This window comes from Emydura macquarii, unplaced genomic scaffold, assembly GCF_026122565.2.
Source record: "Emydura macquarii macquarii isolate MOO-44397 ecotype Brisbane River unplaced genomic scaffold, CSIRO-AGI_Emac_v2 contig_1253, whole genome shotgun sequence".
NCBI lineage: Eukaryota > Metazoa > Chordata > Testudines > Chelidae > Emydura > Emydura macquarii.
Window position 1 is genome coordinate 98497775 of NW_027131390.1, and position 144179 is coordinate 98641953.

Here is a 144179-nt window from a genome sequence, read left to right on the forward strand (position 1 = left end):
GAAGTGCTTGTAGGATGCTGTATATATTGATCTCACTTATATCTGTAGCCCATGGTATAAAATTACACTGGGTGCTTCCATTGTAAGCCTCCATAATTGTGTAACTCACCACACAGGAAAGCATTCATTAATGTAAAGTGCTGGTCCTGCCCATGAAAAGACCCATTGAAACCAAATGAGCCATTATGAAACATCAAAGTACAATGATTTTGTTGATTGCCCCCCACCCACCCATGAAGAGGAGAAGGGTGCTGACACTTATTCCATCAGTTTGAACTCTGGGGGAAGGAAATAAAAATCCCTGACCAAAAGAAACTGGATCACTATGCTGCTTGGAATTTCTAGAGGGTAATATTTCTAAACATACGCAAGGGATCCTCAAGCATCTTAACCTGGGTTAGCTGTAAAGGACATAGAGAGCTGCTATTACATTTTGAAACCTAGGACTGTAACTCATTTGTGTGCATATGTTTATCTGCTTTAACCTTGTAAATAACTCTCATTTCTTTTTCTTAGTTAATAAATCTTTAGTTAGTTTATTATAGGACTACAAGCATTGGCTTTGGTGGGAGATCTAAGGTACAAATTGACGTGAGGTAACTGACTGGTCCTTTGGGGCTTGGAGCAATCTGAATATTGTTGTGATTTTTTTTTTTTGGAGTAAGGGACCATCTATCACAAAAGCAAGCTTGACTTGGTGACCGGATAGACTTGAGTACTCAAGGTGGCTATCTGTAACTCCATGGTAAGGCTGTTGTGCTTCAGAAGTTCACACTTGATACTTGAATGGGGAAATCTAAATATACAACACACAACCAGATTGGGGTTTGTTGTCCTGTTTCTTAACAGTCTGCCCTGAGGTTATAGTTAGAACTCATAGTTGTGAGCCACTCTAGACAGCTTGACACCTGGGACTGGACAACAGGGGGTAGATCACTCAAAATTGTCCTGCTGTGTTCATTCCCTCTGAAGCACCTGGCACTAGCCACTGTCAGAGACAGGCCACTGGGCTAAGTGGACATTTGGTCTGGCCCAGAATGGCTGTTCTTGTGTTAAATAGCCCACATTGTGTCTTCCCCAATAACAGGGAGCCTGAGTTTAAAAAGATATCTGGCCACTGCTGCTAGTTCTTCTGACTTTCATGTACTCTGGGGCTTCCCGTGACAGAGATGCCTCAGACTAAACCGGACCTGAGGAAAAACCATATAATGTAAAATCTGAAGCTTCCCAAGAGTAATGGCCTTTTTGGGGAAGTCCTAACACAAAGCAGCAGTGGGACCAAAACAATAAGGACAAGGAAAAGAAAGAAGGAATAAAAACTGGATTTAGATTTGACCAATGTTTGTTAAATCTCAAATGGTTGGTGTGATGAGGTGTCCACCCCACACAAGGCCTGAAGGAGTTAAAGTAGCAGGTGGGCCAATTAACTTCCCAGACTGCACCTGGGGGAGGAGCCAGGGAGCAGGGAATTAATTAGACACAAGGCTCAATTGGACAGGAAGTGGGGGGACCTGACTGAAGCCCAGGAGCTGAGAGCAGAGAGGGATTTTAGGGAAGTGAGTCTTGGGGATATAGAGATAAGTAGCCTTCAGTTATTCAGTGAGAGGCGGGAGAGAGGTTAGTGTGGTGAACCCAGAGAGTATGAGAGCCAGAAAGGTAGGAAAGACTCAGGAGAAAAGCAGTGAGGTATGGGATAGGGCAGACCTTGGCTGTTGATGACAGTGGTCCCTGAGCCAGAACCCAGAGTAGTGGGCAGGCCAGACCAGACAGCAAAGAGTAGACTGCCTGGGACAGTGCACCTTGGAAGACTTGATACCCTGGAAATGGGGGGAACCATAATGACCTGGCTGAAGGGCCAAGTCAAGAACAGGAAGCTGAGCTCCTGAGTGAGAGAGGCTTCAAGGGGAGAGAAAATGGGTGGTGAGACTGCCAGAGGAGGGCGCAGCGCCTGGAAAGAGCTAATCCCCAGGGTGGCCAGAAGGAGGCGTGGTGAGTGGACTTCATGACAGTTGGACTTGTTTCTGAGATGGTTGAAAACTTGTGGAGAGTGGCTCTTATTTTAACCTAAATAACTTGCTCATTTCCTTTATTATAGGCAGGTGCCCAAAACCATGCATGCTATCCATATCTTCCCCAATATATATGGAAAGGCACTTCTCTCACCTGTGATACAATGAAGAATTTTATGTTGGTCTTTTTTTGGATGTAAACACAAACTTAATTTGATGTGCATTATCATCCTTAGATCTCATTATCTCTTAATATTTCTTTGAATTCACATGCTGGCTGTTCTGACTCCAAGGGAAAAATGTCATTTACTGAGTCACCAATACAATTTCCGTCATCAACTTAGATCAGAACTAAATGGGGCATTGTGGGTCATCACAATAAAACCTCTGAAGAGGTTATGTGCAACAGGGCTCGTCCCCTCATCTTGAATTCTGGAAGCAACTCTACCCTACAAAATTAAGTCGACCTAAGTTACGTTGATATACAGCCACCACGGTAATTAAACTGCTTTTGCAGTTTAACTATCAGTGTGGGGCATTGTGGGATAGCGTCTGAATGTCAGCAACAGTCAACGTAAGCAATGCAGTGTCTACACTGACACTGCGTCCACCTAACTATATCAACTTAAGTGCTAGGCCTCTTGTGGAGGTGGAATTATACAGGCTATGGCTACACTGGAGAGCTTGCAGCGGTGTAGCTGCTCTCTGTGTAGCATTACTGTGTAGTTCTCTGTGTAGCTGCTTTAAGCCGATGGGAGAGAACTCTCCCCCATCAGCTTTATTACTCCAGCCCCTGTGAGTGACGGTAGCTACGTCAGTGGGAGAAGCTCTCCTGCTGCCATAGTACTGTCCATACTAGCGCTTAAATTGGCATAAGTGATGTTGCTCAAGGAGGTGGCTAATTATGTCGATTTAAGCTGTAGTGTAGACATAGCCTAAGCCAGTGTAGTGGGCGAGTTACATCGGAGGGAGCTGCATTTTAGTGTAGGCACTTACAGTGTTAGATTGATGTAAGCTGCCTTACGTCAACCTAACTCTATAGTGTAGACCAGGGCTAAGTCCAGCTTCCCTGGGTGGCAAGATAGATTGGTATGCCTGAGGGGACTGTCTGTGACAACATGGAAAGACTTTGATAGTGCTTTAGGACTTCACACTTCTTACTGGGTTGGTGAAATCTAATTATAGAACATACCACCGGTTTGGGGTTTGTGCCCTGCTTTTTGACAGTCTGTCCTGAGGTTGGCAGTTACGGTGGTGAGTCATTCCAGACAGCATGACAGTGACATGGCTACAGCTCAGAATGCTGTGCCTAGCATTGTAAATGTGTATTCTGGCCCCTCATGGGTTTTCACTTTTTGTGATGTGATGTAAACTGTGAGCCAGATCCTCAGCTGGTGTAAATGGACATAACTCTGCTCACTTGATGGAGCTCTGCCAGCTTACACTATTGAGGATTTAGCTCCCAAAACTAAGAGAAGCAGCCTGAGGAGTTCTCAGAGTTCAACGTCGTTCAGCTGCCACAACAGAGGAGAAACAATAAGTGTACCTCAAAGCTTTTGCTGGGGTGGGGAAAAGTACAGAGAGACTTGAGCAAAATTTAACAATTATTAGGTCACTTCTTGCCTGGAGATACTAACCCCCAAATGTCCACAAAAGTACTGAATACAATTCTGTGGCAACTCCTTTTTAGAAGACCACCTGCATTAACGAACTCATTTCTATTAGTGGTTGCTTTAAACAGGTTTCACTATTTGGAAAATAATAGGGTGCTTAGCATTACTGTATGCTACATTTTGATAAGCATGGACCCGTGTCTGTTACAGAATAAAAACAAGGGTTGTTTGTTCAATAGGAGAAGATACTCTTGGCTTTGCTAAGCTTGATGACTTACATAATTCTTTGACTCTCCTATTTAATGATTGACAGGCATGCTTCACAACTTGAAAAGTAATTTTAAGGAGGAGATTCTTCAGTTCTGAAGTGTCTTTATTCAGGAACTGAATCTCAAAATGGGCATAGTATTCCATCCATTCCAATATGTAGCAGAGCCTTATTTTTAATGTTAGAGAAACATTTTGGTGCGCTACAGCTTCATTTTAAAAGTCCAGAGACCTGTGAAGAAAGTGCTGGAGTTAAGAGAGCTGGCAAAAAGGATAACTGCTGGTTTGCAGGTGCTCTGGGAGAAACTATAAACCATGGAGCGATTGTATATGCAATGCCAAAGAGGAGAGGAGATCTTCAACTTTTGTGAATCAACCCAATTTAGACCCATGTAAGCTTGAGAATAAATTATTTTTATGTGTATTTATATAAGCTAAATTAGCTTCTATGCTTGAAAACTTGTACGCTAAGTTTCAATCCAGGGTGAATTTTCATTACATCGTTATACTTCGTTAAACAAAATAACCCCCTAGAGGTTTATATAATGGAAACTCTACTAGACTTGTTAAATGTACTAGTGGGCACCACTGCACCATAAAGCCAAGGGCTTGCTATAGCTTCTTATAAGCAAAATTTAAATTATGTGGAGTAGGGACTGTGTTTCTGTCTTGCACAAGATTGTGCAATGCCTTTCTTCTTTAAAGCCCTTTCAGAATCTCAGAACATGTTAATGAAGCCTCCCAACACTCCTGTGAAATCAAGGTCAGGCACCCGATTTTTTTTCCAGTCGCACCAAGAACATGCCTCACAGAATTTTGGGGGCAGTTGTGCACCTTGAGCACCTCTAATCAGCTGGTTCCATGTGTCTCACACTGGGCATCCAGGCTCCTGGTGAAGCCTGAGTTTTGCATGTGAGAGGACAAGAGAACTAGACTCATTCCAGACCTAGCATGTGTCTCTTTGTCATGACAGCATTTTATCCTGTACTGTAGTCAACAGTCTGCTCTATGGTTATTTAATCTGTGTCAGGATTTAGACAGACCAAGTGGAAACACTGCAGCATAAACTGTATCCCTCAGCCTGCAAACTAGAGACCTACAGTGCTCTGCATCTACCATAAAGAATCCCATTTGTGACTCTTTCACATGAATCCTGACATAACACCCTAACTATGCCCTGGAATTTTTTTCTCCAAAACAAAAATGACATTGTTCCTCATTTATTTTCCCAGCTCCCTTTCAACAGGCAAAAGTCAAGGACAGCTGAGCCTACCTATCAGTATGTATCCAATGGGGAAAAAAAAGTTGAATCCAATGTGCAGTTAAGATGAAATGTGTCCTTTGAGCACAACAAAATGAGTCGGAATGATAAAGAATGTTCCTATTTGCTGTGGGTATGTCTACATGGCAATATAAGCCCATGCTCAGACTCAGGCTTCAGCCCAAATCCCTCTTCCATCCACACACATCTCTCAGATACAGGCTTGGACGTAGGAGCCTGCAGGGCTGGAGGGCTTGAGCCTGAGTCGAGCCAGGACCCAACATTTGAGCCCTATTACTTTGCAATGTAGACCCAGCCTCCACTGACTCTGGTCCTGGGAGTCCACAATCCCATGGGCCAACTTCCTTGGCCCTCTCTGTCCCAAGAATTTCCTGTTGACTCCAGGGAAATGGAAGCAGCCCCCCCTTGGTGTAGTGCAGTGAGTCAGTGTTTAACCTTTCCATTATCTTCTGACATCACAGAGCCTTCTGTGTTTGCAATGGGGGCTGACCTGAAGAAGTCATTTGCAAAGTGTGCTGCTTCATCGTTATGGGAGAACAGCCAGATTTTGGTAAATCTCTGGTGTAGACATGCCCTACATGTTCCTTCATAGCACTTTATGGAGAACATTCTGGAGCAGGGATGGACAAACAATCTTTTCCTAACTTGAACAGTGTAGGTTCAGAAGCTCAGTTCTAAATGTAACTGTTGGAAGTTACTGGTTCCCCTCCCTGCACAAAGAGCAATCAGATACTTTCAATAAGCCTGGCATGCCTTCTAAATGAAGAGTACAGCACAATAAGAAAAAAGCAAAGTAAGATCTCCAGAAGAGATGTGTGTGTGTATCTCCTGAAAGTCTGTACTGAACTCAGCTTGGACAGCAGAATAGCTGCTGAATTCCTAATCCAGAACCATTTAGAACCATTAAGATGTCATCTCCAAAGGGACAGAAGGCTGCAGGGAGACTCAACAGGAATTAAGATCTAGTACGTCAAAGAGAGGGAAACGTAGCGACTTGCAAAATGGCCACTTTAGAGCTGTACTTGCTGATCGCTGCCAATTTAAAGGGCCAGCCTCAGAAAGTAAGACAAAAAATTTCTATCTGAAGTTTCTACCTGTCTTGCATGAGATTTGTGAGGTGTAGGGACCATCTTTACAGGGACATTTAGGTATCTAAAGATGAAGATGGTCACCTAGTTTGGATTCTCAAAATCTCTTAAGTGAATTAGGAGTTTAACTCCCACTGACTTTTAATGGGAGTTAGATGCCTAAGATGCTCAGGCATTTTGTAAATCCCATTACTCACACACTGCAGTTTTAGATACTTTATTGCCTTTGTCAATTTGGCCATAGATAGCCACCAATTAGGTGCTCCTGGGAAAGAGGATGCTTTTTGATTTTTGCATGCCACTGTAATATCTCATTTTCCAAGACCATTTTTAGGTTTTCATTCTGCAGTAAGAACTCTATGAAGGGTCGTGGGGAAACCAATGAAGAAATAAACATGGCTAGTGATTTTGAGTCCTTTCATTTTTGGCTACCCAATTTGAGATCCCTACAAAGGGGCCTGAATTTCAACAAACACTGAGCATTCACCCTTTGAAAATCAGGCTCTTTAATTTGTCTCAAGTTGGGCACCCAAAATCAGTAGCTGTTTGCAGAAAATCTAGACTGTGGTGTGAAAAAACAGCCTCCACATGTGCCAGACTAAAATTCTAAACTTCATCCAAGGAAAAAAGTGTTTTAATTTAGTTTCTGTTTTTTACATAGTCCTTGGAAAGGGAAGAAAAATCATGGGTTCAAATTACAGGAGAAAGTTGACAAACTTAAAACAATAGTTTCCAACACATGTGGGTGACCCTCAAAGTACAAAAGGCTGACTTTTACCTGCTAGAGAGACAGAGAGAGAGAGAGAAAGAGAGAGAGAGAGAAAATAAGGGGAAAGGAGTTTAATGAATGCCCAGGAAGTGCACTTTTAAGTCTCTTTTTGCATGTTTTCTATTATGTAAAAACATATGGAAACAGGACTAAAATTTCTTATGAATCTGGCCCATAAAAATCTAATCCTGGTAATCATTTATCAAGAGACATTTTTTATGGAACAACATTGCGGACCTGGATGAACCATCCTTCCAGTGCCTCCTGCTCTGCTCTTTCATGTTAACAAAGAGAAGGATTATGTTACAAAATAAACAAGTCTCCTAATGAATACTAACTATTCTTGACTGTGCTGATAACAAATAGATCAAGGTTAAAGAGCTAAATAAAGCACATTACCTTTAAACACAGAAATGGCAATTGTGACTTATCATGATCAGTTAAACAAAGCAGCTGGCTAATCTTCAGAGGGTTGGCAGAAGGATCACTTTTGCACTCTAAGAACTGCTCCATTGTTATAGTTACCATTACTCTGTACAAGTCTGATGAATTCTCTTATATAGACAAGAGCTCATTTCTGGCCTTCATTAAATCAGTATTGTAGAGCTGCTACTTTTACCTCTTGTTCTTGACTATACTGTCTGTAACCCGTATGCCGAGGGTAGCCCACTGAAAATGCCAAGGTCAGGGCAGGCCGCAATAGCAGAGCAGATTCTTCCAAACTTGTGGCTAACACTGAAGTTAGAATCCCCAACCAGTCACAAACAGTGCTTCTGTTTCCCCACACTGGTTATCAAGAAGCTACAAGAAATACACTGCCCCTTTTATTGCTGTTCAGTCTCTGGCTCCAGCCACTAGGTCCAGTAAAGTGAGAAGTTATTTAAAAAACTCTATTCATGTTACCAAAATGTTGTTCTAATCCCCAAAGGGTCAGCCACAGTACCAAATCAATATTGGTTTGGATCTTACCCAAAATACCATGCTGCCAGCCAATCCTTTAGCAACTAAAACTAAAGGTTTATTGGGAAAAAAAGAAACAAACAAGATGAGAGATATTAAATGATCAAAGCAATCAGATACACACAGATGACTTCAAAGTCCATATATATATATATATCAGATTCTTAGTAGAATTGTGGAGTTTGCAGATTTGTACAGTTTCTCTGGAGTACAACCAGTACCTGGATGGGTCTCAGTCCTTTGTTTCATAGCTTCAGATGAACAATAGTTGATCCAGAGGTAGGAAGCAGGAACGAAGACAAGATGGTGCAGCTGCATTTTATAGTTTCTGCCATGTGGCTTGTACCTTCTGTGGTTCAAACACAAGCCTATAGCACATGGGCAGGGAATAGCTCTTAGAGTTCCTGTCTACAGGCATGTCCTTACATGTTCTGATAACTCATTGGCATAGCCCCTGGCTTCTCTCCCTGGGCTCATTGTATAGCCAATTGCCCTTGATTGGCCCTCAATCAGGCTGGACAGTGTTGGTGCTAATCTGTTGGGGGTGTCACCCATTAGCACAGCACAAGTTTTAGATACAAATATATCACATATATTCATAGCTTACGATACAAAGATGATAACACACATAAACAATATATCACACTTAGCAAATTATAACCTTTCCAATGGTGCCTGACATGGCATATCTCATACAAATCATTGCAATTTTGCAATATTGATATCAATATTATTATATATAAATAGTCACTCATATCAGACATCCTCACACCATCCATTTATATTAGTTTTTGTTTCTGCCGAAGGAGCTGGAAAACCAATGAGGGTACATCCACACAGCTCTCTGGAGCGAGCCTCCCAGCCTTGGTCAACAGACTTGGATTAGTGGGGCTCGTGTTAGTACTGTAAAAAATATCTCTATAGTCAGTAGTTTGAAGCAGCATCTTGGCTGGATTTCAAGGTCTGATGCCTATCCTCTGCTGAGGCATCAGAGGATGTGCTCTATACAGCTAATTTTACATCACCAGCGCAAGCCCCGTTAGCTTGAGTCAAATGAGACTGGGAAGCTAGTTCTAAAATGCTGTGTAGACCTACCCCAAATGATACATTTATGAAGAGCAATAGAGAATCCACTGCAAAGTAAAAATAAGAGAATGCACCATTGTCTGTATGCATTCATCCAGGTGGTGGTATTTAGTGTATGTTTAGGTTTTTAGTTTATATGCGCTTGGGGCAGGGACCTTCTCGTGTGTCTGTACAGCTCTGTGCACTCTTATGATGGTCTATCTGGTCAATGATGTGCAATAGATATTAAGTTCCAAAGAAAACACCTACAGGCTATTACAATAGTTGTATAGTTCTGCTTGAGCAATGCTATTTGAGAATGCTTCACTGCATATACATGCAAATTAAGGTTCCAGTTCTGCAAGCTATTCAATGGGGCTGGATTCCCATTGACTTCAGACCAGCAAATGTGTTTGCTTATATGCATCTCCGTGAAGGTTTGATACCTAAATCAGTCAGTGGAAGCGTACTTAATTGAAGGGGGAAAGGATATGTTCTCTGCTGGTGATAGTCCTCCTGAGGAAGTTGAGCAGGTGCCTGTCTACGACAAAATGTTTAATGAACACCGATTGTAAAAGAGTCTGAGGGAACTGACGGTCAGATATTTCTCTGCTAGTTTTTGGTGCATAGGACTGAGACTTGGAGATATGGGTTAATTTCTCAGCTCTGACAGAGGCTCAGTGTCATTTGTCTCTCTTCCTCAGATCCCCATCTGAAAATGGAGATGATGATCTTTCCTTTCTCCCAGGCTGTGTCTGTCTTCTCCATTTAGACTGTAAACCCTTTGGGGCAAGAAATGCCTCTGATATGTATGCAGAACCTCTAGCACAATGAGGGCCTGATATCACTGATGCCACCTTAATAAAAATAGGTGACTGTGTAACTTCCTGTGATCCTGCGAGCTACCCATAGGCAGATATCTGACCACCAGTCAGTTCATGGAGGACTTGTAGAGTTAAGGCCTAATACTTGCTGGTCCATTCAGTTGTTGGTCAACTTAGTCTTGTGTACCATATTGTACATACTTCACCACTTCCCCTGACTCTCTTTTTTTGGCTGGTGTGCAGAAAAAGAGTCTTGAACAAGTCAGTCCATTTAACAAGTTGACGTTATATTGCATTTCATAGAATTATAGACTCGTAGGACTGGAAGGGACCTTAAGAGGTCAGGTCATCTAGTCCAGTCCCCTGCACTTATGGCAGGACCAAGCATTATCTAGATCATCTCTGACTAGTATTTGTCTAACCTGCTCTTAAAAATCTCCAATGATGGAGATTCCACAACCTTCATAGGCAGTTTATTCCAGTACTTAACTATCTCGACAGGGAGTTTTTCCTAATGTCCAATCTAAATCGCCTTTCCTGCAATTTAAGTCCATTGCTTCTTGTCCTATCCTCAGAGGTTAACTAGAACAATGTTTCTCCCTTCTCCTTGTAACAACCTTTTATGTACTTGAAAACTGTTATCATGTCCTTCTCAATCTTCTCTTCTCTATACTAAACAGCCCCATTTTTTTTCAGTCTTCCCTTATAGGTCAAATTTTCTAGACCTTTCTTAATTTTTGTTGCTCTTCTCTGGACTTTCTCCAATTTGTCCACATCTTTTCTGAAATGTGGCACCCAGAACTGAACACAATACTCCAGTTAAGGCCTGATCAGCACAGACTTTTTGTTGTCTTGAATTTACAGAACAGTTTATTTGACATAGCTTTCTTGTCTGCAGACTGCTTTAGGAACCACCAGAAAAAAGGTGCCATATAAAATGATATCATAATCCTTATGGTATGACTCTGAGCATTTTGGCTCTGGGAATTGCTATTTGCAAGTTATAGGACAGAAGGGAAATAACTTTGAAATTATAGGAAATCTGAGACAGGAAATTTTAGCTTTGGTAAAAAGCCATAATATCTTATGGTGGATTCCATTTGATGAACTTTGGGTAGTGGGAGGAAAAGACACATTAAGCTATTTCAGATCCTGGATATATTAATCTAAAAAGATATATTACTTTTAACATTTCAAGGTGTCATTCCTGAATAAAATAATCTATAGTATTCATCATTCTTGACTCGTTTTGTTACAAATTAAGAACAGTACTCCAAAAAGATCCCAAATGAAATTCACCATTAGAAATAAAAGGACTAAAGCTGAGTGGTTCTGAGTGATTACATTTTACAACTTTTTTTCCCCTCTCCCAGCTCTGGTACTATTGTTACCTTTTATAAGTGAGAGATGGCACCAAGTGAAAACAGAGTGGATAATTTGCAATGGGGTCCAGTTGCAGTGTTAAATAAAGCAATATAAGCACACCTCTGCATTTTTTCCCATGCCTCCCTTCTGTGAGGAAAGAGCTCCATGGAAAATCTTCATGGCCACCGCACTGTTCCTCAAAATCTTCCTAAAAGCTCTCTTCTGCCAGGATGGCTTCAAAAATCTTCATGTTGGGTAGGCAACTGGTGTGCTGTGATGGCTACTTATCATATTAATCAATGTTGTCCCCTTGTTATCGTGTGCTTTCTCCATCCGTCTGTGGTATTCACTTGTTGTCTCTTGTAAGCTTACTTGGTCAGGGACAGTTTCTGCTACATATTTGTATGAGGGACTGGGTCTTGGAGATGCTATCGATACTGCACAATCCAACAACCCTTTATGTGATTCCACTGACTTCTGTGGGGCTGCCCTAGGGATGAATTTGGCCCACTGCATCTATCCACAGTTCACAATGGGCCTAATTCAGCTGGATTTGCCCAATAATTCCTGCACTGTTCATTAATGTTATGTTTAATTTGCAAATGCAGAAGTCAATACGTACCCGTCTCTGTCCTGCAAACTGTTTGCTCCTTTTATAGGACATCTGATAGTTGCCCTGTGTTATAGAAAACAAATGGAGGTAAACATCCAAGGGCATGCTAAAGCTAAACTTCGAGTTACTGTACACAAAACGAAATATAGAACAACGGGGATTATCAGAAATACTGAGAGTTGCCCGGAGGACGACCATTCCATTTTGTGGCAGCTTTTGAGGTTTTGACAATTGTTCTTGCTTCGCAGTGGAATGCAAACAAAACATTTTGAATGTTTGCCTGAAAATGGAATTGGGTGGGAATGTGTGTTTGTGGATTGAAAGCAGAGCTTTTCTGTTAAGGAAGTTTTTCGGGTCCCATGCTGACTGACTCTACAGCCTGGTGGTGGTTAGAGCACTGCTCGGGGATGTAGGAGACCCAGATTGAAGTCCCTGCTTTACCTGATTCAAAGCCGAGGTTTCCCAGATCACTGCAAATCTGCCAGAGCGTGGACTCGAACGTGGGAGTCACACATCCCTGACGAGCTCTAGAAATGACTTAAGGCCATGCCCTTAATTGCCTATGGAAACTATCTCTATTATCCACATGCTTTCAGTGTCCTATGTGATGTTTGGCTAACTGGGATTGAACTATAAAACTGGAAAGCATTAATGAGAAGAGTAATACAGTGGAGTGCAGTGGCTGAGAAGCAACATGAGACTCCAGTCTTAGCTCTTTCAGTAGAAGAGGTTGCATTTCCATGATTGCCTTCTTCTCTTTACAATGGCTGTCATGAAGCTGGATTACTATTGTGCTGCTTCTGTTCTCATTTGTCACATGAATGAGGTGTCACAATTTCAGTGCCTTGTATATCATGTTCCCCTATACATAAAAATATCTGCATTTTACACACCTCTCACAAAGAATAAAGATACAGGAAAGAATTCAAAGTATCTTATATTCTTCAGGGTTTCTGAAGTCTTTTCATGTTAAATTGCTACCTTCTTCTCTTTACTAACACTCATATAACAAACCCTCCCTGTCCTGAAAATGTAAGTTGATCTGTGAGGAGAGACCTCTCTCTTCTTCTGATGGATTGACAAGTTGAGTAAACAATGTTTGAGTAATTGAAATTATTATTGTTTTATTTGTCCTTTGTTTTTAAATTAGGGTCTAGTATTAGATCTATCATACAATGAAGGCATAAAACTATCTAAGTACATACATGGTCCTCATCATCACCATAGCATGAGAGCTCCTCCAAATAATTTAATAACAGACATTAGAATAGAATGAACAGAAGTTGTGCAAATCATGCTCTTCTCTTAGCTTCTTCTGCAGAAGGGTCAGCAACCTCCATTTCTCTTCTTACTCTTCCCGTCCCCTGCCCTTGGGAGTGGCCATTTCTATTTTGACTTTCATTTCTATGGCCAAGGTAAATAATAAATAATTTAAAAATCTGTTGTGGTACTTAGAATGATGGGATTTGACTCTAAATCAAGGGAAGATTAATTACGTGACACTAGTCAAAATGGACTGATATGACCAACAATCCCAATGAGTCTCAGCTTGCACAATTGCCATTACAAACTCCATGTGCAAGCATTCAAAACCTTCTTCTGTATCCATAAGCAGCTACCAGAATGTCACTTAATCATATCTCCTAGCTAGGCACAATAGAGGGAAGAAGGGGAAAGGATGTACTAATTAACTCCTAAGGAGAAGGGGTGCAAGGTAGATCTCCATATAGAAGGAGTTGGGTCAAGAGTCTCTTTTCTTCTTATTTTCTTTTTCCTCTTTTTTTGGTACTGGGAGAAAAATGTTAAAACATGGCAAGGCCATCCTCCCCTGCCCACAGCTCCCAATCATCAGGGTAGCCACTCCACTTGTGTCATCCCATCGCTTACTGCCCTTGCTTTCTTCCCTTATAGCATCTGCTGCTCCCAAGAGTCGAGTTTTTGTGATTTGCACTGGTTGCCTGTGGGCTTGGGGGTGCTGGTTTTTGACATGTAAAGCTCTAAACAGCCTCCTTGCCTAGCTGGAAGACCTCTTCTCTCCCAGGGCCATACTGCTGCTGTTGAGATTAGGTAGATGCTCGAACTTCCTGAGTATATAAAGGCCTAATCTAAAGCCCGCTGAGGTCAACAAGAGCCTTTCCCTTGCATTCTGTGACCTTTGGATTTGGTCTTAAGTGCAGGAACTGCTATCAGAGTATTCTCTGTGAGGGCCCTCTGCTATGTTGTTCATTTGCATTTCTGCCCACAGGTACAAACTAACCTGAGCCAATGGGATTGATAGAATAAATCAAGCAACAGTTTACCTTTTTTATAAGGATTTAAAAGGCAAGAGCTCAAACTAATCCTCTTCCCCCTTCTACCCACCCTACCTAGCATAATAAGTGCAGCAAGCGTTAACAATTCATTTAAAAATAGGCTGAGAAGCAGCTGCCCCCAGTTCTGTAGACATCTGAGCATGTTGGAAGAGAGGAATCCTTCTCCACAGGTAGAGAAGCACCAAAGTCACTCTACTGCTCCTAATCCAGCCTCTGGTAGCTCCCTGGCATCTGTCCCTATCCATCTACAGGGAGAAATAGTGAGTGGATCCATGATAAGTATACCCATTGGCTCCATCCTTCCCGCCTCTCCAGCCCACTTTACTAGGGCAAGGGAGGATCTTCAGAGCACAACTTCACAGCATGCACAGGGTGTGTGGGCTTCCCGATTATGGTTCTCTGTGCCAGGAAGGGGGGCACCATTCAGTCTTACATGCCCAACTTAATTCCCCGTGTTTCACCAAAGAAAAATAATAAATGAGATGATTTGGAGCAGGATGGGTTTTTGAATCTGGTGCATGTCATTGAACTTTGAGAATAAACCTAGTGGTGAAAGCTGCTGTTTGTGAAAGTGGTCTGGAGAGTGTATAAATCCCATGAGATCAGTGTGTGTCAAGCCAGGTCTCTGAAGTTCCTGAATTTAAGGCATTTTAGTGAATTTTTATTTTAAAAAAACATCTTTGGAGGAAACAAGAGTATTTTTAACAGTAATAATGTCCTCGCACATGTTCTTGCTTTAACAAAAAAGTAGAAGTCCTTAATCAATTCTCATATCTACCTAATTGAAAGGTAGAGAATTAGCATTTGTCTTCTTAAAAGTAAAATTAACATTACCATTCCTCCTGTAAATTATTCCTAGATGCTAAGAGCAGTCAGAGGAAGCGAGCCTGACCTAATAAAAGTATTGAACAAATGTGTTTTCTCTTAGAAAAGAGAATGAGAGATGTATCTCTAGGCAAGGAATTCCACATGGCAGACTTCCAGAGTGACATAACAGGATGTTGGCAGCACAATTAGGTCTGAATCAGATTACCTAAACTGGAGGCCAGGACACTGGGAATAATGACCACTAGGTACAACTGACTGAAATTTGGTTCATGGGGAAATGGGGATAGTTGTCTTGTTTTTCATTAAAATGTCAAAAAAATGAATAGTGTTTTTTCCTTTTGATTTTTTTTCTCATTTGGGGGGTTTTTTGATGAGAATTCTAAATGAAATGTTTATGAAGCAAAGCAAAAAGCTCTTCTGTTGTTCCCCTTTCCCTCTTTACAAGACTTTTCTTTTCTTGTCTCTCTCCCTTTTCCCAGTGGGTTGGAGGGAAAGGAGAAAAAACTAGAAAACTGAAAGAGTGGAGGGAATTTGCCCACTATTTCAAAATGAAAAAACACGATCAAAGATTTTTTTCCTAAAAGAAACCCAATTTCTTGAAACTGCTCCCCCCGTCCCCTCCCCCCAAAAACAAAAAAAACCTCGACTACTAGTCCTATTACTGGTGTTTTAGCCTACTTTACAGCATATCATCAGAGGAACTCTATAGGTGAGTGTCCTGAGCATTCCTTTGTGGCCAGATGTCACAGTATAGGGGTTGGATGAATGGACTATAAGGTGGATAGAGAGCTGGCTAGATCATTGGAGTCAACAGGTACTGATCAATGGCTCGATGTCTAGTTGGTAGCTGGTAACAAGTGGAGTGCCCAAGAGGTCGGTCTGGGTCCAGTTTTGTTCAATAACTTCATTAATGATATGGAGGATGGAGTGGATTGCACCCTCAGAAACTGCAGATGACACTAAGCGGAGGGAGTGGTAGATGGGCTGGAGGATAGGGATAGGATACAGAGTGACCTATACGGGCCAAAAGAAATCTGATGAGGTTCAACAAGGACGAGTGTAGAGTCGTGGACTTAGGCCAGAAGAATCCCATGAATTGCTAGAGACAGGAGACCAACTTGCTAGGCAGCAATTCTGCAGCAAAGGATCTGGGGGTTACAATGGACAAGAAGCTGGATATGAGTGAACTGTGTGCCCTTATTGCCAAGAAGGCTAACGGCATATTGGGCTGCACTGGTAGGAGCATTGTCAGCAAATCGAGGGAAGTGATTATTTCCCTCTATTTGGCATTGGTGAGGCCACATTTCCTGTACTGCGTCCAGTTTTGGGACCCCCACTACTGGAAGGATGTGGACAAATTGGAGAGAGTACAGCAGAGGGCAAGGAAAATGATTAGGGGGCTGGAGCAAATGACTTATGAAGTGAGGCTGAGGGAACTGGGCTTATTTAGTCTGCAGAAAAGAAGAATGAGGGGGGATTTGATAGCGGTCTTCAACTACCTGAAGAGGGGTTCCGGGGAAAATGGAACTAGGTTGTTGTCAGTGGTGGCAAATGACAGAACAAGGAGCAAAGGTCTTAAGTTGCAGTGCGGGAGGTCTAGGTTGGATATTAAGAAAAACTTTTTCATTAGGAGAGTGGTGAAGCTCTGGAATGGGTTACCTAGGGAGGTGATGGAATCTCCATCCTTAGAGATTTTTAAGGCCCAGCTTGCCAAAGCCCTGGCTGGGATGATTTAGTTGGGGTTGGTCTTATTTTGAGCAGGGGGTTGGACTAGATGACCTCCTGAGATCCCTTCCAACCCTAATCTTCTATGATTCTGTCATTCTGCAGATGGCCTGCTTCAGTGTGTCCTTTTGGACTCCTCAGTAACTAAAAATGGCTTTTTTCTGTTAAATAATAACCCTCATTAGGGCTTGGTTTTATTGGCATAAAATCCAAAAGAAGCACAAACAGCCATCTTTGGGCTCAGACCCTCCTCCCTGAGGCACTATCTCAAAGCTCCTCTGGGTGTCTTAGGGTCTTCCCAGCTTCAGCAGGCTACTCCCAGCCCTTCCTAGCTAGAGCAACAACCCTGGCTTTAAGGGTCTTTCCTGCAGGAGTCTTTCTCACTCTCTACCATTCCCCTACAATTTGCTGAGCATCCCCCCTCTCTGCAGCTTCCTTCTGCTCCTTATAGGAGAATCGGTTCCTCCATACCTCAGATAATTAACGTCAGACCTTACCCCAGATGCAGCAGGCAGGACTAATTGGATGGAGCTGGCCAGCTCCTGGCATCCGGCCCATTAAAGAGGCAGGCCACCCTGTCACGGTGAAATAAGCTAGTTTTATTTGAGTCCTGGTACCTCTTGCAAGCGCAGGGTTGTTCATTCTTATGTCCTGGTCAAATTCCAGCTTGCATCATTACCTCAGCTTCCTAAGTTATTCACATTATTCATGGAACCTTTGCTAAACACAAGCGGTCTGGATCTTAATTCTGTGATGCATCCAAACAGATGGAGTGAAACTCAAAGGGTGTATTTATTGCACATTCTTTTTTAAAAGTAACGTTTTTATTTCCTGAAAGCTGCTTATTTTTGCTCCTTCCTCAATGAGGAAGGTACAAGTGTTTTCCTCACTCCCAACAGGTAGTGTAGTGCTGTTGGCTTGTTAGCATGAGTGGACAGGCTGGGTACAAGTGAAATATAACAATATTACCTGGTTATGGTTGCAGTCTTAATAACTTATTCTTGTATCTCTCAAACATACATGACAATTTGGGAGTGTATATGAAGCAAGCCTGCAAAAGGGAGACGACAAGACCATAGGGAAGTGAGGACACCATAGAACTCTGTTCTGGCAGTGGTAAAATAAGGATTTCTTCCTAGGTAAAACAAGGATCTTAAAATGGATTTCAGCAAAACATCCATAATTATTGCTCTACACGTGTGTGTTGTGCTTTGCAAATGTGTGTGCTTAATACACTTGTACTTAGCACACACAATATGTTGGGGAAGAGTCAACAGTGCTTTCATAAAGACAAATCATGCATCACCAATCTATTAGAATTCTTTGTGGGTGTCAACAATATGGACAAGGGCGATCCAGTTGATATAGTGCACTAGGATTTTCAGAAAGCCTCTGACAAGGTTTCTTACCAAAGGCTCATATGCAAAGTAAGGAGTCATGGGAGAAGAGGGAAGGTTCTCTCATTGGTCAGTAACTGGTTAAAAAATTGGAAACAAAGGGCTGGTTCACTCTTACCACGCGATTCGGCAGCAGTTGATGGGAGTTACGCAAACTACTCTGTGTAGTTTGCGTCACTGACGTCAACTGCTCTGCTTCCCTTCTGCGCACTGTTCTCACTGTGCTATGCTACTTGAGGGGGTAGACTTACTCAGTCGACTTCCTGATCGATTGAGCAGGTCTCACTGACTGCTCAATCAATCAAGAAATTTCGATCTGATGGCGGCGATTTTGCCGCCGTCAGTCTGAACATAGCCAAAGAGTAGGAATAAATGGTCAATTTTCATAATGTAGAGCGATAAATAGCAGGGTCCCCCAAGGAGATGTACTGGGACCAGTGCTGTTCAACATATTAATAAATGATCTGCAAAACAGGGTAAACAATGAGGAGGCAAAGTTTGCAGATGACACAAAATTACTCAAGATTGTTAAGTCCAGAGCTGACTGTGAAGAGTTACAAAAGGATCTCACAAAACTGGGTGACGGGGCAACAAAATGACAGATGAAATTCAATGTTGACAAATTCAAAGTAATACACATTGCAAAACATAGTCCCCACTATACACACAAGATGATGGGGTCTAAATTAGCTGTGACCATTCAAGACAGGGATCTTGGAGTCATTGTGGATATTTCTCTGAAAATATCTGTTCAATGTGAAGCAGCAGTCAAAAAAGCTAACAGAATGTTAGGAACCATGGGAAAAGACAGAAACCAGAAACCATGGATAAGAAGACAGAAAATATCATGATGCCACTCTATAAATCCATGGTATGCCCATACCTTGAATACTGTGTGCAGTTCTGGTCATTCAATCTCAAAAAAAGATTTATTGAAAAAAGTACAGAGAAGATCATCAAAAATAATTAGGGTTATTGAATAACTTCCATATGAGGAGAGATTAAAAAGACTGGGAATGTTCATTTTAGAAAAGAGATGACTCAGGGGATATGAGGGAGGTTTATAAAATCACTTTCTCCACACCATTCAGGAATAAGGAAGTATTATTTACCCCTTTACCTAACACAAGAATCAGGGGTTGCGTAATGAAATTAATAGGCAGTAGGCTTAAAACAAACATTAGAAAGTACTTCTTCACACAATACACAATCTTCCTATGGAACGTGTTGTGAGGGCCAAAAGTATAAGTGAGTATAAAAGAGAATTGGAGAATAAATGCATCAATGGCTTTTAGCCAAGATGATCACGAATGCAACACCATGCTCTGAGTGTCCCTAAATCTCTGACTGCTAGAAGCTGGGAATGGACAACAGGAGATGGACCACTTGACAATTGCCCCATTCTGTTCGTTCCCTCTGAGGCATCTGGCTAGATGAAACTGGGCTAGATGGACCATTGGTCTGATCCAGTATGGCCATTCTTATGCTCTTAACAGGACAACTTAACGACCAAAGGTGAAATTTCAGTCAATTGAAGTCAATGAAAGTTTTTGCTATTGGCTACAGAATTTCACCTCAAGTTCCTGTACTGAGTAACTCACTTAAAATTTATAGTCTAAATTAGAAAGTAAGGGAGTGGGAAACCAGCATCAAGCAATAGAAGGGGGATAATAATAATTTTGGTGGTAAGCAGGTTTTTTCCAGGGAAAGTACATTGTATAATTTGTTGTGTGTTTGGATATTTCCAATTTGTTCATGTGGAATCCACATCATTGGAGGTTTTAAGAACGGGTTGGACAGATGCCTGTCTGGGATAATCTATGTTTACTTGTTTATGCCTCAGTGCTAGATCAGATGACTTTATGAGGTCCCTTCAAGCCCTACATTTCTATTTCTGTATGATTCTATGTTTTTCTTTTATAAAACTAAATAACTTCTTTTCTTTTCTTTTCTTTTTGGTGACTTGTCATTGGAAGACTTCAAGGAAGAAATATTTTGTTCATTTGTTGGTTTAAGTAGAGATGGACTCAATAGTATTTCAGTGATGACTGAGGCAGTTTTCAGGATAATGTTTTTAATAATATATAAAGTGAACAAGATACTAACAGGGGCTGTAATCTAGCTCACTGTATTCTCTTCCTTTGTCTCTGCAATTGGTTTCTATCTGAGTGTGGGAAAGGGTTTGAGAGTCAACAGGAAGTGTGAAGCTGCAGGATCTGTAGAAACTTTTAGTTTTCCAGTGAAGGTGATGTTCAAATCCAGATTAGGGTTCAAGGTTAAAATTCAAAGCCAATTTAGGGCTAGTGTTACTGTTATGTACATCTCTGAAAATGGTGAAGAGCTGCCCAAAGGAAGCCATTTGCTCCGTGCAAGAACAAGGCTGATTGGCCATACAAAACCCAGGAAGTATGCTACATATATATAAACTCCATCTACTGGCATTCTGTCTATCCACTAATATTTACATATATGCAAACATAGAGTACTCTTGTACCAAAAGTAGCAATTACCTTTATAGAAAGTGCTCATTTGGTAAATGCAGTGACAGTCTCCATTTCTTTTAGTACTGATGAACAGTAATCAGTTTGTAAGTTCTTTGGGACAGGAACTAATCTCTTTTGTGTGAGGACAGTAACTACTGCTTTGTGGGCATTACTGAAATACAAATAATAAATAATAGTGGGTGTGTGGGTATGTGTGTATATAAAATATGTGATTTCATCTGGGATATTGAAGGATTTTTATAAACCATAATTAAACTTTTGTAGCACTGCTAGAGTGGGACAAAGTGTTCCTAATCCCATGTTAAAGATGAGTGAACTGAAATGCAGAGACATTAGGTGATTTGTCCCAAGTCACCTAGTAAAATCTGACCAGCAATAGAACCAGAGTCCAGACTTCAGTCTCCTGCTCAAATCCATAAACCCAACTCTCTCTTCATGTTTTCAGATATTGCCCCAGGATGCTACTCTTAATGTCTGCTTTGAGGGTAGGAGTGGTTGGAATTTTTTTCCAGCATTTTTTCCAGTTAATTTTAAGTCTCTCAAAAATCTTTATAAAAATTGTACTATTTTTGTGAGTAGATAAGAACTTAAAGGGAGGATCAAAAAGCTTTGGTTTTGTAATAATTTTAGAATAAATTAGGGAAAATGTATATTTCATGCATGAAGCATTTTAAGACTCTCAAGTATGCTTTTTGCAAAGGCTAGCATTCAAAAAGAACCCTGGTTTGCATTCATCACTTACAGCAAAATTGTAGTTTTCTATCCAAACTCCTGCGGAGATTTCTTTTGCTTTGACAGTGTCTGCCAGCTTTCATTTTTCATAGCACTCATATATATCACTATTTAATATAATGTGAAAACTCTGAAGGAACAATCCATAGTTTATAAAATAAACAAACAAAACAACAAAACTAGCCCAGCTTCAGAAAGGATTGTTCTTTGGAAACCCATGCATTTGAATAAACATACTTTTGATTTATCTCTTCCACGTGACTTTAAAAATAATTTCGTGCTTTTGGAAAAAAAATAAATTGAGAGTTGTAAGCAATCCAAGTCTTTCCTTGTGATTAAAAGGCACCAATATCTGGCATAGCTTTGTGTAGTCATTCTCTGCATGGTATGTGGTGGTTTGGCATATCTCAATAAAGTCAATGCATGTAGGACATCTTGGCTGGATAGGAAGCTCTATAGATTTTAAGATGTTCCACACGTTTTCAGCTAATGTTGCTTTCATGATTTGCACATGGGTCTGTTTTAATGTTGAACTCAACAAAGCACTTGTTTTCCCTGAGGAAAGACAGGTTCCACTATTGCCTCAGTAACCAAACATTTTGTAATGTGCATAGATAACTTGCCCGTGGGCACTTAGAGGGTGAAATTCTGGCCCTAATTAAGTCAATGAGGGTTTTTCCATTGACGTCAATGGGGCCAAGTTTTCACCCAGAATCACTACTATATTTACTCATCTATAAGCCGAGGAATGTATGCTGACTTTGTAAGTCATTAGGAGCCTGATCCAAACCCCATTTAAATCCATGGAATAGTACTCGACTTCAATGGGCACCAGTCACAGTCTAATTGGAGGTTAGTTTACATGCAGGTCAGTCTACAGGGTAAAGACCAAGAAATGCTTTAGCTCCCATCTAGTGAGTGAGAGAGGCAGAAGTGAGTGAAGGGAATGTGAGAAAGTCCTGGGAGGCTGAGAAAGAATTAGAAGTGCGTCATAGTGGCGTGAAGCAGCACTGATGGTGAGACAAGCCAAGATGAGCTGAAGTCAGGAAAACCCTTAGGGAAAAAATGCAATGCATGGAGTTTTCAGTAGGTGGGAGAATTGTGGGGTGATTTCTTTTATACATGAGTAACTTCTGTTTCGGTCAACTTTTCTAATTAGTCAGTGATTTTGCAAAAGTGGTAAAGCGTATATAAGGTAATTGTGGTCTATTGAAAACCATACAAATTAGAAGCTATCACTTTAAATTCTCGGGGGAAGGTGGGGTGTTCCTGCTGCTGCTTGCAGGATAGGGGCACTGTAGGGAAATGTATGATCTGGATCTTCAGCAGTCAGTCAGCAAAAGAGCCAGCATAAAGCAAGATGGGGTGAGTGCTGCCTCTTTGCCTTAGGGAGATGCCTGCTATGTGTGTGTCCATATTCGGTTGCTGTGTGTTAGATTTTTGGATTCCTAGGAAAAGAGCAGTGTCATGTTGCAACCTTCCAGGAAGAGTGTTTGTTTTGTTTCTAACTCTGTATGTCATGAACATAACAGTAATAGCATTGGGCTGGAAACAGGACCCCAAATTGGACTGTGCTCTGAACCTCAGAAGAAAGAGAGGTTGAAATATGGACTTGTACTTGAATCTGAATTTTATAGATTAGTCCCTTCTTTGTAATGTACCTCGGCTGCATCAATTAGCAAGAAGTAGACTAATGTTCCTTCACGTTTACATATTATTTGGCCAGTGTTGAACTAATAACGGAAAGCAAAATCCTGTTTGTATGTGGGCTCAGCCAAGAAAGGTCACATTGCCCAGAATGTGTTGTTAATCTAAAGCAGCAGTGTTTGGCAAGTCAAGTCCTTCAGTACTCAAGAGGTGCTTGGAGATGACAATCTAACCAACGTAAAGGTGCTTTTTGTGGGGTTGACCATTGTTTTATTTAAATACTGCGGGGAAATAAGGGTTGTATGTATAGTATAAGCTCTCTGCACACTAATTACAAGTCCAAATTGACCTTTCTATAGCTTTCATTTACTGTTTATCCAGTTTTCTTTATCTTAGGTCTCCTGGGTGCTAGCATTACTGACACCTGCTGGGAAAGATAGGCTGGGAAAAAAAGCACACGTTAACCACTGATTACTGCCTGTCAAGATCTGTTCCAGGTCACCTGCACACATGGGTGACAATAGCACATGAGGACACGTGCCATTTTCCTCTTGCTCAAGGACAACGATTCATCTTCTCTGAGATTATCAACTCCCAAGCCAGTACAATCGATATCAGGAAATTCATTGTAATCTCTCCCTGAATATGAACTCCCTTTGGGATATGAACTGGTCAATGCATTTTGATGTATTCCTGGAAGAGTGAAACGTGACTGCACTAGGCCTCATGACTAGACTACATTGTCTAATCCTTGACTTGTAGTGAATTTCTTCCATTTAAAGCCATTTTATACACACTAATCTGCCAGACTTTGAGGTTTGTGAAAAAATTGAAAGCTAGGCAAGCTTTGAAGAGATTTTTTCTTATTTCCTTTGCTGATCTATATAAAACAACAATTAAAACAAAATAGGGACAACAAGGTATTTTCTAATCTGAGCTCAGTGCCTTGTATTTGTTGAAATGTACATGACTCTTGTTATGAATTTTACTTTAATTTGCAAGATCTGATAATGTGATTCAATAGCTAGTAATGCTGGCCTCTTTATTTGGTACATTTAAACTATTGTTATGGTTATAAAACCAAAACTAGTTTTATAATGTTGTCCTAGGGGCGGCAGCAGAGTACATAAGAATAAAAAATGCTAGCACACAAATGGGTAAAGTTGTGTCTGATTAGTAGTTCATCTATATAAAACCTAACTAAAAGGCTTCATTGAAATGTAATGTCAACTTAAATAGCCAAGAGGGAGTATTGGTGTAGCTTTGAAATGGGTGTTGGGGGGCAACAGTATTAGAGTTATTACATGTTCTGGATTGGGATGAGGTAACCCAATTTAAAAATCTTCACTCGTTGGAGAGCAGTCACTGGAGCTAACTGTGTTGTACATTACAGATTTAGGGTAAACCCAGACAAAAACAGGCAGTTGAATCGGCAGACTTTAAAACAACACTGATGCACTGTGACATATTAATTGAAATGTACTTTCCAATGCAACCACTTAGCAATTTATATAAATATGAAAGCTTTTGGTTTTACTGTCAGTCTTTGTTTCTGAATGAGAAATTTATAAGAAACATATGTTTCTAACTGCCATTGAGAGTGCGTTCAGAAGATGTGGCCACTGAATTAGATCAAGCTTTCCTCAGTGAAATCACTGAATGAACCCGCTAGGAAGGTTTTCTGTTAATAATGTCTCTTTTCAGTAATAACACATCCCACTCGCTGTACACCAGATACTGCTATGAAATTAGCAATGGTAGTTGGAAGAAAGGGTACTGCATCTCTGTGGGAGGAACAAAGGTTAAAAACCTGGCCCCGCTGAAGTCATAGACTTCTCCCAAAATGGCAAATGAAGGGAATGAGGTCTCTCCAAGAACTAGTCTGCAATTAAAAATAAATAAATAAATCATCTTGCATAAACCTGCTGAAATAAATTTAGCTGAAAGCTAATGCTTAGCATTTTGCTGTAAACTTGAGATCTGAATCCAGGATTCCCAACATTTGGGGTTGTTTAGTTCCATGGTTTTGATTTTTGTTCTTTTGGTGCTTAATTGAGGTGTTAAGACTGCAAAATAATCTTGTCACTTACGATGGACAGTATTTCAAGACATTTTGAAGTTACAATGTGAGCCTCATACTACACACCCACTTCCACACACACACATACGAAGATAGACCTTTCCCTAAAGAGTTTACGGCAGGGGTGCTGGAACTAGGAGTGCTGGGGGTATGGCAACACTCTCTGGCTTGAAGTAGTAATAACCAAATACATGATTTCCACTTATTGCATCCCCACTTATAAAAATTGTTCTAGCACCCTGGTTTCAAGTAGAGAAGATAGACAAAGGAAATATCTCCATTTTACAGATGGGGAACTGAGGCACAAGGTGACTGACTGATCTGCCTGTGGCCTGGGTGTTGAACCGACATCACTTTAGTCCCAATACAGTATCTTAATCATCCTTCCTCAGTAATTCCAGATATAGAATTCCAGGGATCTGTGGACCTCACTTATGAAAAATTTGAAATTACTGGATGGTCTCTGGGTATGGAGTTATTTCCCTAAAATGAGAGATGACAATGAAAGCTCATTCTCTAAGGTGAGGATGTCAAAGTATCTTACTGTCACTCTCTGTTGTCCAATAATTGCTGATAATTGTACGCTTGCACAGAAACCTGTGACATTGCTGTGAAGGATGCTGCGTACACTGAAACTGCTATTTCTTAAAGGGACTTGTCTTGTTAAAATGCACCAGGTTCTCAAACATTTAATGAACATCAGATTATATTAGCTCCACCAAAATATAGTATCAAATCCTGTGGGTTTTATTTCCATAGGAGTTTTGCCTTGATAAGAATTTAGGGAGCCGTTCAGTTTAGGGAGCAGTTCACTACTGCTTTCCATGCCACGTAAGAATGGCCTCCATGTAGAATGGCATGAGGAGTGCCTCTGGGCTGAGCGAGGAGAGGAGCATTGTGCAGATACAGTGGCCCTATCACTCTGCACCGTCACAGCTGGTCTAGCAGCTACCACCTCTATATCTATCTACAGCACTTATGTGGTCCACATTACGATAGCATCTGACCACCTCACAACACTGCTGTGGGGTGGGGAAGGGCTATTATCCACATTTTACAGGTGGGGAACTGAAGCACAGAGAGACTAAGTGACTTGCCCAAGGTCACAAATGAAGTTTGTAATGGGGCAGGGACTTGAATCCAGGTTTCCCAAGTCCTAGATTAGTGTCCTAACTACTGGACGATCCTTCTCTCATAGGCTCAAATGACAACCGGGAGGGCAGGTGCACAGCCGCTGAATAATACAGGCTCATATTTTTAACACTATGAAGCAAAAAATGTGTGCACAAATTGTTCCTGCAAACCACACAATATGCATGATCAAGTCCGAGTTCTGCACGTACATATACTTATGCTCAGGTGCAAATATGATTTAAGCCTGTTGGATGGTTTGTACATAATTGAGATGTATTTTTGCAAACAGAGTTCTAAAAATATGAGCTTTTGTTCAAGAAGTTAATTTTTGCCCATAATTATCTGACCCACTGAGAGAGATAGAGCGCTTATGATGGAAAATGGCCAAGAATTTTGAAAGTGACTAGTGATTCTTGGGCGCCACAACTTTGGGAGTTCAGACATTGATTTTCAGAAGTGCTGAACGTCCACCCTTTGAAAATCAAGCTCTTTGAGGGGTCTAACGTTGGGAACTAAAATTGAGGCAACCAAAATCGCTGGTCATCTTTAGAAACTGTGGCCAATCCTTTTTGTAATAATGATAGTCAAATAACTGCAGATGGAAGTTAAACACTCTATACAAACATGGCATATCACTCAGACCCTGACTACCCCCCAATACTCACATACATACGGACTTTCAAATATCAGCATCATTCTGTAGGATAACGGCCATGAACAATTTACAACCACTAGTCTACAACCAATGACTCTACCTTACCCCTTGAAAGCTTCTGGAATATTCTAAAATGTTTATTTAACAATTAATATATACATCTCTGGCTGATTTAGCTGAATGGCCTAAGCACATAGAAAAGTCTGTACAGAAATATTTGCAACCCATCTTCCCAACCCCCTCCCCCCCCCCCCCCAAAAAAAAAAAAAAAAACCCTCAGCTGATCAGCCAAGTTCTCTGCCTTTCATTTTCATGTAGATAATTTTGCTAAATTTTTCCCAAGGCTTTATGGTTTTCAACAATATATCTTTCATCACCATATCACCAAAAAGAAGTGGCTGACCTGCAGTATCCCTTAGGATTTGGACTGGATAGCAAGGATTAGTTTATAACTGGTAACTTATGAGCTGCATAGTGTTGTACAAATGACTTATTTTTCTCAGTTTAATGGTAAAAATTATTAAACATATTACTGAGAACTTATTTCTGAAAGAATATTTGCATGATGCTTTAACAATAGTTTGTACTTTTATACCACAGGAGGGTTGGCTTTTTTTTAAATAAGACATTTTTCCCCATAGAATAAGCTCTGACCACAAATCTGAAGCATGCAAATATGTAAATTTCCACTTTAATCCATATGTACTTGGACTTAAAAGAAAGCAAAACTAAACTAAGAATGTCTGAGTTTAAAATTTGGCTTTTAGGCAGCTGGGATTTGACACTATAGCACAAGCAACCCACTCTATATATATGACAAGATTCACAGCACATATTGGCAGAATATTGGATTGGGAAACTTTTGAGGTATATCCTTTACTTTCACCTGCATCAATGGGAGTTGTATGTGTTAGTAATAAGGACTAAAAAAAAAGTGTTGTTTTTTTTTGAGCACATCTGTTTTATTTCACTTCAGTATGATGGCTGTAGGGGGAAGGGGCTTTCTGCAGAAGACATGCTTTTTAGTTCTAATTTTGTAAACTTAAGTCAAAAGAAGACATTTAAATAAAAAAAGTATCTTCAAACAGAACTATGTCGAGTTTTCTAGCCCTCAGCACAGAGTACAGTGGAGAACACCAAAGTACCAGGTTTTTCCATAATTGCTTCGTGTAGTGTATATTTAGATTAAACATTCCTTTTATTTTTTCTACCATAGCTCCCAGAGGTCCCAGGTCAGATTGGGGAGTCTCACTGTGCCAGTCGCTGTACGACCGATAGAGACAGACAGTCCTTGTCCTCAGACAATTGTAGTCTAAATAGCCAAAGGGTAGAGATGCAGATTCTCTGATGAGTGAAACGATGTACCCAAAATCACACAACAGGTCAGCGGTATCGCTGGAAATAGCTGGCCCACATTGCTTCCACTTAATGTAGTGCTAATGTGCCGTTATGGATGGAGAAATGAGTATGTAAAAATGGTATCTTCTTACTAAGCAGATCTGTGTTTCAAGACATATCCGCTGACTTTAGGAGTAAAATAAGATTATTTTTATAGTATTTTTGCTCCTCATAACATTACAGAGCCACCCTAGCAATGAAAAAGTGAGCTGGATGGTGTTTTGCCATCATCATCAGAATTGTCTGTTTGCTCAGTTTTAATTGCACTGCCTTCATTACAGGTGATGAACCCTCCTCACCCTCTTTCCCCCCAAATAAAGCCAAAAACAGCTCCACCTTGTTGGTTGTTTAAATTATAGTAGGGACTGGGGGCCCCTAACAAGGTCAAAGCTCTGTTAGGTCAGGCACTATACAAACCCTTCGGGTATGTCTACACTGACGGTGGCAAAGTCGCTGCTGTCAGATCGACTTATCTGGATCGATTGAGCGGTCAGTGTAGACCCGCTCAATCGATCAGGAAGCTGACATACTAAAACCACCTCCTCAAGTGGCGCAGTGCAGTGAAGACGGCATGCAGAAGAGAAGCACAGCAGTCGACGGGAGTTATGCAAGCTACTCAGCGTAGCTTGCGTAACTCCCATCGACTGCTGCCGAATTGCCGAGTAAGTGTAGACCAACCTTAGTAAGAAACTGTCTCTGCACTGAAGAGCTTGCAATCTAAATAGACATAACAAACAAAAGATGGGACAAAGGAAATGTTACTATTCCTCTTGATGAAAATCTCTCTCTACCTCAGCACTGGCCTGTCTGTATCCCCATTGATTGAAGTGGGAGCAGAGTTAGGCCAACATTAAGTGCTTTTGAAAGTCACCCCCTAAGTGACTTGCCTAAGGTCAATGCAAAGTGTTTGTGGCAGAGTTAAGAATTGAACCTAGCTCTCCTGAGTCCCCATCCAGTGCCTTGACCATAAAACTGTGTCTTCTCCTTCTCCCAGCTTGTGTGTGGAGGGCAGGAAGTTAGAAAAAACATGTTTATTTTAATCTTAGCACATAAGGTAGGGAAATAATTGAATTGACCTACATGGAATCCCACAACACTATTGATAGTATTAATTGTCAGAGTTGTACCATATTTTCATCAAAATATTGCTTATTGCTCATTGGACTTGTGCTTTCAGCCTCTGTTTTGGAAAGCATCACAGAAAGACTTGATCCAACTCCCAGGGAAGTCAGTGGGGGTATGATAGGGGCCTTAGGAAGGAAAGTGAAGGGAATTTCGTGCAATACAAGTACTGAGCCAGATTTTCAAAAATGAGGCCTATTTATTCGCATTGACTCTCTTTTGCTTGCAGTTGCCATATGAATGTACAAAATGAGTTTCCTGAGTGGAATCTGGGCCAGTCATATTTTAATGTCTAAGAAATTAGCTTGTAATTTTTGGCTATGTGTGTCACGGGGTGAATTGTGCCATTATGAGATGCTTGGGCCTCTAATCTCACCTGTGTCCTCCCAGATCAGGTAACCAGAGTTGACAGCAAGGACTGTTGGTAAAGGGGCCAGCTATCATACAGCCCCTCTAGTTGCTCATTGTGAGGAGAAGAACAGTTACGGTGCCTGGCTCAGATGCAGCTTGCGAAGGGCTCTGTAGATGGTGTAGGAAATGGCCCTAGGGACTAAAACTAAAGCAAGCTGGGTTGGACTCTGGGGCAGAGAGCTGCTTCATACCTTGTGGGTCCAGAGTTGGCATCTCCAGTAGAGGAATGGCATATGTTCCCCTATGATGCCACACACATGTGGTATGGAAACTGTAACCAAAGGGAAGCTGTAGCCCAATGGTAGTAAAAATGTATTTGAATCCCTGACAGACGCTAGCAAGAGAGCTGTGGCCTGAGAAGAGGAAAGGACTTGCTTGGGAAAGCCTCTCTTCAGTCTTTCTTTTATGCAGGAGGGCAAGGACCCCTTGGTTTGGCCAAAGAGCCAGACTGACTGACCAGCATGAAGGAGACTGGTGCAGACCTAAGGCCAAAGACCAGCTTGCGCTAGGAAAATCTAAAGGCCAGGCTGAGCCAAATCCTAACATCTTTACTCAGGTTGTGATTACAGCCTTCATGGGAACACATGCAAGGAGGGATAGTATGGAAACTCCTTGAGGATTCCTTTATGGAATTTGCTCAAAACTCTTCCATCGGGGAGAGACTGATTCTCTGGCCACTGAAGCTCTATCTCTGCTCCTTGATGATCTCTCAGTAGGCCATAAGGTGGTGACTTGCTGCTGGGCTTCCTACCCTTCTGTTTCCAGCCCCTAGCTCCCCTTCTCTCCCCCCCCCCCCCAACATGCACGCACACATGGTTAATGGAGTGGGATGGCTCCCAGCTCACCTGGGTTTTCTGCTGTGTGACCTCCGCTTTAGCATTTTCTGCATAATCGAAAGGGGGAGAGGAAGGGGAGAAACACATTCTGCACTACTCCCTATGGTGTTCAGTGATTACTCAGAACTTAAGGAGCTCACAATAGGTCTGTTTTACTCTGTGTCTAGTTCCAACTGGCTGTGCATAACAACAGCAAGAGCTTCACAGAGCCCCGCCCAGACTCTCTGTCTGGGAAGCTCAGCCGTTAAAGGGACAGTTCCCAGTACCAGCCCTGGTCCCAAGGATGGTTTCTCACAGGGGCACAAATGAGATCCCCTGGAGGGTGCCACTCTTATGTGTTTGTAGGTGATTTAACACCTCCCTGCCCCCGCCAGCCCCTCAATCTGTTTTGGCAAAAATACCTATTGACCACCTGCCTGACTTCTGCATTTGGCTCAGTTTACTTCTATAGTAATTGAAACTCTGTGTCTTCTTCCTTCTGCAGGTATAAGCAAAGTGGGAAAGTCCACAGCAGAATAAAGGTGGCTGTTCTGTTTCCCTCCCTTGTTGGCTTCCTCCAGTTTTGCTCCAAAGTGAAATTCAAAAACCTTATGATCCAGCCCCTCTGAGGAGCAGCTGCACAACAGCCCCCTGGGAAACTTTATATGGTGACAAAAATCGCAACCCCTAGGTCATATGCCAGGGAACTCAGTTTACATCTCATCTATTAAGTGAATATGATGTGAAAATAGTTTCCTGTGTCTTTAGATGTCAGAGCACTGAGTGGATGGCAGGTAATGAAAGAAGATTGTCCACACATTTGTTTTTATGGGTTCATCTTGTCATCTCAGTTTGGAGAATAATTGAAATAAATCCTTTTAAAAATACTGTCATTATGCCAGTGCTGCTGAGTATAAGGACAGCAGTCATTGCTGGTGTGATCACAAGCAGCAGGTTTCTATTATTATTTTATGATTATCTTCTAAAATAAGCTAATCTTCAGATTGGTGAAAGTTTCAGTATAGGGCCATGGGGGAAAAATATCATAAATATTATTGTTGAAAATAGGACTTGGGGCACTTTATGAAAATTTTACCTCAGACCTTTTAAACCCAGACCTATGTGAGTGTTGTTCTCCCCCCTCCTTATCCCCCCTGACATCAATGGGACTGTCTGGCTGAATGAGGAATTCACATGTGAATAAGGATTTTCAGTGGAGCTGGCTGAAAATTCTTCATCAAAGCTTTTTTTGAATGGAAAACTGGGATTTTGACCAATTGAATGCTTTGTAGAAAGTGTCTGCTTTTCTCAAAAACTTTCAACATACTTCTGCCCTCTACCCCCAACACTACTTACTTCACCAAGAATATTTTGGATTTTCAACCAAAAGTAGAAATCTTCCAACCAGCTTTACTTTGCAGATGTGGGACTAAAAATGGGTATGTAGAGGTAGTAGTGAGAGTGCTCCAACTTCATTCTGGGATTGCTGCTGATCATGGTAAAAATAACAAATCTCTGTCATTAATATGTACAGCGGTATGGAACCCAGCATTGCTACATTTCTTATTAGGATATATATACATATATGATGTGTGTATAAAATGAATTGAAACTTGATGCTGTGTGGGTATGTGAGAAGTGAGATCTTTAGGGATGTTGATTTGATGGATTAGGTATTTTGAACAGAAGTTCTATGACTTCTTCTTTAATAATTGGGCCATGACAAATTCTTGGTATTACTTAGTGCTAGATGGAAAATATACTTGTATGAAACATTTCATTTTTCAAAATTGGAAACTCTTCACAATTTTCCCCAAAATTTTCTTGTTTAACTGGAAAAATGAAAATATAATGGATGTTTCATTTCTCATTTTTCCTGCCCTCACTATTTTTTTTAAAAAAAAAATTCAGGAAGGAAATAAGAGTGGGTGAGGGGGAAAAAACTGAAACAATGAAAAATTTTGAAAACACATTTTCACAAAACTGAATACATTGAAACCTGTTCTATTTTGAACTGTGTGGACCAAATATGATTTTGAAATGATTTGAAAAGACATATTTTCCCCAATGTTTTCAACCAGTTCTATAGAGATACCACAAGGTTCCTGCCCACCTCAGAACATGAGTATCTTATGAGGTGATGTCTATGATGATTAATAATTGGCCTGATGGTAATGCTGTGATGCAGGCATGTCTGTTCCTTCCACCAGGAAAATTGGCTCATCTCCGGAATGCCTACTCTAGGTGCAGTCACACCCTGTACTATAGATATATCCCCTTTGAGGGTGTTGCAGGATCTAGTCCCAATGGTAGTAGTGATTTGGTAAGATCATACTGAACTGTAGTGGGAGAAAACCAACATCACGTTGCTATGCTATGGGCATATAAATGTTTATTGGCAAGAATCCAGAATCCTTGATTTATTACTTCTGATAGTTACATCAGCAGTGGTCTATTTTCTTCAGTGTCAGTGCTGGTCACTATATACTTAGATTTCCTTTTTAAATAACTGGCTTACATGGCTACATATCCGAAGTTAAGGATTCTTTTCTATTATTATTTATTATTTTCTCTTATGCTGGTACAAAGCTATATATTTTTCCTCTCTGCAATCCATAACATGGGTGATTTTACCATCCAGGCTAGTACGTACAAGTTGTTATCAAACAAGAATAGCAATAGGAAACCCACCCATCATTCCTACATACATTTTATATAGATAATATTTTACATTTAGACAGGGGTATGTATATTAATAATCAGAAAGGGCCACATATTTGCCTCCATCAGACATCTGTGTGTGTGCGAATATATTTATAAAACATAGTGCTTTTCAGTAACCGGTTACACCTGTGGGACAGAAATCAAGATGACATCTGAGAAAATAATTTTTTGCCTACAGAGCTTGATGTGCCTACAGAGCTTGCTATTTCAGCTGTTCATTAAAGTTATATTGCTTCCTTTATCTCTTGTGCTTGTATTACATGAGCACCTCCATAACGAATTTAAATCACCATAAGCTAAGAATAGAAAACTTGATTTCAGATCTTGGGAGGTTGAGCTAGTGGTGATGTATGGGTAATCAAGCAATATTAGCTGTGTAATGGTGCCAGGACACCCAAGGGCAAGGGTGTTGTAATGCTTTTATGGCAAGAAAACACAGAAAATATCTGCTTCCCTTTTTTTTTTTAATTCTCTTTCTCACACTTGTTTGTACACTTTGAAAAAGATACACACAATTGCCAAATGAGCGTATATTTTCCCTTTGTGGAGCTGTCATTACCATGAAGAGCATTGGTTATTATATTATGGAAGTAGGCAATCAGAAAAGATAGAGAGAGAAAAAGATCCACTGCATCGCCTGATCCAATTACTGCAGGATAGAGCCCTGTGTTCTAATGTGATGTCCTGTTTGGTTTTTAACGGTCTTGCATGTGGAGATAATGTCACATATGGATTCTGTACAGGTAGAAATATACAGAAAGCCAGAAGCACCCTCCTCCTTGCATACCTATGCAAAGGCCAGGCATGAGCATAAGTCATTTCTCTCTCCACAACATGATGCTAGTGCCCTAAGGGTTGCTACCTTCACCCAAGGAGTAGGCCTTAGCTCTTGTCCTGATTTCACCCTGGCCTGGTGCAACCAAAGCACTTGTGCCCTGAAATAGGATGGCACAGGGGTCATGTTTACCTGAGACATGATGCCTTCCCACAAGCCCCTTCACAGGCCTGTGTCCTCCAGCCACAAGATAACCCAAGGAGAAATTACAGTAGTATGTGATTAGAAGGCAGGATATTTTCTGTGGTTCCATCCTGGTGCTTCTGTGGGTTGGGTGCAAAGCCCAGTTCTCACTGCAAAATGTTATGGGAGTAGTTACTTTGCTCTACACTGGGAGAGGAAATCCCGCCTCAGTGAAGACTATGGCAGTACTCTCACGGATGTCAGTGAAACCAGCATTTCAGCCTTTAGCTTCTGCACAAAGTTTTATTTCCAAAGTTCCAAAGGTAAATCTACCTTTATACTTAGCTAACACTTTTGTATATTGCAAAATCAACACAAGTTCAACCTTTAGCACTGAATGGCGAAAAAGAGAGAGTGCAACTAACACAGTCACTAGATAAACACTTCACAGAGCATACAGCTAATCTGCTTCAGTCCACTGGAGGGCTGGTATAAAGTGTGCAGTCTGAGGTGAGAGGTTTGCTTACGAACCGTTCAAGGTCAAGTGGAACACTACATACATACATGCTTCAGCCACTCCAAGTAATCTCTCACATCCAAGCTAGCCTGCAGGCCTCATATATAAACACCAACCATGAAAATGATTCTCTATACTGTATTGTTCAATGAAATCCACATATATTTGTGCCAAGTGACTTCAGATTTTTTTTCCATACTCATGGATAATGTTGGTAGAATTTTGTCTATAATGATTGGACGTTCCAGTTCAATTGTAGGTCATTAGGAGCTATCATTAGTATATGTCTGAAGGGGATAATTGTCACATATCATTGTTAGTAGGGGACCATTAGCAAGTTTAGCAAACATAAGGATGTTAGAGTCACTTCTGCACTAGGGAGAAGATGAGGGCAGAATGGCAGGTTATAATTTATTTAGTAGCTATTTCTGACGAGGTTGGATTTCTGCCCAAGGGTGTCAAAGCTGACCCATGATAGTTCAAGAAGGGGTCCTGGTATTTCTGATAATGGAAAACCTGAGAAAATGAAAGGATGCCTCCTAAATTATGGGAACTGAATTTAGCATTTGATTCAGGTATCTCAAAAATATCTCCACTGGGTTTCTTTTGCTGTTGCCTCAAAGCTGATTACAAGTAACTTTGGTTGGGATTTTCATAGCAATGTGAGGGAGTTAGGTGCCCAGCTCTCGTATTTTTATAGAATGTGGATGCCAACTCACATAAGATCCTTTGAAAATCCCAGTTGTCTTGTTTAACCTTATTTATTCTTTTACACTTTCCTAAGGAAAACAAACAATTTGGTCATGGTTTCAATGGGGGTTACTCAAGACCGGTTGGTTTTCATTCCACTGAAACCATGATACAATTACTTTTAGAGCTGGTTGGAAATTCTCCAGTGGAATATTTTTCCATCAGAAAATACCAATTCATCAAAAGCGTAACATACTGTGAAAATGTGTCTCTTCTGAAAATTCATTTAGAAATGAAAGTTTGAAAGAAAGCTTTTCAATAAGGTCGAAACATTTGATTTCAATATTTTAAGAAATGGAACATTTTGATTTTTCCATTTCAGAATGAACTTGTTTCAATTTTTATTTTACATTATAAAACAAGAGAATCAAAATCAGAACAAAATGTTTCAATGTGTTGAAGCCAAACATTGTATTGTCCCAAAACAAATTTGTTTTTGTTCATGTGGAAATTTAGACACGTTTTTTGTTTTGTTCCTTTCTGGAATGGAAAAAATGTCAAAATCGCAAAACTGCCCCCAGAATGAAACTCCAGTTCCTGCTGCTTTTGCGTAGCAAATTGTAAAAGAGCCAGTATGGTCAGAGAAGTTGTTGTAAGTAGCTTTGAGGCAGCTGGGGCATGCTTACCAGATTTGCTCTCCTTTCAGTATTGCTAAAGGCTGCGTTTGACTTCTTCCTGGAGGGGAAGTTCACTTATGTGCTGTATGGAGAGATCATGCTTTCACTAATATTTTATTAACTTTTTAAACGAAGATTGGCTAGTCGTATATAGTGTAATTCGGTTGTGCAGTGGAGCAGGTGGGAGCATGTAAGGTAAAGTGATTTGTTATCTGGATACGTATTGTTTACTGTATCTTATCCATGTTTGATCTGTTACATTCATTAGCACTATAGGCCCAGTCCTGCAGCACACCAGGACATAGTATTTATTGCTGTGAGTAATGCCATTTATATCAGTGGGAGTGCTCACAGCAGTGCATGCTCTTCTTGGGAGTGTTTTTGGGATTGGGTAATAATTTTGTTGCAAATGAATAGGTGCCTATCTTTATCATAGGATCTCAGACTAAAGGGCCCAGTTTCGCAGAGTAGTCTCACATGGAAGCCCAAATTATCTGCTGGTATAAATGTTCCCTTAGCTTCAGCATGGCTGTACCCGCTTAAGGCAGCAGAGAATGTGGCTCCGAATTCTCATATTGAGGCCCATAGCCATGCATGAAGTCTGCAGTAGAGCAGGGAATTGAAGCTGGGTCTCCGGCTAGCATCCAAACTCCTGGATCATCTTTCCTTGCTGCAAGACTGTGTAAGTGTAGACTTGAGTAGAGGTGCAGCTGGCTTATATCAGCCTGGGGGAAGTTTCACATTCAGCCAACAAAGCCCTAAGACCAAGACTGCAATATGTGAAGGATATTGAAGCACTAGACAATCCTTCCTTGCCAGCATGTGCTCAAATGCTTTCCTGAACAGAGGCCTTAATTTAGAAAAAATTTAATCAAACTATAACAAATAAGCGTTAATTTACACATCCTATATCTGACAGCTCTTTGAAAAGCTTCCATGAAACAGGCTTTAATTGTTTTGGTCTGCCTAATTAAGTAAAGAAAAATTAAAACTAAATAATTCTATAGTGTCTGATCATGCAGTTGACTCAAGAAACCTCCCACCATAGTCAATGGGAGCCTCCCTGAGTAGGGAGTGCAGGATTCGTCCCTAAAAGATAAATGAACAAAGTAGACCTTTTCAAAGTGATTTTTCTAAATGAAATACAGTAAATTCCTCTGTAACGTGATTCATGAGAACAAGAGATCAAAGCATTACAAGAGATTTATCAAAAATAAATCATACTTACATGCGGTATACAGTAACAGCAGATAATGTCATGTTGTTCTAATGATCATATGAAAATGATAAAAGAAGGGTGCTTTTAAAACAATTCTGGATCCTTCAAAAATTTAAGAGGAAAAAATGGCATCAGGAATCAATTTGCTCTTTTCTGGTGTTTGCCTTAACATTTCAAGGCTGTTGCTTTCCTGTTAATTCCACACATATAGTTATACTCTGTATAGACGTGTATATGTAATTCTACTATAAACACCCAAATTCCAAATTGGCTGCCCTATAAATCTGGGAAAACTCAGTGAACTGTGAATCTGATAGCTGTGATTAGTACTGATCAGTTTCAAGCCTGAGTTGTGACTGATTAGTCTGACATGCTCAGTGTTTCGTTATACGTGGCTACAAGATCACATTCGCATGGTGAAGAATTTATGTTCATGTTTGTGACTTGCTCCTTTCACATCTGGTCCACGGTGACCCTCTGAGAATGACATGAGTAAAGAAAAGGAGGGAAATGTGAAATGTTTTCTGTTCAGCAAAAGCCAAGGCGGAACAAAGACAAGATTTTCTACTCCCTGTGCAGCTAACTAGGAGCTAGGTTGTCGTCATAGAGGAAGTAGAAGGTCAGAAATGACAATCTGGCAATCTATTTATTTTGCAAGGGAATGTCATTTTCACTTTCACTTATTTTTCCTGTTTTTCTCCAGGAAGCAATCATTGCAGTAGATAGCTGTTAAAATACTGTGTATCTGGGGTCTTGAATTTATGGAAATATTGTCCCATTGCCTTTTATCTTATCATTGCAAGGACCCTGCTGCTTTTCATCTTTCTAAGCATCCCACTGGGCCTAAAGACACAATATAAGAGAAGAGGAACTGAAAAAATGATGTGCTCACCTTGCTTAGAGAGAGAAGAGACAGGAAGTTGCAAGAGAAAATGATTATTTTGATGCTGAAAGAATTAATGTTGACACTGGTGCAATATCAGACCAGTAGAAAATCCTTTGGTAGCATAGACTGTAACATTTTGAAATCAGTGCCCTTTTAATAATTCAAGAACTACATAACATGATGGGCCAAATTAATTCCTAATATAGAACATTTAAAATCTATGGAGATGCCTCTGGACTGAACTTGACTCCATACATAAATGTTATATGCATCGTCTGATAGGGAGTCACGTCAATGTGTTTACATGTGCTTGAATCCTCTCACATTTTCAGTCCTCAACTTTCAGTTTAACATTTCAATTTGGCCCTGTAGTAAGGAGTGCATGAGGCTTCGGAGGACAGCCAAAGTCAACTCAGGTATTAGTGGAAATAACTTCCTGGAAGAAAACAGAGTTATAGCCATCATTTGGGATGATTTATCTGACACATGGGCATTCAGCGTGAAAGGAACCACAGGTATATTCTTTATGACTAGAATTTTTAAGAACGGGGTGCCTAGATGCTAGATGACTTTTCCTTTTTGCCTTCTCCCTTTGAAAAGTTATACAAAACAAATGAAGATGGTGAGGAATAAAAGTGTCTTTTTGCACCAAGTGGTAACTTCGAAGCTGGTGAAAGTCTTCAGAGCTTGGAGTGGTTTTTACTTCCTTGGAGTATGTTGGCTCTTCATGCTGATTTTTCTTCAGCTTCTTTATCGAATCTTCCATGCTCTGAAGAGCATGCAATTTAATCTGAATCACACTGCAAACAATAGCAGGGGATTCAGGACAAAGGAGCAGGTAATTAGATCATGCAATGATATGAGTTAGTTATGTACACAGCTTGATGGTTCCAGAGTTTATTAATAATAGAATCCCCAAATATTGCACTACATAGTCAACATTAGTTGTCTTTTTTATTTTATATTACCATAGTGTAGTTTTTCATTTTTTTTTCTAGGTTCTGTATTTAATTCAAACAATTTCCACGTTTCTATTCCTTATAATCAGAAAGTCCAGTATGTCAGATTAATTTCAGAACCAAGATTGTCCTGAACTGATAAGTGGTTGCAGAGACAATGATGTTCTTGGTTTGCACCTATGTAGATCAGATACATTTCCCCCACTGGAGAGGAATGTGCAGGTCACGTGGGTTACTTTGTCATATAATACTGGCAACAGAATAGCCTGGGATAGAGAGAAACTCTTCATTTCTGGGAAGATACCCAGTGCACACACAGCCACCTATGCTGGGATCCAGGATTTGGCCATGTGTGAGTGAATGAGTGTGTATGATCAGCAAGGCCGGGGGCCCCAGAAGATGTTAATTTCAAACATACCATGACTACTGAAGCAGATGGAATCAGATCCTGTTGAATCAGCTTGTGGCTATGTTCAGTACTGAGAAAATTCACAGCTATAAACCAGAGTTTATACAATTTCTGACTTTATTGAGGATAGTGGACAAAGATGGGGAAGGCTGACCAGCCAGTGAAGTCACTCCCCAGCTGACCGCAAACATGAGGATTTGTTTTTTATTGGTTATAGGCTTGCTTTTATCATCAATTGCAATTTACTATTTTTCTTTGAAACTTTTTTTAAATGAGGTGGTTTTGTACCAAACCAAATTCAAATTGATTGTCAGTTTCAATCCCTGGTGCAATCTACAAGTAAAAACGGGCAGACCCCAGCTATTACCATTACTCCTTATTAGATTTAGCAGTTCCTGCAATCAGAGGGTGCCCTAGTTGGTGGTGATCTACTGTCAGCATGTTTTTAAGTTTTAGGTTAGTTGGTCTGGGCTCAGTGCAGGAGGAGAACCCATAACAAACTATTCCTGAAATCTTATCCAACAATCCATTTGAGGTCGATAGGATCAGGCCAAGACAGAACTCATAAATACGGTAAATGAGCATGGAAACTGAATTCCTTTCCCACACAAGGAGAGGATCCCTCCAGAAACAGGATTGGGTATTACCTTGTTGTTAGCAGCCCATTCAATAGCTGCTTAATCCAATACGTAAGAAACTGTGTGAGGCAATACCCGCTGTGTTAGTCAGTCAGGGATCTACAAAGAACCACAGGGTCTATCTGTGTCCATGAGCTTCAGTAAAGAATCTTTTTTACAGTCACTATGATCAAGTCTCTCTCCTCAACTGCAAGAGGTACAGCCACTGGAGAAGCCCAAGGGGAGTCACTGAATGGACAGAGAGACTGAATTTCCTCTCTACTGATTACTGGAGATGGCAGTTGGCCAGGTGGGATTTGCGGTTCTCTTGTGGGTTTCTTTCGGTGGGGAGTTGCGCACAGAATTTCACTTAAATTGAGAAAGGGTGGGATGAAAATCTTTGTGGCCACTGCATGTTGCGTCTGTGGTATCCAGCTAGATGTTTACCCCCCCATCCACTTTTATTTTGTGGTTTTTCTCTGTTTTGATCATTTGTTTGCCAATAAAATCTGTTGTTTATTTAAAATAGCCCGAGTTGTCTGGGGAATGTCTCTTGTTAGGAATAATCCCTATTGTGAGGAAATGTCAGGAGGAAAGAAACAGGACTCTTCAATCTGAGGCAATCAAGGAAGGAGTTAAGTAATGGCTTGTGTACTTAGTTGTGGGGGGTGAGAGAGGTGATAATCTCTATTCCCAGTGCTGAAATAGTGCTGGCAGAGGTCAGTCTGGTCCTGGAGAGAACCAAAAACCTGGAAGGGGGATGGCAGCAGTGGTATTGTTACCAGTATCTGTTTGGTTGATGTATGGCCAGCTGAGTGCAAGGCATTCTGCAGACAGTTAAGAAGACACACTTCCTTTCCCAAGACCCCACAATGTAAATGGCTGTCATAAAAAATGCAATAAGGGGGATGGGATGCAACAAAAAGAAGTGATCAAATGGTGAATGTCTGGTTTTGGATGCTTTGTGCTTATGATTTTCAGCCATTGGCACCCCACATTTCTGTGGGCAGAACTAGGGTTCATAAAACTTTTGGAAGAATTTCATTGTTTTTAAGAGGCACTAGAAGGAGAAGTAAGTGGAGCAAGCCATTTGTGATCCTCCTATAACCTTGATTCTCTGTCCACATTGCTACATTCGTACGTCAGGTTAATCGTTGGTAGATGGCACTCAGTTATACTGCCAAATTTGCTTCTGTTTAACTCTTCATGTGTTGTGCCCTTTGGAAGTGCCACTCTTGTTGTGTAACAGATGTGTACCTTCAAGGAGATATTGTTATATTATAAGACTCTCCTTCAGGGCTTAACTCAGATTCAGTACTACAGATACATTGCGCTCTTTGTAAGTTGATTCCTTAACTATCTCTCTCTGCGCTGTGTTTGAACCATTCACAATTTTCATTTGCTTTGCTTCCATGTGTTGATAACTAGGCCTTGTGATTTCCAGCTTCTAGCCCATGTAATAAGTGAAGATACCAGATTACCCAAACCATTAACCAAGGATTTATTACTCATTCCCTGTTCTCCTTTTGTTCTTATTACACATCTTAATTCACATTCACTCAATTCTTCTTGACACAGTTCCATTGTTAGAGAAGTCATCCAAGATATGCTTGTAACTATCCACCTCCAGGCAATAAAGTCAAGATCTTGAAGTATAAATTGGCTGGCATCTAGAATAGCAAGGAAAAAGAACTTGCACATGAACAATACACACCATCTTTGGTGTAATTCCAACACCCAAAACTCTTGGACTGCAATCTTGTCCAATCTCACAAGAGCTTTTCTCTCATCAATATAAAGAGGGAGGCTTTCAAGGAAAACCAGTACATGATTTTTTTTCAGTAGCTGCACTGTACAATCTGAATTTTGCTGCACCAAGGATAGTTACTGTTAGTGGTCCAGGTCATTTGTGTTTTTTAAAAATGAAATCATATTTTGTGCAAAAGTTTGGTGCCCAGCTCAAATTAAAATTCAGTTACATTGCCTTCCTGTGTGATAGAGCTGGTTTAAACGTATGAACTTCAACAATTTTTCATTGACATTTCATATCTTGATGGAAATAAAAATAATGACATTTAATTCTGTTTTTCAACTTTACTATCTGAGGCCCTCATGCTATAAGGGATTCTCCTGCATGGATCATTACACACATGGAGTCCCATCGATTTAATAGGCAGTCCATACAGCCCCATAAGAAGTCTGTGATGACAAAATGGGCAGATGTCTCCACTGCAGAACTGGAATTCAATCTGTTGTGTAGTGTAACAGCATTTATCAGAAGTTGCTAAAGTCCAGCCCAGAGGTGGTTGCAATTCAGTCACAGAGGAAGTGATTTGTGTACATGAATATATAATTGTCAAGGTACCTCTTTGTATCCTTTGACATCCCATACATATAAAGTAGAGCTAGTTGAAAAATGGAATTTCTATCCTCAGGAAATTGTGAGATTTCAAAATTTGATTTCATGCCATATTGAGACAAAAAGTCAAAATCTTGGATCTTTTTGTGAAACAAAATGTTCTGAAAATATTTTGTTTTGATTTTAGCCAAAATGTTTAGTTTTTATATTATACATTACAGTGAAACACCAGTTGAAATGACAAGGTCAAAATTTTGTATTTTGACTTTTTCAAAACTTTTTGTTTTCAATAATTTCCTGTAAATATGGACAAAAAAGGTAATTTTCTACAAAACATTCTGATTTTTGTGGAATCAGCATTTTCTGACAGAAATTGTTCCATTGAAAAATTATCAACTAGCTCTAATTAAAATTAATTTTTAAAATAAAAAGCTCTAGAAAGAATAACTGAAATCATCTGGTTAAGAGAAAACCATTGGGATCTGACTTTACTGAGATATTATTCACAGAGCTCTCTGAAATGTTCATACTGAACTTCCAGCCCCACCATCAGTGTTGATCCTTGGATTCTAGGTCTGATGCATTTATGACTTTCAGTCCATATTTGCAAAAGATAAGTAAACACACTTGATGTTGTTAATAAATCCCCCTTATTTCCACTGTCATTCTGCTGTTCTTCCCAAAACCAGTATATACCTAAAACAAAATATAGCACTAGCAATTACTTAAGGGGTGTAGGTGCTGAGTGGAGAGAAAGTTGTAAGTTGGGAAACTGGTTAGACAGAAGAGAAAACAGTGGGAGGGAGGAGGCATTTCTAAGATTCTTTGTTGGAAGTTTGTGTTCAAGCAAAGATAAACCTCCAAGAAAGACACTGGGGTCTTGTTCAGATCCAGAAATTTCAAATGAAATGAAGCTTGCAAACCAAACTACATTTCACAAACCAAGTGTCGGTGATTTCAACCGATCCTAATTCTACATCCATGTGTATAGCAACTCTTTGGGGCAGGAATCGTAAACTTGTCATGGCTGAGCTTTAACCCTAATAATGTAGGAAACTAAGGTGAGATGAAAAAAAGTTATTTTTTCTACTATTTAAGAAATAGCAATTAAAAATAAAATCATATATCATAGCAATGAGGTGAGAACTACAGCAGATTCAAATATTCATGTATCATTGACTTTGATCTGCCTGAGACAAATCATTAGGAGAAAATACTGTTTGATTTATCATCAAACCCTATGTATAAATAGCTACTTATCAGGTATAGGGTTAAAAGAACACTTCCTTGGATTCTTAGAGAATAGTGCTTCAACAGACTCAAGACTGATGGACCAGCTTCTCCAAACTCTGAAAGGAAACCAATTTGACACAGACAACTATTAAGATTAAAGCTATAATAGTATTAGTAGCAATGGAAAAGAGTAAAACCTGTTGTGTAAGTACAGTTGAGTATAAAATAATTGTGAGCAATATGTATTATGTACCTGTTTCAACTTAAATGTAGCTATTTGTTATGCAGCACACTCAAGATCCACACTTTTTTTGTATAAGCATTCACTAAGTTGTTCTCTGCACTGGTGACTCCTGAAACAGGATGTGGTGTGGCTTGCCAATTGATAACTAGAAGGGTATTGAATAGATAGCATAAAGATACAGCAAAGCCAGAAAAAGGATTCCAACATCTACAAGATAATTTCCCACCCTCCGCTTCCCTATTATGAAGATGATAGAGGAAGCAAATTGGCTGAGGATTTAAAGAAGGACACTGATATTCTAACATACATTTTGTTATTTGGTAAAATATTCTTCTACACATCAGTTGTGCCAGCTACAGATGGGCCTAAATGAAAATTTGAACCTACTCCTTCCTTCCCATGAAATTTGGGATGAAGTCTGGATTAGAGTTTGGATCCCAGTTTAATGGCTTGGGACCATCTCTAATGCTAGCAAACACTTGCAACAGCTGACTCTTCTACTGCTGTCATGATGATTGTTACTGAGGGATGTGGGAAGAAAACAGAGAGGTGGATTTTAAAAGAGCTTGCTTGGACCTGACAAATGAGCCGAGCATATCTTTCTTATAATTTACTCTTCTCTGGCATCAGAGTTGGAAATTTTTCAATCTCTCTGTGAATTCCACATATATTTGGGTTCCTTTATAACGTGCCTGACTTCAGTAGAGTGTAGCTGAAAGACAAAACTCTGTGTCAAGAAAGAAGTGTGCCCAGTACCAATCATTATGGACTAGCACACACATGTAGCAACTTGAGTCCTTTCATGACTGTCTGGACCAAATAGTCTAACAGCTTTTATTCACATATCTTTGCTGCTACTTTTTGAGAGAAGGTGGGGTAGTGCAATGAGGATGAACATTACAAAACATGGATTAACATATCTAACATGATAAGAAGAGGGTTGTGTGGAAACCATCCTTCTAGCATGGTGTATTTTTGTATGTCTGCACAAATTTGCAAAATTGTCCATGGTGAAATCCAACCTGGAACAAATTACAAGGGACCAGAATCTCAACTGGTGTAAATCAGCGTAGCTCTATAGATTGCAATGGAGCTATGGGCCAAATTAGCCTCCTGATTTCTTCGCCACATTTGAAAATTTACCACTTTTCCAGATAAATATCTCCCCGCTGGAAGCCATTTTTAAGGCTACAATCACAGTTTTTGTGGAAAGTAATTAAAAAAAAAAAAACAACCACATAACCAGCTGCGCAAATTGGTTTAAACAGCTCTAATTAAGGATGAGTTGATATCTATTAGGATATGCACAAGGCTTTCTTGGAATGCTGTGGTTTCCACTGAGTAGGACATGTCTGGGTGGCTTTATTATGGCTGCATCACCAAAGTGCTTAAGGGGAAAGAAGTCTGAAAAAACTCTTGCTCTCAGATACTGAGCTTGCCCATTGACTTGCTTTACTATTTTATTGTATTAGTCACTGCTATAAACCAAGCTTTGTCTTTGGTATGATGATGATGGTGTTCTTAAAATGGTAAAGCACCACTTCTGAATATTACCAGTGTTTTACCACATGCTGGGTAATGACCGGAGAGAACTCCATGTTTTTAAAATTAAACTGACTCTTTAGGGAGAACTATTTGCAGAGATGCTGCAACTGCAGCTAGCATTCTAGCCATGTGTAAACAGATTGATTCCCTAGTGCCTGCCTTCTCCAAACTTTCCCCGCTCCCCTGCATGCAATCTGTGCTCTTCAATCCAAGTTCTACGCAGGTTGCTACAACCAATAACAACTCGAAATCAAGTAGGAGAAGTAATCTACCTGAAGGAGACCCACATAAAATAACATGGCTACCGTTACTGAAATAGGATCTCTTTTCTTGGATATTGTAAATGGAAGCATTAAACATTTTAAAGTAGCAGATAAAAAGACTGCAATAGCAGGATAGAGTGCGTGTGTGTGTGAGTGTGCAAGCCATTGGATACAGTTGGAACCATTCATTTGGGAGTCATAGACCCATTATTGCTGAAAGGAGATTCTGATTTAGTTCAAGGAGCAGAGGCCTGTGATTTTGGAACAAGGGGTTCCAAGTTCTAAACTTTCTGCTGCTGTGAAATATAGGGTCAATAGTGAAGGCTTTTAGATGACCACAGATGCATTACAACACAGCAGGGGTGGCCAAACTGTGGTTCATGAGCCGCATGTGGCTCTTTTACAGTTAAAGTGCGGCTCGCAGAGCCCCCTATGCCTGGCTCCCATTCCCAGAGTGGGGTGGGGAGCTCGGAGCTTCTGCCCTGTGGCAGCGTGGTGGGGCTAGAGGATTCTGCCCAGTGGGGAGGGGGAGGTCTATGGGGATCAGTAAGTTTGGCCACCCCTGCAATATAGCAACAGTGCCTTTTTTAGGGTTACTTATATTATGTGTGTGTACATAATGTAGACATTTGAAGTTGAAATTCCTTAATGCAGCAGGAGGCAGAAGGGTCTAGCCCATTGAAACCTCAGAAATATATTTTCAAACCCACTCCTTGTATGACAGAGAGGGGAAATGCATGGGCCCGTATCTCATAGGCAGGCTTCTTCAACTGCTGTTACAGATCTTCTTCCCTTGATCATGGTGTCACAGCTCACAGCTCTGTGGCCCCTCTAAACCTCTCCCTCTAGGCTCCTAGCTTCTCAGCCATCACCTCTCTAGGGCAGAGATCTGCATTTTTCTCCCTCCTGACTGAGATTTTCCAAGGCATATAGTTATTTTTTTGCTTCAGTTTTCACCAAAACGTTTAGTAGCAATTGGACATCCAATTTAATGAATGCCTGTGAAAATAAGGTAGGAACGGAGGCTAAAATAGGGAAAGAACAAGTTAAAAATTACTTAGACAACTTAGATGTCTTCAGTTCACCAGGGCCTGATGAAATGCATCCTAGAATACTCCAGGAGCTGACTGAGGAGATATCTGAGTCATTAGCGATGATCTTTGAAAAGTCATGGAAGACAGGAGACATTCCAGAGACTGGAAAAGGGCAAATATGGTGCCAATCTATAAAAAGGGGAATAAGGACAAGCCCAGGGAATTATAGTCAGTTTAACTTCGGTCCCGGAAAGATAATGGAGCAAATAAGCAATCAGTTTGCAAAAACCTAAAAGATAATAAGATGACAAGTGACAGTCAGCTTTTTTTGACACAGTAACAAGCCTTGTGAATAGGGGTCATGCGGTAAATGTGGTATATCTTGACTTTAGTAAGGCTTTTGATACTGTCTTGCATGACTTTCTCATTAAAAAAAAACTAGGGAAATACAGCCTAGATGGAACTACTATAAAGTGGGTGTATAACTGGTTGGAAAACTGTTCCCAGAGAGTAGTTATCAGTGGTTCACAGTCAAGCAGGAAGGACATATCGCATAGGGTCCCTCAGGGATCAGTCCTGGATCTGGTTCTCTTCAATATCTTCAATATCTTCAACGATTTTGATAATGGCATAGAGAGTACACTTATAAAGTTTATGGATGATACTAAGCTGGGAAGGGTTGCAAGTGCTTTGGAGGATAGGATTAAAATTCAAAATGATCTTGACAAACTGGAGAAATGTTCTGAAGTAAGTAGGATGAAATTCAATAAGGACAAATGCAAAGTACTCCATTTAGGAAGGAACAATCAATTGCACACATACAAAATGGGAAATGATTGCCTAGAAAGAAGTACTGCGGAAAGGGATTGGGGGGATCGTAGTGGATCACAAGCTAAATATGAGTCAACAGTGTAATACTGTTAAAAAAAATTAAACGTTCTGGGATGTATTAGCAGGAGTGTGGTAAGCAAGACACGAGAAGTATTTCTTCTGCTCTATTCTGCACTGATTAGGCCTCAACTGGAATATTTGTGTCCAGTTCTGGGTACCACATTTCAGGAAAGATGTGGACAAATTGGAGAAAGTCCAGAGAAGAGCAACAAAAATTATTAAAGGTCTAGAAAACATGACCTATGAGGGCAGATTGAAAAAACTGGGTTTGTTTAGTCTGAAGAAGAGAAGACTGAGGGTGGACATAACAGTTTTCAAGTACATCAAAGGTTGTTACAAGGAGGAGGGAGAAAATTGTTCTTGTTCTCTGAGGGTAGGACAAGAGGCAATGGGCTTATCTTGCAGCCAGAGCAGTTTAGATTGGACATTAGGAAAAACTTCCTAACTGTCAGGAATAAATTGAGTGGGGAGTTGTGGAATCTCTGTCATTGGAGCTTTTAAGAGCAGGTTGGAGAGACACCTGTGAGAGATGGTCTAGAAACAATGCTTGGTCCTGCTTTGAGTGTAGGGAACTGGACTAGAAGACCTCCTGAGGTCCCTTCCAGTCCTATGATTATATGATTCTATGGCTCTGTGCCTACACTGTGTTATTCTCAGCAAGCCAGACTGCTTGAACTGACCAATGTCTGCCTTTTGCTTTCTCTTCAGGGGCTATAAACAGTGTAATTACCCGACAGCTCTCTCTAATCATTTATCCTTAAGATGAAAGCATTGCAGAAAAAACATTCTAAAAACAATAAAGAACCTGCATGCATGTTAATATGCTCACCAGAGATCATTCCCCTTCCCCAGATCCAGCAGGTCTCTGGTAGGAGTCAGTCCTTCAAGCCCCACCTGTGGTTTTCCTGTGGTTACAAGTTCATAACAGTTTTAGAGAACAAGCACACCCATTGGTTAAGTCTTTGCTTTATTGATCTTCAATTCTGGGAACAGGCAATCAGTAGACAATGGTCCTCTCTTCAGGACATAGCTTCAAAAGGGTGGGTGTCTGCATAATCAGAGGTGGGAAGCTCCTCTAGGGATTCTTCAGGAAAACCACTTAACACAGTTAGTCCAGAAGTCCATTCTAATCTGGCCCATTGTTCAATATGTTCCTTTGAAGTTCTAACACTTCCCAAGGCTCACAGGAACACACGACCTTTTCATTTAATACAATGGGGCTCCAAAATTACTTAATTTCAATAAGGGTTTTCAGGGATATTGCAGGAAATTGCCACATTTGACGTATATATAACTAGGGTACTGCCCTTTATCCTAATTGCCATTTGGTTTTGAAGAAGCAGAAGGGTAAAACTCTTCAGACGGATGAGCCTTCTTCTGCTCCCTGATTGAACTCCAGAAGGAAGCTGCTAAATGGCCTTCAGAATACGTGTCACCTTTTAATAGGCTTCCTTGGCTGATTTAAAAAGTACTCATAAATGCTTATTAAATGGCAGCTGACGCTCCACATTAAGGATGTCAGAACCTGCACATGCAGTGCTTCCTCTGGCATCATTTCCAAGAGCAAAACTGGCAGTCCAAGGGGCAGGACCTGTGAGTCTGTCCTGGGGAAGGAGATAGCATTTGATGTCTGTGGAAGCATCTCAGGGCTAGCACTGAGGTGAAGATAGTTCACTTAAAACAGGGAGCTGTCACAGAAGCGAGTTGGTTCTGAAACCAGTGCACAGATGGTAGCCAGTGAAGTCAATGGTGCTTTATGTATTCACACGAGCTGTGGTGTTTATAAGATCACTGTTTATAAGTAGTGGGACACCTCTTTTTTTCAGCTGTCTCCAATGTTTTTTTAGAACGAAGCAGGGTTTGTGAATGTGAGGGGGGGGGAGTAGAGATTTCTGTTGAATTGGGTAGTGTATCTATTTTAGACATCCACAGGGTGTGTAAGTGTTTTGAAAACAGAGATTTTTGTTAGGTGTAATTAATTTAATTTGCAAGGAAGTTACTAATTTCACTGAAAAGTAAAGATCCTCCAAACACATGATTCATCTTAACTCCACCTCAGCTTTAGCCCGCAGGGATAACTAACTCCTTTGATGAGAAAATAATTTTATTTTAATTCTCATGCAATCATTGAACAACTTCAAGACAAATGCCAGCTATCAATCTTTATGAGTAAATTTATTGTTCTTACGATTAGGGTGTGGTGGAGTAAAGGATGTCATACTTTAGTACTTATAAAGCTTTTTGGATATAATTTTGTGCATAAGTCATAATAAAGATAAATATCATATTTTAAGACTTACATGAACAATACGTTTAAGAAGACCAAAATTAAAGACTTTGAAAAGTATGGAGGATTTTTTCTGATTAAAAAAAATAAATAAAAGATTTATTTTTTTCCTGGCACTTCAATTGCAATTAATAACAGTATCTTTTCTGTACCTTTAGCTATTTTCCTGTATTTAAAAATTATTCTTTTTGATCCCTCCATTCCTAGCTTCCTGGAAGCAATCACAGGAAAAAAAAATAGAGAGAGATCAGGTTTCATAATTTGTATTTCATGTTTTAATGAATTGAAATATGCAGCTTCAAAGATATTGGGGACTTCTGTGGGAAAGGAATGAAGGATTAGATCACAAAGAGTACAGTTTTAACTGCACAGTAGATAGAAATAATTTGTGGATTTTGCTAGCATATAAAACATGTCAGACATACATAATAAAAAATATAGCGCCCAATCTTGTCGGTGATCCACATAGGCAGACACTTACACCCACATGGAGTTCCATAAATGTTAATAGGGTTCTATGTTTTTACAGATGCCTGCCTATATTGCATAAGAACCACTGGAAATGGACAGGTAGGGTGTGCATACAATTCCCCACTGCCATGAAATAAGTGACCATTGACTACCACTCAACCAATTTCCACCTACCACTCAAGCTTAATTTTGTTCCTCTGGTTGGTCAGCTGAACTTAGGATGGTTGCATGGCAGTCTATAAAAATATCTATTGGTGATGGGCTTTTGCAAAGCACTCTGCATTGGTCTAACTCCGCTCCGATTCAAGTCAGTGGTAAAACTTGCATTGACTTGAATGGGAGCAGAATTGGGTCAGCACTGAGTACATTTGAAAATGACACCCCATATGTTTTAAAAATTACAGGGTCTCAAAATTCAGGAACAAGTTTTATTACAAAATAAGGGAGGGGACAATTATGATGTAAAATAGAACATCAGGGTTTGGCTTTCCTGGAGTTCTGCCAGCTGAGGAGCTGGACCACTTGAATGTGTTTGAGGAACGGTGGGGGTTGGATCAGTAAATGTGGTGTTTGTGTGCAGTAGGTATGTGAAATTCTCGGCTGAAGTTGACCATTTACATTTGGAACTATTGAGTATATACACCAGATGTAAGCATTAAGCCATCGCAAATGATTCTGAGTACCATGTTATTGCATATATGTTGTTATATTTACAAACATGTTACATGGAAAATATCTTTGTTCTAATATGAGCTTACTATGTTTATTTAACTTTTGAAGATTCAAAGGGGTTGATAGGCAATGGAAAGGAATTGGTTGATGGGAAAATGAATGGTTAGTTATTACCTGGCAGTGAAAAATTGGCAGTGTATTTCCAGACTTTCTACATTCTAGGTTTTGTTTTTTAAGAGTGTATGATGATAACATGTATTGCAATTAATCCACTTAACGTCTTTCCATCCTTAATGCTCCTTTAAGAAAATATTTTGTATGGGAATCATATGCTTGATCCTTCATATCTTAACTTTTTCAAGTAGTTTTTAATCACACTTGTAGACCCGGAGTAATCAATCAGCATATTTGTCTGAGTAAGGACTACTTGTGTGAATAAAAATAAAATAATGGACTTTTTGTTCTGGTTTAATTCCTGAAATTTTTCATTATTCAACAGTCTTGCTGACTATATCTAAAGTTAAGCCTATCATGTATGTTTGTGAGTTGCATTTTGTAGATCTCTTCTGACATGGCTTAGGGAGTGTTTCCAGGTTTAAGTGACATGCACCAACAAAACCATAGTTTGCTTATTTTTCTCATCTTTTTCTGCGGAGCTATGATGTCGGTCAGCCATCATGTATCTATGATCCTAGACGAATACTGCAACAAATTTTACACAAATAACCAACTGACTTTTTAAAACAAGTTTGCTTTGGTTGTTTTTCCACCTCACTGAACAAGCTTTATTTGTGCAAATACACATGAAAAGTGAATTTTAAGATAAAAAGCTTGAAAGAATGCTGAGAGAACAAATTTTGAATGGCAGAGCCAACCAACAACAAATTATGCATGTTCAATTACACATTTTATATTTAAATGTGACACTGAATTCACATTGCTGTTCATCAGTTATGTAGGGCATCTAACCAAGGAAGGCAAACAATATCACAATTGTGACATTAAATAACCAACAAATCCTGCATTCCTTTTGTATTTTGATTATTGGTGGCAAACTGATCAAGAATGAGTTGCAGACCAAGAATCTTTTGCTAACAAAGCTTGCCAATAATTTCAAATAATAAATACACTTGACAATTCCACAATTTTTCATATAACTTGCAAACAGAAGATGAGAAACTTGGATTGTTTATTACACATTATTTGTCCAGCTCTAGTTCTGAGATACATTTCTGATGTCTTAATAGTTTACTGTTATTTAACATATGGGAAATTTTTGGTACCATGGTCCAGTTCCTTGACTGGTGTAAACTGACATAGTTCATTTAAGATCTGGTCCTAGATGTCTCAGATTGGCTACCCCAAACTGAGAGACAAAAAATTAATCAACACTTCTGAAAACGCTGGCCTTAAACTCTTAATTACTCTCATTCTTATTGCAAATGTATTGGTGGAGGTAAGGGGGAAGGAGAGGGGAGTTTTATAATAGCCACAGATAAAACTATATAACACAGAGGAACAGTGTTGCTTAATGATCTGTGCAGTGGGTCTGTCAAGAGTCTAGTCTTGATAGTTTTAGCCTTGAGCAGGACATTTAATTTCTGTTTCTTAGTTTTCTTTTCTTTCCCCTTCCCTTTGGATATCCTGATTTGGGGTGTGGTGGATAACCCGAATATGGGAGAAGATCTCAGCATAGCAAAATGATTTGAAAATGTCAACTCTGATAAGTGCGCAGTATTATTAATGTTATTAACAAGGGGTGCATACAGGTAAATTTTGGTCTGATACTGTCCATTGCCTATTGCTGCTGGACTGGAGCTGAAAGAGACTCCACTGGGTCCCTGCTCCAGGTTAAATCCCTGGACAGTCAGTACCCCTTCTCCTGCAACTGGCCAATGCCAGAGCCTCCAAGGGTGAAGGAGAGGGAGGAGCTACCTGGTATCCCTCAGCAAATGTCTTCTCCCCTCTCTCATGGGCTGTCCGCTTTCATCACTGGCCCCATCAAGTTCCCCTACATGTTGAGGTGGGTGATTGGCTTTTTTGTCCTTATTTATAGGTATTAATAGCAGTCTTTTATTCAAGGCTACCTTTTCTTTTAAATGTATGAAGAGTACTGTATGAAGAGCTTTTTTTTTCTTCAGCTAAGTCCTTGAATCTTAAAATTCCACCTTGAAATTACTTATCCCACATACTTCCTTTCCCACCTTTACTGAGACCCCCATTTAGCAGCATGTGCACCTAGGTTTTTCTTTGAATTGTTCTTTTTTATTTAACAGTCATTTTTTTTCCATATCTTTCGTACTTTATCCTTGGGTTTATATGATTGCAGGTGGTCTTTCTAATAGGTTGGCAAATAAAATTATATATAGCAATGAGACAATTTCACATTTGGTGTAAGCACATAAAACTGCACCCACACCATGAACTTCAATGGAGCTATGATCCTTCACACCCACTACAGCTCTGGCCCCATATTTGTATTTGGCCCTAAGTGTCCAAAAGGTGCATATTAATTCATTGCTTGTAACTCTTTTAAAACCCTGTCAGCACTTGAAAAAAATAAAAGACAGGTTCTGATATCCTTGTTCACAGTAACTAGTATCTTCCTCCATAAATAGTCCCAATAAAATCAATAGGACCATTTCAGTTTTAAGATGCTACTCAGTATATGTAAGGTTATCAGAATCTAGTCCAAAATGAAATAATTCCCGTTAATTTTCTAAATTCAATTTCTTTGCTTTTTCCCTTAATTAAGAAAATATTTTAATAAAAATGAGTCACTGAGGTAGGAATGAGTGCTGTGAAAAATGTGAGTCTGGTCTCAAATGAGTGAAACGACACACTCTTTGTATTTCATATTAAACACTGCAATTTTTTTAAAAGAAAAAGTAATATTTCAGACATACTAAGCATAATGCTTATACCACAGATTCTGTAAAAAAATGAACTGCATAAGCTATTAGCAACTGTATGCGTCATAAACACCTTAGGCTAGAAAATCAGATTCTCATGCCAAATGCAGCTCAGCTCCATCAGTCTACATGGAGCTATACTTCTGCAATTTTATGAGATAAATGTCTGTGCTGTTTTAGATGATGAAACTACAGCTGGGGCGAATCTTCTTATTTTTCATCAGTGATTTAATAATGGCAAGCTCAGTATAAATATTGAAAGGCCACTAGTACTGAAAATATTTTTTCTCTGGTAGCTGAAATATGTGAGAGCTTTCTGGTTTTTTATATTGATTGTGCACAAAAAAAGTTAAGATTTGTCTACACAAGATGTGGGAATATTAGTAAATAGTGGACTCTAAATATTTCATATAACATATTACACTTTATATAGCATTTGCAGAGGAAAGCTTTGTTGAGCTGTGCTTTATCCCAGCTACTGGGAACCTCAAAGGCCACTTTAATCTCAGTTGAAACAGCCAGTGAATGAAAACCTTCTATCACTTGTTGGAGATTACAGAGTAAAAAAGGAAGAAATGTTATGAACTGTATACCACTGCACCTATTTTCATGACACAAATGCCTGTGGTAACACAACAGAGGACCTGCATTTAATTATTTTTCTTCCAGAATTCATAAGCTAAAATACAGAGGGTATTTATGAGTCCCCATTTGCTCTCTCTAATCCACAAGACACCAGAAGATATGGTATATAGAACAGTGTCTGTTGGAAGTGCCCCAAGATGCCATTTGAAAAGATTTGCCTGGCTCTGAACCTTAACTACAATACAAGTTAAGCATTAATTTAATCATTAAAAGAATGATGAAAATAAAGAGTGATGAAAATGTAATCAGTATAGCCAGTTAACACTTACAGATCCTTTATATGATCGTTTAAAATATTTCCTGATCTGCCCTTCTGTGTTTCTGAAGTAAACCTACTTTAATTATTTCCTGTTAGAACCTTCCTATGTTTCCTTGGTTTTAGTAGGAGTTTACCTAGCAAAAACCAATGCTGCTCATTTCCTCAGTGGATTAACTGGGCAATGATGAAACAGAAGCTTCTGTCTGCTTCATTCTTTACACAACCTGGTGTTAAAAGAGTGACCTTTCACCCTCAGAGGTTTTAAGGATTAAGGATACTTTTAAGACTCGGTCTGGTTACTAATCCACCACTTTCACTTGATGTTAAATAAGCACTTCCTGATTTACCCTTTAAATCCTGTAAACATAATAAAACAGAGTTTAACCTTTACTTTAGGATTTTGCCACTATCTTATGCTCTGTCAAATAAACCTTTATAACAGGCAAGGAAGAGAAAAGCTAATAAGCGATATCCTGAATTTTTTTTATCTGGGGATATGTAACAAAACATTACAATATTTTTAATATATTCAGGTCAAGCACTTGTTAGGAAGCATCAGGGCCTTACACTGTGCAAATAATGGAATTTTAAAAAAGGATTTATAAGCTGTCTTAGATAAAGAAATAGATGTTTCCTCCACATTCAAACTGCTGTGAGAAAATGATATTGGAAGGAGTCGAAATGGAAATATATTGAGACAGATTTCATAATCCAAGGTTTCATAATTTCCGAGACTATCATGTTGTCTTCCAGTGATTCCTTTGTAAGGCCTTCATCTGGTGTAAATAGCGTGGCTCCATTAATTTCAGTGGATTTACTGATTTACACCAGTTAAGCAGGTGGCCCTATATATTTTACTTCTCTTATCTTTTTTGCTTAGGTTTAGGAAAATGTTATTTGTACTGAGAATATTCAGTTATTTCTAGTATCTATACCTGCTAAATACCACCATTTATAGGCACAAAGTTATCAGTAGTCTTCCTCAGAACATTTCTTCTCATATCATTTCTGAGAGAATATGGATCTCTCCTTATATTAGTTTTGCATAATCAACTTCAATAGAGTGACTCCTAATTTAGGGCTTGATCCAATGCCTATTGAAGTCAGTGGAAAGCCTGCCAATTAACTTGTGTGCTTTGGCTCAGATACTTACACTGAGATAAATGAGTGGAGAACCAGGCCCAATATGTCTCCAGTGAGTGAACTTTTCATTTCTTCAGAACAGAGATACAGCTGTAAATTGAAATGGACATTAGATTAATGAATTATCATTATATTAAATTTGCTTGTGGAAAATATCATTCATTATTTGGATCTACTGATATAAGATCAAGACATTATTATTCCACAGTAATGGTCTAAATCACTGCAGCTTCCTATAGTGTTATGGCAGTAATTAATTTCATTAGTATAGAATATTCCAGGATATTTTACAAGGTTTATTTTTAGTAAATTTCCAAAATAACTTTTTCTAGAAATGTTAAACTCTGCACTATGAGATAAGTCTTTACATCTCATCCTCATTTTTCATTACTTATCACTTTGCAATTAACTAGGATAAGAAGTTAATTACCTTTTTAGGGATCCTAAATCATGGGCCTTATTATCAAAGGAATATAGTTGTCTAACTTTGATCAGGGACCTGCTTGGCTTTTGGTGTTTATTTTGGAATATTTTATTTTTATTAAATTGAATATTTAGCATGTACCTTCCAAATATTTACTAGTCTTTGCATCAACCATTGCAGATGAGGTAATCACTTATATTCTCAGTAGAAGTCCCTTGTCTCCTGCCTTAACAATTTGAAGTAGTCTCTGCTTCTTCCATGCTTTGATAATGCTATCCACAGTGGTGTGAATGATACAAGTGCAATCACTGATCAAGAAGTTTGAGTGAACTTCCATCTGAGCCTTAGAAGTCTTCTTGTGAAGACAAATCATGGAGTTTAAAAACTCTCCCCATAAGTTTGGCTGTAATGCTGATTTGCTTGGGGTCTGTTGAGGAAAAACAGAAGACAACTACATTTTTAAAAGTGTATTGGAATTATGCAGCAAGGATTATTCTGAACTTCCTTTTAAAAATATTGAGTTTAATGAATAGGGCCACTTTTGAAAGGCTTATATTCCCAAAAGGACCTACTGTTATAAAGAGAACCATGTATAATACAGGGCTTATTCCTGCACTAGGAATTGTGCTAAAATGTGTACATTTATGTAAGTACAGCTGGTCGTGAGACTTGCGGTGGTGGAGGAGAGCAGCAAATTGCAATGGGGGAAATTTTATTTCGTTTTCTCATTGAAATTTAGTTTTTTATTGAACATTCTCCATCCAGCTCAGGCACTAAGAAAGCATGGTCCCCAGCCTCTCATGCAAAGGCTGTCACCTTTGAGAGAGAGTGTTAGCAAGGAGCAAACTGAAACATAAGAACTAAATTTGAGCACTCCTTAAGACGCATGTTGTACATGTACTTGAATAATAAGCAAACAATGGAAATTATATATCCTTGAGTCATCAACATTAAAATGAATAATGTTCCTTCGTATGAAACAAACATGGGGCCAAATTAAATGTGAGGCTGAATTAATCTCTGGCATGGCCCATTTAATTTCAATGGAGCTACATCAGTGATGAATTTGGCCTATTCGAGCAATATTTTGGTTTTTTAAATTGAAAACAATCCTGATTCACACATTCTCACCTCCTAATCAATGGTTGTGAATAGGCCTCAACTACTCTAACTGAATGGACTTTGCTTATACCTACCTTCCCCATTGTTGTCCCTTACCCTTTGATGTATATATATACCTCCTATCTGATTTCTATTCCTTACATCTGACGAAGTGGGTTACAGCCCACGAAAGCTTATGCCTACAAAAATTAAATTTGTTAGTCTTTAAAGTGCTACAGGACTCTCGTTGTTTTTGTTGTATACAGACTAACATGGCTACCCGTCTAAATCCCTGATTATATTTGTTAATGGAAAATTTAAGAGCAGAGAAGATTATCTACCTTCATCTTCATCGCTTGTAGAACCTAAATCTTGCTATGGAGAGTTCATGTGCAGGGATAGAATGAAATTGATAGAGAAGGGTTGAAAATGGTTCCCAAAATCTTGTTGGCTTGATTAGATTATGAGTAGGCCAGAAGATTAGAGTCATCCTGGTGCACTGCTTGAAAATCTGACGGCAGAATTAAGTACAGACTGGCATTAATCACAAAAGGAAACATACATGTTTAAGCTGAGCTGGTTTTGGGGTAGTGGCAGTCTGCATCCGGGGTCCCTCTCTTACAAGTCAAGACAACAGTTCTTTCTGACCCTGTTCACTTGATTCAGTATTACCTCATGGCTGTGGTCACCTTCCAGGGGTGTATTGGTGAGGCATGATGTCTTGCTCTGTGCTCATCAGCAGGCACTTCCAAAATCCTAAATTGGATCTCTGCAGGAGCACTGCAATTAACTGTGTTTCCTTTGAATCAGTGTTTGTCTCCCCAGGAGCAAAGCCATGGAAATCCCAAAGAGATAATCTGGCTCAAAATGCAGAATAACATGATTAGAGCCATTAGATATGTATTGAAAGCTCTTGACAGTCTTTCATTTTAACTCTAAAAATACCTAGAACTTTATTCTAAATCTCTGAATATCTGAAGCCGTATGCTTTAATTTCAGATTACCACAAATGGGAAAAAGCCACCTTCTTAACAAATTCTGATTGACAGCTACAGTTCCAGATGTGAAGGCCCAGTCTGTTCATACACACTCCTGTAGGGTAGTACCTTATTTTGCAAGTGGCACCACTGGTTTCAAGGAGGTTACTATCTTGGCATAGAGTATATTCTCTGTGGCTAAAAGTGGAAGAATCTAGTACTATGAATTCTGGGATTTCTGCAAATGTGTGAGGTTTATGGCCCAGAGGAAATAAGTGGATTGAGGATTTTAAAGTAAATATATAGGTTAGGGATTTGCTTTGTTACTTTGGCTCTTTCTTCACTTTCCTCTTCTTCTTTTATTATTGTTAATGCCTTGAAAATAGTGCACATCATCCACACTTTGTTCTATTGTTTTGACATATTTCATACTTTCTCATTTCCTGCTGAATTCCTATGAATGAAAATTACTAGAAATGACTTTCTCTGTGTTCTAGAACAATGTAAAGTAGTTCAGGCCTGTTAGTCTGTAGCGAACTCTTTGCCAAAGCTTCATACTGTGGTGAAGGAATTCCCCTCTACCTCCAGTTGGGCTCATGCTATGATTAATGATAAGGTAATAACACCCAACTCTTATATAGCACTTTTAATCATTAGATCTCTAAGTGTTTGAAAAGGAAGTCAATGTCATTATCCCCATTTTTACAGATGGGGAAACTGAGACCCGGAGGTGAGGTGAATTGTTTAAAGTCATCCAGCAAAGAGTGGTACCACTGGGAATAGAACCCAGGTTTCCTGAACCCCAATCTAGTGTTCTAGCCACTATGCCTCACTACCTCCATTAATTAGGATGCACAAACCAGTTTGTTTTAAAATAATAAAGGAGCCTGAATGTTGAAGGAATGCTATCCCAAAACTGAACCAAACTCAGCCTTTTTTTATAGCCTGAGACAGGTTTGGCAACAGGTTCTCTTTCTAGTGGACCATGACAGGACCTGGCCACATGCTTACTGCACTCCTTTCTTCTGCATGACTTACTAATTGCCTCTTGGTTCTTTTATCCTCTGCACAATCGTGCAGTAGAGGGATAGGGAGCCAAATTCATTGCTGGTATATCTCCATTGACAACAATGGATTCATGCCAGTAGAGAATTTGGCCCAAGAAGTTTAATAAGGTTCATTTAACTTACAATCTTGCACCATTGAAGTCAATGAGAGTTTTGCCATTGACTTCAATAGGAACAGGACTGGTCTTTTCTTTCATGTATGTTGGGCCTACCAATCCTCTAATTTATACCAGTGTAATTCCATTGACTTCAAGAGGTTACTCCCGACTCACATCAGGGCAAGTAAGGTGAGAAGCGGGCCCATTTGGTTTAAACATCCAGACTTTGAACCAAACTTCTGAATCAGCTGAAGGTTTTCCCATCAATCAAACAGAAACTCCAAACAATCACAAGAAAGAACTATAAGAGAAATGAACACTGTTTTAAACAAGATACATTCAGTATATTTTAATTTAACAATACCCTTGCCTTACACAACTACTATTATACAGTGTTAATTAGCATGATTTTTTAAAAACAGAATGTCTTTTATTGAGTGGTTAGCATTCAGACAGGTTATGACATTTGTAGAGTAATTAGCAACTGTAAATTCTGACTAACCAAATCATTATTTTAACTAAAAAATAGGCGCCTGCATTCTTATGTATAAAACAATGTTTATAAGCTGTACATGACCAAGGAATATTTTATGACAGATCCCAAGAGACTGAAAACACTAATCAAGATTTAAAATATCTGCAGTTATAGGCCTATAAATATTCTTGTCTGTTCAGAATTAAATGAATGCCTTACAACCAAACTGGTGATGCAATGCTGTCAGTGGGTAGGAGGCAAACTTGGAAAAAAAGAGGTTAAGAAAATCCACGTGAGAATGGCTTCTTTCCACTCTTGCATATACCAAAGCATAATTTAAAATTGTTAGTATCTTACCAAATTCCAATCCCCAGCATTATCTGCTTCTATGCATTTCTTCTCCAACACCAGCCATGGTGGTTTTCCACCCCTCCTTACTGGGATGCTAGGGTCATTCATCTGGTTTCATATCAAACCCAGACATGCTTAAATAATTTCAATGCTTAACCGCAATACTAAGTCCGGTTTCCGTCAAAGCTCTTGTGGAATTCACAGAAGCTTCTGATAAACTGAGTTTCAAGTCAGCAAGGTGTGAGAATCTTGTGGTTTGGTGATCCACAGAACTCTAGTTGTGAGGTTTAACTAATTGACCTTTGTAAGGAGCTTTGGGAGCCTCAGATGAAAGGCTCTGTAATGGTCACCACTTGTACTCATGTACAGCACTTGTACACTTTACCACTCTTTTTAAATACCCTGTTGGCGTCATTTCTTTTATGTTCCTGAAGTGCAGGGCTGTGTAACACGTTCACCTACTTCACATTTCTCAAGGTAGCGGTTTTAAAAAAAAACCCAACAGATAAGTATCAGTGCAACTTTGCCTGCAGCCGTATCACCCCAAGCTGTGATCTTGTCATACTTCATAAATTAAGGAAGGTTGGACTGGGGGAATGTGAGGATGGGAAAACACAAGAAAGCTACAGGCAGTGATGCTGGTGATTAAGAAAATAACACCCTCTGAGTCAGAGGTTCTCTCAGCAACAATGCCCTAGCAGTGCATTAGGGGGCCCTATGCTGCTGGAAGTGGCATCTCTCAAACAGGATAAAGCTCAAGTCTTGGTTCCTTGTCACTTAGCATCTCAGAACACTTTGTGCAAGACTATTAATTAAGTATAGCACCCAAAAGTGTGATTAGGACTTCACAGCAGACAAAGAAATCTACTACAGAGAGCTTTCAATCTGAATATTGAGCACGAAGCAATGCGTGTGGTTGAAGAACAGTAGGAAGAGCTTGGAACAATGAGTACTTCTGCAATAAAATTACAAGGCTACTCAGTTTAGACATGCCTCACATTTTTCTCATGATTTTTTTTGGCCCAGGTGTTCTCAGCAGCAGTAGATTTTTACAACTCCCCATTTCACACACAGATTCTTTTCTTTTGCCACTCAAGCCCAGGATGGCTTTAATTCATTGAGTGTTTTTCACAAGACACCTCAGGGGAGGTGGCTTGGTGTAGTGCCTAAGACACGGTGCTGGGAGTCAGGGCACTTGAGTTCTGTTCCTAGCTTTGCCATTGACTTACTGTGTGACCTTGGGTAAGTCACTTCAATCTCTCTGTGGGTACATCTACACAGCAGTTAGCAGGCTGATTTCCAGCACAGGTAGACAGAGACGCACTAGCTAGCGTGCACCTCTCTACCTGTGCTGAGGAAGCACTTTCCCAGCTGCTGTGCAGATCCACCCTGAGCATCCAAATTCCCATCTGCAAAAGGGGGTAATACTTCCTATTGCCCACCTTGTGTCTGTACTGTCTATTTAGAATGAAAGCTCTTTGGGGTAAGGACTGTCTGTTATTACATGTTTGTCCAGAGCCTAGCCCAATCTTGGCTGAGGCCCGTAGGTGTTAGTGGAATACACATAATAATCATTTAGGAACTTTGGGTGTTACAGTCTGGATCTCTACAAGGTAGCCAATGTGGAAAGATATTAATGCCACAGTAAATGCAGAGATTGATGCTGAGGTATTGAGTTCCCATGCTGATCTTGCAGTTGATGACTGATGTCTGCATTTAAGACTTGCCAGTGCTGAGTAACTGGAATGGTGCAGCAGACCAGGGTGCTGGAGGGAATGGGGGAAGAAGGCATTGGGGGATTTGGGGGGAATAGAGGTGGTGTTTAGCTAACAGGATTGCTAAGTGATAATTCAAAGAACTTAAAAACGAAGGCAAATAGGGAAATCCACAGCTAACGTGCACTACACATTGGAGCTAGCTGGGAATTTTTTGACAAAAGATTCTTTATTGGAAAATTCTGATTTGTCAAAATCAACACTTTTTGCAGAAACACCCCTGTTTCAATGAAACTTCTGTTAGGAAGGTTTCTTACGTCCAGGATGGAATTTAACTAAAGCAAACAAGACCCTGTCAATAGCCCAGTAATTAGTTCACTCACCTGGAATGTAGGTGACTCAGGTTCTAGTCCTGAGTCCCACTTGGCTACAGTAGGAACTTGACTTAGGATCTCCTGTATTCCAGGTGAGTGCTCTAACTTCCAGACTACTGGCAATACTGGAGTATTTCTGACTTCTCCCCCCCCCCCATGCATGCACACGTTTTTTTGTGAAAAATGTCGACAGGTTCCAGTGTGGAGCAAAAACACATTCTGAAACATAAGGGTTTTTTTTCACAAAAAGGAATTCTTGTTTGCTAGCCAGTCCTACTATACAAGTCTCACACCAAGCTTAGCACACCATTAATTAATACACACCCCTGCAAAGGAATTCTGTCTACACAACACCCAAACAACATAACCCTCTCCCTGTACTGACATTACCCTCTGATCTTCCTGTCTTAGCTTCTTTCTGACCTAGGGATATCCAACGCCTCTGGCATACGTGATTTAAGCTGGCTGGAGCATTTGTCAGCATAACTTTTACTACTAATATACTAGATTGATGGGTACCTGAGAGAACACAAAGAGCCCTGGAGACAATGGGGATCAATGGGAGAGTCTACACTTGGACTGGGGCTGTCATTCCCAGTGTGAGGCGACATACCTGTGCTAGCTCTGATCGAGATAGCATGCTAAAAATAAAGTGTGACTGCAGCGGTGGGAGGAGCTAGTCACCCCAAGTAAGTGCCTCACTGAGCTGCTAGACACATGCTGGGGCTTGAAAGATAGACAAAACCTCAGTAAGTCCATTCCTGTGCAGGGACAGAGGAGTAAAAGTAGTTTTGGGTATGTCTATATTGACGGCGGCAAAGTCACCACCGTCAGATCGATCTTTCTGGATCGATTGAGCTGACAGTGTAGACCCGCTCAATTGATCAGGAAGTCGATGCAGTAAATCCACCCCCTCAAGTGGAGTAGTGTTGCACCGATGGGAACACGGTTCCCGTCAGTGCAGTGCAGTGAAGATGGTGTGCAAAAGGGAAGCACAGCAGTCGACGGGAGTTACGCAAGCTACGCTGCCAGATTTCCAGGTAAGTGTAGACCAGGGCTTTAAGCTTTAAACTGTCCCTGTGCTTCTCACATTCTGGGGCAGCTGAGGGCCAGGTAGGCCCCAGGCTATGGCTTCTCTAATTTACACTCTGCTTCCCATGTCTTCCTGTTGACCCATAGACCAGTGCTTCCATCATGCCTCTTACTCAGTCCTTACCTGCTGCTCCCTGTCCCATCTCATCCCCAGCACGCTCCTTACACCAGGGGCTGGGAACAGAGCCAGAACAGAGCCTTTACAGCAGTTCAATGCCAGACGGGAAGGTCCCCTACACAAGGGTTATTGACATTGGGCTGTTTCCACACTCTTTAAGCTCCCCCAGCACAAAAGAGTTTCAAGCCCATGGACTCTTTAAGAAAGGAAGGGAATTAAGACTGTCTGTATACAGGAATGTCCAGGAGGTTGGGAAAACAGCCATTCATTGACAGAAAACAAATAGACTAAAGCAGTAATAGTCCACAACATAGGTTCGAGACCCACAGAGCATTCCCCATGGCATTCAAAGGAGTGAACTTCTGCTGTAGACTCCAAGATGAAATCAACTGAGTCCTTGCCTTTTGTAGCTGGGCTTACCTAACCTTCCACAACTTTACTCTGAGAATAATAATAATTGGAGAAGGTCAGAAAATTGAGGGGGGGGAGGGAGGGGGGGTTTCTGATGGAAAATATTTTAATTTTCCTGGGATTCTCTCCCTAAAAGCAGAAAAGATTTTTGGGGGAAAAAAACCCGCAAAAAACAAAACACCGCAACGGGGGGAGGAGAATTTTTTTTTTAAATTTGTAAGACAGCACTTTCCGTGATCATTTTTGTTTCAATCAGAAAATTTTCAACCAGATCTAATAATAATAATAATAAAATTATATAAAGTCTCCATAGATTTGTCTTCACGTGCTGAACTCACAAAAGAACTTTAACCATGAATATCCCTTATTTGGGGTTTTTTATAGTTTAACCTTAAGTCTAAATTTCTTGGCTTTTTAATGATCATCTATTTGGGATCTGGACATTTTTGGAGAACCATCAATTTCTTTCTAAATTATGGTTTAACTGTATGTTGCTGTAGAATTACCATCACATTTTCAATGCCCAGGTACTACACTCCTGAGGCTTAGTGGATCCAGTTGGACTTTGGGCTGATCAGGAATTTCTTGAGAAAAAGTTTTTTCATTGGAAAATGCTGATTCATCGAAACTGAAACTTTTGGCAGAAATGTATCAGTTTCAAATTTTGTCGAAAAGGTCCAGGATGGAATTTGTGCTCAAAATAGTGCAACCCCACAATAAATTCAGTGGATTGAGCACTCACATGGGATGTGGAAGACTCATGTTCCAGTCCTCTCTCTGAATCAGGAAGAGCAAGGACTTGAAACACAGTCTTCCAAATCCATCGTGATTATCAAAATGTAGTCTCTCTCTCTTTGGCCCAATGAATTAATTTCCTATACAAAGTGGGACAGTTCCAACAGGGGAGCTTGAGAGATATCCCTTCCAGAATAGTCAGGTGATTAGGGCACTCACCTGGGACATTGGAGACATAAATTCAAATGCCTGCTTCAAATCACACCAAGTAAAGACTTGAACCTGGGTTTACACAGCCCAGATGAGCACTGTAAGCTCTGGGTGAGTGTCAGTCATACCAGTGTCGAATGAAACCAAATGCCCAAACTTCCCAAATTCGTTGGTGAAATGGAATTTTTATTTTCTGGCCAGTCCTCGGTAGGAGAGATGTCAAGACTGTAACTCTTGTAACTTTCACTTCCTTCTAGAACATTAATGAAACATTAGCTTAGTTTCTCCACACACACAAAAAAAAAAAAAAAAAAAAAAAAAAATTTTTAGTAAAAATTAAACTTCATTTTAATTAAACAATGTTGTCTCAAGGCCAAGTAGCTCAAATGTTCATTTTGATCAAACAGTAATTTCATTCACACTTTCAAATTATATTTTGTCCAAAGGTCTCATGAAAAGAAATTTCCATTTCTTTTATTTATTTTTTTCTTCCTCCTCATAAAATAAGTGTGATGGGAACTCAGCCTTCAGAGAGATTTTAGTATTTGAGATGGAAACGATCCAATAGGATTTCCATGGTGATAGGAATATAGCCCAATTACTACTTAAAGGAAATGAAATAACTTCTCTAACAACATTAGTTTGTATATATTAATAAGTAGTCATTTTCACTGACAATAAAATAAAGTGAAGTAGGCTACACATAAACAGAATGAATAAAAAGTTATTGCCTTATGAAAATAGGTTTGGGCAAGTAGCATTTGGTCAGGTATACACAGGTTAAACACTTTAAGTTTGTAGCAATCTTATAAAAATCAAGTCAATTATTGTTTGGAAAAGTACTGTAGAATTTATAGTACATCAATATAGTTGGAAGTCTAAACCATATATCAAAAGACATAAAACAGACACTTATATTTAAGAAGTAAGAGCTTGAAAGAACACAGTGGTTCTGAAAATAAAGGTGAAATAAAGATTATTGCTTGCAGGTATTGAGTTTTGTTTATTTATTATGTGAATTATTAGCACACAAATATTTTATGATTGCGTTTATTCTTCACAACAATATGAATGAGCCACTGAATAATAGCAAAATCCCTGGTGAGCACAGAAGAAGGGTGATTAAATTATAATCACTCTGGATTAATTAATCTATAATATTTGCTCTGTATATGAAAAAGGAAAATCAGCCTTCAACATAAAGGTTATGTACTCCTGAGGTCTGTGTCTTAATAAAGAAAAGGCTTTGGGAGAAGCTTGACAAGCCCTCCAGATATGCTATGTTGTAAATGTAGACAGAAGGTTATTACTGATATAAAATACATTCAATGTAATTATCAACCACAACAAATAATCAGGAAGATGATAATGAATAATTAACATTTTTATATTTCTGTAGTAATGTGTCTAATAGATAAGTGCACAACACTGAATTAATTTTATTATGCTATAGCGTTTTAGTAATGAATACTGTATCATCAAAATATCTCTCTTCAGGGTAGTGCAAGGTATTGGCTTAAATAACTGATAAGGTTTAGTTCTTTGGTTTTTTCATTGAATTGTCATGGAGATGCACTGAATGTGTGTAACGAGCAACAAAAGCCATGGTAAGCTGGAGAGTAAACTATATCGCACATTAAACTTAAAAGATGACAAGCATAGGACCTGAATCCTGAAAGGCCCTGCTCAGGCAAAATTCCCCCTGAAGCCAGAAGGAGCTTTGTTTGAAAAAAGACTCCAGGATTATGCCTGACATGAATTCCACTTTATGCCAAAGCCTACTTATAAGAAAGGCAGGGCCAGACACCTGACTTAAAATTTTCTATATACTGCCTAGAACTGCAGTTTTGGCCAAATCCTTTACTCTTTCCTTATTCAAAACCCTTACGGAAGCTAGTAATTTAGTTTTTGTTCTAGCTGCATAAAAATAGAACCAGGATTTGGCCCAACTCTTACTATCACCAAACATACATAAGGAGTTATTGATTTAATTTGCTAACAGACATTACCTCTGGGCCCAAGCTTTTAAAAACCAAATAGCGGAGACAGCACTTACAGGGTTTTCACCCAGTAATCTATTCCTTGAACGTTTACAAATGATAGAGGAAAAATTAAAGCCTACTGCAAAATATATAGGTAGATTTTAAAAACATGGGAAGATTATTACATAGGGCTACGCTTCCTCTCTATTTTAAGGATATAGATATAGGGTTGTAGGATAGCTCTATGCCTCATATTGTTTATTTATTTTTTGTCTTTTAATAGCAGTAACTATTTGTTGTTTTCAAGTGGAAATGCTTTTACTCTTTTGGGGACAAGTGAAAACATAAATATAAATGACAGAACAATGTTAGTGCTAGGGAGGACATGAATGAGAACCCCATTTCAGAATCCCCTTGAACTCCAAGAAAGTTTGAGTTCTGCTGTTGAACTTCACAGCCTGGTCCTTTCTCTATAATGGGCCCCAAACTACAGTCCAGGACCTGAACACCCCTGAACCTGGGGTTAGCTCAGATCCAGAGCCATAGTCTGTGGCTCAGGCCCACAGCTATCTTAATACTCATGATTAATCATGATGCTATTTAAAGGTGATTGATCACTATATTAATATTACTTTAATTAAATGTTCTATTTATTTGAAAAAAAATATAGTAACAAATAATAATTTGTCAGGTGTGCTTAAGGGCCCCAATTATGAATTGTGATACCATTGCTTGGCACTATACTAACATATTTAAGACAGTAGTCTCTGCCCCAAAGAGCCTGCAGTCTAGGTTGCAACAACGAAGGGGTTCAGCATGACTGTCCTATGCCGTTCTATCGATTATCCCCAAACAATGGCCACTGCTAAAGGGAGGATACTCGGCAAGGCAGGGTACTATAGCAAATCTCATGTTTGGATTGTGAATCTCTCTTGTCTATGTTACATGTTTTGTCCTTCTGTTGGACTCCCTGGACATCAGTGGAGAGGAGACGGGGTTGCATGAGTGTAATATGTAGTGAAGATACAAACTCTGAATGAGAGGAAAGGAGGATTTTGCCAATGGCTAGAGCTTTGGAATCCTTTAAGATGAAAGAGGATATAAATGTGAGATTCTATTCATATCTGTTTTAACATAACCAAATTGTTGTGACTCTGAATCTGTGGGTCAATCTTGCAAACCATTAGTCATGTGAATAATCCTTGTTTATGCAGTTACACTCTTCACTGGGATTACTAGTGAGAGTAAACACTACTCATGTGACTAAGGAATTGCATGATCCAGTACCTTAATAAGAACATAAGAATGGCCATGCTGGGTCAGACCAATGGTCCATCTAGCCCTATATCTTGTCTTCCGACAGTGGCCAGTGCCAGATGCTTTATAGGGAATGAACAGAATAGGGCAATTATAGAGTGATCCATCCCCTATTGTCCAATCCCAGCTTCCAGCAGTTAGAGGCTTAGGACACCCAGAGCATGGGGACTGCATCTCACTTCATCTTTGCTAATAGCCATTGATGCACCTATCTTCCGTGAACTTATCTAATTCTTTTTTGAACCCAGTTATACTTTTGGCCTTCACACTAACCCCTGGCAATGAGTTCCACAGGTTGATTGTGCACTGTGTGAGGAAGGACTTCCTTATGTTTGTTTTAAATCTGCTGTTGTTTAATTTCATTTGGTGACCGCTGGCTCTCGTATTATGTGAAAGGGTAAATAAACACTTCTGTATTCATTTTCTCTACACCATTCATGATTTTATAGACCTCCATCAAAATCCCCCTTAATCATCTCTGAAAAGTACCAGTCTTTTTAATCTTTCTTCACATGGAAGCTGTTCCATTCCCCCATCAGTTTTGTTGCCCTTCTCTGTACCTTTTACAAGTCTAATATATATTTTTGTTTGAGATGGGGCAATCAGAATTGTACACAATATTCAAGGTGTATGAGAGTACCATGGATTTATATAGTGACATTATGATTTTTCTGTCTTATTTATCCCTTTCCTAATGATTCCTAACTTTCTGTTAGTTTTTTAACTGTTGCTGCACATTGAGCAGATGTTTCAGAGAATTATCCACAGTGACTGCAAGATCTGTTTCATTTTGTCTGTATAGCTGGGATTATGTTTTCCACTGTGCATTATTTTTCATTTATCAGCATTGAATTTCATGATTGTACAGTCATCCATTTTTGTGAGATTCCTTTGTACCTCTTCTCAGCCCGCTTTGGATTTAACTATCTTGAGTAATTTTGTATCATCTACAAATTTTGCCACTTCACTGTTTACTTTTTTCCAGATCAGTTATAAACAGCACTGGTCTCAGTATAGATCCTGACTGCTATTTCCCTCTCTCCATTCTGAAAATGACCATTTATTCCTACCCTTTGTTTCCTGTCTTTTAACCAGTTACTGATCCAGGCAAGGACCTTTGCTCTTATTCCATGACTGCTTACTTTGCTTAAGAGCCTTTGGTGAATGATCTTGTCAAAGACTTTCTGAAAGTCCAAGTTCACTATATCCACTGGATCATCCTTGTCCGCATGTTTGTTTGATCCCTTCAAAGAATTCTAATAGATTGTTGAGGCTTGCTACCATGCTACACGTAATAGTAGTGTCCATGTTCAAAAATAATAATATACAGCAGGAACAGTGTAGCAAGCTTGTCTTTTCTTATATTTAAGTTACAGGCTTATATTGACTGTTGGTGGCTTGACATAGGCACTCTCTCAGAAATGTACACCCATCAAGGAGACTCACAACACAGTGTCATTCCAAGAAGAAACTGGTCAGTTCCAAGAGAGGTGTCAAGAATACCAAAAGTCAGGGAATTAGAAAGTTGCAAAATACCTGGCCTATAAGAGAGAATTTAAGTTGCCTCCATTTTTGGAATTGCCTGCCATTTGTCTGAACCAGTTCAGCCCATGTTCAGAAAGCCCGTCTGTCTTCTGTCTGTGTCATTCTTTAGATTTCCCAGGCTGATTCTTCATGAACAGCTCCATCAGTTCCTTTTTCAGAGCAATATTTTAGCATTTCTGTTTCTCTGTCTCTCCTTCTATTCTTGTTCTCCAAGCTCTACTTATTAAATGATTATGTAACCATGATACTAAATCTTATCTTTCAACTATAATGCTAATACGTGCACAGAAAAGAAGCAGATAAGACTTGGGAGAAACCATTCATCTATCAATGGACTCTGAGAAACAGGAGAAAGGGAAGATGAGGAAGATGATGGTGTTGATGAATATATGTAGCTGAGCAAGATGGTGCAGTAAATAAAGATTTATTTTTCTCTTTTTAGTATAGGAATGTACTTGGATATCTAAAAGGAAAATACTTTTACAAGCCTCTAAATCAAATCTGAAGTGAAAAAGGATTTATAACTCTGCCTCCAGCAAATAACTATTCCCTGCTACCTAAATTCATCTCTCGTTTGCTTTATTGAGTAAGGTATAGTCCTTAGTTAGGAAAATCTTCGCTCTTCTTATTAAGCCACATCATCAGCAACAGCCCAAGGTAGTTTGAAGAAAGTGATTTTGTGTCTTCTTCCTCACTGTTCGTATGCATGTGTCTAGGAGATTGTTTGTTTATCAGGCTGTGTGCCCAAGGCTAATGGAAGCTGAGGATGGATCCTGAAGATTCATAACAATTCTACTTTTAAAATCTATAATTTCTTCAAAAGCTAAAAAAATAAAATAAAAATCCTGGTCAAAGATTCATATTTCATAAAATCTGCAACCTCTGTAGACTGCTGTCTAAGGCAAAATAAATAAATAAATAATAATAAAATAAAATAAAAATAAATAAAAAAATAATAAAATAATAAAATAAAATAAAATAATAAAATAAAAATAATAAAAAATCTCAGGGTTTCATGACAGTGATCTAACGGTACAGTGTTTTATACCCCCACTAAGCCTCTACATTTAATATTGATCAGCTAGTAAAATACCTAATTATATTCATAGGGGAGATGGGACTTCTTCAATGTGTGATTCATTAGCTCTTATGAGCGCTGACATCTCAGTTGCCTTAGATGTCCAATAAGCAAATGTTATTGATCATTCTCCAATATTAGACAAGGATAATAAATATTACAGTTTGGGGCTCCAATGTCAGGTCCAAGAGAATAATTCTCATAACCCTCCTCTGTAATGAGATTCTAATCTCTGACCCCCTCGCTAATGCCAGATGTCTTCAGTTTTCAATCATTACCAAGCTCTCTGTCATATCAGAAAGTGACTATCCCTTGGATTTTCTACACATACATCTTGAAGGACTAAAAGAAAACCTTAACAGCACCAACAATGAGACAAAATCCATAAAGAAAACAAAAACATCTTAGCAGCAGAAAAAAATAAGAAACAAAAATATTAGAAATACAGAAATGCAAGGTAATAGCATAAGCACAAGCATAAGAAAAGTTCTTGTGAGACTTCAGGAGGGTGCTGCTATGTTACTGAGTATAATTCTCCCTGTCTACATGTAGTTAAATTGTAAACAAGTGGGTATTAGTTAACTCAGTATACCTCTCTAGCACTTGACCATTTCTAAACAGCAAATGAAATGAGGTGCAAGGGTTTAAAAAGCTTAGATGAATTGAGTTAACTATATAGCAGCTAGTAGCCACTCATCTGTATATCCATAAGCAACAAAAGTAAGGATTTAGGATGCCTAGTAGGAAACCTACTGGTTAAAATTCATCCTCTTAGTATTTAATCTGTCCATGCCCTTTCAGTTCTCTCATCTTTACATTGAGGTACACAATGTCAGTATTACAGCTCCTGTACTAATGCAGCCTGAGTTCAAAATGTTTAATGTGTTAAACAGAAGCCATTAGACACCTGGAAAGTGCAATCCACCAGCTCGTCTGTCCACAGTAACACAGCCTCCAGTCTCTACCAGCTGTGTAACCCTTTCCAAAACACCTTCCCTCAATAAACTGTTTTGTGCAGGTTTTCTTTTGGGGATTAGTGGATTTGCCTGCATCCAGCTTTCATGGCTAAAATGACAGACTTTCTAGTACAAACACGGCATCTAGGTATCTCCATACCCTCACCAATCCTTATGTGTTAAATATTTCATAAAAAGCTGCAGCAAATAGTACTGGAGATTAATGCCACTGGCCTTTAACCGCCGGTTTAAAAGCTGGCCTGGGTCACCAATGAAATGTTTATGTCAGTACAGCCTCTAGCAGGCCTTTGTTTGTGTCGTAGAAAACCCACCATCGAGTTCAGCACTATTTGGCGCAGCTGGTGGGCTGGGCTCAAGAGAGGTCCAGTCCTTGATGAACACAAGGCGTACAGCAAGGCAGGACTGAGTTGTACTTGTGAAGCCTGGGTAGCACCTGCTCACCCCATGCCTGGCACTAACCAGTACCATTTTCTCTCTTGCTGCTCCGAAAGGATGGCCAGATTCAATGTTCCCTCCCCCCTCCCCCCCACGCCTTTTTAAGTTCATTTTAACATTTATATTTTCTATTCTGTTCCAGTTGGATTTTCAGACTGTGCCCCTCAATGTGGTATTTGGGCACCTAGTTTTTGCCATATAGATACTGGGCCAAACAGTGCACTGACTTACACCCAATGCCCTCATTGACTCTTTTTATCACCACAATGTCCCACTCTTCTCTAGCTCCCACGTCAACCCTCTCCACATCTTTCCACCTCAACCCTCTTCCTTCAAATCTCTTCAGTGATCTGTCCCACTTGTCCACCACATTAATGTTAAACTAATTGCCCAAGATTTTCACAAGTGATTAGTAATGTTTGGATATCCGTTTGTGACACCTGCTTTTCGAAAGATAGATGTTCAGCTCAGCTGTCTCTGAAAAATCAGACTCCTTTTAGGTGCTTAAAGTTGGGCCCCGCAAAAACAAGACACCTAAATCATTAGTCATTTTGAAACTATTGGCTGTTGTCCTTGCCTTTAAGACCGTCTATGTAATTTGACCCTTGTCTGCCTTATCTGACCTTGATTGACTCTTATCATAGCATATGACCCTCCTCTTCTCCCCCTCCCAGATCCCCAGATCTATCCTGAAACTTATTTCTGTGGCAAGGAACCCCCTCACTGGCTTAGATTCATTCAAGCTGTTGTTCCCTTCCATTTGGATTCAGCATTTCTTGAATGTCGAAGGCAAATTATATGGTATTCTGTGATCAAAAATAAGTCTGCCTAACCACGTCTATAGCTATAGCTGTATAGATATACTAAAAACCAAGGCAGTACTGGAATATACCTGTGTATTTCCCAATTACTGGAGGAAAGGTAATTCCATTTTGCAGAGGCTTTCGATATTTTAATATTTTGATTTTTTTTTTCTTTTTTGCAACTTGATTTTGCTCCAATTTTGAATGAAAACTAAAACTTCAAAAGCCTCCATGAAAGAGAATGGAGCCCCAGCAATGGGGCAAGCTGCGTAGCAGGTTGCCCCAGAGCCACAGACCCTGCAGGAGCCACAGAACTTGTGAACTGGCACTCTTAAGGTTTCCAGGCTCCTGGTTCCCTGTCAAACCATGTGATGGGCTGAAGGGTAACGGGGATCCTGGAAAGCTTGGGAGGGGGAGCCCCACTCCGCAGCAGTCTGCCAGGTGAGCTATGAAGTACCCTGCGAGTTTGGAGCTTGGGAATCAGTGTTTCCAGGGTCTAGGGTCCCCATCAGTCTGCCAGGCTGGCTGCCCAACACTCGGTGGGCTGCCATGGAGCCAGGCAGGCAAGCTGGCTGGAAACCAGGGAGGTTTTGGCAGTCAGGATTCCTGGATTCCATTGCAACTTTGTCAAAACTGAGCTATTGCCACAAAAAGTTTTGATTTCGACAAATCGGAAAAACATTCTGTCACCGAGACCAGCTTTGCTAAATACCTACGTTTTCTATCTGTCTTTAAGGAATGGAGAAGCAGTCTGAGGTTATTTTCTATAGCAAGTCACAGTAATGGTAATTGTACTGATTACTTCAAAAATTAAAGGCAGTGATTACATAGGGCCCGCTTCTCCAGAATCAGAGCCTACCTCTTGCAAATGCACACAAAGCATGTTGCAATCTCTGCCCCTTTTACTCTTCAGGAGGCAAATTCGCAATCTCCTGGCTAATTGCTAACACTTCATGTTTAAGGCCGATAACCCAGATTCCCACGATCACTTTGACAAAAGTCAGCATACTGACCACTACGTTGTTGCTGAACATTTGACACCATTTAAATATCTTATTGCATCATAGAAAGTGTGATCTATTGAATAAGGCACTAGAATGAGCATTAAGAGAGGCAGGTTCAATTCCCATCTCAATCAGAGACTGCCTGCGTGACCTTGGGCAAATCACTTAATCTACCTTGTGCTTCAGTTCCCAACTCTACAAAGGGGATGGTACTTCTCTACTTCTCAAGAGTGTTGTGAGGACAAAACCCATGAATGATTGTGATGAGGGCTGTAGAAGTAACTAGCTAGGCAATGATAGTAGAATGGGAACACAATGACTCCTTTGTGGCATATAGTTGGCTTTTTTTCCCCAAGAGGACACATATGTACAGAACTGTCTTAAGGCAGCCCTGAAAGACAATAAATTAGAATAGAGGTCTCCAAACTGTGGGGCAGCCCCTCCTAGGGGGACATGGAGGAACTTTGGGGGGGGCATGGTGGGGCCCAGGCCTACCCCACGGGTGGGGCAGGGAGGGAGCGCCACCCAGCCCCGCTCTGTCCCTAGCTCTGCCCCAGCCTCAACTCCTGGCTCCCAGCCTCGGTTCCTGGCCGCTGTTCTCCTTCCAGATGCAGCCCTGCTTCCAGCCCCAGATGCAGCCATGACCACAGCCCCAGCTCAGCCACCGACCCTGACCGTGGCCACACTCCCAGCCATGCCCCAACCCCGGCTTCCAGGGAGGGCGCAGACAAGGGCAAGGAGGGGCACAATGTAAAAAGTTTGGGGATCACTGGGTTAGATCCTCAGCTGACGTACAAATTGGCATAGCTACTCTGAAGTCAATGGAACTACTCACAACAACCGAAGATCTTGGCCCACAATATTTTTGTATTTTTTGCTCTGACTCTTTTATTTCCCAGCTCTGATGCTATTTGTGTTGCTCCTGCTCCACGTCTGATTCACAAAATACAGATCAGTACACAGGACAAGACAGATCAAACTGTATGGGTAAAAGAAGCTACTTCAAAAGGCCCTTGCCTTTAAGCTTATGTCTACATCCTGTCAACACACACAGTTTCTTCAGTTTCTGGGAAAACAATTGCACAACTTTTATGCTCTTGTTCGTTGTGAAGTTTTGTCTGTCTGACAGGGAAAATGCAGTGCAAAGACTTGCCCACCGTCATGAAAGCTACCCGGACCTAATTTCTTGTGCCCTTTAAGTTGTGTGAACATGAAGGTAACTGTGCCAATGGCACAGTCACATAAATATAGGGGAGGCCACTAAGGGTCTGGGGAAATTGACTGGAATAGCTTTAGCGGAATAAGCTATTCTGCTATAGCTATTGTGGAATAGCTCCCTGTTTGGAATAAATTCTGGAATAATTCTGGAATTTATTCTGGAATAAAAGTGACTTTTGGTCCAGAATAATTACTCCATTAAAGTTATGCTGCTCAATTTCCCCATGTAGACAAGCCCTTAGGAAGCAAGCTTTGTCTTGAGGTCAAAGAGCAGGACTGGGAATTAGAAGATCAGGTTACTTTTCCTGGTTCTGCACTGACTTGCGGTTTGACCTTGAACAAGTAACTAATTTTCACAAGTGCTGAGTATTCACAGCTCCAGTTGAAGTCAATGGGAGCTACGGGTGCAGAACCTTTGAAAAATCAGGCCTATTAAAAAATAAATAAAAATCTTTCTGTGCCTCAGTTTACCCATCTGCAATATCTATTTCACAAAGGGCATCATGAGGTTTAAATACATTTTTGAAGTGTTTTGAAGTAACCCAAGAGGAAGGACCTTTGCTAAACAGCTTGGGAACATGACATATCCTCTCATCTCAGTAGTGGGTTTTTTTTCCTCTCAATAGAAAGGAAAACTACGCAAAGGGATTCACATCTTAAACACCAATGTAGTGCCTCAAAACTATACACTTAGATACCATTTTTTCCACATTATTTTCCTTTCTTTCCAGATCCACTGTGGTGTTAGCAGGTGCAGGTCCATTGCTTAGTTCAGCATGTGAACTTGGATCTCTGACTATGAAAGCAGAGGGTGTGTTAGTACTGGATTCTTACGGCGCTTCGTTAAAGATGTTTAGATCTGAAATACCTCACTACCTGTTGTAACCAATGACTGCCAGGTGTAAACAAGAAGCATCCAGTAGCCAATGAAACATCACTACACCCTCCAAAGCTATTGAACACTTGAAGGTTGCACACTGAACATCCACTAGCCCTATAGCAGCAAGCGAGCTTTTTGAGCTCACGCCAAAGTCTTTCCTCCTCCCCTGAACAAAACCCTTTGTCTTGTAAATATTGTTTGAAAATTAGTACAGAGTCTGAATGAAGCAACATGATGGAACATGCATTGAAGATGCAACAGACGAACAGTTAGAAATGCGTGTTAATTCTGTGAGCTCCTGGAGAGTCTTTTACCTACAACTCAACCACTCCCAAATATTTAATTCCAAAAAGGCTCTTTAAGTTGACAAAAAGTGGAAAAGCTGTTTGGATTATTTCATTTCATGTTTTTTAAATCCTCATTCTCCACCACACATAGGCACACACTAAGCACCTGAAAAATACACGAGATCTATGCTTATCTAGAACGTCACAGTTTTCATACTGCAGGATACCAAAGCTTCATGACATAAGTGGGGATAGAACCCCTATCTTCCTGCTCCAATAGCCCAATCCAAAGCCCACTGAAAATACTCTCATTGACTCCAACAGGCTTTGGATCAGAGCCCAAACACAGAGATACTACTACCTGATCTAAAAGCTAATCTGTTTTAGCTACTGACAGTCTAAAGGACTATGATATGCAGTTGAGCAGCTCTGATTTATTTAGATGTCTTTCATATCTGGAGTTTGATTTCAGGGTATTAAGGGAATAGCTCAGATAGCTCTGTAACTTTGAAAATCACTCAGCCAAGCATCAGTACAGTTAGTTTTATTGTATTTGTAAACTGCCATGTTATGGAATACAGAAAAATGTAATCAATTTCCACTAAGGAGATATGATAAAACTTTGAGGTGGGGGGTTTCTCCCAATCAGTTTGTTGGGAATGTGAAAGTAGGTAGCATGTATTGTGTACCTTGAGGGATGGAGTAAATGTCTTACAAATTACACCTATTGTATTAGCCAGGGAAGGATGGGCTTAAGTATGAAATTGAGTATCAGGTAACATGGCAGCCATGACAGAGATTAGTCATGTGACACTTTGGTCAAATAATTACGGTCAACATTTGGTGCCTACATTAAGAATTGAATCTCGTGTGGATGCTGGGTAAGATGACAGCTGAGAGGCTATTATGCAATGAAACAATACAAGCCATGATTCAGATACTCTTTCTGCTTTTCCATGGTTGGGGCTATCAACTGAGATGACTGGGGGAGGTCAGATAATGAGACATGGGATATGCTAGCCAGAGAGCACAAGATCTAGTAGTCACAGGACAAAGATCCTGAGGAAGGCCCAGAAAAAGACAGTTTGAGACACTGAAGGATGATATGAAAAAGATCAGTGTCAGTTTGGAAGATGCACTCTACAGGAATGCTTAGAGATGAAAAACAAGAGCTGCCAACCTTGACTAAAACAGGACAAGGTGAAGAAGACGTTTAAGAGCATAAATCCATATCTAGGTATATAAACAAGGTCCTTATTTTCAGAGGTGCTGAGTCTTGAAGTCAATCAGAGCTGCGATTGCTCATTGTGGAGCCCTCACTTAACAAGCACATGGCTGCTGTGTGAAAGGCCTGGCCCTACATTCACAAGCCCCGATTGATTATTGGGCAGGCAGGGAAGGGAATTGGTCCCAGAGCTCTGCCTGGCTTGAGGACTGGGAGGAAACCCTGCTCCGGCTTCCTCTTACCAGTCTACATCTCATTGGAAGGGAGGAATGCCACTCCAGAGCAGAAGCTCAGCTCTGCCTAATGGAGACCGGGGATTGGGGATTGCCAACTCCTGTGATTTTATCACCAGTCTTGAAATATCTGGTGTTCAGTCCCCAGCACCTAGACTCAAATCGTTTTGTGAGCATCTCAGCTACTTTTTTAAAAAAAGTTCTAGCTTTCATGGTTATTGAGAAAAGCCTCTGAAAATATGAACAGAGTGTACCCTAATGACTAAAAATCTAGAAGCCAAATCAAATGAACACCAAACTTCCCTTTTTAAAAACTCATGATCTGTAAGCTAATTTAATGATTTTGGATGGGAAGAGGGACTGAGTCATGAATTTTGAATCCTTGGGAACTTTTATTTTAGATTCACGTGGCTAATTTCAGACTGCCAGATTTTTCTAAGCCTCAGTTTGCCTATATTTTAAATGGAGATATATTTTAAATGGAGATGAGTGTGGTGAGGATAAGCAAAGAGCTCATCCAGAGGGGTAGCCGTGTTAGTCTGTATACAGCAAAGACAATGAGAGTTCTGTGGCACTCTAAAGACTAACAAATTTAATATTTGCAGACATAAGCTTTCAAGAGACTTAGCTCTCTTCTTCAGATGCAGTAATACAGAAAATGTATTTAAAGTGCCACAGAACTCTCGTTGTCTTATAAACAAAGAGAAGATAATATACAACTTGAAACGACAGACCTCCCAACAGTCCTGGGTTTTGCAGGACTGTCTTGCTTTGACCTCCAAAATCCATTCTCCCAGTTGAAGGGAACATTTCCCACATTGAGGGACACCTGGGGGTGGAGGCAAAAGGGGAAATTTGGCCCAGACCCCCTGTTTAAGAGGGTCCCCAAATCAAGTGTCATTGCGATCTGGTGCATGGGGTCACAGCGCCAGGTTCCACTCAGCCACCTCTCCGTCTCCCCATCTCCATCTATGGAGGGTTGAACGGACTATACTTGGGTGGCATTGTGACCCTATGTGTTAGGTCGCAACACCAATCAAATGTGGCCCATCTGCCCCTCGGTCTCCATCTATGACAGGATGGATGGGCCAAACCTGAGTGGCACTGTATCATGCTTTAGCCATCAATATGTTGGGAGATATGTAAGACTGAAGTGTGTGGTCTAATAAAGGTGCTCTCAATGTTTAACACAGGAGAATATTGATGTGTGTGGCAGAGGGTGGAGGATTTTGGCACAGCTAGATTTCAGCAGGAATTCATCATAATTACTAACATCTGTGGTGCTTAGAAATCAATTTGACCTGAAAATGGTAATACCAAGGTGCCTTCTAGACCAGAAAGACAGGTATAGAGTTCCTTTTCTTCTTTGGGGAAAATGCATAGCACCCATATTTGCTTTTTGTTCACAGAAATGTCTGAGAGATGATAATTTGTTGTATGGATACATACACTTACTTGCATATCCATTATTGGTTATTCTTCTATTCTAAAAATGTTTGGTCCAATCAGGGAACAGGAAAAAACGCCATATGGCCAAGCACACACGAGAAATGAAGGAAACCCATATGTTGGAAGTTCATTTGCATAAACTGTTCATTGAACAGTTGTGAGTAAAAGAATAGATTTGTGAAAATCAAACACAAGGATAATTCGCAAACAGAAAAGAAGTCTACATTGGAGAAATTATTATCAATGAATAATTATTATCAGTAATTATTATAATCCATGAATAATTCAACCAGTTCTACTGATTCTACAAGGAGAATGTAACTTCTATAAAATTTCATATCATTGACAGGGTTTAGGAAAATAAATATATAGAAAAAACTGATCTCAATTTAATGAATTTTGGTGAAATATTACTGTATTGTGTGCATGGAGGAGGGGCTTTTTGGCCCAAAGAACTGAAGTTAGAAAATGGCCTGAACCATAGCTTCAGTCAGATATGAATGAACTCAAATTTAGGGAACATTTGCATCCAGATGCCAACCTTGCATTTTGAGCCAATCTCAGATTAAAATATTGGAGGTTTTAAACCTAAAAAATCACCATATAGAATAATTCCTGCTCTTGTATATGTCTAAAGAAGAAGTTTAATGAACTACAAAAGCCAGGCTGAATCAGATTAAATGGATTTCAGTATTTATGAATGAGACACTTAATCCTTTGCATTGGGCTTGTACTCGCATAGTGGATCATACGCCATAGTATGTTGCAAGAAGAGGAAAATTACAAGGATCAATAGGTTGCCTGAACTATCTGTAGTTGAAGGTGGAGGAATTAAGATGTGGCCTGCCTTTAACTCTTTTGAAGGCCAAGATCCTTACAGCTTCAGAGCAGCTGAATCAGTTATATGTAAATGGCCAGACCAGCAACTGGTGTAAATTGGCATAGCTCCATTGACTAATGTAAAGCTATACCAATTTATGGCAGCTGACAACCTGATCCAAACACTGGAGAATGAAATATAACCTAAGATCCTTTAATTCCCCTGTCCAACAGCAACCCAAAAGGAAATCTCCAGATGGTGAACCCATGTTTCTCTACACTCAGTCTTCTAATGTACTCACTGACTCGACAGGTTGTCATGGTATTGGGTAGGGGTGCATATTTACCCTGACTTCTGTCCTTTCGCATTCAAGGCAAAAGTACATATGTCCACGACACTAATTCTAAAGATGGTTTAAGTCTGGATAGTTCTGGGAGAAACTGACTGAGAGTGGAGGAGAGAGAAAGAGAGAAAAATCAGGCTAGAAGTCCCATTTTAAAAACATAGTGTTTAAAAATTATGTTCCTACATCCCTCAAGATCACTACTGACCTAGGCTCTGAGACAGGTAAATGTCCTGGGAAGTGGGATGGGCATCTTGCACTGCCAAGCACAAAACCAATCTAACTGGTCAAAGAGCTATCTGACTTATCTTTAGTGGCACCCAAATCTCTTCAAAATGGGATGTTTAGAAGACTGTATTGCACAGATGACCTGGCATGCCTTCTGCTTAATAATGCCTATGACTTACATGAAAATATCCTTGTGTTAATAGTGGTATGTATCTATCATTACAATAGTCACCAGCAAAAGTCAACTTTTGTCAAGAGATTCCACTGCTAACCCTGATTATTTCCTATTCTAAGTATAGGGGAAAACTGTGGTCTCTCAATGCAACTGTGGGAAAATGCTGATCTTTTAATGGCAACCACAGTATATCCAACTGGAAGATCCACCAGCAATAATAATATTAGCATACGTTTCTTAAATTCCCCCCTGAAAGTCGTAACTTCAAGGTTTGGAAATAGTTACATGTCAAATATTAGATTTGGGCTGTTAACTTTCAACAAACCAAACAGCTTTTTTAAACTGAATTTGCTAGTTTTATGTTTTAAAAACTCCAGTGCTACAATGCTAAGGCATAAAGAGATCATTTTTCCTTTATTTTATACACCATTTGCAAGTCTGCAAAACTAAGGACATGGAGGGAAGATGATTTTTCCTCTTAAGGAGAAAGTAACTCTAAAAGTGAATCATAACCCTAGGAAATAACCCAGTGGGATAGATCCTCAGCAGATGTAAATCAGTGTAGCCAGGTCCTCAGCTGGGGGTAAATCTGCATACACAGTTGAGGATTTGGACCATTGTTTCTGCTTAATAGGAACAAAGTTAAATTTCTAAATAAGTACTGTTGCTTTAAGGCACACACTTTCACTTTCTGTTCCACATTTTTTCCTCCCCCACCTTGCATTTCATTTGTGAGAAACCGACACCTAACTTATTTACATGTGAAAACACTTGGAGCATCATGTGGTGAGGTTCCAGGGCAGACACTGAATCCTATTCAATTATCATTTCCTCTCTGACAGTCACCATTGAATCAATCATGTTTTCCGTGCCCTCTTCATGACCACCTAGGAGATCCCAAATCACTTTTCATCTAGTGTGTCAATCACACGCAGACCATGTCCACTTTTCATTACTAACACACTGTCATGTGACCAGCTAATCTGTCACTTTCTGACAGCGGTTAGTGTGCCAATTGATTTAATTAGCAATCAATTAGCTTGTTACTATTGGAAGTAATTACCTTTTATAGAGAAAAGAGTGCAGCTGGCCACAGCAATAAAACTGCACTAATAAAACTGCATTTACCTCCCTTCTCTACATGCAAAGTCACTAGCACTCAGGGGCTAGCAGAATTATTGGCGACATACACATGCTTTGAAGAGTCCTAGGGGACTTTATTCCCCTCGTTACACTGAAAGACTCTTTCATGAAGAAGTCACAGTATTTATACTTTAAGAAAAATATCTGATTAAGGATAATGTTAACATTTATATTTCCTTCAAGGGGGCTTCAGCAACTGTTTGCTAATGAAAACGTACCTTAAGGCATGTATATTTTAAATATGTCTGCATTGCAAATGACAATTTAATTTTAAAGTTCTCAGTTACACCTATAAAAGCATGTGCATGCATATCAATAACTGTTGGTATTTGCTAGGTATGTGTGTGCGCATGGATACATTATTTTAGTTTGTTGTGGCATCAGATTCATTCCTAAACCTTGGAAATTCTGGAAAAATAGAGGGAAAGTGTTATCATGCTGTTTTCTGTTTACCATTTGACTTAAAATAGTTATTTTCTCTTTAATATGTACCCTACCCACATCCCTATATTTAAAATCTATGATCTTGCCATTTCAAACCCTTGTGGTGTAGTACATATCATACACACGTGCCATTAAATTCAACCTGCAAAATACTCCCAAGGCAGACAATGACTCGCTACATTAGCTCTGTGGTGAACAGAAGAGCCAGTAATGAGATGAGTAAGTAGACTTGTACTCCATTCATCATCCTGTTTGCTTCAATATAAGTGTTCTTTTATCAGCAGTATTGGTACTGATGTCATCACACAAGGCATAAATCACAGCCCAAGTGACAGTGTCCTATTAAGGGTCATGGTCTAAAATCATTATTGACAAATTAAAGACCACAGTTAGCCATTTTCCCCATGTACCCTCATTTGTGATATAGTTTGTACCTTTATAATAGGCTGCAGACTAAATAGTCATTTATAGTTCTGAATAGCTGTGAATATCAACATACGAACCATACAACATTTTTTAACAAATAGTAAGGAACCCTGCAAAGGCAAGAACTTTAGATGTTAAACTGATCCCAGGCAGAAACTCGGTTTTTGGGCCTCGTTATTAAGGATTATAGAGAACACACCCTCGCATGCCAATCTGTAAGAAACATTCATTAGTAATGTTAGTAAAAACATTAGTAGTGTCTGCAGTAGATGGGATAAATTCATCCTCACTGAAGTGAATGTGAGTTGCACCAAGTTATGTCAAAGGTGCATTTAGTCTGTTGGTCTCGGTAGCATCGCTCCTAATTTACGCCTGTGTGAAAGGAGAAAGAGACAGCTTTTGAAATATGTTTTCTGTGCTTTTCCCTGTGCATCACACAGCTCATTATTCTAAAGTGTACTTCACAACAAGTATCTAAAAATGTCCTACAGAGAAAAAATTAGAGCTCCTGGAGCCTTATCAACTGTAGCCCCTGCACCAGAGGGCTGAGCTGTCCCATAGGAGTGGTCTCTGTGTCCTCTTTAAAAAAGTGCTGCATGAACTCCTATGCCCAGAAGATGCTGTGCGCTGGTGCAGAAGTAGGGTTACGGTGGTGATCTGGCCCCTTCTCCACAAGGACAAGGCTAGGATCTGTGCCATCTGCTGAGATTACCATTTGTGGCGCTGGCTTTTTGTGATACAGATATCTGCCTACTAGGAACTAGCTTGAGGTCACCAAATCATTTCCTATGGGCCTTTGGAACAGTCATAGGTTGGTAGCAAATTGCGGTCTCTAACTGCCTGGCGTAGCTTTGCACTGGTGGCCAAGAGCTGAAAGGTTCCATTATATGATTACGGTGACTGAATCATCCAGTTCCAGGAACAACTGGATCAGTTAAAAAGGAAATATCCTGGCCCTGGGTTCAACTTCCCACCCAAAACCCAAAGTGCGGACTGTCATATTACAAAGGGATAACTAGCAGGTGTCGTGTTCTCTGATTTCGTCCATGTTAGGTTTGAGCTGTTGAGCCTGAAACTCATCCCAAATTCCCAGGGATGAAGCAAACCTTGAGATTTCAGTGAGCTACAAACCCCACCCTGCCTCTCTCCTCATATCCACTTACCAGGGACAAATCTGCGCCTTGCCTTGAAACGATTCTGAGACTAATTTTGCCTTCATGCCTTTCATCGCTCCCTCTTGATCGAAGGGAGAAGGCATCTGAGCAAGGGGTATGTTTGTCATATATCAGTTATAAAATCTTGAAGCCGTAGTCACCCTGGGGCATAAGCAAGTTTCAACCTTGTTGACTTCAGCGCAATCAAGCTAATTTCTGCCAGGCCTAAATTTTGCCTTTGCTATAAAAAATGTGAGGATTAAGATGTGAGAGGGTATTAATGCGTGCTGCCAAACACAGCTCTGGCCTTCCACCGTCCACTAATGATGTAATGACTGACTAGCTGGGGTGTAGCAGGAAAAGGGTGGGATGGTTAATGATAGGCTCTGTATTATAATATTCTCTCTGTGAGGCCACTCTTGGCTCTTAAATCCATTCAGCTCTGTAATCACAATTATTACACAGTGTAACTCTTTATAATGCCTAAAATGCTTGCCAAGTGTGGTGTTATAACGAAGGTGTGCATTGTTATTAACATGCATTGATTTAAACAAAGATTACCCCTTGTGTGTGTCTTAATTTGCATGTGCACATACACATGCTTTCATGGCATCTATCCTCCTTATGTACTTATATGGTCCCCATTACCATAGTATCTGAAAGCCTCATAATTAGAACTGTGCAAACAATGGATTTTTCGGTTGAATGGTAATTAAAAATAAATGAAGAAAAAAATTCATGCTGGGTCGACCTGAAAACATAATTTTTCAAAATTTTCAGAAAATCAAAAAAATGGAGCGGGGAGGGGGGCAGTCATTTTGGGTCAAATGAAATGTTTTAATTTTGAGTTTGGATTTGGATTTTTTTTTATGTTTTTTAATTTAAAAAAAAAATCAAATTGAAGGAAATTTCAAAATGAAAAAATGATTTTGGATCAAAGTCAATGTGTCATTTTGAAAATGTCAGAATGAAATGTTTTGACCTGTTCAGAATTTTAAGAGTTTGTTTGGTTTGGTTTGGTTTGGTTTGGTTTGGTTTGGTTTTATCAACAAATTGATTTTGGCAAAATCAACGTGAATTTATATAATATAATATAAAATAATAATAAGTATTAACCTTTGGAACTGAAAATTGAAGATTTGGAAGATGCTTGAGTTAAAAAAATATAATTAAATCCCTGTGAACATTTCTGAATTTAAGTAGAAGGAAAGTGTATTTCTTCACTCCCTATTTAAAGGGGATATGCAAAGGAAGAAAAGGGAGAATGTTCCATTTTTCGTTTCTCTATCGTGATGACTGTGACTCGGTTTATTAAAGCATAGTTTTATATACTTCCCTAATGCTGCTGGGGTTGTGTTATCTGCAGATAATTGCTGGAGTCCGTTTATTTCATTATTTGTATTTTTGGGAGTTTGCCACAGACTTTGTTCTATAGTTGTGCATCATGTAGCACGTCAGTCTGAGTCCGTGACTGGGGCTTCCATGATCTGTTGCAATAAAAATAAATAATAGTAATAACTATTATTATTATTTACTATTAATAAAGGTATGCATAAAGTGGGATGGATATTTTTGTTATATAATAAACAAGTATTTTTATTGTCTATATTTATTTATTTTATTTATTTATTTTGGTTTTTGGTTTGTTTGGTTTATTAAGATCTTTTTTTCTTCTTTAGAAATCCCTATCCTGTCTAGCCTGGAAATTGCTATGATAACCGGAGAACTAGACAAATAATGACAAGAGAGTGAAAGTTGAGCAAATGAGCAGGGAAGGGATCTCAGTCAGACTTTTTAATACTTTTAATTTTTTGTTCGTTTGTTTTTAACACCTATTTAACTTCAATGACTAACAAATATTGTGGATAACTGACACTTCCGTTAAAGAGTTGAAAATAATACATCTGTGGTTGTATATTGTGTATTCTGAGACTGAAACCACCCCAACCACCCCAAAAGTACAATCCCCTATCACTCCACACTAAAGAATTAATCCAAGGCACTGTAAATAAATCATATGGATTTAGGATTGAGGGTCTGCATTCAAGACTCAACCAGTGCTAAGATTTCAGCTGAACAGTGAACAAATCTTGTAAACTGTTCTTGTTATATTTCAGCCCCAAATGTTGGAACTCTTGGAAGATTAGCTGATTTCATGAGACTTCCACCAACTTGAGTCAAATGTCATGATGGAGACTCTTCTTGTAATATTTCTTCTGCATCTGAATTGGAAAATAGGTTCTTTTTTCAGTTCTGGACCTAACCTAGAACCTGAACCGTAGACATGGAGTGGGATATGGGAATTTCACATCTGGTTCTGCCTCTACTTGTCCAAATAACAAAATCAGAGGAGTTCAGAAACAAAGTTCCATTTTTGTCCCATCTGTAAAATGTACACTGGGCCACATCTTACTTTTAAACTTGAGTCCTTTAGTCACGAAACAACCACCACCACCACCACCAAACAAACAAAAAATTAGATACAAAACTATGTTTGCTATAGAATGATTTGTCTACAGTGATTAAAAGCTCCTTAAGTAATGATATTGTCAGTTTCCAACTCCAACTTTCTTCATTCTTTATAGCTTAAAATGCAACTTTTAAAGACTAAAAATCACAGTGGAAACTCTTATGAGTCTAAAGCATGGCTAGCACATCTGCTTATTACTGCATACATATATCTATATTTAAAATATGTTAGAAATGATTAAATGAATGGTATTTGGAGCTTGGAACAACTTGTAAGGCTATCTGATTTTTCAAATGCTCAAAATAATTTGCTCATATTGAAGATGCTTTTAAAAGAAGTCTATTGTTTGTTTAATAATCTCCATAGGTCTTTTTTTAAAACTTCTTTTAAGCCTGCATATTACAGTAATCAAGAATTCGACACTTAAAATAATTGGTAGAGAACAGAGAAAAAAAGAAGTATACAGGGTTACTAATACACACCAGGGTTTAAGCTGACATGAATTTTTATCTTAATTATCGGACAAATTTGTACTCCCACTATTTAATTCAATTTGCATGCATCGGTAGACACTTATTAAAGGTAATATTACATCTGTCATTTTAAGACTGGTGAGAATTTTATCATATGAGCTGCACAAAACAGCCACTCTGTTATGTAAAGAACTCCTTTATAAATCTTAAAATAACCAGTATTGCATCCTAATTAGCTAATTAGGGGGAAAAATCTTCTTTGTGGCATTAGTATATATATATTTCCTTTTTGTATGTAGATGTTTGTCCATTGTAGGTTGCTTCAGAGCAGCACCTGCGTTCAAAGATGCATAATCTTTAATGCCATATGCTTAAAAAAAAGGAATAAATGATCTCAAATTAGGCTATTGTAGAGATGTGTATGTTGAGCCAAGATTTTGCAGATTTTTCAAATGAACTGTACTGTACTGTATCCACAATATATACCTGTCAAGTCAGCATGGGCGAAAAGAACCTAATTCAGTGCGTTTTTTGGACCAAAGTCTTAATATATTGCACAAAACAAGCAGGAGGATAGGTTTTCACACTACTGTAAGGCTGCAGTTGAAGTAAAAAACAACAACACAGTAGTTACCATGGCACCAGCCTCATTATACTGCATATCAGTACAGCAGCTTAAATACACGCAAACACACCCTTTAATATGAATGTCCTTTATGAAGTTTAATTTATAGTGGTTGAAATGAATACATTCTTTTTCAGCCTTGCTTTTTGAGAATTATTTTAAGGATTCCATGGGAAGTTTTACTTTTAAAAATACAACTGGATAAAAAGAACAAAAAAGATCCTGATAGGAAGAGAAATGTAAGAATAGGAACAGCTGCTGTGCGTGTGTATTAATTCCCTTTTATGCCACCACTTTTCAGCTTATGTTGCACTATAACAACATTATCTTACTAGCTTGATTATCTTACTCGTGACTTGCAGCAGTTAACCTTCAGATCAGTTGGCAAAAAAAAGAAGTGTGCTTTTTTGTCTAGTGTTTATTGTGGGACACAATAACAGGATAATATCTCTGTCCTATGAAGGAAGTGTAGCTTTTTAATATGAATAAAAGTACAGGTCACAGGCCATATTATGCGATCAGATAGATACATGGACAGCTCCCATTGACTTCAAAATATTGGAAAATTGACTTAAATGGAAGTTTCACTCTTATTATTATTAGTGGAGAAGTTGCTTAGGAGACGTAGTCATGGACCAGGACCCATTGTGCTAGGCACTATACAAACACAAAACAAAAAGACTGTGCCTGCCCCAAAGATGGTAACTTAGGGCAGAACTGAGCTCCCGTACATTGAAATGTAGCTGTGTGTTAGTGACATTTGGAAGATCAATTAGCAAACTGTAGTGGATCAACATATCATTTACCTGTGTTGTGTTTTCACTAATAAGGCTAGTAAACATACCCACATGCAGCTACAGATAGATATGTTAGATGTTGATTTTTCTGTAAAAAATATATATATAAGAGTATCAGATGGTGGAGCATGACATTAATGTAATCTTAGGCTTTGCCTTTTTAAGGGGAAATTTCTAAATGGGACTTCATATTTTTCGCAGATTAGCTTCTAAAAGGTAGATATTAATTGTGTGTGTATTTCAGGACAGCTGGAAGTTAATGCATTTTCTCAGCTGAAGTTATATTTTATTTTAATTTGATCAAAAAAGGGAGAAAAAAATGAACAATTCAGCTTCCTTAACGGGAAGCTTTTGGAGACTTTTGTTGAATAATTCTAAACAACTCAAACCAATCCAGGAATTGAAACAGTCATTGGATGCTGTGTCAAAGAACAGTCCATCAATCAAAAAGAATTATAAGAGAACAGGTTTTTCATGCCTGTGCATTGGTCAGGAGCCAAATGTGTGTTGCCATTTGATGGTAAAATCAGTGTACACCTGTTCCTACCAGCTGGCAACATAACCGATTTCAGAGGGATATGTCATAGCAGCGTTAGTCCAAACTGCTAGCTCTGTCTGTATGACAGTCAGAGAAGACAGAAAGAGGAACTTGGGGACCAAAAGAGGAGGAGTTTACAGTGCCATTTCAGGGACACAGATGTGTGAAGAGTGTGATAAAAGCAGGAAACATCTGAGGGAATAAGCTCAAACAAAAAAGCAAATGTCATTTGCATTATGTAATTACGGACAACCATTGACTGCTTTGTAATAACATTCGGTAGGGCAATGTTAAATCTATTGTGAGTGCTAAAAAGGCCTCAGCTTGAAAAAAGGTCAATGTGAATTAGTATATATTTATGGATTAATTCTGAATGCTCATAAATTTTATAGCCTAATGGTACTGGTGTATAGTGAGGATGACACTGATGCAATTCAAATAGGATTAATTTAGAAAGGACTAACATCTAGTTTGTCACAATAATTTGTGGTGAGCTAAGAAAAAAATTGCATGTATGTGTAACATGTAACATGCACGTGTCCCACTGTGTTGCATTTGTACACAAAATATTTCAAAACAAAATCATAAACCACTTCAAAGCAGAAATGGTACCAATTCTGTTATTCTATAAGTAACTGATGTATTAGTTCTCCTATAGCTTCTTTTTAAAAAAGGAGAAAAAAATCATATGCTGCAAAAACCTTAGTTTGTGTAAATGAGCTTTGCTGATTTACATCAGATAAGAATGGTATTGCTTAATTTATTAAGTAGATGTTTTGAATTATCCCCATGCCCATAGATAATTTAAAAATGAATGGATGTTAGACTTCCTGTGGTCAGTGTCCAGAACAAAAGCTCAAATCTGATGTCATCTATGAGCCAGATCTTCAGTAGAAGAGGGGCAATTGGTCATGTGGTCAGGTACTGGATTGGGACTCAGATGTTCCCAGCTATGCTACAGACTTCCTGTACAACCTTGGGACAGTCACGTAATCTTTCTGACCCCCAATTCCTCATCTGTAAAATGGCACTAGTAATCTTTTCTTTTGTCTGTAGATGTTACTCTTTGGAGCAGAGACTATCTCTTACTATGTGTACATACAGTATCTTGCACTAAGTACAGTATCTTGCACTTTGGATGGTTGAAGAGTTGTTGACTATTTTTAATTCATTGTGCATCAGATTTCCTCCTTATTTTTAGGGGAATAGAAAGATTATGCTCTTTAGATTCCCACAGCAATTAAATGATTTACCTAGCAGAAACTGCTGACTTCTAGGCTTTGGAGGTGGGACAAGGTCTCAAATTCAGTGTGTAAAGCCAAACAAAAAAATGTTCCAACACTTGGGAGGGATGGATAGAGCTGGTCATGTTTTTCATTCAAAAGGCTGGGGTTCTTTCTTTGTTTTTTTTAATGAAAAATGGCTTTTTCATCAAAACGGATGTTTCCACACGGTGTGTCTGCCTTTGGCAACATTTTTGGAGGGGTCCTAACAAAATCCTAACTCCCCAAAAGTCTTGGCAAATGAAAACCAAAACATTTCAGCTGAAAAACAAAATGTTTCAATTTCTCAAGAGAAATTCAAAAAACTTTGGAAGAAAATTGTGGATAAAACCAAAAACCCTTGTACCTTCCTCAATTTTTTGCAAATACAAAAATTGTTTCCTGACCGGCTCTAGCGATAGCGGAGCAAAGGTCTGAGAGTCCATATAAATGAGCTTGTATCTCCTGTAAGTTGCATCCTTCAATGCAGGAGTCCCAACTCCTCCTTTATCACCAACTCTGTCATGGCATCATCTTGCTTCTAGGCTTCTAAAAGTATTTTCATGTTGGAGTGGGGATTACACCTCTCAACCCATCTCTATTGCCCAGATTGCCTGCTTGGCTGGACTCCCCTGACTGTTATGAAAGGGGAGAGTTCCATTTGTTGGGGCAGGGCTGCGAGAAGAGAGTTCTTCGGCCCAATGGGTCCATTTCAGAGTGCCACACTAGAGCTGTCCAACCAGGAAGAGACAATCAGGCCACATGGTTAACTGTAAACGCCACCCAGAACGGAAAGATCTCACCCCAGGTTAAGACGTTATCAGTACATCCTCTGATTAATCACACAGTGTTTCAGCATTATATGGCTGTCACTGAGGGAGAAGGGCTGTCTTGGAAGAACTGCTATGGCTTTTTAATCCTGAAGCCCTATGGTGGTTACTTTAGCCAGCAGCTCATATTTTAATCCAGAGGCTGTTTGACCTGCTGTATCTTGTTCTTTAAGTGCTAAACACAAGAAATCTTTGTCATCTGGTGCAAGCCCAGCAGTTTAAGGAAAGAGGAAATAGAAGGAATCTGAAAAGGGAAGAACCTGAATTGTCTTGTTGTGATCTTTGACAGCTGTGATTTTCTTTGCACCTGACACTACCTAAGTGCAGTGGAACCTGAGTGCGGAGCTGGCAGGATGGTTCTGTGTGAGCAAGGAGTTGAGGGTTCCTTGAATCCAGTGCAGAGCCTTTGCAACCTCTTGTATGCCATGGAGAAGGGCTTTGTGTGAGACCTGCTGCTCCTCACTTCATCAACGGTGTGGGCAGGTGAGGGTCGAGAGGCACACAGGCAAGGCCAGTGGCTCCGGGACAGTCTGCCATATCCACGTATGCGTGCTCTGCGGTCTGCTGGAGGACAATTCTTCTTTTCCCCTTATCCTCGATATGGTATCACTGTTCCAAGCCTGTCTAGTGGCCTTGGCATGGAGTGAGTGATTTGGCTTTGTATAATCTCCCATGGCTAACACTTTCCACTTTCCATTGAGCAAAATGGAGCAATTTGAATACACTGTGAGCTTTTAACAGGAAATGTGTGAAGGCCTCATGATCGATTATTTGATAGCTGCACAGTTGCTGTATGTCGCCGCTGCAGATCCTATATTTGCTAAATAAACCTCATTGCAGAATGAAATAATGTCCATTTTGGATAATAAATGTGATGACAGACATCCTCTTTCCTAAAATGCTTACCCATTATGTTTTAATTATGCCGTTTCATAGGGCTATGTCCTCCCCTATAGTGTGTATATAAAAAAATGCATAGGGTGAAAATATGCACTGAAAACTATTTTCCTACAGAGCAGTATAAAAACATCCTAGCATCTCACTAATGCTAGGTGAGTTTGTGATGAGAACAGCGGTCAGCAAATGTGGCTTTAGTGAGTACAGAAGCTCTGGATGAGAAAATGCTGTGTTTGCCTAGATGTGGTTAAAGCTTTTACATTCCTTGGAGACCCTAAACGTTGCAGACACATGTAACCATAGCAATCAGATATGGTGTGAGAAAGCCCTGGTGTTTTAGGTAGCAGATGATATCAGTCCAGAGATGCACAAAAGTGCTACAAGTATAGGACAATAGGAATATAGGGTAGTATAAAAAGCTGCGTAGAACACATTATTAATTGGAAAATATAGTCAGACACTTATCTCATCTATCTTGCAGAAGGTAAATCCAGGCTCATATATGCAGGAGCCAGTTTAATACTGTTCATTTGCAAAGCTGTAGCAGTTATCATCATATGCAACCTAACAGCTCTTGCACAAATTTACACTAGCAGTGCTGGGGTTCTTCGGTAACAGTAGTATGGTATCTTTAAAGAAGCATGCTATCACCATCACTGTAGGTTAAAATCAAGCTATATTGTGGAGGTAATAGTCACAGACATCTAGCATACACTTAGAATGTGATAGTACTCAATATGAACGGAAGGTTCTGCCATCTGAATTAGCAAGCAGCCCCAACCCTGAGTGTGCTCAAGTCACTTCAGAGCACTTTTTTCAGTTCATATGGTGTATTATTGGGTGTGCAGCCTGAACCATCTAGGAGACAGGAGCGCTCTGAATTTGGAGCATATTTCCACTATGTACAATATAGAAACAAAGGAAAGATTTAATGTTGATAACCTCAAACAATACTTAAGGAATGGAAATTGTGAATGAGATGAGTTCAAACTTCAAAATTCAAACCCAGATTTAAACCCTAAATTTCACCATTTAGATTTAGGGTTTTGGTTAAAGATTATGTCTAATTGTAGGGAAACAGTAGACTCTTTCTGAGTAAAATCCTGGTCCCACTGAAGGCAAAGGGAGTTTTGGCCATTTCATCTTCCATAGTTGTGGTTTCAAACCCACCTATAACTCTCCTATAAATTTGGTTGGGAGAACTAGTTCGGCCTGAATGTTGCTATATTTATTCTGAAAGCAATAAATGGCAGGTGAGGGGTTCATGGAAAATAAAATGCATTTCCTGACCATCTGTAAAAAGAAACAAAGAATGTTTTTGCAAAGCTGCTCAGACACCTTGATCGTGTGGGCAATATAAGTATCACAGGAGCTGGGAAAATATTCAATTGTTCTAAAGTTATTGGTCATTACAGAGAAAGGACCTTTGATTTGAAATTTAATTTTTATCCAATATTTTTTCTCTTCCATTAGTTCAAAGCTGCAGAAAGTTTTCCAGATAGTTAAATATTCTCTAACCTCAAGTGTCAGTTGTAGTTGACGAAAATGAGTTGCAAATAAGCAAAGTTAGTTACAATATTTCTTGTGGACAATTTGGAAACCCAGGAGTGATGGTCCTAATTTTACTCACATAGGGATGGAAGTTTTTGACATTGACTTCAATGGGAGCAGGCACTATAGGCATGTGTGAACAGATTGCTTATGTGAGATTCCCATTGGCTGGTCACAGCTTACAAAGAATATAAAGATATTTCTATAGGCGGCAGTGAACAATGATCTTCCTTTAGTGCAAGAGAGGGGTCTGCGCTCTGATTGTAGAGACCTAAAAATATGAAGGATTCCCTTATTTCTTGCCCTTTCCCATGTGAAAATAGCATTGGAAGTGTAATGTGAGTGCTGGTGGTGGAAGTCTGTCACTGTTCTCTAAACATTCCAGATCATTCATTGTTCACTGCCTGATGTCTCCAGACAGGCCTTTGGCAATGGATGGACTCAGGCCTTTACATGTTTGTGAATATTCTGAGACCGATTTGTAGCTGTGAGCGGCTGATGTCATTGGGGTTCCTCTAAGCTTGTTTCCTGCTGGACAGAAGCATGGTCTTTGGCAGCTCAGTAGAGTGAGAGGCACCAGGGGCCAATGGAGTAAGCACAGGTCTGAGAGCTATAGGCTCTCGGAGTGTACTAACTCTGACTCCTTCTGTGAGCTGAATCAAATCACTCGACCTTTCTGTCTACAGATCCCCATTTATAAAAAGGAGGTTCCAATACTTAACTAGTCCAGATGGATATTCTGATATTTAATTGTCTAATATTTGTAGAGTTAAAATTCACCAGAATACACATACTGCTCCAGATCTCTCAGCTTATGTGGACAGTTGGCCCTTGAAGCCCATTTTAAGCAGAGATCCACCGTGCCTGGACCCCAGCAAAAGCAGATGGGCTCCATTTTGCCTGTGAAAGGAGGCTAGAGTTGACTCCAGTTCCCACCACCACTAACTTTTCCTGTACATAACAGGGGCTAGTTCTATTTGTTGTTGCTCCCCTGGATTCCTCTTATTTGTACTCCCAAAGTCTTAAGTCTGATGCTGAGCACAGTGATGTGCATATAGAGGCCAGGAGTTAGTTATTGTTTGGTAGGAAAGGACCACAGACCATTGAGTTAGAGGCCCATCCAAACATTCTCATATTGGTTCAGGAAATGAAGGAGAGAGAGACCCAGCTGCCACTTTGGAGTCAACAGCCCCCACCTCCCTGAGCTATTTCTTTTAAACAAGCACAGCAACTTGCTCTGATGTTCTCTCGTCTTGATTCATCTTTGTTTCATCTCATACTGAAGGCTCTGCTCTCCTAGGGGATCCCTCTTCACACTTTGTCCGTTCCCAGCCTCCCTTACTTGCAGAATACAATGCACCGTAATAAGGGAAGAGTCAGCATCCTTAGGGACATTTGCTCTTAAAGGCAACTGACTGTACGCCCGTCCTAATAGTCTCTCTTCATCTGAAGTTCTAGTGTCACCTAATTGTAGTTAGGGGTGCAATGTTATAAGAAAACCATGTGAAGTTTTGTTTTATGTTATTTGTTTGCAACTTAACATGACACTTACCAATAATACTTAGTCCCCTTGCCATAAGTGCAGGGGACTGGACTAGATGACCTCTCGAGGTCCCTTCCTGTCCTATAATTCTATAAAAGAGCTCTATAAATCACTCAGTATGAATAATCAGGAAATTACATGTGCAAAGTATCGGTCAATGGAATGAGTCTTAATGAAATTCAGTCAGAAGCTGCAGACCCGAGAATGAGCATGGCCCTCTTAATAGAAGAAAGTTCTATTTCTTCTGAGAGGGCAAAGAGATTCAAACAATAAAATCGTGATTTAATAGATTTTAAGTCAATCAGGAAGACATAATAGCGTTAATTAGTCTTTTGTGTCTAATTCACAACTAATCCTGTTGTCTACTTATTTATGTTCTAAAGTGGTCTTGATGAAATTTTTAATATTTCACCTAAGCTGAAGATTCATTTCCACACTGGCTAGTAATTTTCTCTTATATAGCTTGAAATTGTACTCTAGATAATTTTGCATAGTAGTATATCTACATGTCAGGATCATTGGCTGCTATGTTGAATGGCTCTTCAGAGCTGACAACTGGATAATAGCTTTACTTTCAGCCAGCAGAGGAAGTCAAGAGCAAGAGTGTAGAGATAATGTGAATATAATTCATTATTCAAATATGCAAGTGATGAACTGAAAACAAAGAGGGAAGAGTAATAATGGTGTCATTATTTTTATTACTCTTGTTTTGCAAACGTAGCGTGAAACATTAAAGTAGATCTTTGAGAGATTCTGAACTGTACAGTGACAAATTTGCTTTCTTGGCAATATTGATAAAAGGAAAGTAGAGCAGACAGGTTTCTGCAGAAAGTATGCTGTGCTGTTAGTTGTGCTATTAAATATTTTCTTGTTGCCTTTTCCTTTTTAAAATTCACATCATTAGTTACCCCTTAAATGCCTGATCAGTGACTGGAAAAAACTGTTGTTGTTGTTCTTGTGGGTCTTTTTAGTTAAGACAATCTTCAGAGCTTTTAAATCTTTGTAGCATTACTAACAAAGGCCAAATAGGCAGTTTACATATAGTTTTTCCGGAGAGAGAAGGAATTTGCATGTGATAGCAAAATATCCTCCATGAAAACAGTATATATAGGTTTTAATGGAATGAGGAGCTGAGGAATGCTAGTTTGATATATGACGTGTACTGCTCCCCTTCTGTAATTATATTTGTTAGCACTCCACCTTTCATAGCATCTACTTTGCTCCACCCATACCTCATTGAAGGTCATTATAGAAACACCCTTTTCTTGCTGCTGTTGTTTTTAAAATGAATATAACACAATGAATTTACATAGTGTTTTTCAAATATAAATTAGACATCTTGCCTGCTCATTTTCTGAGTGTTTATATCGTAGTAGCACTTGGAGGCCACAACCAAGATCAGAGCCCTTTTGTGCTAGTTATTGTACGTACACATACACCCTCACCCAAAAGCTTACAGTCTAAGTAGACCAACACAGACAAACAAAGTAGGAGAGAAAGGAAGTGTCATAATCCCCATTCTGCAGATGGGGACTGAGACACAGAGTGATTATGTGACTTGCCCAAGGTCACACTGGACATCTGTGTTAGAAGTGGGAATTGAATGCAGCTTTCCTCAGTAGAAGTCTAGTGCCTTTGCCATAAGACCATCCTCCCTTGGTTTAACAGGCAACCTCAAATGAGTGCTCACATTACTTGAAGAAAAGTTCTCTAATGCTGTCATTGATAGTAGGTCTGATTCTTTTTCCACAGGAGTTTTACCCCAAAGTACCTCCCTTTGTTTCCTGCTTCACAGCAGTTTAAACTGCAAGAGTCTCAGTTCAGTTAATTTGCTTTCTTCCTTTAGTTTCTATTTTTAACTTTCTCTCTTCCCTCCTTCTCCCCCTTTTCACTATTTCCTGAACAACTCATAATCCAATCTTGTAAATACCTTTGCAGCCACGGAGAGCTAGTCATGACTTTATTATTCATTTTGCTTTTAAAGCCTATCAGAATATTAGAGTTCCATGGTAACAAAAAAGTCTTGGTTGCTCACCTAAAGGAAAGCTGGTTTGGGAATTCAGGCACTAGACTGGAAATTGGGACTTCTGGGGATTTCTGTTGCCTCAGGAGCCCTGATTCGGGAAAGCACTAAGCACGTGCTTTACTTCAGTGGGACTTAAGTAAATGTTTAAGTCGTGTTCTGAAAAAAGTATATATAATTTACTGCTTCAGTTCTTTAATCTCCCTATACTTCAGTTCCCCTCTGTTAAAAGGAAATAACGCTGCCTTTCTGCCATCTGTCATCTGTCTTATGTTAGCTCTTTGAGGCAAGGATTGTCTCTTCCTGTGAATTTGTGTAGCACCTAGCTCAATGGAGCCTTGATCTTGGTTGAGGCATCTAGGTGCTACTGTAATATCAATAAATAATAATAATTTAAATCAATTACTTAATTAAAAAGTAGACAATATTATACAATATTCAGCTGTGCAGGAGAAAGAATTTTAGAACTCAAGAGGAGACCATAGTTTAATGTTCAGCCCCAAGAAGAACAGACGTGTTCTGAACACCATAAACTTAATTAACACTTGGAAATTACAAAAGGTATTGTTCCAAATAATTTCTTTGTACTTGGTGCTGAGTTGATAGTCTATATAGTGATGGGACAGATAAACCTTACCCTGACCCAGGACAGGAAGAGGTTAAAGATCTGTCCTAAGGACAACCGACCCATACAACCCAAAACCTTTCAACAATATCAAATCTAGAGAGAAGGTCCTATAACTGGAGGGAATAACTGGGTCAGACTTGATAGTGCTGCTTCTCTCTTGGGTCTGAGAGAGAGAGGATCTATGGTGTGGGCTGAGCTGAGAGAGGAGTAGTCAAGTCTGAGGAAAAGACCTGAATTCCACTTTATATCATCTAATTGTTAATAAACCCAAAGCCAGGGAGCAGGTGAGCTTTGATCCTACATACCTACTGCATGTGCTCTGTTAAAGCATGCTGGGAAAGACCTATTCATTACTTGGAGAATTCAAACACACTAGAGTGAGCAGGCCCTGTTGTGTTAGGCACTGTACATGTGGAGAGTGAAAAAGTCCCTGCCCTGAAGAGCTTACAATTTGAGACAAAATGAGTAAAGGATGGGGGAAAGGTTATCAAAGAGTGGGCAGAGAAATGATTTCCCTGCATTATATTAATTCTAGGATTATTTTTTCTTTTGTTTGGTGCTTTGAATTGTTTTTTTGCATGTTTTAGGTAATATTTTTAAAGTAGCCAAATGTTTTTCAGTCTCACTTTGGCTCTATTTTTCTTGGGAAACACAATCATGATAGAAAAGATGGTAATTAAAATAGACACTATCAATATACACAATTTGGTCATGTAGATAAAGACACATGTTTTAAAATATATTAACTGGTTGTAGTTCACTCCCCACAACCAACATTTTTAAACATAACTGCTCCCTCCACACCCTAGGTGCTAAATCATTGTTAGTTAAAACATGTTAGTTAACTCATTTTCTGACATGATCCATTTCATCAGTCTATATATGTTCAACAGTTTTCACCAAAGGATCAGGTCTGTTACTGTCACCATCTCTTAGTGTCATCTCTTAGCTTCTCCTGACTGACCTTCCTTGGTTTGTCTCAATCAGTTCAGTTCCTGGACCATCAGCTCCCATTAAATCTGTCAGCCCTTTAGTTTTTGGGATTTCCCTCTCCTTCAATCTTCTGGTTGTTTTCTTGGAGGCAGCCTGATGCAAGTCTGTCACTCGTTTACTATCCCAGGCTTTTCTGCCTCCATTTCCTAGTCTGTATTCTCCCCTTTAAAGAAAGCCTTGTTTCCTCTATTGGTTGCATCTGTTGGTGCCTGTGTCCGTGACTGGCAGCTTTGGCACCTGCATGGGGTTGTGATCAAGCTGTTTGCTTCTAAACAGCAGAGAATCTCCTCCCCACCCCCACACACCCCAGTCTATGCTCAGTATGGGGTTTGTAGACCCCACTACAGTTACTTTATCGGGCTGATTTACTTATAATATGGCTGGTGACATTCTGGCCCTGTTGAAGTCAATGGGAGTTTTGTTGTTGCCTTCAGCAGAGCCAGGATTTCTACCCCTACGCTGAAAAATGTTTTAAGATGGCCACAGGTGCTAAACAGCTTCTTCTGGGTGGTTACACGAGGGAAAGAAAATTACAGAAAAAAAATGAGAGATGAGTTAAAGGGACACGAGAAGGTGAAAAATGATCAAAGAAGTGAGAAGAAGAGTTATGGGAACTACTCTTTTGCTGACTGACATTCTGAGCGAGTTCATGACTCGAGCTGTGTGAATAAATGATTTGTTTTCAATTCATTGGACAAACTGAAAAATCAGGAGGGAGGGGAATAGCTTTGGGTTGACCAAAATGTGGGGTTTTTTTTTTAAATTTTTAAGGCTTTTTACCTCTTTTAATGTATACATTATTGATTTCTTTAAAACAGAGATAAAAGGAGAGCAATAAAGGAAATAAAAGAACAAAAAACTAAATAAAGGAAAGAGGGTGGCAGAGAGGGGAAAGGATAATGACTTCTCTATTTTCACCTGCTAGGAATTAATTAGAGGTTTCTAAAATGTTAAACCAATTTATTTTCAAATTTGTCTAATTTTTCTTTTACCTTTTAAAAAAATAGAATTGAAGTACAATTCTAAACAAAAACGCTTTTCAAAACAAAATATTTCATTTTTTCAGTTTTTTTAAATCAAAACAATTCAATGAAATCAACATGAACTCATTAAATGTTTTGATTGATTTGAATCTGCACTTTTTGGCAAAAATTTTTTTTAAATTTTGCCCATTTGTACTCATGATATACTTGCAGTATGAATATTTTCCAAATTGTTATTCTCTGTTCTGTAGATTCATGGTTAATTGGAGTTATGTTGCTCCAGTTGCACACATGGGGGTAGTCAACATTGTTTAGAAGGGTGGAGAGTGTAATATGTGAGACATTTTCACTAGTACGAGATGACCCCATAATTTACAAGTAGCCTACAGATAGAGATTGTCCACCACTGACTGTGCTTGCTTAATTTATTTCTTGGAATGTTCTTCTCATTATCAAGAGGAAAACTAGTTTTCTGTGCAAAGTGCTTTTATTTGCCTGTTCTTGAGGCAAAACCACTTCCTCATGGGATGTGAGATGTTTGTGTAACACTAATTCCCATATTTTCATGTGGGTTATTAATATGTTGAGTTGTCTGGGACTAAATTTAGCATGGACAGGTTTGTGATACCTATATAACATATTGACATGGGCATCTAATTGTCAGATGTTAAAAGAAGAATGCAATAGGTATATTATCCTGGTGAATATAATATAGGGGATTTTTTTTTAAATATAAAAGTAACAATTCATATTGTAATAATCAAAAAACAGTCATAATAGGAATGCATTTTTTACTATTAATACTTACTCTTCGGTACATAAACATTCCCATTTTAAATTCTAGCTACTAATGATGCTAATCTTTCACTGGAAAAACTTATTTGCAGAAGAGTAAGAATGAAGGTTAGGTAAGTGGAATGGATTTCTTCTGTTGGAAATAACTGCAAAACTATCAGCACTAAGAGTAAAAAATATTTAATGAGTATCGCACTAGTCAGCACCAAAAACAGTGAGATACAGAATTGCATTTGCTCTGTCACAGAGATGACTGACATTTAATTATTGTCTATTTTTGTGCTGATAATTTTATTCTTATCATTCATTGTTAAATCCTTTAGAACCCCAAGAAAAATGAGATCAAGTGACAAAAATGAGATAATGAAATCATAGGCAATAGAATAAAATTATATCTTGTAGGTCAGAGCTGATTCAGAAGAGCAGGTTATTTTATAGGGTTGTATAAGCTCCATAAGTGAATCTGAATTAAATGTGTTGAGCTCACAGAAAATGTCGGGAAAAGGCTTGGTACTTTCAAGATGAACTGACTTGTTAGTTACCATTATATGGTACAAACCTCATGCAATGATATAAGATTGTTTCAAACCTCAAAAAATGATGAACTTAAGTCTTATTGAGGATAAAAAAAATTCTCTTTCCAGAGAATTCTCTTTCCAGAATTCTCTTCACCTTTCTGCTGTTTGCTTCTGTTGAGCTTTTGTGAGGCTTCTTGGAAGCTAGTTTGTCACAGTGACTGTAAATTCAGAATCCATTTTTATCATTTTTAGCTTTCAGCCAAAAAACGGTTTCCCAGTTTTTTGCCAAAAACTATTTTGACAATGCTAGCCTAATCCAAGACTTTGAGTCATTGCATATAACTCTACAGTGTGCAATGTGTTACAATGCTAATGTGAAAATGTTCTTAACTTAATTTCTAATTGATATGGTAAAGTTGTTATAAAAGTTGGAGGTACAAGGAGTTCTAGTAAAGACCAATAAAAGACAACATTCATCATGTAGTGGTCTGATCCAAGGCAATTTGTTAAATAACTGAAAAAATGACTTCATGCGAGTTTTATGGCAGTGAAAACAAGAACTTGGTTTTATCAACGGTGTAATAAAAATGTGATATGTATACATACAAAAGAAAGTGGCTGAAAATAAAGCATTCTACATATGTATTTGCTAACTTAGTAAGCAAGAATATTACTAGCCTGTGGTGGGGTATACAAACCCCATACTGGGCTTGAAGTGGTTAAAAGCAATACTGGGCCCACATAACCCCGCCCCTACTGGCCTACTGAGCATGCTCCAGCTGCAGGAGTGGGTTAAAAGGCATCCAAAAGCCCAGGGAAGGGGTGGTAGACAGACTGTAGGAAAGAAGAAAGCCAATCAGAAGATGACATAGCAGGCTGTGCCTTCTCCTCCCACATGAAGAAACATCAGGTTTGCAGGGCCCTGCTCCTTTGGACTTTGTGAAACTATTGGCTATTTGGACAAAAATGGACATGCCCAAAACTGAAAGACTACATAGGTCGCAAGTAGCTCGGGGTAGCAGATTTAGGCTTTCTATGGGGAAGAACCTGCTGGTGTTACTTCCCACAGGGTCCTGGGCTGGGACCTGGATCCCCCTACCATGTACCACTTAAAGGCAAAGGTCCAGGTACAGGGTGGGGAGGCCCAAACACTCCTGGTCTGGGGACATGAACCAGGCACTACTACTATTCCAGTGAGACAAGGGGTTGGGGATCAGGTTCACTAACCATTAGACCATTGGTCTTCCAAGTATGCTATCCTGTAGACTACTGTGCTTAAACATTCATGTAGTACTTTGGCCAGCTACCAATAATAATGCCGAGCACTCTTCATCAGTAGGTCTCAAAGTCTTTTTTACAAAGGAGAGATGCATCATTATCCTATTTTCAGATGGGGGGGGGGGGGAAATGAGACACAGGGAGGTGAAATGACTTTGCCCAAGGTCACCCAGCAGGCCAGTGGCCAAGCTCAGAATGGAACTGAGGTCTCATGAATCCGAGTCCAAGGCCAGTGCTCTATCTGCTAGGACATGCAACCTCCCATAACATTTCCTCCTCCCCTGCCCTGTTGGGATAGCTCAGATCTAATTAAACAAGCACAAGTTTGGGACATGGGACACCTGGGTTCTAGTCCCAGCTCAGTTACTGACACTGTAGGAAGTCTCCTATATTTTATTACTTCCATCTTCCATTAAATGATGCTACCCAGCATTTTCAAGAACTTGGGAATCTTTGAATGAAAGTACTATGTACATTCAAAGAACTATTATCATCATTAGTTTACAGCAGTCCATTGTTATAATACAGCTGCCCACATATATAGAGTCATAGGATACAGTTATGTCCTTCTGCTGTGCTGGACTCTTAACAGTGGAACTGTATGTTTTATGAAAGTCATGTGTGCACAGTGTTCTCTGTAAACCACACATTCTTGTGAGAGGAGCAAGGGAAGTGTGTCTTCAAAATCTGAGAAAAAACAACTGGATTCAACGCCTGAAAAATGCTCTCCTGTACCTAGTTCCTCCCCTTCCCCTCTGCATCCCGTCCAAATAAAACCTCCTCTTGCTGAAGTGGAAATTTAAGCAAATAAATGGTTGCCATCCAAGCTAGGAGTACACCACATCCCTAACTGTTGGAATGAACAAAAACAGGCAGGTGAATTATTACTTGCATCCCCAATCAAGGCATATGCTGTTGCCTGTATTTCTTAGAGTGTGGAATGTTAAACTGGATGTTATTTTTGTGTATAACCTAAGGCTATAAATCTATTATCCTAAGATTTTGGTACAGTGCCCATCATTGCAGTATCTAAGCATTTCCCAGGTAAACTAATTCTCCATAGCCTAGTGGACTTCATGGAGCCATCTGCCCTTCACCCTTCTATAGTTATACTCTTCTGCCCCACTTGGACTGGATATACATTTGGGTTTGGGGGTTTTGGTTATGCAAAAGGGTGGAAATTCTGGTGGAGCCAGGATAGTACTTCGAGCCACCATCGGGGAGAACCACTTTGGGGACCAACCTTACACCCAAATCATGAATCTTAGGCCCAAATCATATATCTTATCTTCCCAGTTGGACCAAAGTGCCCAAATGATGGTTGTTGCCAGAAAACAGGTAAAAGAAAAAATAAATAGGAATGTGAGGTGAGCAAGAGCTCTAAATGGAAGGGTTAGATGTGTAAGGAGTTAAGCCAGCAAAGAAGGATGCTGTCTCTAGGATAAGGTTCTCTTTGTTTATGGCTTCATTGAAACCAAGTGGAAGGATGGTTAATTCCAGAGCTCCTCTCAATGATAGTGGAGGGCTTCAGAAAGCCACAGTAAACCTCTAATAAAGCTAATTGTCTTAGATGAAGCAAAGAAACCTCAAAAAATTCATCAACACCTTATTAAGCTCATTAGTGAACCAACAGACAGTTGTATGTAATGAACTGTGCTATTTTTAATTCTCATTTGTTCTTAAGTCATAAAGTGACATGCACATTGCTATCCATACTGTACTTGCTGGAGCCCAGAGATATGCTAATGAATCTACAGAAAAGGGGATCCCACACCACTAATTTTATGTGTGCACGAATAACCCTTCCTTTTGTCTTTTAGAAAAGTCCATTAAAGAGCTTTGCCTTCTGTATATATGTCAAATTGGGGTGGATTCAGAAAGCTTCATAGACATCTTTTTCATCTTTAGCTTTAAAATACACAGCAGCAAGTTGAAGAATGGAGGATGCATAGCTCAGAATTGTCAATCAGATGGATGTCTTAATTAAGGAAATTCAAAGACTCATTGAAACAGTCAAAAGACCTAAGGAATTTGGAAATGTTCAATTAAGGACAAATATTCTAGGGACACTCAACTTTTATGCTGTCACGCTGTCCTTAGCTGGATCCATGCTATGATGAATGATCTTCTCATTCTGTAAACAAACTTCTCATTCACGTGTCCTTTATGTTGTCAAAATACATAGTTTTAAGTGCTTTTGTTTGTTTAAAACCTATTGTAAGTCCACATGCTAACATACCACTCTCAAGCAGTTTCGACTTACTAACCTATTGACATTTGCAAACTTGCCCACATCAACTGGAGTTTTTGACAGAAACTTCCTCCCCTGTGTTTTTAGGAATTAAGTCTGTTAATTTCCTGCCATGATTTAGTTCCCTGAGGTCTCATAAAATTATTAACGTTTTGAAATTAAATGTTGAGAGAAATTGCATTTAAATAAACATTGCTTTGACTTTTACAATATTTTAAACTGGATTTTTCACTTTTAACTGAATCCATAATCCTCATTGCAGGGGAAGGGAAGGGAATGAATCTGACTTTGTCTCCTTATTCTATGGCAAATATAATTAAATAATAGCTTCTGGGCCTGATTCTTCACTTTACTACAAGAGTAGCAAAAAGGATTAAAGATCTAGAAAACATGACCTATGAGGGAAGATTGAAAAAACTGAGAAGAGAAGACTGAGGGGGAACATAACTGTTTTCAAGTATAGAAAAGATTGTTATTAGGAGGAGAGAGAAAAAATGTTCTTTTTAACCTCTGAGGATAGAACAAGAAGCAATGGGCTTAAGTTGCAGCAACGCCGGTTTAGGCTGGACATTAAGAAAAACTTCCTGACTGTCAGAGTAGTTAACCACTGGAATAAATTGCCTAGGGAGGTTGTGGAATCTCCATCACTGGATATTTTTAAAAGCAGGTTAGATAAACACCTGTCAGGGATGGTCTAGATAATGCTTGTCCCTGCCATAAGTGCAGGGGATGACTAGATGGCCGTGTGGGGGGAAAAGACTGCACGGAAGTCATTTTAAACCTTGGAATTGAGCTTCCCATGTTGTTTAGACAGGATTCACCTGTAACTATGAAAGGCATCCACCCTAGATCTGATTCCTCGCTCTGTTACACTAATTTATGCTAGTGTAACTCACAGGTCCAATAGAATCATAGGACTGGAAGGTCAGGTCCTCTGTGGATTTGCCACAGAGGGGAATCATATAACACGTACTGACCACTGGGTTTCAAAAACATTCTGGGCATAGTCAAATGTAGCCAAATTTTCAAAAATGGCCTCAGTTTTTCACTCAATTTACACTGCTGCTTGCCCTCTTGGCTAAGATACCCTATGCTACCTGACTGTAGCAGAAATCCAGAACCTGATTTTCTCCCCCTCCTCCCCAAGCCCTCCAGTAACAAAAGACCTCTGATCAGAGCACTAAGACAACATATCCAGATGGAAGGTTCAGCTTCAGGCATGCCCAGAAGTGTACATCTCCTTATTCCCCATCCCTTCTCCCAAGGTATAGTTCTGTGACTATCAGTTAGGCCTTCTCCACTCTGCCACACAAGCAGCTCGCCTCTGTTGCTGTGCTCAGCCTCTCCTCATACTATCTTCCTCCCCTGTAACTGGTAGCTCAGATCTGTTGCTCTTCTTGTCTCCTTCTCTTCCCCCATAATTCTGGGGTGCTTGGTTCTCTTTTGCTTAACACTTCTCAGCATCCTTCTTCTGATGTCACTCAGCCCTCCCCCAGTCCCTTTTGTACCAGGCACATTCAGATAGCACTTCTGCTTATCCTGGGCTTCTAGGTAGTAGGATTTCTCCCATCCTGGTAAGTTAAATATCACAAGACATGACTTGGAGAGAAGTGGCAAGTGGACAGCAGAGGGACACACCAAATCAGGTTGTGCAGCTGCTTGTTTGGTAGAGGTCCCATCATTAATTCTTCCCTCCATTATTAACACACGTAATTTTGAAGGTCAGCACAAGAAACTCTAATGAAGTTCAATTAAATCCCAATTCCTTTAAAAAACAAATGGTACCAAGTGGATAGAGCACAGCACTGGGACTCAGCCGACCTAGGATCTCATACTGGCTCTGCCCTGACCTCTCAGGTGCCCTTGGGCAATTCATTTTCGCTCACTGACTTGGTTCCCCCATCTGCAAATAGGAATAACAATACTTATCTCCTTTGGAAAAACTCAGATCTACCGATGCGAAGTGCTGTAAAAGCGAGGTATTATATTATGATATTTGCCATCTAAATCTACATTTCACCACCTTTAAAAAGAGTCAAAAGTAAGCATCCACCTTCAAGCTCAAAGCATGAAATTTTGACACAAGAATAATTGGCAACAAGCCACATCACAGGAGCAGGTAAAAATGGGCTTGTCAGTAATGATTGTCCTACATCTAGGATACAGTACTTGTGCATCTGTTACGTATCAGAAGTTTTCCATGTGGTGGCCATGAAGCAGTAATGCATTCCATGGTAGCCTGCAGGACCTCTAATTGACCTTCAGAATTTTTTTGCGGGGGGAAGGAGGGTCAGAACTGGAGCAGGTAAGAATGACCCTTTAAAAATATTTAGGATCAGATACTCAGCTGACGAAAACATATGTTGTTCCATTGAAGACAATGGAGGGATGACCCAAACTGAACTCAATGCTTCTCACTCAACCACCTCCCAAGCTAAATATCAAATCCCGTACTACTACTTTGGTCTGGAGGGAATTCAAAGTTGGAAGGACTTTCCTACCTGGTCTTATAAACGAGTGACAGATTTTTCTCATTCAGGCATGGCTTATGAAAACATTACCCACACTGAAGGAGACAGGCGTATTATTTCACTGTCTGTTGTTCCATATTCCACTGAATATGCAAAATGAAAAACAGGTGATTGCCCACCGAAAGAAAAAAAGAAACTCTTTGCAAAGAAACTTTTGATCTGCAGTCTGCACAGAAGCAACTCCAGTTAAAAGTAAAAAAAAACAAAAAACCCGGCAGTGTCAGATTTATTATAGCACTGAAAAGTATAGATATTATGCTTAGCATTACTCAGTGACCTTTCTAGGTTTACCATCTTGGCACGAGATTTATTGTCTTTAGTGTTTTAAATGCAAAAGGATATGTCCTGTTAATATTTCTGGTCTACAGTGAAGCAATGACTTCCTGTTTGCTAGTTCCATGGGTAAAGAAGACACAAACCACAAGTGCCAACACCATGTAATCTTTTTTTGGTCCTGAGTCCCTAATTTCTCAGCCATCCTATGTTTTCTGTCAAAATGCAGCCTGAAAGTCTAGACCAAGAGATATCTATGATAGAAAGTGTACATCAGTATTTCAAGCCCTCTAAATTTATTCTAGCCATCTGACAGTTGCTTGGAGATACGATCTCAATTTTTTTTTCCAGTAGTCCCTTCAAGTGGATATTTATGGCAGATACAACTGTAATTATTTACCTGTAACAAAGTCCAGGTCTGCCTGCTCCAGGTGATTCAGACAACAGGAGGACACAGAAAAAATATTAATCTTCTTCTTGTCCAGACATTGACCTTTTGCACTCTAATTCTTTGCTCTTTATGGAAATGCTACTGTAAGTCTTTAGCTTTTTGTTTCCTTCTGAAATTGCACTTTTATTGAGACATCCCTATATGAATTATCTTGAGTCCTGACCGTGCAACATTTACTGATGTTGGTAAGTACTTACACTCACACTTCATTACATGAGACTTCAAATGGGTCTACTCGCATGAATAAACATTGAGCAACCTGGGTCGTAAGGCTTTATTCTAATTCTACATAAATAACACTTTCCTCAGCCATATTCAAGTACATTTAAATAGCAAGAAGGCACAAGGAACAATAGATAAAAAGAAAAACAGAAAGGGGGGGGGGAGAGAAATGGAACAATAGAAAAGAACAAGGGAACTTTGTACAATCCTCATTTGGGCCCAAATTTAGCAAGGCCTGCCTTTAATGCGATTATATATGATTAAAGTCAGGAAGATGCTTAAGCAATCTGCTGAATCAGAGCCCTGGCCACAAACACCTAGTTATACTCTATTTCTGTACAGAAACTTTTATAAGTCCTTGTACACAGTATACCACACAGGTAAAATTAGTAATAGCAACACATTTCCATTTGCTTTTAGTCCATCTGTAGAAACCTAGCGTTTTCAATTTGGCCATGCTCCCATTATGTGCATATTTCTTGGTATAAAGCTAAGAGTTCAGCAGGGCTTGATGCCACCTTGATAGGCGTCCATTTGGCTTGGCAGTATCGATATCTTAACCTCACTGCTCAGCCATACTAACTGAATTTACCAAGCAGGAGTCATAAAGAGTGATTTCAGAATATGACGACTAGAAAAGGGGTCTTTAACTTGCAAAAGCAGCGCAAGGGGGAGCATGTTTAATGCCTGTCAGTTGAAAACAGGGTAAGTGTTTCTGTTTGCTCGTGGGATGGCTTTTAAAACTGAAATGGTATCCTCCGTGATTATATCAATAATTTAAGTTTTAATGCATGATCTGTAACTTATCAGTCTCATTCCATAGCTGTTCCAAACATTTGCATTTTTATATTTTTGTATACATGCTTAGAGATGTTGAGTCAGATTCAATCAATCAGAAGTAAATATAATTGGAAAAGGTATTATCACTGGCACCATATCTACCAATAATCCAAGTAAAATTGAGCACTCCAGTTACACTTGTAACATCAGAAAATATTCATGTGAATAGTAAGTGCATTGCAGAACTCTGTCCAAACTCACTCTTCAGCTTTTGGCTCTGTTTACCCTCATCTCTGTTCTGATTTATTTTTAGCTATCTGCTACATCTTGCTTTGGTTGAATTTTCAAATTTCTTCAGTGTTTGCAGAGCTCTGGGTATGCTAATTAGATTGAAAGGAAGAAAAATAAACCAAATTCATCCCTGGTATAAGCTAATGTGGTTACACCAGAAATTAATGTGGCCCAACATATTTCCATTCACTTTTCAGGAAAAAACACTGCCATCTTCCTGTACCACAGCTTTCTGAGCTTGTACAAGTATCCAATTGATGAATTCACCTTTCAGTGAATGCCATTTAAGATCACTAGGGCTTGATTCATCTGTTCTTTGGTTTCCAGAAAGGACTTTGTTTATTTACCTTGTTTATATTTAAGCATTCCTTCAGCAAAACAAATTCAGTAACAGTGCACAGACAGCTGTACACAAGCCTCCGTTTTTGAGAGCATTAGAAATGTCCTATGCCTTAGCTAAAAGCCTAAACCCAAACAATATATCCTTGATGATCCTAGAGGATCAGGAATTTGAGGATGTACAGATATCTTGATACAAATTCCAGGCATTGTCTCAGAATCAAGTCACCAGAATAAGCTGTGTTACAGACGGTAAGGTCATATATCTTACTTACCTGCAAGCATGTTTCCATAATTTCCACCATCATCCTGAATGGCTCATCCTGTGTCCCTCCTCTATCCTTATGTACAATGTGTCTTAATGGGATTCTCAAAATAGACATGCTCAGTTTGACTTAAGTGAACAGGATACCAATAACAGAGCTCTCTGAAGGGTTTCTGGATGCATTGCACAGCTTCTGAGACTTTTCCCAGCAGTTATATATATATCTGTCTAAACCCCACAAGCGTGCAGAAGCAGAATATTGTGCAGTCAGTGTTTCCAGATTTGTAAAGTTCTTCCCTTAATGGCTGCACAGCGATACAGTATTCATTTCTGGTTTTGGTATGCAGCTGTGACGCCTGAAAGCTATGGTGAAATGTTCATCTTTACTGAACTGCCTTCAGCAACTTGTCCACCGCTTTAAACAATTTGACACACACACATCTTTTTACATGTCAATTTTTGTTACTTTGCTTTTTTTTTGACATGATTCACTTGTCAGCCTGTGTACTTGGCACAGCAAACTTTCCTTGCCGCTTCCCATGTGGGGAGTGCATATCTTTATCTTGGCAGTTCCTGGACTGTCTCAAAGTGCAACTTGCTGTACTTTGGTGCAACCTTTGCGGGGGTGGGATGGGGAGGGTTGGCGTGGTAACAGACCTTAAGTTATGAGCCAGAAGACCTATTTTGCCACTTGCCCTGTCATGTGCATGCAAGATATTATGGCCCAGTTTGAAGAACTACTGAAATGCAAGCTGATATCTTTCAGGTGTATTTTTATGCATTCACTTCTGATAACTTGGGCCCATGCTGTTAAAGATGGAGCCCAGAACCAAACTCTGAATCAGAACATCCCCAAACTTCGGAGGTTCCTGATCCCAGCCCAAGTTTTGCAGCTTGGGTTCATCTTCAGTACACAGAAGTGGGTCTAACCACACTTCAGCTGGATTATTTGGCCCCTTGTGCTCTCTTGAGGCTCAGTCCTGCTGTCATTGAAGTCAGTCCTGTGAAGCAAATGACTGTAGCAGGGTCAGGCCCAACGAGGCAAAGGCAGATATACAGAGCGGTGTGACTTGTGCTCACTGAAACTTGACAGGATCAGGTTCAATTACAAACGCAGATAACATTTGTTGACAAGTTGTTGAAGCTCAAAATCTACTTGAACATGAGCCTGATTCAGAGTGGCATGCAGGTGTGAAACTCACAGCAGAGTTGCTATCTGAGCTTTGATTTATCTGAAAGCAAAATTAGGGGGTGGAGGTGTGAATCCACACAGATCAAAGCCACGGAAATCCTGAAAAACAAAACTTCCGACTATTTCTGCACAACTCTGAACTCTATAGAAAGGCATAGATTCATAGAGTTTACAGCCAGAAGGGACCATTAGGTCATCCAATCTGACTTCCTGTATATCCCAGGCTGTTAAATTTCATCCACTTATGCCTGTAATGAGCCCAGTAGCTCATGTATGACTAAAGCATATTGTCTAGAAAAGAAACCAATCTTGACATGAAGAACAGGAGAATCCACCACTTCCTTCTCTAGTTTTGTTCCAAGGATTAATCATGCTCACTGTTCAAAATTTGTGTCTAATTTAAATTGGTCCAGTTTCAACTTCCAGCCATTAGTTCTAACAAGCCCTTTAGTATCTGGTATCTTCTCCCCATGAAGCCATGTATACACTGTAATCAAGTCACCTCTCAATCTTTTTGATAAGCTAAACAGATGGAGCTCTTGAAGTGTTTCACTGTACAGTGTTTTCTCTAGCCCTACAATCTCCTTGGGGGCTCTTTTCTGAACACTTCAGTTTTTCAACATCCTCTTTTAAAATGTGGACATGAGAACTGTATGCAATAGTCCCATAACAGTCTCATCAATGCTGGGTACAAAGATAAAATCACCTCCCTCTTCCTACTAACTCCTCCTTTGTCTATATATTCCAGGATCACATTATCCCTATTTGCCACAGCATCACACTGGGAGTGTGTGTTGGTTGCTTGTCCACTTTGGCCTCTCAATCCTGTTGGGAGTCACTGTTTTCTCAGATACAATCTCCCATTCAGTAAGTATGGCCTTCATTCCTTGTTCCTCAATGGGTAACTTTGCATTTGGCTGTATAAAAAAGCCTTTTGTTTGTCTGAATGGGCCCAGTTTACCAAGTGTTCCACATTGCTCTGAATGATTTGCCCAGTCATCATCTTCATTTACCACTCCACCAACCTTTGTGTCACCTGCAAATTTTATCAGCAATTTTATATTACTTCCACATCACTGATGACCACATTGAATAGAATCAATGCTAGAGCTGTTCCTTGCCAAATGCTACTAGAAACACCCATTTGATAATTCCCCTTTAGCAATTACTTTTTGGAATCTGTCAGTTCTTAGTCCACTTAAGGTGTGCATAGGATACCAGCTCAGACTAGTGGTCTATGTTGTCCAGTATCCCCTCTACATTAGTAGCTAGCACCAACTGCTATGCAGAAAGGTGCACAAAACTCAGCAGTGTGCACCATGGAATAAACTGTCCATAGTGGAAGAGTCTTCCTGGTCTCATCATGGTTTATGCCCTGAAACAGGAAAAAATATGGGGATAGATATCTTCATATCTAATGTAGCTGTGGATGTTTCCATTATCTATATAAGTATTTCATCCTTTTGTTTGCATCCTCTTCAGTTCTTGGCCTCAGTGTTTTGTTGGAGTGAGTTCAGCAGGTTAATTATGCAGCATGTCAAGTTTTGTCTTTTATCTGTTTTAAATCTGTTGCCTTTTGAACGACTAGACTAAACTACACTGTTTTGGGACTGAACTAATTGTTACCTGTCCTAGAACCACAAAAGTGTTCGCTTATTAAAATCAGACATGATTGAAGGAACCACCTGATTCTATTCTAGTAAAATCCATATCATATAATAAAATACAACAACTTATCCAGAATTTCTGAACGCCATGCAGACTGTTTGCAGTTGCAGAAAATCAAATTGTCACTCAGACTGATAGAACGGGAGAAGGGACTAATTGAAAAGACTACATCTCAAACCCCAGGGCTGTGATGGAAGGTGGCTTACTACAGTTAGTGTTAGTAGACATAGGTCAGTCTCTCTCTCTCGGGAAACCACTCTAAGTCTTTTCCCCAAACAACAGATGCTTAAAATTAAGCACATACTTGAGTTTTTTGCTGGATCAAGGCCAAATGCCAGCACCTTGCAAGAATGAGCCCTAATAATGCAGAAAAGGCAGAAGTGTTCAATGAATATTTCTGTTTATCGGAGTGGTGAGGGGTAGAGGGAGCAGAAACAGATGATGATAATACTCTTTCCATTTCAATAGTATCTCCGGAGGATGTTAAACAGCAGCAATTAAAGTTGGACATTTTTAAATCAATAGGTCCAGATAACTTGCATCCAGAAGTTCTTTTTGTTTGTTTGTTTGTTCTTTAAATTAATTGAGGATCTTGCTAGACCCTTAATGTTGGGTGTGTGTGGAATGCTGGGGAAGTTCCGGAAGACTGGAAGAAAGCTAATGTTGTGCCAATACCCTACAAAAGTCAGGAGGGATGACCTGGATAATTATAGACCGGCAGTCTGACATTGATCCCAGGCAAGATAATGGAACTGCTGATGAGGGACTTGATCAAGAATTAAAAGAAAGTAATATGGTTCATGGGTTTATGGAAAATAGATCCTGTCAAATTAACTTGACTTTTTTATTAAGATTACAAATTTGGTTGACAAAGGTAATAGTGGTGGTGTAATATACTTAGTCAAAAGCTTAAATGAAGTCTTGTGGCTTCATGACATTCTGATTTTAAAACTAGAATATAGATCTACCTTCCCCATTGTTGTTCCTTACACTTGGATATGTATATATATATATACCTCCTATGTGATTTCTATTCCTTACATCTGACAAAGTGGGTTGCAGCCCACGAAAGCTTATGCCTGCAGAAATTAAATTTGTTAGTCTTTAAAGTGCTACAGGACTCTCGTTGTTAGAACTAACATAGCATACGTTAAATTGATTAACATCTGGCTAACTTGATGGTCTCAATGTAATGGAATTAGCTGGTAGGTGTGTTTCTAGGGATCTTGGCCCTACTCTATTTAACACTTTTATCAATGACCTGGAAGAAAACAAACTTTATCAGTGGTAATTTTGCAGATAACCCAAAAACTAGGAGAGTGGTAAATAATGAAGAGGCCAGGTCACTGATACAGAATTATTTGGATTGCTTGGTAAACTGGGTGCAAGCAAACTATGTTTTAATATGGCTAAATGTAGGGAGACATCTAGGAAAAAAGAATGTAGCCCATACTTACAGGATGGGGGACTCTATCCTGGGAAGCAGTAACTCAATGAGATATTGAGGGTCATGACTGATGATCATCTGCACATGATTTCTCAATGTGAAGCTGTAGTCAAAGGGCTAATGCAATCCTTGAATGCATGAACGGGAATCACAAGTACCAGGTGAGGCTTATTTTACCTCTATATTTGGCACTGATACAACTGTTGCTGGAATACTGTGTCCAGTTCTGATGTCTACAATTCAAGAAAGATGTTGATAAAGTGGTGAAAGTTCAGAGAAGAGCCACAAGAATGATAGACTCGAGCTCCATCTATTCAGCTTAATAAAGAAGATTAAGAGGTGATTTGATTAGACTATTATATTTATTCCCCAGGTAGGTACTTATAATGAGCTCTTCAATCTAACAAATAAAAATGTAACATAATTGAAGCTAGACAAAATTCAGACTGAAAATAAGGCATTCATTAAAAATTTCTTCAGAATAATTCCAAGAGCATGTCTTTTTAGAAAAAGATCAAATTTTGATTTACAAGTTGGCAGTGATTGAGAATCCACAACCAAACCATTTACCAAGGGCCATGGTGAATTCTCAATCACTGTCAACTTGTAAATCAAAATTTGATCTTTTTCTAAAAAGATATACTTTAGGAATTGTTCTGGAGAAGTTTTATGGCCTGTGTTACATAGGAGGTCAAACTAGATGATCACAATAGATTCCAAGCCTTGAAGGGATTATGAAATGAAGGCAGAATTTTGTCCTCTGAGTTTAAATAATGGTTTAAACAGATTAATTCAGTCTTTTTCTCCCTTTTTAGTAGAGAAATGCCTTTGAAACTAAATGAAGAGGACTCTTATTTTCATAGTCTAGCTTGGCATTGAACATTTGCTGAATGTAAATGATCTGAAAGTTATGTTTTCCATGTATAACTCTTAGGCTGAAAGACAAGCTCAGTGTGACTGTTTTTGTTGGAGTTACCAGCAAACTGGGCAAACCAACTATTAACACTGTTGACATGTGTCAATGGGAACAGCAGGATTGCTCTTTATTATCAGTGAGAGAACGTAATCACATATACTCTGAAAGGTGACTGTAAAAAAAAAAAAAAAAAAAAAAAAGGGCATTGTGAGGGTGCACATTTTTTTGACTCCTGATGGAAGGAGCTCATTTTAATGGTTAAAAAACGAGGTTTTTTTCTTTCCACCAGCCCTGCAAACTGACCCTGAGACTTAAAGTCAAGTTGTGTTGTTTTGGGTTTGCAGTTCATCACCTTGTAATAAAGATCTTGAAACTGAAACAGAGCGCTGATTAAATAAAGCTTGCTCTTCACAGGCTGTGTTCATCTGTATAGTGCTAAGCAAAGTAGTAAAACCTTATTTTTATCAGGAAATCCAGTAGATATAGTGTGACTTAAATGAATCCACATAAGGAACAGATCTGTAGAGCAAAGATGAGTATTTTTACTAACCACAATCACACTTTAATATAAGGCCAAAGAGCAATATTAGAGCTGGACTTTTGCTTTATTGTCCTGTAAGAATCTAGCCAGCAACTCTATTCCCTGACTGATGCACAAGCAAACTTATCAAAACAAACCTAAAAGTGATGGACATCACCCTGCCTTCTTCTATGTGGCTGTGTATCACCATGTATCTTATCTTAACCAAACAGTTCATAACAATCAATCAATGAAGGCCTGAACCAAAATTTAAGTTGGTGGAAATACTTCCATTGACCTCACAGGCTTTGGGTCAGACCCTGAATAGGAGAATTTTGGGGGACATCGCAAGGTGTATGCACCAATTAATTCCTCAAAACTATGCTAGAGTGAGACATAAGTGGTGAATACAGATAGCTGGTGTTTGCCTTCAACAGGGATGAATTTCATCCAGAATGCACAAACCCATTTGCACAATTTCTTATGCACAAGCACTTGTAGCTGATACTACAAATACAGTGATATGCTGCCAGTTATTGGAGGGGAGGATAGAGTTCCCAATATCCAGGCCAGTGATCACAGGAATAACTACATATATAAAAACAACATATTCAGAATAAATAAAGTGAATGTGAAATTGATTAGATTGTCACTGTTAACAAGCATGCCTAAAACAAAGGACATGATCTGAACTGAAATGAGGCTAAAGCCCACAAAGCTGGTTAGCAGAATAAATGGATGTGATTAAGAACTTCATGTGTGAAGATGAATAAGAATCACAAAATATGACTGATGGATAGCCTTCTAAATAAGTAATGGTAAAATAAATCATGGTTCGAAAGAAGTTCCAGAGCTTACTTTAGAGACATTCGTCAAGTAGCTTTAGATTCCAGTTGTAGTTTTTGTTTAAAAAAAAAATAGTTTGCATAGCTAGGTTGGCATGATTTTTATTTTATTTTCAAATAGACACATGGTAATTTTTTATTTGAATATTCCTCAGTATTGTGCCAGAAAGTGAAATCAACCAGACTAGCTCAATTGTCCACACCTCTAGACTTGGCAGTTCATAGCCTGCAGTTCATAGCAAGCACCTCTGGGCTTGCTGCATCATTTATAAATGTAAAAAAATTGCTTGCGCCCCGGCACCTCTTTTATTACAAATTAAGCACTGGTATTACTACAGCACCTGCAGGTCCCAGCCAGGTTCGGGTCCCACTTGCACTAGGTGCTGACAGGTCTATATTAAATTTTTTGTAATCTTAGGGCCTACTCCTGCAAACATTTAAGCACTTTCCTAACTTTACTCACATGAGTAGTCTCACATGCTTCTGTGGAGCTACAGTAGAACCTCAGAGTAGAACCTCAGAGTTAGGAACACCAGAGTTACGAATTAACCAGTCAGCCACACACTTCATTTGCAACTGGAAGTATGCAATCAGGCAGCAGCAAAGACAAAAAAAAAATACAGCACAGTATTGTGTTAAGCATAAACTTCTAAAATAATAGAGGGAAAGCAGCATTTTTCTTCTGCATAGTAAAGTTTCAAAGCTGTACTAAGTCAATATTTAGTTTAAACTTTTGAAAGAACAACCATAAACTTTTGTTCAGAATTATGAACATTTCAGAGTTACGAAGAACCTCCATTCCAGAGGTGTTCCGAACTCTGAGGTTCTACTGTACCTGCATGTGTGAAGGTATGTTATGTGCTTACGTGTCTGCAGGACTGAGGCTTATTTTACAAGGAGATGAAACAAATTAATCACAAATGATGCAAAGACAAAGTAAGTCATGAGCCTGATTTGGTTCTCATTGCTGGCTTTGGGAATCTCCTCACTGAGTGACATGGAAGTTGGATCAGGCCCTATGGCTCCACTTCAGCAAGGTGTGTAATCATATGCCTAACTTAAGCATATGAGTGGATCCCTTTATTTCCAGCCCTGCTCACATGTTTAAATTAGGCATGTGCTTAAGAATTTTGCTGTGATGGGGCCTATATAAGCATGGTTTTAGGATTGACTGGCTGTGTCCAATTTATAGGTATACACAATGCACAGATGAAGAGGAAATTAGACTCTTCACTATAGGTTACTCAGTTTGAAGCAAAGTGGTGTTAGCAGACCAGGTAAAAGTATTCTTCAAAATGCAGTATATGATTTTTATCTTGACTGTGTCCCTTATAATCAGAGTCCTTGATTAAAGACTCCTGTCATGAAAGACAGGTTGCTGCTGTATTTAAACATACAGTAGTATTTGTGCTTCTGGTTAACTGTAGGTCTCCCTCTCCCCTCCCAGGAGACTTCCTTATCTGATGGTCAGTTAGAAGGACAGCACCCATCTTTCAAATTTTTTTTACAAACAACAAAGTTTAAAACAACCACCAGTCCCGTTCTGATCACTGAGGGGACTTTAGTGGTAATTTATCCCAGTGTGTAGCCAGATATTTGAAAAAAATAGCATTATTGCTTGTTTTATAATAAACACAAGCAAGACAATCATCAAAAAAGAAATGTTAGGAAATCACTTACTTTGCTCATGTTGTATAGTCCAAACAAGCTACTGTAGCTTTGTTTGAAGGACAGGTAACCTTACAGTCATTGCCAGTGTCTGACTAGGATTACCACTAGAGGAGCTCAGCACCTCACAGGATGAGTTCCTATGTGCACTTGATCACAGGATATCTGTGGGAGAGGCGCAAATTGGACCAAGCTGTCCCGAGTCCCAATCCAGAACCTCTATCACAAGACCGTATTTATTTGAAGCTTGGGTTCGGGTCCAAACTTTTCCTAAGTTTCAAAGTATTCAGATCTGAATGTTTGATTTGGCTGCATCAGTACTTGAGATGTTGATCATGCATTTCTTTAACTGGCTTATTTAAGATCAAGGAGATTTAATCGTAGATGATTTGAATGTCCTTAATCAAGAAGTTCATCACACTTTTTACTTTGGATGGGGGAAGGTGAATGCTCTTTTTTTATATAGTTAGCTAGTTTTGGTTGTTGGGCAGGAAACCTAAATTCCGACAGTGTGGTCGTAAAAGCTGGCGGTTATCTTGGCACCAGATATCATATCTTCATTGATGTCTGATCTACTGACATAAAAGGGGGAGCAAATGACTGACTTGATTATTTTGCTCATAAAAAAGCCAATGATCACTGTTAAATAATTGAAAAAATATGGGATGCTTTTAATCCCTTGAAATATTCACATCTGTCTGCTAGTGTCCAACATTCTGAAACTCACAGGTAACCCTAATTACAGCACACATGCAATTCCAGATGGGAAACATACGTGGTTCGGTGGTAGAAGATCCTTAAAATGTTAGTATACCACTTAGAATTAGATCACAGGATTGTGCCTTTTTTACTTTTTTTCCCTGACTTCACATAAAGACCAGATTCTCACCTGGTATAAACTGGCATAGCTACATTGAAGCCAATGGGACTATGATGATTTTCACCACTTGAGGATTTGGCCCAATAAAAGTTAGACTTTTGTCTTGTCAGACTGCCAATTCCATGATCTCCCGTTGCTGAGAGACTGTGCCTATGCCATAAAGAGATGTACACTCTAGGGAGCCTTCTGAATCATTGATTGCTCCTAGAATACCAGGTGGCTTTGTAGGACTTTAGTGCTTTTTTTGATCTGTGTTGGCTTTTGTGAATGTAATCATTTCTTTTGGGCATGTTCCTGGTTTCATTTCAGCATGCTTGGAAAAGTTTTCAGTTGACTTCATCAGGCATTGGATCCAGCCCCTGGTGCTAAATACAGAAACTCTTTACTTAATGGTCTAGATGCAAAGAAGCATATTAATTAATTAGTGCAGCAAAGACTGCACTGATTTCTGTTGGCTTATGAATCCAGTTTAGGAAGTTGATATTGATCTATAAAGTGGTGAAAAGTTTGATTTAGCTCTCTGTCACAGTACTTTTCCTCTCATGATGTGCCATGAAAATTTAAGTCAAATCAGGTACTAATAGTACCTAGTTTTAAATGTCTGGGAACTTCTGGAAGTGCATTCTCAGCAGAATGTACTCAAGTTTCTAGTTCACTTCTGCCACTTTTCCTCACAGAGGCAGTCTGAGGTTCAGGGGATGGTGCAAAATCATCTAAGGTGTCCAGATATTATGGGATGGACAACATTCTAAAAACCTAAGTAGGCAGATAGTGGTTGTCATCATGGTGTCATTGCAGTCAATGGCAAACTCACACTGACTCAATGGAGCCACTATTTCACTCAGTGCATTTGTGAGGTTGGCCTTTCAATTATGTTGACTGTGTTTAGCCAAATGTTGACATTGTTTTAGGGCTCTGATTCTGTGATAAGTTCCAAGCAGGCAGTCTCCGGAGCCAGTATAGAAACCATTGGGCTCAGCAAAGCTTCATGAGGATCAGCCCATGCAATGTTCATGGCAAGATTGGGGCCTACATTTGTGTGTGTGTACCTAAGAGAACAGGCCACATTTTTATAAATGGAACAGTAACAAAATATGTCTATTAAATAATGTCTGTGATCTCTGAAACCTTCATATTTTATCCGGTAAGTGGCATGGGATGATAGAAAATACAAGAGAACATAAGATTTGATTATTGTGCTGGATAAGATCACTGGCTCATCAAGTCCTGTATTCTGCACTGCCAATACCTGCTGCTTCAGAGAATGGTGAAACCACCTTCCTCTGACCCATAATGCTTTGTATTGTGGAGATGTGTATTCCTTCCTGCCCACTTTAATTCAGGATCTCAGCATGACATCCAGTTATGTTTTTTATGTATACACCATTATTTTTAGAATGAAGACTCCTTGCTCTTCTGTCAAGATCAGTGAAAAGAGAGCCAATGGGTCTGTCACTTAGAATAATGTCTTTGGTTTTAGAGGAGATGTTGGTTGCCTCATTGTTGATCTGTTGCCCACCAAGTATTCTACAAAGTCTCTGGTTTACATGTAGCCTCTTAGTTGGTGATGGCAACTCTCAAAGTGCCAGATTATGGATCCCTTACTTACATTGACAAGTGGTTACTCACATGATTTAAGCAGTGTTACTCCTGGGAGACACTGGATGGGAAGGAATTTTATTCCAGGTCAGTGACCTTGGTGTTGTTGTTTTTTTTTTTCTTTTTTCTTTTCTCTGCAGCATGTATGTACTTGCCAGGATCGTCTACATATGTCTCACTTAATCATTTCTCAGCCATTTCGTGGCTCACTCAGTCTCTCCTATCCTCTTCCGGTGGCACAAGTCTAGTCTCCTGTGGACTGTGATACTTTTGGTCTCATTTCAGTTGTTGGGTTTACTGTGCAGCTGCTGGGTGGTGGTGGTGGGCAGTGATATACAGGAGGTCAGACTGAGTGAGGCTGATCACCTCTGGCCTTAAACTCTGACTCTACCTGCTCACTAGTGTGAGTCAGGGGTTCTCTCTCTGACCCTTAAAGGTGAAGTGGTTTGCCCGATATTGAATAAGGTGTTTAGTAGAATGGCAGGTCCCTCTCATGCTACCACCTGAAACAACCAGATCTAGACTCCATTTATTGAGCATAAATTACTGCCAAACCAAACCAGAATAATTTGTACTCCTGAGTCACTTCAGACAGGAAGGCAATAAGGAGCTGTCAGAATACATGAGGTTTTGTATGGAGATGAATGAATAGCTCATTATTCAAAGCCAAATGATGTCTAGTCAGGGGTTATAGAATTTGGGAAATATTTGGACTCCCATTAGCAATGACCATATGGATCCCCTTTCCCTACCAGGTACCCTCAGAGGGAGTGCAGTTTTTTCCATCTCTTTACCCAGAATAGTTTTCTGGGGAAGACAGGACCAGTGTCTCTTATCCTTAATCTCAGTGGCTTTGGAACCCACCTCATTAGAGATCTAGGAGGAGATTTGGTTCATGGGCAGCAATGGGGCTAGGAGAATGTCAGAGGTAGTGAGTTAATAGTAGGGGTACAGGGACATGGTGAGAGGGTTGGGTGTTGAATAAAATGGAAGAGAGGTGAGGAGAAAGGGAAGAATAGAGTAGAGCCTGGGGAGAGAGGGAGGAGGATGTTGGGACAAACACCCATTCATCAAGCAGAAAACAGTGTCTCTGTACCTGTCTGCTGACCTCACTAATTTCTGGATATGCCTCACCCATTGTCCTGCTTCTACGAGAGGCTCTGGCTCCTGGGAGCAGGGAGTTGATCTACAAAGACGGGGGGATGTGCTCCTCAGTGGAGTTACCCACATTGGGCTAGAGGCTAGGGAGCCTCCTGATACTATCCCAGGTCGTTTGGCTTTTTTAGGCAGCTCAGTGTGTCCTCTCCATTTTTCTTTTAAGTGGAGTTCAAATTTCTTAACTGATTATCAAACATCTCTGGCTACGCGAACCTAGAGTCGCTGCTACATCAGGTTTTGCTGGGCACAGAAATGTGAGGGCCCTCGAGGCACCTGTTCTTGTTACCTTAGTCTCAGGGAAGATCTGCACCAGCTCAGCCCTATGTCAATAGGGCAGTGCTCTCCAAAGGACTGCGCACTGAAAGAAGAGAGAGAGCAGAGCTCCCTTCTTACCTCTTTCCACCCCTTATCCCATGGATAGGTGAGGGCATTACACAGGATCTGGCTATGCCAGATCTGCCCCAGCGGATAGCTCCCCTGGGCCAGGGAAATTCTATGTGGCAGAGTGGTGGAAAGGTGCTGGAATCCACCAGAGAATCTGGTCCATAATATCTCCATTAGCTGTTAGGAAATATTCACTTTTGATGAACTATAGCAGCACAACAATTGACAATTTTAGAATAAAATGTATCCTTAATCTCTCTCTTTTCTTCTAATTCCCCAGTCATGCATTATATTAGTTTACTAAGTCATCCATGCTCACCTACAGATCCTTCACTTCATTACTGCCTGGCCAAAACATCTTCTGAAGGTTCCCCTGACAGATTTATATTGTGAGCATTAGACAGGAATGTGGTTCTCTGTTTTTCCTTTACCTTACTACATAAACATGTCCAGGTTAGTGCTTTTAGGGATTGTCTAACACAGCTAGCGCACAAAATATTGATCTCAGGAATAAGGCTACCTATAGAAATACCCCTGACATCTGAGGCTGTTTGTGACTGGTAAAACAATTCTGAATTCCCAAGGCTTCAGTAGAAGTCCAATCTTAATTTCTAGGCCAGTTTAATGTGTGTAAGTGTTGCATTCAGGGATAGTTTGCATTTAAAACAGAAGCATTTCCTAATTCTTATAGGACCTAAAATAACTTTACAACTCTATTGCAATGCTCTGCTATCAGTCCACCTAGGATTTTATTTGGAGTGTCAAGGAAGCAGTGGATAACTTCAGTTTGTGCTACAGAGAAGTAGGAATTGTACATGTTTTGTCTCCATATCTTCTGAATCACAGAGCCTGGCTTTCTATTCTAGTCTCTCATATGATAAGGGGGTGGGTATATAAAATCTCTGCCCCTCTGCTATAGTATTCACAATGCTAATGCTATCTTTTTGGAGCTCAGGGGTGAGCATGAATTTCAGTCTCAGCACAGACTGATCCTGCCAAGACGGTTACTGAACTGAGACCATCGACTCCCTTCACATAGGTCACCAAAGAGCTGTCCGATGGCAACAGCTCCTTAGGGACAAATTCTTTACCTGTGTAAGTGGATGCCAGTTTATGCTAGCAGTGAATTTCACCCTTAATCCCCAATAACCCCACTGGATTTGAACCAAAGAATTAAGGATGATATCCCATTACCCCCATGCCATCCAAATTGAGGGTGGAGGTATATAAATGTTAGACTCCTGAAGTGATTGTGTGAAAAGATCCTCTCATCAGCTATTCCAGCAAAAACAGTCTCATATACTTTCTTTCCAGGACCAATACAGCTTAGAATGCATTCTTCATATAGATAGGAATACACTGAAAATGTAGAGGTGATTTCTCTAAACATGTATTGTAGAGGCCCATTTCTTTTAAATCCTGAGAGTTAAGCATTTTTAGATGCAATTCCCTAAGGAAAATGGGGACATTAAGTATTACAACAGGGCTTGACCACTTGCTAGTTTAAAGGAGTGGGTCAGGTGCATGGGACTGGATAAATCCATGGCAATCTGAGATGTCACGTTGCTCTCCTATGTGTTGTGCTGGAATTTTTTGCACATTAAATAGATTCTCTCCTCATGCCAGATAAATTGAATCCCTGTTCTCAGGTTGAGGGTGTGTGTGTGGTTTTTTTAAAGGACTTTGGATAAAGTATCTGGGGCTGTTAGATTTGGAAGTTTCCCAAATCTAAACCCTCAGAACCTACATTTTACTTCAATTGTGGGGAACTGGAATTCTGGGGAGAATGAGCGGGTTCTTAACCTGTTTGCAAGACATCTGCTTTCACTATTTGGCATACTGTGGGGTTGAGGTTAGTGGGGGAAGGAGAGCTCATTAGCCCCAAAGGATTTATTAAATTTGATACATTGGATATCTGATTTTTGTTTCTTTTGTTTATATTCACTCACAGCCTCTCTGTTGAGATACTCTGCTGGGTTTTTGTTTTTGTTTTTTTAAATCCATTTAGAATTGATTTTCATCACTTCTGTTTTTTAACATTCAAATCTTTAAAACATACTATTTGTATATATTATTCTGGGGACTTCTGGTTGGATTAATCCATGGGCTCAGCAATGGATGTCAGAGTACCTGAGATGTTGATTTACAAACTGCCATTCAATCTGCTGTCATGGACTAAAGTGTGTCAAATATTCACAAGCTCTGTATTAGCAGCCACTATGTTCCTGCACTCCCCCTGGCTCAGGTTCATAAGAAGAACACCCAACATAATCTTAGATTTCAGAGCCAGATTGGGTTTGGAAGGAGAAAATTTCATATTAAACTGAAGTATCTTCATACACATTACATTTACCATTAGATTATATACACTAGAAATTGCTACTGTATAGCATAATGTAGTCAAATTCCCATTAATATTTCTACCAGCAGCCTAATTCCAGTTTTACTGGAATAGTTTACATGTCAGATGTGTTTGAAAAATGACTGACATTTAGCATTGTCTTTTTTTTTTTTTTTTTTTTTTTGAAAAAATTATTATGTAGTTATTTATTTTTTAAAAAAGTCTAAACCAGAATGATTCTGTACTTCATACTGGTGTTGTATGTTTGTATGTAAAAACACACTCCACCCTTTAGATTGCTAGTCTTAAAATGAGCAAATGTGCCCTAATACTTTTTCACTATTGCCTTTCTAGCTGGCCAAATAGTAATTCAGGAAAGCAGGTAATCGATCACTGCATATGCTCAGACGCACTGAGATTTCAAAATAGCTAACCCAGCACATACAAGTAAGATTTATATAATTTGGCTGGGGGGAAGTGAAATAAAAGCAACCAACATGTTTTACTAAGCAACAGTTGTGCAAAACTGTTCCATACCTAATGCAAAATCTCCTTCATTTTGAAATAATTCTCAGCTGCCTTAAATCAGCACAGCTCCATTCCCTGAAGGACAAAAAGATCATGCTTATAAGGCCTAATACTCAAGGACTTTGGACCAAATCCTCAGCTGGTGTAAATTACTTCACTGGAATTTTGCTGATTTACATCAACCAAAGATCTGACCTAATGCCTTCTAGTTGTGGGCTTAATCACAATCTCAACAACCTTTCTATTCAGGCAATAGTTTACAGCTATAATCTTCAAAACTTCTCTCTGCCTCCTCCTCTTTCCCTCTCCTAGATACAGATTTATAATCACTAACTGGACTGACATACAAACTAAATTTGCAGAAGCTGAGGAGATGACTAGTGTACTGCAACAGTAAACTTTTATTCTTACAATGATAATGATTTAAAAATTACAGACAGGGATACAATGCCTTAGAAAGTAGAAGTGCTGTACCAGGATATTCAATTGCACTTACAGACAAACATGGTAAATATCATCAGCTTCAACGATATCCCAAGTGGAGCACAAAGAGGGAGGTGAAGAATCTCCTAACTAGGGCCTGGTCTACACTACAGAGCTTTTTCAACCAAAGTCTGCTTTTCCACCAAAACCATGGTGGTGTACACACTACCACCCACCTCCCCTCCCATCGACCCAACTCCCCTGATTTGGCAACAAACTAAAACCACCTCGACCAGAGGCATAGAACTTTTTGCGCCAAACTTTTAGCAACAAAGTGTCAATGTAGACACCACGCTTGGTTATGTCATGGTAAATGGCCTCCTGGAGGTAATCCACAATGCCCATCCTGACCACTCTGGCAATCAGTTTGAACTCTGCTGCCCTGCAGCCAGTCACCCCACCTCTTTAAATTCCCAAGAATTTTTGTAATCCCACTTCCTGCTTTGGCAGTGTGGAGAGCTCACATCACATCTTCCCAGCTGACCGTGGCAGCTCCACGCACCAAACGCTTTCCCTCTTGGAGCACACCGGAGCTCCAGGATCTGTTAAGTATTTGGGAAGAGGAAGCTGTGCAGTTCTAGCTCTGCTCCTACCATACAAAATTTGATTTCTCTTCAGATTTCTCGTGGCATAGCAGAGAAGGACTATGAGCGGGACACGCTTCAGTGCTGTGCAAAAATCAAGGAGCTGAGGCAGGCAAACCAAAAGGCTAGGCAGTCGAACCATTGCTCTGGTGCAGAACCAAAGACCTGCCACTTCTATAAGGAACTGGAAGCCATCCTCAGCAATGACCCCACCTCCCCTGCCAAGAGACCTGTGGATATCTCCACAGGCCCGGAGACAGTGGACACTGGACTCAACCTTAAGGAAGAGGTCGTGGATGAGGAAGTCGAGTTGGAGGACAATATGGAGCAGGGGCCTGGGAGCCAGGACCTCTTCTTGACCTCAGAGGGTTCGAGCCAGTCCCAGCCCTCCAGCTCTGGCGTGCAGGATGCAGGAGAGGGGAACTCTGGTAAATGGTTTTTTTTTTTGAGCTGTTGCTGATCGGTTACATGAAGTACAGCTGTCCTTTGCTTTATTGCATTATACAGCTGGTTGAAGGGATAGAAATATACAAGCGTAGCTGTGTTTGCATGTGCAGCTAGGTAGTGTGGTGGAAAAGTATGTTAGTGCACATTGAGATTTCGTGGGAATCCTCCAGAGAGGTGTCTAGGAAACTTTCCGGGAGGTACTCACCAATCCTCTGCTGGAGATTCCTCGGCAAAGCTGCTTTGTTTTTTCACCCTTTGAAGAAAACTTTCCTGTGCCAATTGGCCATCTCTTGTACAGGGACCAAAGCACCACACAGGTAAGCAGCATAGGGATCTGGTTTGAAGCTGTGCGCATGGAGGAGCTGCACCCTAGCATCCCTGTTTACTCTCAGAAACGAGATATCAGCTTCTGTGGCTTCCGCCTGTGGAAAATGGTGGCAGAATTTGAAATTTTATCCTTATATACTTGCATGAATCCCTCAAACAACCACCCAGAATCTTTTCCCCAGCTTCAGTGCCCCCTACCCCTGCACACAACTCACCGTGTCCTGGGCATTCACCAAGCTGTGCGCTTGCAGGGGACAGTGAGAAAGAGGTGTATTTTACAGTAATGAATCAATGCTGTTAGTGCACTGGCAATCATGCTTCTGTTCATTGTTTATTGTGCTGCTACAGATGTGCCCTTGAAGGGAAACCCCCTGCACACCGGCTGAGCACCGACCGGCTGATAAGAAAACATCCACGGAGGAGACAGGAGGAGATGTTCCAAAAACTCTTCCAGTCTTCCGAGGCGGAAAAAAAACCCAAAGGGCATGGAGACACATTGTGGCTGAAAATCAAAAAATGGATAGGTAGGAGAGGAGGGAAAACCAGGACCTAGTGATAGCAGGTCCCAAGTGCATGATAAAAACCCTGGAGGAGCAAACAGAGCTGCTAAAATCACTCATAACGCTGCAGACTGAATTCATGCATGCTCGTCCCCCCTTGTAGCCAATACAGAACTGCTTTCCATGCCCTCCCTAAACTCCACCCACACATTCCCACCAAACTCCCGGCCCATCTCGGTGCCCTGTCCACTCCACCCCTTCAAACAGCTTTCAGAATGATAGCTGCACTTACACACACCTGTGATAGCCCACACTGCCCCTCACTGCTTTCTCCCCTCCAGCCCAGCATTTTGTATGTGTTGTGAATAATTTGTAGTTAATAAAGACATACTCTGTGAAGAATAAGCAATCTTTATTTGTCTCCTGCTCACAGCGGTTGCAGCTTCATTGATGCACAGTGCAAGCTGGCTAGCAGTCATAGCATGGCATAGTTCTGTTTACAAAGACACCTTTTTGTTGCACATTTTCAAAATGATTCATTGAGGCCTCCCTGATTTGAATGGGCTCCTTTGTACCCCCCCTAATAGACCTGAAATCTGGTTGTTCACATTCAGCCACAAGGCGATCTGCCCCTGCACTCCACCCAGGAGGAAACTTCACCCCTTAGCTTCACAAATATTATGGAACAGACAGCAAGCAGCTATAACCATGGATCCGGGGTGAACCACCTGCTAGGGGAGGCTAGCCCATGGCCGGGCCCTTCCACCTGAGGCCACGCCCCTCCCTCACCACCGCCTGGAGCTGCCCCCTACTGCAGTTGTAGGAGCCTCGTCCCACCCCAGAGCTGGGCCACCCTGAGTCCTGACAAGGCGGCCCAGGCACCCCCAGCCACCCCAAGTCCCAGCCAACAGCCCCAGCACCAGCCAGGTGACCCGAGCCGCACGTGGCCCCGGCCGCCCCAGAGCACTGCCTGGGCAGCCCCAGAGCCCATCAGTGGTCCCAGCTGCTCCGAATCACTGCGGGGTGGTCCCGGCACCCACCTACAGCCCCAACAGCTGCAGGACACCACTCAGCCTGGACCAACGGCTGGCTCACCCCTTGCTGCAGCACCTGGCAGACACAGTGGGGGAGAGGGGCAGGGGCCATGCCTGCCTGTTTGAGAAGGCGAAGCCTTCCCTCGCCTACAATACCCAGCACCCATGGCTATAACCATGAGAATATTTTCTTCATTTAGATTGAACCTGCCATAAAGGCTTCTCCAGCGAGCTTTTAATCTGCCAAACAACCATTCAATGATCATTTGGCACCTGCTCAACCTGTTATTGAAGGGCTCCTTGCTGCTGTCCAGGTTGCGCCTATAAGACTTCATGAGCCATGGCAGTAAGGGGTAGGCTGGGTCTCCCAGGCTCACTACGGGTATTTCAACATCCCCCGTTGCAATATTTTGGTCTGGAAAGAAAGTCCCTGCTTGGCGCTTTCTGTACAGGCTGGTGTTGATGAAGATGCATGTGTCATGCACTTTCCCTGACCAACCCGCCTTTGATGTCAGTGAAACGCCCATGGTGATCCACAAGCGCCCAGAATACCATAGAGAAGTACCTCTTTCTATTGAGATATTCCATTGTAAGATGGTTCGGGGTCAAAATTGGGATATCTATCACCCCACCACGGTTAGGGAATCCCATCGCTGTGAAGCCATCCACTGTTCCATGCACATTTCCAAGACTTACAGTCCTTTGTAGCAGAATATGATTCATGGCCCTACACACTTGCAATAATGCAGCCCCAACAGTGGACTTCCCAACTCCTAACTGATTAGCAACCGACCAGTGGCAGTCTGGAGTTGCCAGCTTCCGTAATGCAATCACCACTTGCTTCTCCACCGAGAGGACAGCTCTCATTCTGGTGTTCTTGTGCTGCAGGGCAGGGATGAGTTCCGCACACAGTTCCATGAAGGTGTCTTTATGCATTCGAAAGTTCTGCAGTTACAGTTCATCATCCCAGACCTGCATAACGATGCGCTTCCTCCACTCAGTGCTTGTGTCATGTGTCCAAAAGTGGCAGTGTCCTGTGTGCAGATGCTCCATGAATGCAAAAAAGTTGTCCAGCATTGTTTGTTTGCATGGCACACAGCAGGTCCGGTGCCTCGGAGTCTTGTTCCAACTGGGAGCTCATGATGTACTGCATGAGCAACTGCGATGTCTTCAGAACACAGATGCCAACAATGAAGAGTAGTGCATGGTCCTTCCTTTCAGATAGAGATGGTGGGCACACAGGAAACTGGGACCATTGAAAAATGCTGTGAAAGTGAAATGCATTCGGAAACCCTTGGAATGATGGGAGTGAAATCACTGAACAATGAGACATTGAGCCCGCACCCATGATGCACTACGCTCCTCTCTGCCTTTCCACAACTTCTACTGGCACACAGTGCACTGCTCTCACTATCAATGCTAGAGCACCAACTGTGGACATGCTTTGGCAACGTAACGAGTGCTGTGTGAACAGGCACAAGCATTGTAATTATAGCGGTGTTTGATCATCGCTGTAACTTGCGTCGACAGCACTCTCTAGGGTAGACAAGGCCTCGGAAAAGGCATGCTGCAGTACAAGAGACAAAAATACAATGTCATCAAGGAGAGAAGGAGGCCAGCAACAGCAGAACTTGCAGAACTGCCCACAATGTGAGAGAGACAGAATGAGAATCTGAGAGTGATGGAATAATCAGGGGAGCATTCTACTTAAAGAATTAAAAATCCCCAGATCTGATTTGCGTCAAACTCAGAGGGTTTGAAATCCAGATTCAGCTCTGAATTTTGTGTCTTCAGCCCACCTGTTCCTTTGTTCATTTTAAAATTTAACCCTTCTAGCCTTGTCTGCAAACTCGCTAACACATGGTAACTTATATGAAGGACAACAGTAGTGAAGACAAGGCACTGTGTAGTTTTCAGATGTGTTAGGTTGAAGCAAACCCCACACTCCCATGTAGTCTTCATGTAGATCTGCTAACACATGAGAAAAATACAAACTGCTTTGTCTTTATTATTAGTTTACCTCATTTTAGCTAACTCAAGGTAAGAATACACCTTTTAAGTGAAGACCAGCCCCCTCTCTAGAGACATGTGAACCTCTCATTATAAATCAAATGAATGTGTGTTATGGTTTGAGTAAACTCATTCCCTGCACATGGATCTGGTGAGGGACATGGAGTTTCATTTCAAACCACCCAACATGACAGTTTTGCCGGCAAAATCCAGTTTGTGTTCAGTCATATCTAAAACTCCAGGCACATCAGCCAGTGTGAACCAAAACCCCATTTGTCTCCCAACCCAAAAAACAGAGCATAATACCTCTCAAACCTACTCCAAATCAATATGGCTTTAAATGTATAGGGTTTCATGGATTTTAGAGCAGAATTCACCCTTTCCACTTTTGTTAGAAGCTAAATAGTTGACTCAACACAATGCTAAACCAGACTTTCAGTCAGGTTACAGTGGAGATGAATGAAAATACCTACCACAGTTTGTCATTCACTAAATGACTGATTACAAAAAATGCTTAATACAGAACTCCTTTCCAGGGAATCAACGGCCTCAGTGAGGAATGACATAAAAAAATCTGTTTGTGGTTGCTCTGACTTAAATATATAGCTATTATATTTTGCAATTATGTAGCATCTCCCATTAAGTATCTCAAAGAGCTTTAAAACTGTGGGGTCAAATTTTCTAATATGCTTTCAAGTAGACCTCTAACATTGTACCTGGAGCTGTCTAGAATCATAATTCCCACAACCAAACAATTAAATAGATAACTTATCAACTCCACTATTACTTATTTGTATCGTGGTAGGACCTAGAGCCCCGGTCATGGACCAGCACCCCATTGTGCTGGAAGTTGTACAAACAAAGCACAAAAAGACAGCTCCTGTCCCAAAGAATTTACAGTCTAAGTACTATTCTATTATTTGCACACTCAGAATTGCAGGAACAATTTGAGGTGATGTATAAGAATTTGGCCTATTATATGCAAGTCGGGACCTATTTCCCTTTTTTAAAAAAACAAAACAAAACAAGGATGAGATTCAATGCTGCACCAGCACTAACATTTTCCATGCCCCCACTACCCCACTAATCCCAGTACAATAGCTGTTGTTCCTGTTCCTTTTCTCTGCTGTGGAAAGGAAAGCACTATTAAGCACATAGAGAATAGTGAAGAATGATCCTAGATGATTAGACAACAACTTTAGAAGACAGATATGGATGTGTTACAAGAAGCTCAGTGAAAGCTTAATCAAGCTGGCTTGTCAAATTTTCTGTTGTCTGTTTATTGTCTGTTGTTCCATATATGTAACGCCAAGGGAAGTCAGTGGGAGCTTGGGGACCAGATTAAAAGCAAGGAAATATACCGTGTAGCTGGTAGGGCAGTTTTCATTGTTCTAAGTCACCTGTTAACCACAATCGTCTGCCCTTCCGACAAAAAGAAACTCAGATCCTGCGAGTTTATATCTCTATTTTTTAAAAGAGAGTCATGCTAGTTCTGGCTTTGCTTTGCACCTGGGGTTACAGAACTTCAGCCCCACCTGGAGAGAGCACTAGGCAGATGAGTGAAAGTCGGTGTGTAGGGACATGACAGAATGGGTATGGCTGGGCATTTTTCTCCACTGGCGGTGGGAATCCTATAATGGGGCTGTGTGTTGTTTCCAACGTTTTATGGCTTCTAACGTTTTCACATTTCCAGTGCACCTTTCGGTCTGTACTTCAAAGAGGGACTCTCGGTAGCACCCAGTGCACATTCGAGCACAAAGAACGAATTGGTTGGATGAACAGAACAAAAAGGAGACATTGTCTTTTCCCGTTGAATGTAACAAATCAGGGATTTTTGTAAAGCAGAAGTGTGGTTCCTACCGCTGTTAGGCAGCGCTGCACTGAAACACAGAAAAATATCGGTTATTCACAGGCACTAAAAAGATTTTTTCACAGCATGTGGCGGGCTAGAGCCCAGTTCCCTGCACAGTGAAGTCAGTGGCCCAGCTCTCCCCGATGGCTGCGGGAACAAGATTTGGTGCCTGGAAATCCTCATCCTAGCTCAAATGTGCTGTGGGCAAGTGCAAAGCAAATCAGGGGTAGGTACCCTCAGCGCATTTTCATGCTGCTGCTGCTGCTGCAAGGTGGAGGACTGGAGAATCCGTGCAGCAGTGGCCATTCCCGGGTGAAGCCACAAGGAAGAATAGAATTTGCAGAGAGTGAAAACTTTTTTCCTACATTAGCAGTAATGGAGGAGAGAACAGATGTCCAATAGGGGAGAATCCGTCTATATAGGTCAATGGTTCTCAAACTTCCATATCCGGAACATCTCTTGTACATGAGCACACAACTGAAAGCCTATTTCCATCTAGCTGGGATCTATTCAGTGTAGTCCTCCAATTTAAACAAATGGGAAAATCAAAATACAATCGCAATCCTCAACATCTGATCTTAACTCACCCTGAGGATCACAGTCTCTAAGATGACACACTCCCTCTTCGTTTCCCTCTCCCCCACCTGAATACTGACACTATGTAACTGGGCAGAACTGAGACAGCAGAAGCTATGGGTTACAGACATATTTCTCAAAGTGTAGGGCATTCCCTCCTGGACGGGGGAAGAGGGAGCAAAAGGCTAGCCAAGGAGGTATGGCCAGGCCTCTAAATGTTCTCCAGAGTGTAACCTTTGATTTATGTGTTCCCAATTAGTAGTTTAAAAGTAAAGAATAAAATCAAATTGAATTCTTTAAGGTTCAAGCGTTTATGGATCATTTAATTTAGTGGAGGACTGTGAATGAAACAAATGATAAAATTAAAGACTTTATTTAATATAAAATAGTTAAGCAAATAGGCATGACAATATAACCAGCCACTGCATTTATACTCAAGTTCTAGGATGAAATGATGCCTTTAGGGGTGCTCAGTCCCTAAATGAGGAGAAGGGGTATAGTGGTTACGTAGATCATTTCTCTAACATAGATGGGTGCACCTATCTAAAATCAGCACACCCCTTTTATAATTTTATAACCAATTACAATAACACCCCTTAATTAATTAACATTAAATCCATCTCTTTTATCATAATTTAATATTTTCTATTTTCTCATTGGCTATTTAACATTAAACATCATCTCAGTTATAATCTGTGTAAGCGTGGATAGCATTTTCCAAAACATTAATATTTTATCCAGAATACTTTTAAAGCCAGTTAGGACCAAAACAGGTTTCTGACGTGACCTGGGGTTATGTCCTAACTTATCTCCAACTTTTGATCACACCAACAAACTCAATTTCCCGTACTCCTCTACACTTAGCTTAGCTTAGGTCAAAGCCTAATTTCTACTCATTTCTTAACTAAACACACCCTCTAGGCTACAAGAGTCTCCGTTTTCCTTTTAAATACAAAACGGTTGCCTCTAGCTGTTACAGTGCCAGGAAACACTTCAGAATGTGACCCATCAATGTAGCGCTGTCTGCCTGCTTTTGTGGAGTCTGAAACAATAGCTCTGAAAGCATAAACTGCGTTTCAGTGGGTAGAGGTAACTCAGGTGCCAAGCAGGACACTTTAAATGTAAGAAAGGAGAGGAAGGATCATATTATGAAATCTGCCACCAGGGCTTCCTGGAAGATGAGGTGTATTCTGTTGGGAGAGGGCCATGAAGGAACAGCAGCGGTGGAAGACAGAGACATTAAGATGGGCAGGCATTTAACAACATATGGTTGGGTTGTTCAACAGAAGGGTGAGGGGAAGGGCATGTGATTGGGTTTCATTTCCCTGAAGAGGCAAGGTGGGATTCCAAAAGCTTGGGAAACCAGGGGTTCCAGTAAACACATCAGCCTCTATTATAAAAGTTTTATCCATATTTTTTTCAGTCAATTCATTCCACTTGTTCCATCTTCCCTCAAATAGTGCAGCTGCTAACTGGATATGGGCAGGACCCAGCATGTTGTCTGTATAATTTGCTCTAGAGTTCCATGGGGCTATTTTGAGAGGCAGGCCTAGTCCATTTAATGATAGCTGTGAAACATAATTACACTGGGCACTCTTAAAAATGTGCAGTTGCCTTAGGTAACTAGTTAATGTTCCCTTGGTATTTGCAGTATTCCTAGGGATTTGCTGCACTCTGTGCCAGGGAAGGAAGCCCTGGAGGGAAAATTAAGGGCAGGAGGAGATGGGACTAACAACATACTGAATTTTTCTACTGCCCATAGTCATCGCTATAATGTTTATCCTTAACTTCTGTACTGTGCCACAGCTACCATTCCCTAGATATCCCCCATATGAAGAGAGGCTCCCTTATCTGCAATGGGGAGGGGAATAGCAGAAGAGAAACCAGGATCACTAAGAAGAATGAGCCAAAAAATGAGGACAAAAGCTAGACAGATAGTCACGAATGCTCAGGACCATGAGTTTTACATCATGTTCGTGAAAGTCAAGGGTGAAATTTACCTGTGGGAGGACGGGGTGAGCACGAAGCCCTTTTCACCTCTCAAACCATGCACTGGGGCTGTGTGTGGGTTGTATTAGGAGAGGAATTGTACAGGGGTATCTGCCTCCCCTTTGCATTATGGAAAGGACTTCTCTGCCAGTGCTAAGTAGGCTGGTGCAGAAGGTCACAGCAGAGGACATGCTGGAGGCGTGACTGTAAATGCATAGCTATGCAGATTCTGGGACTCAGATGGCCTATGCAACTTGTGTCCTGATGATGTGTCCTGATGGGCTGGAACAACTGCAACCTTGGCCCTGGGTTAAGGTGGAGATGGATTGTGCTCCACTCCAGAAAGCTTGAATTGAACAGTCAGGGTCTGAGTCAAAGCCCATTGAAGTCAATGGGACTCAGACTTAACGCAGACTTTCACCCAAAGTGAATATCTTCAGGATCCTTCATTCCTTTTTGAGTGTGTTTGTAGCCTGGCATGATTATTTCTTTGTGTGTTTATAAGTCACCCTTTCTAAAACTCTCTCTTGTGAGTATCCCAAACTTTTCAGCGCAAGTTCTCTCACCTTCGGGAAATAGTATCTATTTAAGTGCTGGCTGATCGGTTTGCAGATAAAGCTCTTTATATAATTCATCATTTTAATGTGCTCTTCATTTGTGACCCTCTAATAGTTTTCATATGCCATGAATGTCTCTCTTATTGCATCAGTTAAAGAGCACTGTAAATGCTATTGTCAGTTTGGTATAAAGGTTTGTGTTTGTTTGAATATAGTAACTATGTTTCTTATTTCAATAATCTAGCACAGTAGGGACAACATTCTGCCATTACACAATAAAATGTGGTTCCAGGCAGTACTGACGCACTCTTAAAAGCAGAACGGATAGTGCACTCTCATCTTGATGAAATTAGCAGAGAAAAAATATGAAATTTCCACCTTCCATTACACACATTCATGGGAGGTTGGAATCAGATCTGAGTGCTGGTCTGAATTTTTTTCTCTCCCCTCTACTTCAATCACTGACACTAACTATATAAAGCACAGTATTTACTGAAAACAAAACAAGTGTTGTATTAGGAAACAAAGAACGCAATAAACATTCTACTCTCAAGGCCAATAACCATACAATAAAAAAGCTTGATGAAGTGCCCTCTGTTCCTTCTTTATGTTTTATGTAAAAACGGTTTTCGTTTTTACCTCAGCTTCACTACTTTAGCTCAGGCTGATGGCAAAGAGCCTAGAGAATATTGCTAGCAGCCTGTTCTGCTAAGACACCCACCCTTCATCTGGATGTAATATCTCAATATTGCTTCAGAAGATTGGATTTTATTTAGCCTTTAAGAGTGATCTAAAAAAGTGAACTGCATACTTAGATGGCAGGGACTTTGTCAGCTAAAGTCAACCATTGAGCTGGCTTCCAGCAACCTCCACTGCTTTATCATTTGCTGCAGATTAATGAATGCTACTGCTAGTCAAGAGAAGAGAAAGGTCATCCAAAGACTATTTCATTTGCTCTTTAAGTAATTTTTTTAAACGAACGCTTGCTTGAGTATTTTTAACGAACAGTTGCTTAATGCTAGGAACAGTGACACGTTTGCCAAGTGATCACTGCTATACATCGCTGTTAAGTGCAGTATCTCTTTCCTAGTCTTCAAGCATGATTCAGGAGAAGAGCGCAACACATCCTCACTGCAAACATGGCTACAACAAAATAAATGCACTATGCAAGTTTTTCTCTTTAATAAATAGATAGATCAAGGCTTTCTCCTTATGAAGGAATAGCAAGACAAGTCAGTTCCTTTAGGGCCAGTCCTGTGAGGTGCTGAATACAGCTGGTCAAAAAATGTTCAGTGAAACCTTTTTCCATTGGAAAAAGTTGATGGGGACAAATGGACATGTAACGGTATTGATGAACACGTCATTGGGAAGGTTTCCAAGGTCAAGGGTGGAATTTCTTGGGGTGGAGGGGAGAGAAGGAGAGTGAGAACCTTCACCCCATCTCCCCTCCCACTATGCCCCCATCAAGAGGCTGGGGGTTCGGGCAATCACCTTGAATGTAGAAAACCCAGGTTCAAGTCACTGCTCTAAATCCACCAGAAAGATCTCATTTTCATTTCACAACAGAATGAAAATAAATGGCAAAGCTTTGAAATTTTTCATGCAATTGCATGGTTTTCTGGGCAGCCCAAGTGCTGAGCCCCCTCAAATTATGTTTGTGCAGCACCAAGCGCAATGGGGCTGTGTTTTGTGACTGGGGCTCCTAGGTGCTACCAGAGCACAAATAATTAACTCCAGTGGAATTTGCAAGTGTTTAGCATCTCTCATAATTAGTCCTTCTGGAAATTGGTAGGTGCTATCATTTATAATTCCCCTCTTATGGGAAATTAATAAGCAGTGTGTTCTAAACTAGTGGCTCTTGCATGGTAATGGAGAAATTCCACCTCTCCACCCCACCAAGCATGAGTACCCAGGCTTAGCATAAGGGTGTGGCAGAATTTGAAATCCTCCTCCTCTCAGAGGCTGGTAGCCAAGCTATTCTGCAGCCCTAAGGCAGCAGCTGCCCAACACAAGCAAGAAACAAGTGGATCAATATAGCAGGAGTTCTGTGAGCTCTACCTCCATTCCTACCTCGTCTCCCTGCCCCACTCCATCCTGCAGTGATATGGAGACAGTCTCCATGATGCAGGACTCTGGAATTTGCAGGAGTTCTGCAGCCACTCTGCAGCTTCCCCAAAACCTGGAGCAGGGTCACACTGGTTTCACTCCATTTACGGCCCTCTGGGATCACAGAAAAAGGGGCAGAACTTGACCCCTTGTAACTAAAAATAATTTGGTGGGGTTTTTTCTCCCTTTGCTTCAGCAGGAGCTTGACTAAAACCACACACTGATCTGACTGTCCACCTGCAAGAGTTTCCTTCTTTTTTACAAATACGAGAATGAAACCTGACTGCAGCGAAATACTTATTTTCCAGTTTGGATGCACAAACAGTAAGGCACATGGTTCTCAGGACATCCAAATGAAAATTTACCCCTTACCTGACCTTACAGTTCTGAAAAGAGCTTGTGAAAGAGGGAGTGAGGTGATCTCTTACCAGCTATTACTTAAGGAATACTTCTTTTACAAATCCATATTTTATCATTGTTTTTACCTCCTACTACACTTTGCTAAAAGGATTTATATGCAATCCTCTTAACTGACAAAGCTGGAGACAGAAACGTGCCAATTTAGAATTGTTCATTCTGATTAGGTGACAGGAATATATTGTGCTGTGAGACATTCATTTCTATTTCATGAAATGCTTTAACAATGAGCATTGTGCAACACTCGTCATTTCCCCTCAACTACATTGAGGTGAAGAGCAAGGAAGCAGCCAAAAGCAAACAATGGGCCATATGGCAAGAAATATATACAAATAAATACCAAAGCACACTCATGGACAACTGTGACTAGGTCCTCAGATATGAGGCTTGCCTGCTAAACACATATTGCACAATTAATGAGTAATTACCCATTGTTTAGTAACTGAAATGCACTGCCCTGAATCTATTCACTGGAACAGATCCCAGTTAAAAAGCAGGTCATCTATTAAAGTGCTGATTTAAGTGGATTTTTTCTCTAGTGGGGCAAGTAATAACACTCCAAAATGAAATTCACAGGGTAAATGCAAAGTGCTTTTAAAGCTATGGGCTCAGTCCCCTAATGTGTTGAGCACCTTCAACTCCCATGGTAGACTGGAGAGGAAAAGGCACTCAATACCTTGCAGAATGCATTCAGGACCTAGAAATGGTTGCATGCTTTTCCTATCCATAGAGGGCCCAGTCTCGCAAGAGCCTCTGCATTCTCCAACCTGTTGAGTGCCTTTAACTCTTCTTTTAGACAATGGTGGGAAGAGTACTTGATACTCTGCAGGAAGTGTCCAGGAGGACCTTGTAAAATTGAGCCCCATAAGAATATAAAAACATGCAGCCACCTCCATGTGGCAGCATGCTTCATAACTACAGCAAGAACAATATTATGAACAAGGACACTGGGCCAAATTGCTGTTACAAGAAGTATCAGAGGTTGTTTTAATGTCCATGAAGGGCAGATAAGACCTTGTTTTCTTAAACACCTGTTTAAAGACCTGCAATTAGATGTGGTTGGAAAATGGGATTATTCTGTGGAAATTTTTGCATTTTACCCCCCCAAAACAAAGATTTCTGGCTTTCAGCACCTGAAAACCAAAAGTTTTCAGCTCAAAACCAAAACTTTTGGAATGAAATTTGGAAAATTTGGTAGGAGGAGGGAGGGTCCAAAAATGTGTTTGATTTTTCTGATGAAAAATCAAACATTTGAGGACAGCAGACAGTCACAAATCTTGTGTTGTTGTTGTTGTTGTTGTCAAAAAAACCCAAACCCAATTTTCCACTTGAAAAAAAAGTTTTTTTGATGGAAAACTTTCAACCAGGCTGACCTGCAATGTAGTGCTTTAAGGTTTTATATTTAGCCCACAGCAATTTATAGAATGCAGATGAAAGCTTGACTTTGTACTACTGGTATTTTAACCTGTAGACACTGGGGATCATGTACTTAAACCACTAAGCCATTACTTCCATCTTTAACAAAATACATTTTTCAGGCTGTCTTTTAGGCCTTGGTCTTAGAAGGAGAGCTAGACAGACAGATGCCTTCACTCATATTAAGTCTCAGTGAAATCAATGGTGCTCTGCACAGTCAGAGTTGTTTCCCCATGCAGTTCCCTTTTGACGGCAAGGCAGTGCTTAATTTGTAATGAAAGAGGTGCCGGGGCTGAAGCAATTTTTTTTTTAATTTTCATACTGATGTGGCAAGGTACCAGGGCTATGAACTGCCAAGCATAGAGGTGCCAGGGCTCAGCCCTGGCACAAATTAAGCACGGCAGTAAGGACTTTGAGGCAGGGGTGACAGGCTTTTAGGGTATTGTAGAAATAAAGGGCTTGTCTTCACTTGAAATGTTACAGCGACACAGCTTCAGCACCATAGTGCTTCAGTGTAGGCACTACCTACCTGGATGGGAGGACTTTTCCAGGTAATCCACTTCCACGAGTGGTGGTAACTAGAGCCTGGTTGATGCAAGGCAACTTACGTTGACCTAACTCTGTAAGCGTCTACACTAATCCCACTGATGTAACTCGCCCGCTACATTGACTTAACTTCACCTTCGTGAGAGGTGCAGTGCTTAGGTTGACGTAGTTAGGTTGACACAGTATCAGTGTAGACACTTTATTACTTATGTCAACTTTAATGGCCTCCAGGACGTGTCCCACAGTGCCCCACCATGACCACTCTGGTCACCGTTTTGAATTCCGCTGCCTGGTGGTCAGGCACATGGATATATGCCCCTCCCCTCAGAAGTCCTGTGAATTTTTGAAATTCCATTTCCTGTTAGGAGAGCTCACTTAGCAACTGCCCCACTGACCAGGCCGGCTCCCTGCTGCAGACAGACTGCTGCCTGAAGTACACAGGAGGTGATGGATCTCCTGGGCCTGTGGGGAGAAGAGGCTGTGCAGGCACAGCTCCAATCCAGCCATAGAAATGTCAATATCTACGAGCAGATCACTCGAGGCATGGGAAAGAAAGGCTACACGAGGGATCCGCAGAAGTGCCACTTGAAATCCAAGGAGCTGTGGCAAGCGCAAAGGAGGCTAACAGTTGCTCTGTTGCAGAGCCGCAGACATGCCACTTTTACAAAGAGCTGCATGCCATCCTTGGCAGAAACCCCACCAGCAGCCCCTAGGACCACATGGATATTTCAGAGGAGCCAGAGTCACAAGTCCGTGGAGTAAACAGTGAGGAGGAGGCGCTGGACGAGGAAGCGGAGTATGGGGGACAGGTGACCGGGGATCCAATGGAGCAGTGAGCCAGGATCTGTTTTTATTCCAGAGCAATAGAGCCAGTCCCTACAGGCCAGTATGGGCGAGCCTTATGCAGGGGAAGGAACCTCTGGTAAGTATGAAATTTGCTTTGATAGTGCAGGGAGACATCTGTTCATTTACTCTTTTTAATCATGCTAGAAGAGGTAGTGAAATAGCCACTAGCTGCTTATTCCCCTGTACAGTTAGGCAGCAGGGACCCTGCAGAACAGTTTGCTTATGTGCACTGGAACATCCCGTGAATCCTCCACAGAGGTCTTGAGGAAACTTTCCTGGAAATAGTCTGCAATCCTCTGCCAAAGGTTCCTGGGGTGGGCTGCCTTATTTCTTCCACCGCAGTAGGACATTTCCCATGCCACTCAGCAATTACTTCAGCAGGCACCATTCAGACTAGCAACATATGGCCCCGGTCTGCAGCCGGAAGCACTCAGGAACTGCTCTCTTTCAGCCTCTGTTATCCTCAGGAGTGTGATATCAGCTAAAATCACCACCGTTTGTGGAAAATGGTGCCAGTATTCAGTTCAATTGCTCTATCCACCTATACTCATGCCCATGAGCTACTCCCTCCTTATTATCCCAACTCGACCCCTCCCCCACAGGCCGCACACACCATGGCTGTGACTGCTGCTGTGCTCTATGAATTCCAAAGAGAAGTGAGAATGCAGTGTTTGCAACTTGTGTGGATCAAAGAGAGTGAGTGCAGTATACCAAGTTTCCAGTTATCTTGTGAATACTCACAGTGCTACCTGTGTGCATTGAATCTTTTGCAACTAGAAATGTGGCCTTGAGGGTCTCTCCATCCACACCAGTGGAGTAGCTCAGCCAGATAAAGAGGAGAAGGAAGAGGAAGTGGGATGACGTGTTCCAAGAGATCATACATGCCTCTGGTGCTTCAGATATCGAACACAGGGCTTGGAGGATCACCATCGTGGACAGAATGGACAGGGATAGAGTGAAGAGGAGAAAAGCACAGGACAAGGAAAGAGACATGCAGCAGGAGATGCTAGTGCTTCTTAAGCATCACCCAGACATGCTGGAGACTCTTGTTGACCTCGAGGTTCAGCAGGCCCATGCTCGCCTCCCTCTGCAGGTTATAGAGAACTGCATTCTGGGATCTCATGTTTGTGTTTCATTTCACAAACACATACTCAACTGGTATGAAATGAAAATGACTGTTATTTTCGCTTCAAAGGTTCTTTTCCCTATATTAATAAAGTTTCATTCAGTTATAAATATGTCTATTTTCATGGGCTTGGAATAAAAGTTTATTTATGGAAACTTAATTCATCTTTATTTGTTCACAACATATGCTGACTGGGCTGACATCATTCACAGATAATAGCAATAGGTGCATTTGAAATGTTATATTACTACAAACACATCACTCATTACAAGGCTCATACCAGGATGCAAAAGAAACCAGTGCTAGGCAGAGCACATTACAGCAACACACATTATTGTGGCTCATTATTAAAATGTGCTTTCAAAGCATCTCTGAGTTCTATAGCTCCCCGTTGAGCTCTTCTTATAGCCTGGTATCTGGCTGCTCAAAATAATCAAACAGCTGTTCCACCTCAGCCTGCCACCCCAGTGGAAACTTTTTCCCTTTTGCTTCACAGATATTATGAAGCACAAAGAAGGCAGCTATAACCATTGGGGGTTTTTTTTCAGTGAGGTCTAATCTTGTGAGTAGCCAGCACCAGCAACCTTTCAAACAGCCAAAGGCATTCAACTGTCAATCTGCCCCTGCTGAGCCTGTAGCTCAAGCACTTCCCGCTACTGTCGAGGTGACCAGTGTATGCTCCATGAGCCAAGGAAGTAAGGTGTAGGCTGGGTCTCCCAGAATCACTATTGACATTTCAACATCCCCAGTAGTAATCCTCTGAAAGAAAGTCTGAAAGAAAGTCCCTGCTTGCATCTTTCTGAACAGGCCTGGGTTCTTAACGATGTGTGCTTCCTGGACCTTCCCGGACCATCCTACATTGATGTCAGTAAAACGTTCCCAGTGATCCACCAGTGCTTGCAATATCATAGAAAAGTAGCCCTTTCTGTTGATGTATTCTGTGGCAAGGTGGTCTGGTGCCAAAATAGGGGTATGTGTACCATCGATCACCCCAGCGCAGTGCTGGAACCCCATTGCTGCAAAAGCATCCTGCATGTCCTGCATATTGCACAGAATCATAGTCCTTCATTGCAGGAAGCGATTAAAGGCCCTGCACGGTTGCATCACAGCAACCCCTTGGAGGATTTCTCAGCTCCAAATTGATTCCAGACTGACCAGTAGCAGTCAGGCGTTGCAAGCTTCCACACAGTGATCACCACTCGCTTCTCCACTGTCAGCGCAGCTCTCTTTCGGTGGGCTGGGGCAAGCGCCACACACACATCCAGGAAAGTGGCCTTGTGCATCTGAAAGTTCTGCAGCAAATGCCTGTCATTCCATACGTGCATAACGATGTGATCCCACCAGTCAGTGCTTGTTTCTTGGGCCCAGAACTGCTGCTCCACTATCTGCAGCTGTTCTGTGAATGCCAACAGCCTTGAATTGTTTCTTTCTATGTCCCAAAGCGAGGTAGCCTCCAAGGAATTGTCATGTTTCTCATGGATCCTCTGTCGGCTCTGCAAATACTACAGGATCAGGCCACCCCGTGCTTGCAGTGCTTATCACAATAGTGCAGAGCTGTGCAGAATCCAGGATTCTCACACAGATGGCGGACACATAGGTGTGCAAGGCTTTTGAAAAGAGGTGCAAAACCTTATGGGATGCAGATAAAATTATGGGATGGAGGAAACTGAATCATGGGCCGTTGAAACCATGTTCCCAGTCATCCCTGTGTGACTTGTTTACCCCTCATGAGGCATTGCAAACCCTTCCCAAAATACCCTGCGCTAGATGGTGGCAAGTTGCACAGTGGGATAGTTACCCACGGTGCATGGCTCTCTGCATCGACGCAAGCGCTGGAAGTGAGGACATGCACTGCCGACACCAGGAGCATCGTGTGAACATGCAAAAGCAATTTAATTACTGCCGTGGCTGAACATCAACGTAACTTAGGTCAACTTAATTTCGTAGTGTAGATTTGCCCTGGGTTGATGGAAGAATTCTTTCGTCAACCTAGCACTATCTACACCAGGTGTTAGGTTGTCTTAATTACATTGCTCAGGAGTGTGGATTTTTCACACCCCCAAGTGA